Source organism: Pleurodeles waltl, chromosome 5, assembly GCF_031143425.1.
Source record: "Pleurodeles waltl isolate 20211129_DDA chromosome 5, aPleWal1.hap1.20221129, whole genome shotgun sequence".
Taxonomy (NCBI): domain Eukaryota; kingdom Metazoa; phylum Chordata; class Amphibia; order Caudata; family Salamandridae; genus Pleurodeles; species Pleurodeles waltl.
In genome coordinates this window covers 932,587,091-932,731,269 of record NC_090444.1, presented here as the reverse complement: position 1 = coordinate 932,731,269, position 144,179 = coordinate 932,587,091, and positions in this window count along the sequence as shown.

Genomic DNA, 144,179 nt, shown 5'->3' with positions numbered 1-144,179 from the left:
GTGAGTAAGTTGCACATAGTGCAAAGGTCACAGCCAGGGCTGAGGAGCTACATTCAAAAAGTCACAGCTCACATCTTCATTTGTAAACAAATAAATTAGCTCAGTTGAATCACATTAATCATTATTAATGAAGCATTTAAGTGTGAGCACCGCCCCAGTCGCCCCGGTCTGGGTGCGCTATGACACCCACTATATGAACACCGTAAGTCTTCAATTCAAGTTGCAAAATACATCGCAAAAGTCTACCCCGGCATTCTCCCCGTCCCCTCCCCCCAAAAATGAGTTAGTATGCTAAAGCACTCTGTTGAATGAAAACTAAATGACTACTACATGTGGTGAGCTCAGCTCTGTGGAGACATGACTAGTGTGTCTGTCACTGCAGTCGGGCAGGGAGGACTCAGATGTGCACTTCTAGTTCTCATGAATCATACCGCTCACTGTAGGTACACAAAACTAAACTGCAAACTTCAGCAAAGTCAGTAAGTAGTAGGGACAGACTTTATGCTGCACTTACCACAAGTAGAGACAAGGAGCGAGTGGTGCTGGTGCCATGGCAGCAGACGGGCCCCCTCTGGACTTACTGACTGTCAAACAGAGCTGCAGGAAGCAGCCCAACCCCACTGTCGGGGCAAAAAAGACACAGGCAGCAACATGGGCACGGGTAAATAAAAAAAAATCTGTGCGTGGTGCTCGGAGAGCATAAAAACACTAGTGCTGCTGAGGAGGGCTTGGAAACAAAGAGCAGCATGCGCATGTGGTAAAAGAAAAAAAATGGCGCTCGGAGTGACTGAAAACTCCAGCGCTCCTGAGAGGGGCTTGGAAATGAAGAACAAAAAAGTTCCTAATTGGGTATAGCATGAGGGATAGTGGAGGGGTAATGTACTTGGTCTCTGCTCTTGGGGAGGGGTAAAGACAATAAAAGGCATGACCTAAGCATGCCAGGGAGCAAAAATGGTAGAGCGACGAAGGAACCAGAAATGGAAAGCCTATGGGCAGGCCTACAAAATAGATACAGCATGTTTCTTCAAGACAGCGTGCATGAGCTGTCTACAGCTAAGGCCTAATCACTTTAAAAACACCTGATGCATTAGCTTCACACAAATCTTTCAGCCAATCAGGTGTTTGTTGCCAGAACTTATGAGAGCAGAAATAGCTTGCGCACCACTGGGCATCCACAAGATACAGATGTCACAGGTATCAGCTCGCTGATGTGGAAACCAAGCCTTTCTGAAATAGTATCTCAACGTTTTTCCAATTATTCAACCAAGCATCTGTCTTTTGCCTTTTGTATGAGCAAAATAATCAGGCAAGTCATACGCACCCCTTTTATCTCATGAGGTATGATGCCATGCAGCACAGGCTGGCTGGTGCTGAAGTGATTACCGTGACTTACTGGCCCACTGTCATTATCTCAACTTTAGGGCTGGTAAGTAGAGGGCTGGGCAAAAGTACCTTTAGTCTATAATGCCACTTGTCTCCAGCCCCTAATGAAAATGTCTAAAATGAAGGAGATTGGAATGCTGTCCAGTTCTACTTCCTCTTATTGGGTGCCGAATTTAAACTAGTGCATATATTTATATTGCACTACATTACAGGTAATGAAAGCCTCTTGTGGCTTTGATGTTTTGTCGGCCTAATACAACCAATGTGATGTGAGCGAATAGGTTAAGGGAAAGGTTGCAAACTTTATGTAATAGAAAGTGAAGTGGTGTACTTGAAGCTGTTGCCAGAAATTTGATTATGGAAATACGGTAAGGCAAAGTCCTCAAAAGCGGCACCACCTTATTTTTTTCAAAAGCTGTTTAACAGCACAAGAATTTATAAAGCTTCACACCTAAAATCTCCTAAAATAAACTGCTTTGCTGTCCAGTTCTACTTCCTCTCATCACGCGTCTGATTAGACAAACGCATTTATTTATAATATGGGAGCATAAAAAACAATTGCAGGAGACCACCCTTTTTGAAAGAAAAAAAAATTTGTTGTGGATCCACCGTGATTTCATGGTAAAAGTGAAAAAAACAAACACAAGGTGTGGGAGGTCAGGGTATTCCTACCCTGCACCCTTCTGTTTTTTCACACTTTTTGCTTTCCAAGATGCCTGCCAGCACTTCCTGGCTGCTAATCAGATCTCAGCATGAGATCTGTCAGATCCACGGAGTATCTGCATCCCTAAATATACAAATTTAGTTTTCTTTTAATAACAAAACTACTGAATGGATTTACAACAAATTACAAAAAGGGCACTTACTGGACCAAGAGCTAGCTTTCTGCCAAATTTAGTGTAATTCCATCGAGGGGTTGTGGTGTCTAAAATCCTGATGGGGAAATGCTAGGGAAAATGCATTTTAGGACCCCCTTTTTCTAGGACCCCGCTTGACGAACCACCCTGAAACTTTCATGAAAGCAGCAAAGTGAGTGAGGTACTAGTTTTGATAATTTTGGGAAGATTCATCAAAGGGCTCTAAAGTTATTGGAAAAACAAAAAATGCTTTTCCTATGGAAACTAGTTCCTAACTATAAATACCTATTTGCTCTCCTGCCAAGGACAGTTTTCACATCAATAATTTTATTGGAAATTATGCAGTCATTTATGCAGTGATAACATCAATGATGCCATAGAAGATGTCATGAATGTTGTTTTATGTGTGATAATTAGTAGTGCACGGTGGGGGCGCGAGTTGTAGTTACCTTAGGGAATGAGTTACAGTTACTTGAAACAACTCTAACAGCTGAACATCTATGGCTTTGTTCATATAAATTCAGAACCTAACTATAAAGTCCCTGTAACCTTGTTTTTTTCCAGTGAATTTCTATGTTTTTTTAAAGCAGCAGGGGTGCCCCCCCGCATGCATCCAGCCTCATGCTGTGCATGGCGGTGGGATTGGCTACAGGGTCTAGCCCTTTGCCGTGCATAGCCTTTGGCTGTGCACAGCGAATGATGGCTGCAGGGCCTGACCTGTGGTCAGGCCCTGTGTTCAACCCCCTGTAGGCATTTATTCCCACTCCATGCAGGCCTTAGGCCAAACAGACAGGGATACCTGGTCATTTTGCACATTTGCATAATGGTAGTAGTTAAAAGGGAGACAGATGTGCTCTGTTCTGCAAGAAAAAAACATTGTCACAGTCACTACAGAAAAATTGCACTCAGAAAGAGCAAAGGTGCATTCACCTCCATCAAGGATTTCAGTTTTTTCAAGGTAGAGTTGCAGAGAAAACACACTTGCTTTGCATGACCGTAGAGCAAGAAGTTAGGATGATTTGTACTTTATGGAAGCAGATCTTCAACTGGGGCACCTGCTTTGTTTATATTTCTAAGTGCTACTGGTTAAGGTTTATTTTCTTTGAAATGAGCATCAGTGCTAGGATGCATCCTGACCTGCTTATTTATCCAAGAAGAGGCCACAGTTTTGTGGAAAATAGTTACCTAACTTGAGCACTTTCTACTGGCTAATTAGTAAGTGCTACCTGCATATTCCACACTACATCTGTGTAAAGGAGCCCGACGTAATGCCTCCAGTGACCTTGTGTTTCAGTAATTTTGGGAATGTGATTGTTCTTCAAGTGTCTTTATACAGAAATGTGCAATAACATGAATCCTCATGTAGTGAAGACCACAAGACTGCAAAGAGTTGAATCTCCTCCTTTGTTTAGTGGAGATGTGCTCATATTCCTATTCTTCAAGAACCCCTGTCCTCTGGACTGCTGAGGAGTCTCAATGTCCCCACGGGTCTTGCCGGCTCCCAGCCTCTAGCGAGAGCTGATCTACTCCTGCCGCAGGGAGCAACAGAAAAAATGCTTCTCCCTGTGTATGGGAACAATCCTTTGATCTGTTTTCCTGCCTGCTTCATAGCAACATAGGGAGCCATCCTTGGGGGCCGGCAGTCCTCAGAGCCATGAATGGCTCCATGAGGGGGGCTGAGTGGCATAGCCCTGGGTAGGGGCCAGTCCTCAGGGCCTTTAACTGCCTATGGAAGAGGGCTTCCTCCTATTATTATCATTCATAAAGCCCTGGGGAGGTGGTGATCCTTGGGGCCCTTGAAGAGAGGTGCAGATTGTGTCCCTCTACCTTTTTCTTAAGTATAGGTATGCCCACATGACCTGGCCCACCCCTGAGCTCAAAGAAAAACAAGAGCGGGAAACTGAGTGTGTGTGTTTTTAAAATGTTTCCCTAGATCTGTGGATCCACTTTGGTTTCGCATGAACATTTTTTTAAAACAATATTTTTTGCCTGTGTGAGGTCCCTAGGGTACTCCAGCACCATGCCTAGGGGAGTCAGGGTATTTAATTTTGGGACTTTGCTGAGTCTGGGTCCCAAAATGGCTGCCAACACTTCCTGATTGAAGTGTTGGCAGCCAATCAGAATGAGGAATGTTAGATCCACAGAGGATCCGTGCCCCTAGATATCTATATTTTTTAAACTTTTAGTTTCTCCAGAACTTCTGAATGGATTTACATCAAATAACAAAAAGGGTACTTTCTGGACCAACAGCAATGTTTCTGCCAAATTTGATGTAATTCGGTTGAGAGGTTTGGGCTGTAGTCAGTGTGAGAACTGGCCTCTTTTGACATGGTTGCCCCCCACTTTTTGCCTGGAAAATGATGTAGTTTCAAACTGTAAGATCCTTGGGCCCCTGCAAAACAGGTTCTGAGGGCCAGATCACTTTCCCCAAAACTGTGTTATGTATTGCCACTTCAGCCACCCTCGTAAGTCCCTAGTAAGTGGTACCCCTGGTACCTAGTGCATGGGTACTGAAGAGGGCCCCCCAGAACTGCAGCACCAATTGTGCCACTCTGAGAAGCCCCACACCAGCCTCATGAAGACTGCCATTGGAAGTGCATGACAAGGTGTATTTAAAAGTTGCAAACTCGACATGGCACTTACCAAGAGTGCCCTTTCCACTAACACTGCATGCACAATAGGTAAGTCACCCCTCTGGAAGGCCTTACAGCATTAAGGCAGGGTGCACTGTAGTGCATTTGAAGGCACATTTTTGCATGAGCAAATATGCCCCTATTGTGTCTTTACAAAACATTAAGACTTGAGGGACACAGGGGCTAGTGTCACCATTGTGATCCAAGACTTGGTCCACTCAGATCAGTACCTGACAGAGAAAACATATCCTGTCACCAATGCTGACAGTGTCACAAAGCTCCATCCCACGGCAATGGTATCATTTGCCTTGGGGTAGTAGTTGGACTAAAGGAAGTGGCTGTGTCTCCATCCACCATATAGACTGTCTGCTTCGAAATGATTTGGAGTAATCTCCCTGGGTTGAAGTAGAACTGAGGACCCATGCAGCAATGTGTCAAAACAAGGGTACAAAGCAAACTACAGAGTGAAAAAGAAAGGTGTTGGATCCTGAAAGAGTGGACCAAACCTCCAAGAGAAAGGGCAAGAAGACTGGGAGACCAGCTTCTGACAGATCATAGGCCAGAACCCCTCTTCCCAGGAAGAGGACTTGTTATTCCCAGAGGGAACTGAGCTTGGGCCTCATCACCTAGAGTTCTTAGGCCCATGGGGCCCGTCCAGGGAGGATCTGTGCCAATGAAAAAAAAACTGTCCCACTCTTGATGACCTGAGGCAGCACACCGCACAGGAAAAAAAGGGTAGTGTCAGTGGTACCCACATGGTTTCTTGGGAGGATGGACTTCTGTTTACTGAGGCCAGAGAACTCAAGTATGGTTCAACCAGGAGGGGGGTAGTGTCCCAGCAATCCAGCGAGTTTTGTCTCTCTCTAGCCCAGGACATTTCCCTAGCTGGGCATTTGGGCCAAAAACAAACCTGGAGCAGGCTAGATAATCACTTTTAATGGCCTAGAATGTCCCGGAAGGTGAAGGACTTTTGTCAGTCCTGTGTCACCTGCCAAGCCAGTGGCAAGGCAGGAGGCCACCTAAAGGCCCCCTTAATTCCAGTACTTGTGGTTGGGGTGCCCTTCAAAAGGGTAGGGGTTGACATGGTCGGCCCCCTTGACCCTCAAACTGCTTCAGGAAACCAGTATATTTTAGAGGTAGTGTATCATACCACTAGTGTTAGAAATGGGGTTTTTGGTTGGCAGTAAGGTTGCCCTCTGTCCAAGCAAGAACCCTCACTCTAGTCAGGGTAAGTCACACACAATCCAAAATCAGCCTGTGCTCACCCTCCGGTAGCTTGGCACGAGCAGTCAGGCTTAACTTAGAAGGCAATGTGTAAAGCATTTGTGCAATAAATCATACAACACCATAGCATAACACCACAAAAATACACCACACAGTATTTAGAAAAATATATAATATTTATCTGGGTATCTTCAGGTCAAAACGATCAAAGTTGCAATATGAATTTGTAAAGATATCACTGAAAAGTGATATAAAGTGTCTTAAGTCTTTAGAAAGTAAACAGAGTCTCTTTCAAACACAAAGTACCTGGTTTCTGGTGGAAAATCTCCTCAGAGGGCCACAAAGGAAGAGGTGCGTGGAAAAAGGGTGTGTGCGTCGATTTCTCCCCAGCACACACGGACTTGCGTCGTTATTTTCCACGCGGGGAAGTCGGGCGTCGTTTTCTGGCGCGCGGACAGTCTCTTTCTGTGGGTCGCGGGGATTACCAGATGTCCCGGGTCTGTGCGTGGATTTTCCTGCTTGTTTTCCGGCTGCGCGTCGTTCTGCGGGGCTGCGCGTCGAAGTTTCGATCTCACGGCAGGCGTTGCGTCGATTTCTCCTGCGGAGTCGGGCGGCGTTGTCCTTGCGAGGCCGTGCGTCAAAGTTTTGATCTCACGGCAGGCGTCGCGTCGATTTCTCCTGCGGAGCCGGGCGGCGTTGTCCTTGCGAGGCCGTGCGTCAAAGTTTTGATCTCACGGCAGGCGTCGCGTCGATTTCTCCCGGGAAGTCGGGCGGCGTTGTCCTTGCGAGGCCGTGCGTCAAAGTTTCGGTCGTCCCGAAGGCGTCGCGTTGATCAGCGTCGGTGTGCGGCGTTTTTCTTGCCGCGGAACAAGCTGTGCGTCGAAAAGTTCGGCGCACGGAGCGTCCAAGAGGAAGAGTGAAGTCTTTTTGGTCCTGAGACTTCAGGGAACAGGAGGCAAGCTCTATCCAAGCCCTTGGAGAGCACTTTTACAGCCAGGCAAGAGTTCAGCAAGGCAGCAGGCCAACAGCAAGGCAGCAGTCCTTTGTAGAAAAGCAGACAGGTGAGTCCTTTGAGCAGCCAGGCAGTTCTTCTTGGCAGGATGTAGTTTCTGGTTCAGGTTTCTTCTCCAGCAAGTGTCTGATGAGGTAGGGCAGAGGCCCTGTTTTATACTAAGTTGTGCCTTTGAAGTGGGGGTGACTTCAAAGAGTCTCTAAGAAATGCACCAAGTTCCCTTTCAGCTCAATCCTGTCTGCCAGAGTCCCAGTAGGGGGTGTGGCAGTCCTTTGTGTGAGGGCAGGCCCTCCACCCTCCCAGCCCAGGAAGACCCATTCAAAATGCAGATGTATGCAAGTGAGGCTGAGTACCCTGTGTTTGGGGTGTGTCTGAGTGAATGCACAAGGAGGTGTCAACTAAACCTAGCCAGACGTGGATTGAAGGGCACAACAAGATTTTAGTGCAAAGAAATGCTCACTTTCTAAAAGTGGCATTTCTAGAATAGTAATATTAAATCCGACTTCACCAGTCAGCAGGATTTTGTATTACCATTCTGGCCATACTAAATATGACCTTCCTGCTCCTTTCCGATCAGCAGCTGCCACTTCAACAGTGTATGAGGGCAGCCCCAATGTTAGCCTATGAAAGGAGCAGGCCTCACAGTAGTGTAAAAACGAATTTAGGAGTTTCACACTACCAGGACATATAACTACACAGGTACATGTCCTGCCTTTTACCTACACCGCACCCTGCTCTAGGGGTTACCTAGGGCACACATTAGGGATGACTTATATGTAGTAAAAGGGGAGTTCTAGGATTGGCAAGTACTTTTAAATGCCAAGTCGAAGTGGCAGTGAAACTGCACACACAGGCCTTGCAATGGCAGGCCTGAGACAGGGTTAAGGGGCTACTGAGGTGGGTGGCACAACCAGTGCTGCAGGCCCACTAGTAGCATTTAATCTACCTGCCCTAGGCACATGTAGTGCACTCTACCAGGGACTTACAAGTAAATTAAATAGTCAATCATGGATAAACCAATCAGTAGTACAATTTACCCAGAGAGCATATGCACTTTAGCACTGGTTAGCAGTGGTAAAGTGCCCAGAGGTCAAAAGCCAACAACAACAGGTCAGAAAAAATAGGAGGAAGGAGGCAAAAAGTTTGGGGATGTCCCTGTCAAAAAGCCAGGTCCAACATGACCCCCTACCAGCCTAAAGCCAGGGGAGAACAATCACTATCCTGATGTACTTCCCTGTTTGAGGCGACAGAACAAGGACCCAGGCCCACAACAGCAGGGGCATGCTCCAGTTCTTCGCCTTCCTGACTCCAATTGGATCACTCTGTCCATACTCTCAGGGCCCACTAAGCCAACCCATGGGGAACCTTTCTCCTTACCTGCGGATCCCATCTGTGCAGCACCTAACCTTACTTTGCTCACAGATGTATCTCAGGAGCAGGATAGTACCACCATGACCAACACAGTGGTGTTGCCCACTCTACCCCTGGGGTGTGACACTTGTCCCCTCCCCAGGGATAACTCTGTCCACCCGGACAGCAAGCCACAGTGATTACTGACAGCTGCCAGGGATGAGAGCCAGGCCCCAGGCCTCTCAAAGCTCTCCAACCACTGTGGCTGTGGAGAGTGGGGGGCGGTAGCCCCAGGTGCTGGGCACCCTTTAACCACTCTCCCTTCCACCAGGTCAGGGATGACAGCCTGAACCTGGTCCTCCCCTCTGGGGCTTTGTACCCTCCCTCCTGGAGCGGTACCCCCAGAGTCCAACATGGTGAGGGTGCTTACAGAAGTCACCCTGTTCCATTCCTCCACCAGTGCAGGGCTGTTAACCTGCAACTGGCCCTCCAACCTGGGGCCTGTACCTTCAGGTTGGACTAGGGCCCGGGGTGAGGCTTCCCTCCCCCTGCCCTCCCTTCTGGGGTCCAGCACCCTCCAACTAGGAGTGGCCTCCTCAGAAGACAACATGGTAGGGGCACTGTTATCAGTAGCCCCTCCCTCCAGGTCCGGGGGGACACCCTGAACCTGGTCTTCCAGCCCAGGGTCTGTACCCTCAGACTGGATCACTGCCTGGCAAACCAGGACTTCCTGGGAGGCACACCTACCCCCCACCAGGTCAGAGTTTAACCTCTGCACCTGCCCATTCAACTCAGAGTCACCACCCTGAAGTTGAACAATTGCCTGGCACGCCAGGACTTCCTGGAGGGCACACTGACCCTCCACCAGGTCAGAGTTTAACCTCTGCACCTGACCATTCAACTCAGAGTCACCACCCTGAAGTTGAACAATTGCCTGGCACGCCAGGACTTCCTGGAGGGCACACTGACCCTCCACCAGGTCAGAGTTTAACCTCTGAACTGGGCCATTCAACTCAGAGTCACCACCCTGAAGTTGAACAATTGCCTGGCGCACCAGGACTTTCTGGGAGGCACACCTACCTCCCACCAGGTCAGAGTTTAACCTCTGAGCCTGGTTCCCCAACCCAGGGTCACCACCCTGAGGTTGGGCAATTGCCTGGCACGCCAGGACTTTCTGGGGGGCACACCTACCCCCCACCAGGTCAGAGTTTAACCTCTGAACCTGGTCATCCAACCCAGAGTCAACACCCTGAGGTTGAACAATTGCCTGGCACAGCAGGGCTTCTTGGGAGGCACACCTACCTCCCACCAGGTCAGAGTTTAACCTCTGAACCCGGTTATCCAACCCAGAGTCAGCACTCTGAGGTTGAACAATTGCCTGGCACGCCAGGACTTTCTGGGGGGCACACCTACCCCCCACCAGGTCAGAGTTTAACCTCTGAGCCCGATTATCCAACCCAGAGTCAGCACTCTGAGGTTGGACCACTGCCTGGTACACCAGGACTTTCTGGGGGGCACGCCTACCCCCCAACAGGTCAGAGCTTATCCCCTGAACCTGGTTAGCCAACCCAGAGTCACCACCCTGAGGTTGAACCATTGCCTGGCAGGCCAGGACTTCCAGGGAGGCACACCTACCTCCCACCAGGTCAGAGTTTAACCTCTGAGCCTGGTTCCCCAACCCAGGGTCACCACTCTGAGGTTGGGCAATTGCCTGGCACGCCAGGACTTTCTGGGGGGCACACCTACCCCCCACCAGGTCAGAGTTTAACCTCTGAACCTGGTCATCCAATCCAGAGTCAACACCCTGAGGTTGGACAATTGCCTGGCACAGCAGGACTTCTTGGGAGGCACATCTACCTCCCACCAGGTCAGAGTTTAACCTCTGAACCTGGGTATCCAACCCAGAGTCACCACCCTGAGGTTGAATCTTTGCCTGGCATGCCAGGACTTTCTGGGGGGCACTCTCACCCCCCACAAGGGACACCATGTCCCCAAGGGCCACACAAGAGTCTGGTTGGCGCAGGTCTCCCGACCTCTGCCCATCCGGCAGAGTCTGGGTTTCCCCCAAACCAGAAACGGTTTCACCTGGGTCATTCCTGGGGGGCTCTGCTCTCAGAGCTGTCCCCTGACTCTCAAGGTCCTCCACTGGGGTCTGCAACCCCCTCTCAACCCTATGTCTGGACTTTTGCACCCCCTCACTAGGAGGGGTACTGCCAGACACCAGAACTGTTGGGATGCTGGCTACAGTCACCCCCCCAAGTTCTTCTGACACTGCGGGGCTTCCCTCAAAAGGTGGCCCTACGGTACAGGCTAGGCTTCCCTCCTGGTGTTCCCTCATGGAACCCTCTAGGACCTGGGACCTACCTGGGACACTACAATCCTCTCCCACCACACTCGGTTGGGAACCACCTAGACCACTCCCTTCAGGAGCACCCCCAAATGCCTCTTCAGACTCTCTGGTACTCACCCAGAAGTCTGCCTCCATTGTAAGTTCCCTGGGGTCAGAGAACTCACACTCCACCTGGTGTTGGCGTAGCTCTGGAAAATAAGGACCAGACATATGCTCTCCAGCAATTACATCACTCTGCCCTTCACATGTATTAACCACAGTACCCTTCACCCAACCACCCAGTAACTCAACCTTGGAAAAGCACTCTACTTCACCCTCCTGAGACTGGTGAGACAGTATCTGTCTGTCCCTGACACTCAACCCAAACTCTTCTGGGATGTCTCTACACTCTATATCCAGGACGTCCACCAGGGGGGAACCCTTTTCTCTGTCACTCTCTGCTAGAGTCAGTAAAGTGTCCCTCCCCCCAGTAGGAATATGACTCCCTGTGCTAGTTCCCCAATCCTTCTCAGGGACTCTGTGCATAACGGGAACTACCTCATACCCTTGAACTGCCTGGGGTGTGTCAACTCCCTTCTTCAAGTTGGGCACCACATCTCTGGGCTTGTGCCCTTCTTCAGCAGTACTAGATGCAAGATTTTTGCTGCCACCATCTGAACTGGACTCAGCCCTTCCGGCCTCCAGTTTCAGCTCTTTACAGCTCAGCTCTTGAGCTGCAATCTTTTCTTCTTCCAGGGCTAAGAGTCTTTTTGCCTCAACCTCTGCAAGATACTCCTCTAATTGTTGCTCCTGTCGCCTTTGACTTCGGAGCCATTCATCTATTTCTGGGTCACTGTCCAACTCTGAGTAGTCTTCCTCCTCATCTGAGTAGTCTTCCTCCTCATGTGCGTAGTCCTCCTCCTCATCTGAGGGGTACTTAGTCATTTGGTTTCTTGCTGCCTCTCTCTCTGCCCATCTTTCCTCCCCCCAGACTATGTAGTGATGGACCATCTCCGCTTTAGTAGATCTCCTTGCTACAGGAAGGCCCCATTGTCTGCAAAGCTTCCTTAGGTCAGCCTTAGTGAGGTGGTCAGTACGAACAAAGAATGAGTAGGTACACAATCCTATTTTGATAAGATCTTATCAGCAAAAACCAAAATCCAAAGTCCAAAATATCAATAGTATATCCAGGAGGACATCAGAGAACCAAGAGCCAAAAAAGATGAAAAATCAAGTTGACCTTCAACTGTGGGTAGGTAGTGAAATACTTAGCTACTGTATGTCACTGCACAAACACAAGTCCTATCCTCACCGCTGATCACCAATGTTAGAAATGGGGTTTTTGGTTGGCAGTTAGGTTGCCCTCTGTCCAAGCAAGAACCCTCACTCTAGTCAGGGTAAGTCACACACAATCCAAAATCAGCCTGTGCTCACCCTCCGGTAGCTTGGCACGAGCAGTCAGGCTTAACTTAGAAGGCAATGTGTAAAGCATTTGTGCAATAAATCATACAACACCATAGCATAACACCACAAAAATACACCACACAGTATTTAGAAAAATATATAATATTTATCTGGGTATCTTCAGGTCAAAACGATCAAAGTTGCAATATGAATTTGTAAAGATATCACTGAAAAGTGATATAAAGTGTCTTAAGTCTTTAGAAAGTAAACAGAGTCTCTTTCAAACACAAAGTACCTGGTTTCTGGTGGAAAATCTCCTCAGAGGGCCACAAAGGAAGAGGTGCGTGGAAAAAGGGTGTGTGCGTCGATTTCTCCCCAGCACAAACGGACTTGCGTCGTTATTTTCCACGCGGGGAAGTCGGGCGTCGTTTTCTGGCGCGCGGACAGTCTCTTTCTGTGGGTCGCGGGGATTACCAGATGTCCCGGGTCTGTGCGTGGATTTTCCTGCTTGTTTTCCGGCTGCGCGTCGTTCTGCGGGGCTGCGCGTCGAAGTTTCGATCTCACGGCAGGCGTTGCGTCGATTTCTCCTGTGGAGTCGGGCGGCGTTGTCTTTGCGAGGCCGTGCGTCAAAGTTTTGATCTCACGGCAGGCGTCGCGTCGATTTCTCCTGCGGAGTCGGCGGCGTTGTCCTTGCGAGGCCGTGCGTCAAAGTTTTGATCTCACGGCAGGCGTCGCGTCGATTTCTCCCGGGAAGTCGGGCGGCGTTGTCCTTGCGAGGCCGTGCATCAAAGTTTCGGTCGTCCCGAAGGCGTCGCGTTGATCAGCGTCGGTGTGCAGCGTTTTTCTTGCCGCGGAACAAGCTGTGCGTCGAAAAGTTCAGCGCACGGAGCGTCCAAGAGGAAGAGTGAAGTCTTTTTGGTCCTGAGACTTCAGGGAACAGGAGGCAAGCTCTATCCAAGCCCTTGGAGAGCACTTTTACAGCCAGGCAAGAGTTCAGCAAGGCAGCAGGCCAATAGCAAGGCAGCAGTCCTTTGTAGAAAAGCAGACAGGTGAGTCCTTTGAGCAGCCAGGCAGTTCTTCTTGGCAGGATGTAGTTTCTGGTTCAGGTTTCTTCTCCAGCAAGTGTCTGATGAGGTAGGGCAGAGGCCCTGTTTTATACTAAGTTGTGCCTTTGAAGTGGGGGTGACTTCAAAGAGTCTCTAAGAAATGCACCAAGTTCCCTTTCAGCTCAATCCTGTCTGCCAGAGTCCCAGTAGGGGGTGTGGCAGTCCTTTGTGTGAGGGCAGGCCCTCCACCCTCCCAGCCCAGGAAGACCCATTCAAAATGCAGATGTATGCAAGTGAGGCTGAGTACCCTGTGTTTGGGGTGTGTCTGAGTGAATGCACAAGGAGGTGTCAACTAAACCTAGCCAGACGTGGATTGAAGGGCACAACAAGATTTTAGTGCAAAGAAATGCTCACTTTCTAAAAGTGGCATTTCTAGAATAGTAATATTAAATCCGACTTCACCAGTCAGCAGGATTTTGTATTACCATTCTGGCCATACTAAATATGACCTTCCTGCTCCTTTCCGATCAGCAGCTGCCACTTCAACAGTGTATGAGGGCAGCCCCAATGTTAGCCTATGAAAGGAGCAGGCCTCACAGTAGTGTAAAAACGAATTTAGGAGTTTCACACTACCAGGACATATAACTACACAGGTACATGTCCTGCCTTTTACCTACACCGCACCCTGCTCTAGGGGTTACCTAGGGCACACATTAGGGATGACTTATATGTAGTAAAAGGGGAGTTCTAGGATTGGCAAGTACTTTTAAATGCCAAGTCGAAGTGGCAGTGAAACTGCACACACAGGCCTTGCAATGGCAGGCCTGAGACAGGGTTAAGGGGCTACTGAGGTGGGTGGCACAACCAGTGCTGCAGGCCCACTAGTAGCATTTAATCTACCTGCCCTAGGCACATGTAGTGCACTCTACCAGGGACTTACAAGTAAATTAAATAGTCAATCATGGATAAACCAATCAGTAGTACAATTTACCCAGAGAGCATATGCACTTTAGCACTGGTTAGCAGTGGTAAAGTGCCCAGAGGTCAAAAGCCAACAACAACAGGTCAGAAAAAATAGGAGGAAGGAGGCAAAAAGTTTGGGGATGTCCCTGTCAAAAAGCCAGGTCCAACAACTAGGTACCCTAAAGCCATTCCACTTATGTCCATCACTGCCCCTGCAGTGGCCGAGGCCCTCCTTTGTACTTTTATTAGGGTTGGCTTTCCTAAGGAGGTAGTATGAGGCAGGGGTTCAAACTTCATGTCTGCATACTTAAAACATGTGTGGCAGGAGTGTGGAGTGACTTAGAAGTTCACTACCCCATACCATCCACAGACCAATGGACTGGTTGAAAGATTTAATCAGACATTGAAAGGCGTGATACGAAGACTCCCTGAAAAACCTAGAATGAGATGGGATGTCTTACTTCCATGTCTGCTCTTTGCCTACAGTGAAGTGCCACAAACATGAGTGGGGTCTCCCCCTTTGAACCTTTGTTTGGGCATCCTGTTAGGAGTCCATTAAGTCTTATGAGGGAAGGCTGGGAGAGGCCTCTCAAGGAGCCTAGGCAGGACATTGTGGACTATGTGCTCGACCTTCATTCCAGGATGGCTGAGTACATGGAGAAAGCAAATCACAATCTTCAGGCCAGCCCCAGAAGCACTGGTATGACCAGAAAGCTGCACTGGTGGAGTTCCACCCAGGGCAGAAAGTTTGGGTATTGGAACCTGCGGCTCCTAGGGCTCTGCAAGACAAGTGGTCTGGGCCCTACCCCATACTTCAAAGGGAAGTTCACCAGCCTGGTTGACCTTTGCAGTTGCAAGAATCCCATAAGAATTATAAATGACAACTGCTTGAAGCCCTATTTTGACCGAGCTGATGTGACAATGCTCATGGTTACAAATAAGTGACAGGAAGAAGAGAGTGAAGCTCTCCCTGATCTCCTCTCCAGCAACTCACAAGATGGTTCTGTGGATGGAGTAATCTTGTCAGACACCCTCATAGGCCAATAGCAGGCTGATTGCAGGCAAGTCCTCAATCAGTATGCTGACTTATTCTCTCTGAACCCTGATAGGACTAACTGGTGTACTCATGATGTGGACACTGGTGACAGCTTGCCTGTCAAAAACAAAATCTATAGGCAGTCAGACCATGCCAGAGAGAGCATCCAAGTGGAAGTCAAAAAGATGCTGGATTTGGGTGTCATTGAACCCTCTAAGAGTCCTGGAGCTAGACCAGTAGTTTTAGTCCTCAAACGTCACTCAAAGGTAGAGAAAAAGAAAATTAGGGTTTGTGTGGACTACAGGAGACTCACCTCAGTCACAAAAACATATGCTCACCCAATTCCAAGAGCAGATAAGCTCATAGACAGATTAAGGGCAGCCAAATACCTGAGTACCTTTGATCTTACATCTAGGTACTGACAGATAGGACTGCCACCTGGAGCAAAAGAGAGATCAGCATTCTCCCCCTGCTCCCCAAGTGGGCACTATCAGTCTACTATTATGCCCTTTGGATTAAAGAAGGCCCTGGCCACCTTCCAGAGGTTGGTGAACTAAGTCCTGGCTAGGCTGGAATCCTTTGGTGCAGCATGTCTAGATGATACTGCTGTCTATAGCTCCACCTGGCAGGATCACACAAGCTACCTTGGAAAGGTCCCGGAGGCACCTGCAAAAGGCAGGCCTCACTATCAAGGCCAGAAAGTCCCTCATAGGGCAGGGAAAGATTGTGTAATCGGGCCACCTGGTAGATAAAGGCCAAGTTCAACCCCTAGAGTCCATGATCCAGACAATTCTAGCTTGGGAAGCTCTAACTACCCAGTACCAAGTCAGGGCATTATTTGGCTTGACTAGGTACTATAGGAGGTTTGTGAAGGATTATGGCATCATAGCGGCCACCCTCACAGAAACTACCTCCAATAAAATGCTCAAAAAGATCAACTGTACAGTGACTTGTCAAAAGGCTTTTGACACTCTGAAGGATGCAATGTCCGCTGCCTCAGGCCTGAAAGCTCTAGATTACTCCAGGCAGTTTATTGTCCAAACAGCCACCTCAGAACTTGGGATAGGAGCAGTCCAAGCCCAGACCAATGACCAGTCTGTTGCTTTTATAAGCAGAAGACTACTCCCTAGGGAACAAAAATGGAGTGCCACAGAGAGGGAAACCTTTGCTGTGGTCTGGGCCTTGAAGAAGCTGAGGCCATACTTGTTTGGCTCTCACTTCATAGTTCAGACAGACCACAGGCCTCTCAGGTGGCTTCAACAGATGAAAGGTAAAAAACCCAAATTGCTTAGGTGGTTCATATCTATACAGGGAATGGACTTTAAAGTGGATCACTGACCTGGGACTGCCCATGCCAATGCAGATGGCCTTTCCAGGTTATTCCACTTAGAGGATGAAGACTTCCCAGGGGAAGGCTAGTTTCATCCCCTTTCGTTTGGGGGGAGGGACTGGAAAATAATGTCGTTTTAAACTGTAAGAACCCTCTGCCCCTACTAAACAGGTTCCCAGGGTCAGATCTCCCCAAAGGTGTATTATGTATTGGCACTTCAGCTACCTTTGTAAGTCTCTAGTAAGTGGTACCCCTGGTACCTAGGGCATGGGTACTGAAGAGTGCCCCCCAGAGCTGCAACACCAATTGTGTCACTCTGAGAGGTCCCACACCAGCCTCATGCAGACTGCCACTGCAAGTACATGACAAGGTGCATTTAAAAGTTGCAAACTTAACATGGCACTCACCAAGAGTGCCTTGTTCACTAACACTGCATGCACTAAAGGTAAGTCACCCCTCTGGCAGGCCTTACAGCCCTAAGGCAGGGTGCACTATAATGCATGTTAGTGTATATGTTTGCATGGGTAAATATGCCCCTACTCTGTCTTTACAAAATATTAAGTAAGACAAAATAAGCATACAGGGAAGCCATAGCAATTACATGTGCTTGACACTGGTCATTACTAGTTCCCCAGCTAGATGATGGCCTCTCTGAATACTGGGTTGTTTGGTATCAAACAACACAGAATAATAAACCCGCACTGATGCCAGTGTCAGATTTATTATAACATGTACCCAGAGGGCAGCTTAGTGGTGCCTCCTGGAAAACAGCCCTGGCATGGTTGCTGACTGTTTTTACCAGCCTGCCACCACCAGGCACAGAGATGGACTCCTGGGGTTAGAGCCTCTGCTCTCAGGAGCCGGAACACAAAGTACTCCCTGGGTGTTGTTACACCTCCTCCCCTAGGCAGGCACGCAGGCTCAGCGGTAAACTTCAAAGGCATTACCACTTTTGAAATCTGACCTCTGACTTTGCTGCTAGCAACTTTGAGTGGGAAAACTGACAGGAAAACTTAGTCAGAGAAGAAGCAGTGGCACCCTTCTGCCTGCACTACCCCCCAGGTGTGGCAGGCAAGGTGGCCACTCCATTTCATTTTCTTCCATCTTGGATGCAGGAACATAGCAATCAGAGCAAGGGATGTGACTTCTTTCCACAGGAAGTGGTCACATAGTGAGTGAAGCCACCCTAAAGTAAGTGGCCCATAGGTCACTATCAGGTACTCCCCTTAATGCCCACTAAATGCAGTATTTAGTGGGCATCCCTAGACCTGCAGATCAGATTCAATGAACACAAGAAGACCAGTGACAAGGAAGACCTAAGGTTCGAGAACAGAAATCCTGCTGCAAGACGAAAAAGGCACAAAACCCTGCCTGCTGCACCCCTTGCCACTGAGGGGTCTACTGGACATCGGACAGACTCTAAGAAACCCCAGAGGACCTCTAGCCTTCTGAAAATCAAAATGCAGAATGCAGCACACATGGAAAAAGCAAACAACGATGAGGAATAAAAGTATTACTTCTCATTGTGCCATGCTAAAACCACCCATGGAGTGGTGTTAGATTTAGGTATTGACACAGATTTACTTTTTCTTGTAAATCCAGGGCAGCGTCAAAAGCAATGGGTGTCGCAGTGGGACGCCCTCCCCTGCTGCCAAGCCCTAAAACAACCCAACCCTGCTCTGCGCATGGCCTTCAGCCATGCACAGTGGGGCTTGGCTGCAGGCTTTATTTTTTGGAGGAAAGGGGCTGCGCCGCCCCCCTCCACAGGCCGATCTCAGCCCTGGGGACCCCATTCACCTGGGCCCAGCCATGTGACTTGGGTGCCCCCAGGACACCCAATCACAATTGTGGCAACCATGGGGAAAGCCTGAAAGCCCACATGGTCTTTGCTGGCTCCCCACCTCCTGTGGGAGCCAGCATTGCTGTCACCGAAAGGGAGCTGCTGAAGAAGCTGCCTCTCTTCAAGGGCAATTACCTCTGCCCACAGCAAGGGAGAGCTGTCTGACAGCTCTCCCTCGCTGTGAGCAGAGTGTTTGCTGTGGATTGGTGGAAGCTGTAAAGCTGCAGCCAAGCCACAGCAAACAGCTATGTTACAGGGGTGGGCACCCTGTGACATAGCAGGAGCCGGCCCTGGGGGAGGCGGTCTCTAGGGCCATCTGTGGCTCCTGGAGCGGGGGCAGCCTGGCGCCCCTCCCATTAAAAGAGCCCCTGGGAGGTGGTGGTACCCGGGCTTTGTTTTAAAATTTGCTGAGGGGCTGCGGGGGGCCGAGCACTCCCCCACATTCTTTACATTCAGTGCTCCAGGAGGTGGCGTCCCTAGGGCTGCGGGGCAGCTGCATGGTCCCCTGCATGCAATGTTATACTTGCCCTGGGGAAGTGGCAGTCCCTGGGGCTTCAGGAAGCCCAGGAGGGGAGCCGTGCACCCCACAACCAGAGTTAATGGGTCTGGGTGGCTCTGCACTGGCCTCTTTTCATGTTTTTACAATTATTTACTGGTACTCAGCTGAAGTCGAGTCCCAAGGAGGCTGCCAACATTTCCGGGTTTGAAGTGTTGGCAGCCAATTAGACCTGTGAGTTTCCCTGCTTAAACTCCCTTTTTTTTCTGATTCATTGTGAAGGATCCGCGGAGCTGGATATACAAATTTATTTTCCCTTTACTATCTCCTGAACTACTGAACGGATTTACACCTAATAAGTAAAGCGTAATCTGCGTATCGAAAGCTAGCTTTCTACCAAATGTATAGTCGATATTGTGCAAATCAATATGTTTGACATAATATATGTTTATTTAAAGGTGACTAGTTTTATTTCCGATATTTGTGTTTTCTATATAAGTAAAAATCGATTTTTTAACAATGACATTTGTGGTCTCGATATTTGTGGTTTTATTAGTTAAGTATAGGAAGGAGATATTTTTGTTACTAATATTTATGCTCCAATGTACGATGTTTCGATATTGTATACATCATTATCATGTAAGTTATCTGGCCTAAGTGCTGCAAACTGATCATTACTGCCAATACCAAGCTTGGTCCTCTATGTGAATAAATAAGTGGCTAGGCAACAAGTTATAAAGTTAATTTTATGGATTATACATTATGCAATGTTTCAAGCTGTACAGTACACTCACTCTTTCCTATTTCCAGTGCATTATTGATGTTACTTGCTGCTGAAATAGCACATCCACCGGATCCAACATTATGTTCTCTCAAAACCAAACTCTCCAAATATATACCTGGCCAAGTGATGTCGAATATTCGGATGTTCCATGAAACTTCATATGTATTAATAACAACTTTCTTGTCACCTCTCCTTTTAAGACGATGCGCACATTTGCTATGTACTTCTCCATTAATGCCATGATGGTTTGGAATGCCATCCAGCTAAAAAGAAATGGCCCGTCATTTCCTACCTTTTAAAAACCTTAAACATGCACATCAAAATACACATTTGTCTACCAGCATGAAGACAGTGACTGTACTTTTCGGCCACTTCAGATACCCCATATTTCTCCTCCCACATAATATTCTGATAAACATTATGAGCCAGACATACAACGTTTTTTTTAGGTCACAAACCATCCAATTCAGTAAAATACAAGGTTTGCGCCCTCAAAAACCCTTTTACTTAAGAATTATGCACGTTTGTGATTCAGAAAGTTTTTCCAACTTTCAAAATAGCTTTAGAAATTATTACCTACTAAGAATTTGGAAGGTACGTGTTAGGGGCATCCCTTTCAGACTGCAATTCTATGACCTATGAATGATCAGTTACCGAATCCCGGGCTGGGGTGGCAACTAATTTGCAAAGTGGAAGGGGTCTGTAACATTTCCCTTTTGGGAATCTGGATGGCAACTTTAGAGGGAGAAGGCAGTGGTCCACATGTCCACTGCCTTTCTCACTGACATTTTCCAAAACGGAAAGCTTGTGTTTTTTAAAAAGCAACCTTGGTTCCTTTAAGGAACTTGGGGTCAGATGTAGCAAAGGTTTTTACCCATTCTGTGTCTATGGGAAAAAGTGTTCGTACATATGGCTTGATTTCTTAAAAAAAAAGAAAAGTTTTCCATCTTTGAATCAAGTCACAGGAATGGTGGTCTGCTATTCTTTACAGGCCACCACTGGCTTGCAAATGACAAACTTCCTAATGAACATTAATTAAGCAAGTCGTTTTGTGACTCCTTCCGATTCCATATTTTGTAAACGGAGCTATGAATACAAAGGATGTTTCACAAAATAAAATAAAGTAATGGTTGCAAAACGTCAAGCATTTTGCAAACACTTTTTTCGACCACTATTATAGTACACCTAATCATATGTCACATATTTCCAACCTATTCAAGCAAGTTTAATCTTTTTACTTCACAGCTTATTCCATGTTCATATCTATAGCCCCATCTCTGTTTCTAGTTTTATGTTTGCACAGTCTCACTGAACCGCCCTCAATTTACTTTCACATACATTATATATACTATGATGAATACAAACAAGAGAATATATTTATTATATATTTATTGCATGTGTATTATTTACAAAAAGACATCCCCTCTGTTAATGCCACCTAAAAATGTGTGTTAATTCCTCCTTGTACACATCCACCTAGCTGAACTCACACTTTGTTAACTCTGTGCGTATTCATTTTGCTGTAGGATAAAACCGGCCTCCTATATTAATACCTCTCTCAACCCCACTACTTAATTCATGTCGATAGTTGCAGATGGTGGGCACCGTCACTCATTTTTTGGTTCCAAAGACTTGTTTTTATCATCAGACTCTGAATCTGGGCAAGGAAGGCAAAGGGAGAAAATGGTAGAACAGAAAGAAACAGTGACCAAGCGAGAAAATGTTGAGCCCTTTTGTTTATTTATTTATGTATTTACTTTGCAAACTAAGCACTGCAACGTATGCAAAATCCACTGAGGACTCACAATGTGTAATGCTCCCCTATTGTACCTTTCTAAATTGTGCAGCACAATGAAGCCCACTTGGGTTTAGTATTCCACTTTATAAGGTAAAGTTTAAATACAATGTATAATTCTGTTGAAACCACCTTAGATCATTGTGGATCGTACCATTACATTTATTTTATTCAATATTTTGATGACATACTTTCGAGATTCTTCAGAAGCAACTGAACTGCTGTGGATGGTTCTGCCTAATTTACTGAATTATGCTTCTAGCCGTCAATAGTTATCACCGACTCAAAATAAGTTATAACTGGTTGAAGCTATTTCCGTTCTTTACAAGGAGCATCACATTTTCTGCATATAAAAATACTGGAAACGCGTTATCATGGAGTACAGGCACATGACTGCACAGTGCATTTAGGTATGCGTCGAGGACTTCAAAACACATTAAACAATGGCAAAGCAATAAGTGTAACATTTTATGCATGTGTTCTTTTTTGTAAGCTCTATCATGAGAGATATTGCAGTTACCCAACCTAATGCAAAGATTTGGTTGGCAAGTAGTATTAGGTCATGGGGGGATACCTCAGTCAGTCCTTGATGTATTGCAATGGATGTACTTTCAAGATGGGCTCATACACCTAATATACCAATATATGTCAACAAGGAAAAAATAATCTACATGTAATACATTTCAGTAATAATCACTGTTGATTCATCCAAATGTGGATGACAGTCACAACAACCAGTCACTGAGGGGCTGGTGGTTTATTGCCCCTATCTTTGATATTATTGGCATAAGTTCAAGGAGCTAGCTAAAGCTCCTCTATCCTGAAATAAAAATGTCTGTGCACACATGCACACGCCATTAAGGGCACTAAAGAGTTTGTGTATCAGTGCAAGTACTAAGTATTAATTGGCCAAGTAATGACCGTCATTGGCCACACAGAATACGTGCATCAGTCTCCATACACAGTATGTGCATCAATGTGCCTCGAGATGATCATCAGGGACTCCACACAGCATTTGCATCAATGGACTTAATGAGCTCCAGAGACCCCATACAGTTTAAGTTCATCAATGGCCCGAGTAACAAGTGTCATTAACTCCACATAACATGCACAAATGGGCATAGTATTGTCCACATGTGGTCCCGCAATGTAGATACAGCAATTGGGCTAGTAACAGGTGCCAGCGAACAACACAATACTTGCATCAATGTGGCTAGTATCAAGCACAGTACATATATGATTGCAGTGTCAGCCTAAAGAGGAGTACATTATTTCCTCTAAATACCCTTTTTCTTGAAAATGTGTTAGGAGCTTATTAAGGGACGCCTACAAACAATCTATTTCTGCTATTCAAAAGTGGAAGCCACTGGCTTTTAAACTTAAAAATTGACAGATTGGACAGCCATTAATAGCTGAAGCTAAATAATAACAATGTAGCAGCTGTGCAGCTGCAAAGCAGGTGAGGGCCAGGGTGGTGCTGATAGCTTCAGAACTCTGCCTCTTGTTCTACTTTTCGAAAGACACAACAGGAAGAGGCATGACCTAAGCGAACCGCTTAGGAAGTCCCAGACTGGGAAAGAGTCCTACATCCATTCCTGCTGAGGGCTAAGTCCCAAGTTATCAAATCACCTGGTGGAAACAACTGCACTTTGTCTTCTGCTCTCGCACACAGTCTTACCCTCCTCACTGGCAAGCAAAAACTGCGCATCTCAAAGCCCAGATGTGTCATAGAGAGGTATTGGTCTTTCACTCACGTTTTCACAATCATGCTTTTAAAATTGAAATGCAGTGCCATTTTAAGAACTGTTAAAACCATGAGATGTTAGGTAAAGAATTAATGCTTCGTAAGCATACCCTTTGAAAAATATTTTAATTAGCATAACAATACCTGCTGCTTAAGTAGTAAACAACTAGAATAGCTCACGGTTAAAGAATTAATGCTTCGTAAGCATACCTTTTGAAAAAATTTGAATTAGCATTACAATACCTGCTGCTCAAGTAGTAAAGAGCTAGAATAGGTCATGGTTGCACGCAAGAGTGCGTTACTTTGTGAATAACAAATGATGCTGTTCTATTAATTAAGGAAGTGTTTTCTGTTTCTGATAGTAGCAGTATTTACGTGACTATACCAATGCTTAACCTGCCGGCAATGTAAGTACAGTATATGAGACACTCAACACCGAAGAGCACCACAAATGACACTTTAGTACTGGGCACAGTGCTTAATTTGGGCCAGTAGCTGCCTGTGGGCTCCACCGGCACTCGTTTTTGGGAACCGGCACTTATTTTACCTCATCGGGCATTTACAGAGAGCAACAGAGAGAAAAACACACGAAGGGAGAAGAAGGAGGAGGACAAAGACGGCTATCCCTCACAAAGGGCGAAATCGGGAACAAAAGTCAGATGGAGGGGCACAATGTTTGGTAGTGGAATAAAGAGGTCTGAGGTGGATTCAACAATATCCCTCCTTTGTATTCTGCATACTGATATTTAACAGCGCCAGCCACTGGTTTATGGGTGGCATTTTAAACACTGGCTCTCATTCTTTTACAAATTAAGCACTGACTGTGAACCACAAACTATATTACACTTAGCCACTGTAGTATTGGATGGGGAGGGGTGACCCATTACCCTACTCTGTGTATACTGCTCTATGGGATGATCAGATATGTGAATGACAGGCCAACAAATTAAGGAGTGAAGTGAGCTCGCCTAAAACCCCCCCTCAGCTATATTGACACAAGGTCGCCAGACTGCTAAATCTGTCTCTAGTCCAAATTTACCATGGAGTTGGATCAGAAACCAGCTCTGTTTCATTCCAATGGCAGACTGATTTCTATTATTCAAGTTAAATGTTGGCTCCTATAGAACATTTTTAAATAACTTTGATTGTAGTAGAATCGCAATTCAAGAATGTCTGGACCCAGTCTTGCACTCTAAGGAAATTAATAAACATGGATGTCAATGATCAATTTCTGTAACATATTTTACACTGTGGGCATGTTTATTACATGCAGCAAATGTCAAGTTCCAAGGTGCCATCCCTTCGAAGACCAGCTTAAACCGAAGCCAAAAAGTCTTGCATTTTTAATGGTCCCTCGATTCCAGAAAACTGCATACATTTAAACATTTTGTTGGAAAATGGGTTATTGGTAAGGGCAGGTAGGTACCTACACTTAGCAATAGGCCACTAACCTCCACTTAGGTCCAGTTAGGTCTCAGTAAATTGAACCCAGCTCAACCCGTCAACTTCCTACGTTCGGACTCAGTCTCTTTTTTGGAGATTTTCTTCACCGGGATGAACCTGCAAGTCAGGCCGGGTCGTGGTTGAGGCAAGATGGCTAGAGTTGCCGCAGCGGGCAGTCCCTCTATGGATCTTTTTTTCAAACGTTCTCCAAACTTCTCCAAACGTCTGGATCTTCTTCCAGATGTTCCTTTAAGGTTCTTTTGGGGTCCACAGCTCAACCCAAGGTTCCAGAAGCTCTGAGATGATCCTTGGGGGTGTGGACAACAATTCCCAGAATGCACCTGGAGCAAACTCCTTTTTGGCCACTGGACAGTGGTCAGCTGGTCGGTTTCTTCAGGAGTTGGTGCAGGGGACTCTGGTTAGCAATTTTTCACCTGTAGCAAACAGGGAGTCTCTCCTTGAACCAGTTGAAGCCAGGCAAAGTCCTTCTTGTGGTGAAGCCCAAGTGTCCAGCTGGTGCAGTCCTTCAGAGTGCAGGGTCCAGCAGGGCAGCCCTTCTTCTCCTGTAGTTCTTCCTTGTTGGAATCTGATGGGGATCTGAGATGTGAGTGTAGGTCTGCCAGTTTTATCCTTGCTCCTGGGTGAAAAACAGGAGGGTCCTGGTTCTCCAATCCGGGGCAGGGTCCTTCCCCCTGTGATGACCAATTCCTGGGAAGTGCTGCAAAAATCAATCCCAGGAGGCAACATTCCTCAAAAATCCATCATGGCTGAAAGTGATTTTTGCAGGTTACATCTGGCTGAGACCACCCACTGGTGTGGCTAAAAATCCTACACACATCCCTCTCCTGCCCTCTCCTAATCTAATCAAGGGGGCACCTAATTGTCTGGGTTTGCAGGATATGGGGGTGTTGCTGGGTTGCTCCAAATGTCCTTCTCTGCCTTTGAAGACCAGTTTGGCAGCCCTCCCTCCTCCTGCCTCACCATCTGCTGAGGGGAGATTTCCTCCCACAGGCACATCTCTTTGTGTGAAGCCAGGCCACTTCACACATCATCAAGGCAGCCTGGCCAGGCTGCCAGAGGCTGGCCAATCAGAGCACAGCAGCAAAAACAATGCAGGGCTGAAGTTGGCAACTTTTCAGGTAAAGTTTAAAACTCTTTACCTGAACAAGTTATATTAAATCCCACAACTGGAAGTTGTGGGATTTATTATAACAATTAATTTGATACCAAACCCTTTGTATCTGTCACTTAAGGGGACTTTTAACATTAAAATAAAGTCTCCCCATTCTAGTCTATGAAGGCAACTCACTACAATGAGGGAAAACAAATTTGGCTGTTTTTACCTCACCAAGGCATATAAAACTATTTTTATAAGGTCCCTGCTTATAGTTACATGGCACCCAGCCCTAGGGGCACATAGGGCACACCTTAGGGGTGACTTATATGTAAAAATGAGGTAGTTTAAGACTTTAGAACTACTTTTAATTCCAAAGTCGAATTTGCATATAACTTTAATTTAAAAGCCGCCAGCAAGGCAGGCCTGCCTTTAAAATGACACTGTGCACCTCAGCAGTGCACCTATGGGTGCACTACCTATGCTGGGGTCCATAAACCTACATGCCCTACCATATACTAGGGACTTATAGGTAGGTTGACTTAGCCAATTGTAATTAGCCTAATTTGCATATCCACTTTACACAGAGCACTGGCCCAGGGACTGGTAAGGAGTACCCAGGGCACAGCCAAGAGTCAGTAACCACCAGTGCCTGTCCAAAAAGTGTAGGGGTGACCAGGGCAAAAAGGAGGACTTTTCTATACTGCCCCCCCAGATGAAAGGTGATGGGTACTAACCTACACCCTGGTAGTCCTCATCAGCCAAGTGGAAAAACCTGGAAAGGCCATCTGCATTGGCATGGACAGTCCCAGGTCTTTGCTCCACTGTGAAGTCCATCCCCTGTAGGGAAATGGACCACCTTAACAGTTTTGGGTTCTCCCCCCTCAATTGCATCAACCATCTGAGAGGTCTGTGGTCAGTTTGTACACAGAAGTGAGTGCCAAACAGGTATGGCCTCAACTTCTTCAGGGACAAGACCACAGCAAGGATCTCCCTCTCAATGGCACTCCATCATTTCTCTCTGGGGAGTAGTCGCCTGCTGACGAAGGCTTCTGTTTAATCTTGGCCCTCTTCATTAACTTGTGCTAACACTGCCCCAATCCCTTCCTCTGAAGCATCTGTTTGCACTCTAAACTCCTTGCTATAGTCAGGGGCCAGTAACACTGGTGCTGAACACATATCCTGTTGTAGGGTGTCAAAAGCTTTCTGACACTCTGGGGTCCAAATTACCTTCTTGGGCTGTTTCTTGGAGGTAAGCTCAGTCAGAGGGGCCACTATGGTCCCATAATTCTGAACAAACCTCCTGTATTACCCAGTCAGGCCAAGAAAGGCTCTGACCTGAGTCTGCGTTTTAGGAGCCTCCCAATCCAGGATAGTCTGGATCTTGGGCTGGAGAGGTTGTACATGTCCTCCACCAACAAGGTGGCCCAGGTACACAACTGAGCTTTGCCCTATCTGCCACCTGCTTGCCTTGATAGTCAGGCCTGCTTGAAGCAGGGCCTGAAGCACTTCCTTCAGATGGACCAGGTGGTCCTCCGAGGTGGAACTGAATACAGCTATATCATCCAGATAAGCTGCACTGAAAGATTCCAACCCAGACAGGACTCTATTCACCAACCGTTGGAAGGTGGCAGGAGCATTTTTGAGGCCAAAGGGCATCACCTTGAACTGAAAGTGGCCCGCTGGTGTGGAAAATGCTGACCTCTCCATAGCTCCTGGACTTAAGGCAATCTGCCAGTATCCTGAGGTCAGATCAAATGTGCTCAGGAATTTGGCAGGCCCCAACCTATCAATGAGCTCATCAGCTCTAGGTATGGGGTGAGCATCAGTCCTAGTGACTGCATTTAGACCTCTGTAGTCCACACAGAATCCCAATTCCTTCTTCCCACCTTGGGGATTAGGTTTGGGCACCAGTACCACTGGACTGGACCAAGGACTGTCAGAGGGCTCAATTACCTTGAGCTCCAACATCTTAGCCACTTCAGCTTTGATGTTGGCCTTGTCAGCTTGTTTTTGACAGGTAAGCTGTCACCAGTGTCATGGACACACCAATTGGGTCAGGGAGAACAGACTAGCAAAGTGCTCCAAAACTTGTCTGCAGTCTTTTTGTTGCTGGTCTGTCAACTTGGGAGAGAGTACCACTCCCTCCACTGACCCATCTTGTTCATTTGAGTACAGGAGGTCTGACAGAGGTTCACTCTCCTCCTCCTTCCCTTCATCAGTGACCATCAGCATGGTCATGTCTGCCCTGTCCTGGTGGGGTTTCAACCTGTTGACATGCAGGATCCTATGAGGATTCCTGGGGGTGCCAAGTTCCACCAAGTAGGTGACCTCACCCTTTTTCTCCACAATTGGATAGGGCCCAGTCCATTTGGCCTGAAGTGCCCTAGGAGCCATGGGCTCCTAAACCCACACCAGCTGTCCTGAATGATACTCAGGCATGGTAGCCTTCTGGTCATGCCAGAGCTTCTGCTTACCTTCTTCATGTACTCAGCCATGCGTGACCGCAGGCCCAGCACATAATCCAGCACATTTTCCTTGGACTCTTTGAGAGGCTTCTCCCAAGACTCTCTCACCAAGCACAATGGGCCTCTTACAGGGTGCCCAAACACTAACTCAAAGGGGCTGAATCCAACCCCCTTCTGTGGCACCTCTCTGTAGGCAAACAGCAAGTATGGGAGGAGAACATCCCATCTCCTCCTGAGTTTGTCAGACAAACCCATGATCATGCCCTTCAGGGTCTTATTAAATCTTTCCACCAGACCATTGGTCTGTGGATGATAGGGGGTGGTGAACTTATAAGTAACACCACACTCATCCCACATGGCTTTCAGATAGGCAGACATAAAGTTTGTGCCCCTATCTGAGACCACCTCCTTTGGGAACCCCACTCTGGTGAACACACCAAGAAGGGCCCTAGCCACTGTGGGAGCAGTGACTGTCCGGAGGGGTATTGCCTCAGGGTACCTGGTGGCATGGTCCACAACCACCAAAATGTACCTGTTGTCTGAGGCAGTTGGTGGGTCTAGGGGACCAACAATGTCAATCACCACCATCTCAAAGGGAGTCCCAACCACTGGCAGTGGTATCAAGGGAGCCCTTGGCTTGCCCCCTGCCTTGCCACTGGCTTGGCAGCTAACACAGGAGCTGCAAAACTCCCTGACTTTTTTTTGACATTTGGGGCCAATAAAAATGGTTGACCAGCCTGTTCCAAGTCGTGGTCAGTCCCAAATGTCCAGCTAAGGGAATATCATGGCTTAAAGTGAGGAGGAATTCTCTATACTTCTGGGGGACCACTCCTATCCTGGTTGCCCCTGGTTTGGGGTCCCTTGCCTCGGTGTAGGGAACTCCATCCTCTCAGTAAACCCTGTGGGTCCCACTGGTATCCCCTTGTTCTTGCCTGGCAGCAGTCTGCCTTAGGGCCTCAAGAGTGGGGCGCTCTCTTTGTCCCTGGCACAACTCTTCTCTGGTGGGCCCACCTGCCCCTTGCAGTTCTGCCTAGTCAGGCAGAGCTTGCAGGGGAAGTAGCCCTCCCTCAGAGGTCAGATCCCCCCTCAGGTTTGGAATCCTCCTGATCCTCTGTACTTGTGGGGGCTGGCAAGCCAGACCCAGTGCCCTTTCTCTTCTTCTTGGAGGCTTGGCCCACTGTTCCAGGGTCCAAGTGTCCAGCACTTCCCTGTTGTGCTGCCTGTGACCTGGTCACAGCACACACCCATTCAGGGAGGTCCAGCATCTGTGCATGGACCCTTCTTTCCACCTCTGACCATTCAGATGCTTCAAGATCATTTCCAGCAGACACTCTACTGGGAGGGCAGGTGCTACAGCCACCTTCTTAGGGGCAGTCACACCTCCCCATTCCAGGCTCACCATAGCCATGGGATGGAGTTTGGTTCTGCTATCTGCATAAGTCACTTGGTGGAAGATACCAGGTAAGACCTGTTCTGGAGAACCCAGCTTCTCTGTGACCATTATCACACTGGCTCCTGTATCTCTCAGAGCTTCCACCTCAGTCCCATTGACTTTAGGCTTCTGCCTATACCTCTCCATGCTGGGAGGTAAGGTGGCCATAGTTGCAATGTCCACCCCACCCACGCATACTAAGGTGACCTCTGTGTACCCTGATGCCAGCCCTGGGCCAACTTCTACCCCCATTCCTACACTAGCAATCCCCTGGGATTGCCCAGCAGTGGGGGCTTCTTGGAGCAGATAGCATCTCCTCTTTTGTGTCCAGGTTGATGACACTCAAAGCACTTGAGGGCCTTAGCAAGCTCCTGAAACGTTCCTGCTTTAACAGGATCATAACGCTTCCCCTGATACCCTTTCCCCTAAGAAGTAGAATGGCTCAGGGCTCCCCCACCCTGAGAAGTTTTTGGGGACTCTTGTGAGGACTCCTTGGGCTTTTTATCATCTTTCCCTTGGTTCTTCCCCTGAGAAGAACCATGTCCTCCCTTTTTCTGATCACCCCCTGGGGGTTTCTGGTTAACCCTAGTTCTTAACCAGTCATCTGCTGCCTCCCCCAGCTCTCTGGGGTTGGTCTACTTAGAATCAACTATATACTGGCAGAGCTTCTCTTGGACACAATTGGTTAGAAGGTGCTCCCTCATAATCAAACTGTACAGCCCCTCAAAGGTACTTACCTTGTTGCCCTGTATCCAGCCCTCTAGTGCTTTAACTGTGATGTCCACAAAGTCCACCCAGGACTGGGGGCTTGTCTTTTGGGTGTCCCTAAACTTGAGCCTTTACTGCTCTGGGGTCAGACCAAACTTTTTATTCAAGCATCTCTTCATACTGGGGTATGAATCTGCCTCCTCTCCCCTCAAGGTTAGGAGCCTATCCCTTCCAGAGCTGGGGACCAACACCCAAGGAAGTGAACCCCAGTACTAAGACTTGTCTCTCCTCATCTGGAGGGCCCTCTTAAAGGCCCCCAGCCACTTGTCTATGTCACCCCCTTCTAAATAGACAGGAACCAACCCCTTGGGTAATCTGGGGCAAGACCCCCCCACCCATGGACACCTCAGCTTCTCTGTCGCTGCCACCATCTCTTTTCTCTTCCCTTGCCCACTTTTTCTTTTCTAGGGCCAGCTTTTCTGCCTCCAAAGCTATAAATGCTAGCTGGGCCTCCAGCTCTCTATCCCTGAAGGACAGGCTCTCTCCTCCTGAAGGGACCCCCTTCCCCCAACTAGCTTTGGGTATGTCCCTAGTGACTGTGTGCAGTGAGGACTGGTCTTCCTCCTCCTCACTTAGGTTCAGATGCCCTTCCTCCCCTGAGTTGTTGGAGCTAGCATCCTCCCCTGCTTCTTCCTCCTCTGGAGCTTCATCAGAGTTTACCTCTTGGGCCTCAGACCATGCTGTCAGGGATTTGATCAGGACATGCTTCCTGAGGTCAGTGGTTGCAGTCAACCCTCTTTCAGTACACAACCCCCTAATCTGGGCTACTGTCAGTGTGGGTAGGCTAGCCAGATCAAGCTCCATGGTTCCCTAGATTTGTGTCAACATAACTTTTTGAAAATTGGAAACAAGAATTTAGAAAAATCACAAAAATTCAATAATTGAAATTAATCCAATTTAAAAATTAAAAAACACATTTTGCACTAGCACAATTTAAAGCTGTAATGTGATACTGAACACAAGTAAAGGATCCCACCACTGCGCACCAAAAATGTTGGAAAATGGGTTATTGGTAAATGCAGGTTGGTACCTACACTTAGCAATAGGCCACTAACCTCCACGTAGGTCCAGTTAGGTCTCAGTAAAATAAACCTAGCTCAACCCTTGGTAGCTTTGCAACGACCGACAAGGCTTAATTTAGGAGGCAGAGTGTAAAGCATTCAAATATCACAAAACAGTAATTAAATAAAACATAGGAAACAGTTTAAAAATCAAAAACCAATTTATTAAAATAGATTATGGGGGTCATTCTAACCCTGGTGGTCCAAGACCGCCAGGGCTAAAATGACGGGGGCACCGCCAACAGGCTGGCGGTGCCCCGCTGGGCATTCTGACCGCGGCGGTTCGGCCGCGGTCAGAAGTGGAAAACCGGCGGTCTCCCGCCGGTTTTCCGCTGCCCAAATGAATCCTCCATGGCGGCGCAGCAAGCTGCGCCGCCATGGAGGATTCTGACACCCCATACCGCCATCCTGTTCCTGGCGGTTCTCCCGCCAGGAACAGGATGGCGGTATGGGGTGTCACGGGGCCCCTGGGGGCCCCTGCAGTGCCCATGCCAATGGCATGGGCACTGCAGGGGCCCCCGTAACAGGGCCCCAAAAAGAATTTCAGTGTCTGCTTTGCAGACACTGAAATTCGCGACGGGTGCAACTGCACCCGTCGCACCTTCCCACTCCGCCGGCTCAATTCTGAGCCGGCGTCCTCGTGGGAAGGGTGTTTTGCACTGGGCTGGCAGGCGGCCTTTTGGCGGTCGCCCGCCAGCCCAGTGCAAAACCCAAAATACCCTCAGCGGTCTTTCGACCGCGGAGCAGTATTTTGGAGGGGGAAGTCTGGCGGGCGGCCTCCGCCGCCCGCCAGACTTAGAATCACCCCCTATATGTTTATCTTTAAAATTACACAAAAACTAATAAAATCGGATAAGGGGAACCAGAGATATGAATTTGTAAAGAATTATTGTTTTCTAGCGCCTAGTAACAAAAAGCGCCAATCTGGTCATCTGGTCGCACCTCGAGCGGGGCAAAGTCAAAGTTTAAGGCCGACCGCGATGGAGCCAGACTCGGCTACACCCCGCGGGAGGCCTCGGTCAAATGTTTACCTTTGCACTTAGTCGTTTTTCTGGAGATTTTCTTCAGCGGGATGAACCTGCCAGTCCAATCCGACATCCTGGAACTCTTCTCCGGATACGCGTCGTGGGAGCCCTCGGTGGAGATTTTTACCTTCAGGATTTGTCGTTTTTCCGAGGTGAAAATCCTTCGACCGGGGTAAACCTGGATCATGATCTGACGTCCTTGGAGCCCTCCTCGGATACACTGGCTGGGAGGTCCCGGTCAACTTCCTATGTTCAGACTTAGGCCCTCATTATGACCCTGGTGGTTGATGGAGAAGTGGCAGTTTGACCGCCAACAGGCTGGTGGTAAAAAATGTTGAATTATGACCATGGCGGTTACCGCCATGGTCATCCGCCACTTCTCCGATCAGACCGCCATGGCGGAGACGACCGCTGGGCTGGAGACTTGGGTCTCCAGCCCGGCGGCCGTCACACTACCTCCGGCGGGATCATGACCCAGCTCACCGCCATGGATTTCATGGGGTTTGGAACCGCCATGAAATCCATGGCGGTAAGCACTATCAGTGCCAGGGGATTCCTTCCCTGGCACTGATAGGCGTCTCCCCCACCCCCACCCCCGAGTCCGTCCCGACACCCCCACCCCTCTGCCACCCCCCAAAGGTGGCAGGACCCCCCTCCCCACCCCTACCCCTGACATCACAACAAAGACACACACCCGACACGTATGCAGACACCACCAACACACATTCCCACACACACACAAACAAACATGCCTACAGACACACACACAGTCATACACGCACTCCCACATTCAGACATACACGCACACATCCATACAGACATACATACAGACAGACACGCACACATTTCCAATCACACTACACCCCGCATGCGTACACGCACTCACACACCCCCTCTACACACTCACACGCACACCCCCATGCACGCACACAACACACAACGCCCCCCACACCCCCTACCCTAACAGACAATCAACTTACCTTGTCCGTTGATCTTCCGGGAGGGGACGGGATCCATGGGGGCTGTTCGCTGCCAGCACCCCATCAACAGAACACCGCCGAATCACGTAACATGATTCGGTGGGTGGTGTTCTGTTGACGGGGCATTGGAGGTGGAGCAACCTCCACTTCCCCGCCGACCGCCAGTATGGCTGCTGGCGGCTCTCCATCTGGAAAAGGACGGGGGTCTGCTAGCAGTCATAATTCGCAGAGCGGCAAACCGCCAGCACTGGCGGTCTTCAGCACGGCGGTCCCTCGGCGGTCTTGTGAAAAGACCGTTGAGGTTGAAATGACCCCCCTAGTCTCTTATTTGGAGATTTTCTTCACTGGGACGAACCTGCAAGTCAGGCTGGGTCACGGTTGAGGCAAGCCAGCTAGAGTTGCCGCAGCGAGTCAGTCCCTCTATGGAGCTTTTTTTCAAAACTTCTCCAAACTTCTCCAAACTTCTGGATCTTCTTCCAGATGTTCTTTTAATGTTCTTTTGGGGTCCACAGCTCACCCCAAGGTTCCAGAAGCTCTGAGATGATCCTTGGGGGTGTGGACTATAACTCTCAGAATGCACCTGGCGCAAACTCCTTTTTGCCCACTGGACAGTGGTCAGCTGGTCGGTTTCTTCAGTAGTTGGTGCAGGGGACTTTGGTTAGCAATTTTTCACCTGTAGCAAACAAGGAGTCCCTCCTTGAATCAGTTGAAGCCATGCAAAGTCCTTCTTGGGGTGAAGCCCAAGTGTGCAGCTGGTGCAGTCCTTCAGAGTGCATGGTCCAGGTGCAGGCCAGAGGTCCAGCAGGGCAGTCCTTCTTCTCCTGTAGTTCTTCCTTGTTGGAATCTGATGGGGATCTGAGGTGTGGGTGCAGGCCTGCCAGTTTTATCCTTGCTCCTGGGTGAAAAACAGGGGGGTCCTGGTTCTCCAATCAGGTGCAGGGTCCTTCCCCCTGTGATGACCACTTCCTGGGAAGTGTGGCAAAAATCAATGCCAGAAGGCACCATTCCTCAAAAATCCATCATGGCTGAAAGTGATTTTTGGAGGTTACATCTGGCTGAGCCCACCCACTGGTGTGGCTAAAAATCCTACACACACCCCTCTCCTGCCCTCTCCTAATCTAATCAAGGGGGGCACCTAATTGTCTGGGTTTGCAGGATGTGGGGGTGTTGCTGGGTTGCTTCAAATGTCCTTCTCTGCCTTTGAAGACCAGTTTGGCAGCCCTTCCCCTTCCTGCCTCACCACCTGCTGAGGGGAGATCTCCTCCCACAGGCACATCTCTGTGTGAAGCCAGGCCACTTCGCGCCTCATCAAGGCAGCCTGGCCAGGCTGCCAGAGGCTGGCCAATCAGAGCACAGCAGCAAAAACAATGCAGGGCTGAAGTTGGCAACGTTTCAGGTAAAGTTTAAAACTCTTTACCTGAACAAGTTATATTAAATCCAACAACTGGAGGTTGTGGGATTTATTATAACAATTAATTTGATACCAAACTCTTTTTATATGTCACTTAAGGGGACTTTGAAAATTAAAATAAAGTCTCCCCATTCTAGCCTATGAAAGCCATTCATTACAATGAGGGAAAAACTAATTTGGCTGTTTTTATCTAACCAGGGCTTATACAACTATTTTTATAAGGTCCCTGCTTATAGTTACATGGCACCCAGCCCTAGGGGCACATAGGGCACACCTTAGGGGTGACCTATATGTAAAAATAAGGTAGTTTAAGACTTTGGAACTACTTTTAATTCCAAAGTCGAATTTGCATATAACTTTAATTTAAAAGCAGCCAGCAAGGCAGGCTTGCCTTTAAAATGACACTAGGCACCTCAGCAGTGCACCTATGGGTGCACTACCTATGCTGGGGTCCCTAAACCTACATGCCCTGCCATATACTAGGGATTTACAGGTAGGTTGACTTAGCCAATTATAATTAGCCTAATTTGCATAGCCACTTTACACAGAGCACTGGCCCTGGGACTGGTAAGCAGTACCCAGGGCACAGCCAAGAGTCAGTAACCACCAGTACCTGCCCAAAAAGTGTGGGGGTGACCAGGGCAAAAAGGAGGACTTTCCTACAATTTGAAAGGCAAGTAAGTCGTGGAGGAAAAGAATATGTTGAAGTGAATGGCTCACCGGTCAGTTGGTTAAATCACTCTCCGGATAAATCTATCCATAATTGAAAATTAAGTTTCAAAATGTTGGATTTTCATCAGATTAGATAGGAAATTCTGCATTATTTTTACATATCAGAAAATAATGGCGGCCCATCATGTTTGGCCCTAAGCAAGTCCATCTATTTGAAGCATTCTTCCTAATAGTTTGTTCTGATTATCTGTTTTTGAACTCGTTTATGGTTGCCACCTGCTTAGCCGGACCATCTACATATGCTGTCTGTGAAGGACAGTTAGTTGTATTTCAACCATTCTGTGAAGGCAGCTGTCTTTGTGCAAGTCCCCTCTGCAGTATCTATGGAAAGAAAGAATGACAGATATATTTACCTTACATGCTTCTAAAACAGATCGTGATTCCGTGTTTGTCTTGGTCCCATCTGTTGCAGTTCCTACCACCTATTATTTAAAGTGTAAAATTATATTTATTTTTCAACTTATGTTTAAACAAAAACATGCATGTTATAGATGGCTGAAATGACTAGTAAGTCTAGTTAGGTGTAGGTTATTAAGGCCCATAATTATACTTTTTGACGCAAAACTGCGCCAACGCAGTTTTGCGTCCAAAAAATTAGCGCCGGCTAACGCCATTCTGAAGCGCCATGCGAGCACCGTATTTATTGAATGACGTTAGCCGGCGTTAGCCGCCGGCGCCGTCTGGTGTGTGTTAAAAAAAACAACGTACACCAGGCAGCGCCGGCGTAGGGGAAAATGGAGCTTGGGCGTCAAGAAATGGGGCAAGTCAGGTTGAGGCAATTTTTTCGCCTCAACCCGATTTGCGCCATTTTTTACAACTCCCAACCCCCATAGAAATGACTCCTGTCTTAGCAAAGACAGGAGTCATGCCTCCTTGCCCAATGGACATGCCCAGGGGACTTCTGTCCCCTGGGCATGGTCATTGGGCATAGTGGCATGTAGGGGGGCACAAATCAGGCCCCCCATGCCACAAAAAAATAAATAAAAAAACACTTACCTGAACTTACCTTAATGTCCCTGGGATGGGTCCCTCCAGCCTTGGGTGTCCTCCTGGGGTGGGCAAGGGTGACAGGGGGTGTCCCTGGGGGCATGGGAGGGCACCTCTGGGCTCCTTCAGAGCCCACAGGTCCCTTAACGCCTGCCTTTTGCAGGCGCTAAAAAACGGCGCAAAAGCGGCCGTACGTCATTTTTTTTGACCCGCCCACTCCCGGGCGTGATTTTTGCCCGGGAGTATAAATCCGACGCACATGCCTTGGAGTTGATTTTTTAGACGGGAACGCCTACCTTGCATATAATTAACGCAAAGTAGGTGTCCACGCTAAAAAATGACGCTAACTCCATGGACTTTGGCGCTAGACGCGTCTAACGCCAAAGTATAAATATGGAGTTAGTTTTGCGTCGCAATTGCGTCAAAAAAAACGACGCAATTCTGGCGCAAACGGAGTATAAATATGCCCCTAAATGTCTTATAGTAGTTAAGATACATGAAGTACATTTTGCTTTCTTAGGACATATCATTTCTGTCTGAAATCTCATGCATTTCACACCTTGAACCAAGCTGTCTGGCTGTCACTTCAAGGTACTTGCCACAAATTGAATGCAAGATTGGAGTGCCCAGGATACTGACATTTTGTCATCTGTGTTTCAATAAGGCAACTCTCCCCATTCTTTTAGGAAAGGACACTTTACGGATTCATGCCTGCAGGAGACCTTCACTAGTTGTTGCCTGGACGGAGATAGCCGTTGAAGCCCTGAAGACTACATTGTAGGGCTGGCCAAGCGACGTAGTGGTAGAGATCTTTGCACAGGTGAGAAAAGAATACACCATTTTGAATTTAGGTGTCTAGTGCTCTGGGACTGTTCTGAAGCTACAGAGACTGCAGACAGGGCTATAAAGACATGACTGAATGTGAAGCCTGGATATTTGATCAAATTAGTTAGATCTTGCTAACAATTGCCGTCTGGTTTATATTTCAAAACACCCTGCCTGGTGCAGCCATATGCTTGGTGCAATAATCTGCTTTCCAATGAGAAGGACAGAATACCATGGTGCTGCTCTGAATAATTTAAGTATGATTTCGAGACACATTGTAGAGAAATGTTTCCCTTTCTTTTTGAACTGCTGCTTAAAACATTTTGCTCCAGACTGGTGATACCAGCCTTCTGCTGACAAACATCATCAGGGAGGGGTGGCAAGTGAATCCTCCTTGCTACTGTGAAGCTGCAGGATGCAATAAGATATCCTGAGACCATAGACTTGGTTACCTTCCTGTATAAGTTAACTGGACCATTAGCACTTGGAATTCGTTACCAACCCAAATACCGAGTTGTAGGTCTCCCTGGAACTAATGAAAGTGTACTGAAGGTTTTGGAACCAGACTTGCAGTTATTATAACTTTTCCTCATGAAGGGGCATAAAACCCTTCATAGACCTCCCAGTGGAGTCTGCAGAAAGGCCTCTAGTCCCACAGTGCCTACCTAATAAACGCCTTTCATCATAGGTACCCATCCAGTTCTATATCCTGCTGCCTGGGCCTTTGTGGTGAATTCAGATCACTGCATTGGACCACCAGTGGCTGTGCTGAATCCCCTATTTGCATTGGACATTACAATGTGCCTGGCTGAAATCTAGCAGTTGTCCACCAAACCTCAAGCCTCAGGAACTGTAGTCAAAACTAGCAGTAGTGCCCAACATCCCAGCTCATCTATAACTGAACACTGCTGTGTGACTTGATAACCTGCCAGAAGAAACCAGGACTCTCGTTTTAGGTGTCCTGCAGAAAGTGGTCAAGAGTTGCAGCACATCAGAAGCAGAGGACTGATGGACATCATGAAATGGAGTGAGATCTCTAAGGGCTGTGGAGAATCAAGTGGTTAGAGGTTTGTGATCGCTGCCTTTCTGTTGTTGGATGATGGGTGTGCACAAAGGTGGAACTCTTGGGAATTTAAGTATAATAGATCACATATGTTACCACAGTGTCAACATGTAAATGTGCCAGCCAGACTGCTATAAACACTTTGGGCCATATTGATACTTTTTGACGCAAAACTGCGCTAACGCAGTTTTACGTCAAAAAAATTAGCGCCGGCTAACGCCATTCTGAAGCGCCATGCGGGCGCCGTATTTATTCAATGACGTTAGCCGGCGTTAGCCGCCGGCGCTGCCTGGTGTGCGTGAAAAAAAATGACGTACACCAGGCAGCGCTGGCGTAGGGGAATATGGAGCTTGGGCGCCAAAAAATTGGGCAAGTCAGGCTGAGGCAACTTTTTCGCCTCAACCCGATTTGCGCCATTTATTCCGACTCCCAACCCCCATTGAAATGACTCCTGTTTTAGCAAAGACAGGAGTCATGCCCTCTTGCCCAATGGCCATGCCCAGGGGACTTCTGTCCCCTGGGCATGGTCATTGGGCATAGTGGCATGTAGGGGGGCACAAATCAGGCCCCCCTATGCCACAAATTTTTTTTAAAAAAAATACTTACCTGAACTTACCTTAAGTTCCCTGGGATGGGTCCCTCCATCCTTGGGTGTCCTCCTGGGGTGGGCAAGGGTGGCAGGGGGTGTCCCTGGGGGCATGGGAGGGCACCTCTGGGCTCCTTCCGAGCCCACAGGTCCCTTAACGCCTGCCTTGTCCAGGCGCTAAAAAACGGCGCAAAAGCGGCTGGACGTCATTTTTTTTGACCCGCCCACTCCCGGGCGTGAATTTTGCCCGGGAGTGTAAATACTGCGCACATGCCTCGGAGTCACTTTTTTAGACGGGAACGCCTACCTTGCATATCATTAACGCAAAGTAGGTGTCCACGCTAAAAAATGACGCAAACTCCATGGACTTTGGCGCTAGACGCGTCTAACGCCAAAGTATAAATATGGAGTTAGTTTTGCGTCGGAATTGCGTCAAAAAAAACGACGCAATTCCGGCGCAAACAGAGTATAAATATGCCCCTTTGCATCTAGACCACAGAGGGTCATAATGCTCATCATTTCACAATTTCATTCTTTGGTAGTTACACTGGAATCTAGATGATACAGTCATAGCAGGTGTGAGGAAGTTATAGGAAGATGGAGGAATTGTGTGTTTATCCTTCATATGTAGAAATCCCATCTTGTCAGAGAGCCAATCATACAACAACCAAGCATGAATCATTTTCCCAGTGTAATATGAAAACAGCCCAAGAGCTGACTGTTCGTAGCCATAATACCTCGTTCCCCCCTTGCATGTACTATTAGATCTGTCTTTCTCAGCAGTTAAATGCTTAAGATTTGCCAATAGGAAAGTGGTGGAGGGGGTTTCACATGGCAAGACATCGGCACACCGGGCAGAGGATTTTTCGATTCAACACAATGCCCAAGTCTGTAGTGTACCTAAAACTCAGAATCAAGAGCTACAAAAATGGAACCCCTAATCTACAGGCTAACAAAAATAATCTAGACCCGTGTTTCCTAAACTGTGGGTTGCGACCCAGTGGTGGGTCTTATGCTCATTTTGGTGAAAAGTGGCAAAGGTCCAAACAGTAAATAAGGATGCCTTTAAATACTGTATTTATCTTGTCACATTTACTGCGCTTCAAAGACTGAAGTCAAATGTCATGCTAAGTCTTGTGCTGCTTATTTATTTAACATTGGTACTGGTGTTTAGAAAACCCTCTCAATTTGCAGTGAGAGAAAAATAAATAAAGTTAATTATGTGAATATCCAGCTGGGGTACATGGAGTATGAAAGGAAAGGCTGTTGAATGTAATTTTTATTTGTGACACACAGTCCGAAGTAAATACCTGTAAATGAACTGTACACATTGAGTAGTTAGGGAAGCAAAAATAAAGCACACTTTTTTATATAATTCTGAAGTGTGATGGAAACAAAGAGTTTAATAGGATCAGAACAAATCAAGACACTTTACTTGGTGGTGCAGAAACAATAAGTATTCACTAATACCGAATTTCCATACATTATCATTTGGGTGGAATATATCTTTAGTGGTTAAACTGCATGTCTGTGCAGATTTAGTGACCATTTTAATGGTAAAGGCTCTGTCTTAAAATGACAATGAGCTACTACATAATGCTTTTGCTACATTAAAAAATCGGCTGCCTCAAGTCCATTGGAGCTAGGTGCATTCAAATGTTTGTGGAACTAAAAGTGGGTTGTGGTTCTGAAAGGTTTAGAAAGCACTGATCAAGATAAATCAAAGATTCCTTCCCATTCCCGGTTATGCATAAGATAAAATGTTTACTAGCACCCTGACAACTAACTCAGAAGTTGCTTCTTAACACCTGTTAAACTAAACTAAGTCATATTCTGCCTCAACTATATATTCTGCAAAACCCATATCATGCCTGCACACAGTAAAATCTGCTCAATCGTCCAAGACAAAAATTCTAACAAGAAACACTTTTACTTCTAATTAAGCAATCAAGCACCAACTTTTTCACACATGATAATTCCTTGCGCAAAACCTATCAACCTAAACATCACTTACCCTCTATAGACTTACTCCCAGCCCTCAAACTTATTCAACCTCAATGCAAAGGCAAATCCCATCACCTTCATGCTCCGTCATCTTCTCTTTCATTCAGAACCTATATTTCCTGCGTATATAATTACTTGGAACCACACTGCTCATATTCATCTTAATACCAGTGGCTCTTCCCCATATATTCCTACTGAACCTCAATGACATCTAAAACAGTGTTCATTTCAACCACTTATACTGATAATAGTGTCAACTAATGACAGAACAGAAGCTAAAACAGATCAAAACTCTTATCATTCCCCCTCAGTACATTTTGGGTTTTGTGGTACAGAATCAGTCCTTGGAAGGCAATCCAAATACAAATTGGGTCCCATCAATGACCATTCGGCTTGAAACATTTTGTTAGCTTACATCACTGAAACATAATAATAAAAAATAAAAAAAATCTGTCATCCTTTTTATGGCCTTATCATACCAGGATCCAAAGAGAACCATATTATTAGAGAAAATGAAAGTGACAGAGAGACTTCTCCAGTCTTCTTAGTTTGTATGGCTTCTAATGGAAAAATAACCCATTCTTCCTTTCTTTTGATTTCTTTTGATTGTTTCATTGATTTTACACAATTAACCCTGCGTGGCTTTGCTCATTGCAACATTGTACTGTGCCCTTTATTTAATTCTAAATTCCTGGGTCAAATCATCAAGTTGACCTTACTTCTTTCAAGTCCAAGCATCACAAATGCCTTTTATGAAAGACAGTGGATAGGCCTGAAGACAAACTTGGTGCAGGCCTAACTGAATACATAGGAGCACTGGGATTCACCCAAATTAATAATGGTCCTGAACCAATAGCAACAAATACGTTGGATATCATTTTGAGCCATAGCACTACATTTTCAAAATTTAAATTCAGCCAAAAAATAGAGCTGATAAAGGCTCTTAAAATTAAGATGCCCCAAAAATAAATGATGTAAAGTTCTGCTGTGAAGTAGCTATATTAAAACACAATGGGCATTTTTCAAATGATAATTATGTAAATCATCATCTGACATGGTCAAACTAGTATACCGGATGTGCAAAAGAGGTTAGCAGAAAGCTATTTGATGAGACAAAAAGGTCTACCTAGCCAAAAGTATTAATGAGGCATGAAACAGCACCAGAGACACTTTCAATATCTAACATGATCTTACCAACCTAGAGTTCTCACAAATGATCACATGCTTGGCACCCTATCTTTGTGAATACTTGCTTCAGTTTTGAAACCAAAATGTACAAAGATCTGAAATCAGTCCTTATCAATTTACAGTCCTTTCCCACCAAACATCCTAATCAATTCTCAAGAAACTCACTCAATACCCAAAGGTGTGGCCAACTTTCACCTAATTTCCAATGTATTATTCTATAAGTAAATCATGGAAATGGGAGTGGTAACTTCAAGACATAGTCAGCCAAAACCAGCTGGTTCAGATTTTTTTATCAGGTCTCTGACCTGTTAGAAGAACAGGATCATCCCTAACGGATATCAGAGAGAAGCACTTTCGCCCTCTCGACGAGTCCAGCAACTTATGACACTACTGAGAAAAATGTTGCATTGACAAGATTTGGAGACTGGTTTGGGACAACAGGTATCCCCCTTCAACCGATCAGTACTTTCCTTTGAGGTCATACTTGGCTAGTGTGCATGGATGTTTCAGAATCCTTCATTTGTGTATGTATGTACTATGTTCAACAAGGCTCTGCTTTCTGTCCACTTCTATTCAATAGTGTGACCACTATCTCAGCTGCTAGCTAAGTACAAATGTCACTACAGGATGTATGCTGACTACATACAAATCTACTATTGCCTCGAGCACAGCTTCGAAGGTCACTGTAACATCACTAAGGACCTAGAGCACAAACAATACCAGATGAGAAAAGTTTTCCTTGTCTAAGTTGAGTTAAAACTGAAATGTTTAACATGTAACACATTTTACGGAGATATTAAAATAATATATTGTCTCTGAAAGCACCAGAATGGCTCCCATTGGACATGAGGATTATATCTAATGCACTCTGTGCCATCCATAGAACCTATGGAAAAAAGACCAACATGATTGCCGAAATTAGCAACACATTACATAGACATGTCGCATAGAGCTATTGTAAGTCACATCCCCCTGGGCAGAGGGTGCATCCATAGTAGACATCTACCTCTACTCAGAGGTCCTGACTGCAGAACTGAGCACCTACTCTGAAATTACTTTAGACCTCAAGTGATGCAGTTTTTATTGCCTTGCAAATTACTTTGTTGTCTCTATTGGGGGAACATGGCTTCACTGTTTACTATTTTGCCACCACTATTTGCCGTCCATAATGTTTTGCTTTATGTTTTTACAGTTTTCACAAATCTGTTAGTTTTATTTTATTTCCATGGAAGCCCCTGACTAAAGGGAAGCCTTATAGTCAAGGCTGGAGTGGATGAGCTCCAGTTATATTTTTATTTGTGCCACTGTTTTTTTTACGAATAGACGTGGTTGTGTCAATGACAGCTAAGCCACATTGCTATGCTATGAATGGATGGCATGTCAATAACAGATGCTCATCTCTACACCCAGGTCCCAATTGTACAAGTGAGCTCCATCTCTGAGCTTAATATACCCCTCAAATGATAGTGTTTTGTTTACTTAAAGAGCAATTTGGTGGCTCTGTTGGAGGTGCCTAGCTCCATTGTTTGTCATCTAGATGCCATCTTAGAGTGGAACTGGGGCATTTTTGTTACTTCTGTGTTTTCAAACTTCTGTCCTGTGATAAAGACATTCTCTACCTCCTGCTTCTTGAGTACCTTATTATATTGTCCTCTTGGCCCTAGAACCAGCTTCACTAAAAATATCTACTGCCACCTTGCTCCTTTGGCCATTCAGGAAACAAATGTCACAGTACTGGGTGATTTTAACATCCATATATGGAATTTAGAAGGCTATTTGGTATCCAGCAAATAGTTGAAGGAGCTACCCATATAGCAGGACATGTTCCTGATGGGATCTTAACTAATTAAAATGTCATCACAGTAGGTTCCCTTTAACATTACCCTAGATAGATCATTTAGCCATCCCTTTTTGTATAAAAGGGAACAAGACAGAACTACCTTGGGTCCCATTGTTAATAACACACTACTGGTGAAAAGCTAGCTCTACACCCCTAAGTAGGTCCCTGAGTAAACGTTTTGCTAGAACAATACCTGCTACCCCAAATAACATTCTGTGGTGAGTGAAAAACGTTAACTAATGGAATATAAATCCTTTAAAATCAATGGTCCCGAAACAACAATCTAGGAACAAGCACACAACACCGTAGTATTCAGATTTGTTGGGTAACACAACAAGAATGCCTTTGACAGATGAAATAGGATATATAAGCAAACATTTGTTCTAAAAAGGACATCCAAAAATATAAATCACTCACTAAGTCCTGTAAAGTTACACTGAAGCAATTTCAAATTTAAAAAACTCCATAAACGATATGTTTGTGATTGCCATCAACATATGCTTCCAAGAGGTGTGAATGGAAAAATGTGTTTCCCAATCAGTGTGTGATAACATTGTTGCTCAAATGTGAATTTGCCTTAAAAAACAGGAGACAAGAGGCATCTGGCAAAACAGGAAATGGTTTGTTTAATTAAACATTTCGACCAGGAGAGCAGTTACAGTACCGGGGTCTGAGGGCTGATTCTCGAGTACATTGAAATGAAGCATGTTTTATACATTTCTCTGGGAGCCATAAAGTCATAAAACATTTTTTCTCTGGTGAAAAATGTGAACAATTGACAGGGAGTTGTAGGTCCATTTTCCAGATAGGGAATGCAGGTGGACCTCAACCTGGTGTGGGCACTATGTGGGCCAGAGACTACGTGTCCAGATGTTTGGCCTGAGGGGTACGTGGTCACTGTATGTTCTGTGTGTGCTGTGTCCTGATTGGCTAATTGTACCTAACTACATGTGGCATCTAACTTTATGGCATCTAACTTTATGATGTTTTGGAATGCATACGTTCCTCTGACCATTTGTGCTTTATTGGGGCCAATCTCTGGGAACGACTGTAGTGTTGCTGCCTATCAGTAGGATCTGATCTAAGCTTGTGTGTTTGGATGTCAGCTAAGTTTTACCCCACCTGTGACCTGTTGATCATTGACCTTCATCCTGGGCCACAGAGCCTGTCTGACCATGTACCTATGTGCTGGGGTTGATGGAGATTTCAGGACAGGGGAATCTAACAGAGGTGATATGACTTTGTCCATGTAAAGAAATGTATTGTTTGTGTATAAAGGTGACAATGGTTAATCCAATATCAATGACTTAGGGCCTGATTACAACTTTGGAGGAAGGTGTTAATCCGTCCCAAATGTGACGGATATACCACCAGCCGTATTACGAGTCCATTATATCCTATGGAACTCGTAATACGGCTGGTGGTATATCCGTCACATTTGGGACGAATTAACACCTCCTCCAAAGTTGTAATCAGGCCCTTTGTGTCTTTTTCTAAGAAAAGATTGAGACCATCTATGAGAACTTTCCTAAAGCTAACAATTCAGGGTTACTTGCAGCAGCAAGGCCCACTACAAGGAACTACCCTGGAAAAACTCTCATCACTTACCAAACAATTATTGATCCCTAGCTTTCAGTCAGCAAAATCTGGATCACCTGATGATCACTGTCCTCCATCATTTATCCAGCTTCTGGTATATAAAATTGGACTTGTCAGTAAATTTCTCTAGTAACCACACAAATACCTGCAGAGTGGAAAAAAGCATATAGTCAGACCTTTGATGAAAAATAAAAAACACAGCAGACTGGTCTCTATTTTTCAATTACAGACCAATCACAGTGTTCCCCCTCACTCCTAACATTCTGGAAAAGGCATAGCTCTTACCTGGAGGAAAACTCACTCTTCGATGACCTTTAATTTGGTTTGGGGTCACTATATAGCATGGACTCAGCACTTTTAAGCAGTACAGAAAACTCAGAACTATTCTGGACAGTGGAGGATCAAGAACAATTGTCATGTTGGATGTCTTGGCAACCTTTGAAATGGTTTCTCATCAAGTGCTACTTGAAAAGCTTAGGGCAGAGGTCTCCAATCTTTTCTGTAGCGAGAGATACTCTGAAAATCATTGTGATTTACTGAAGGAAAAACAACTTGCGCATTATTGCCAGGCACCCCCACACCCAGCTTTGTCGATTTTAAGCATAATGCTTAGAGCCTGATATCATGCTTTGAACAAAATACTTTGACTAGAGGCAGTATGAAAGGACTGCATGTGTGTCAGTGAGAATGTGGTCTTTGAGGATGTATGAACATATGTGCATATGAATGGGATGTATGTGTATGGGTAACTAAGAGCCTTTGTCATATATGCATGTGACACAGGACTTACCTTTTGCCATATGTCTGTTACATTCTAAGGTTATGGTGCAAATTAATAACAAAGTCAACTGTGTTAGAGTGATTACATACATTCGAGTTCAGCAGAGAAATTAATCAAGGATTATTCCCTATTAGCAGAATTTCATTAGTGAGGATCCTCAACTAACATCAGATTAGCATCAGCATGTTGGGCTTCATGCAAAACAATTTAGTAACACGAATTTGGAAAAACATCTAACTATGGCTCTATCAAAACAGTGCGGTTGGTACCTAGAAAGAAAGAACAAATATGCATGACAATTAATATTCTAATTCAAAATACCTATCCTCAGTGTGGATCAGCAAGCAGAGTCAATCTTCCTCCTCAGGACATCAGTTGATCAGCAAGGCATCAGGATTCAGCATCAAAGTTCAGAAAACTCAGTCTTTAAGCAATAAAGTTAAGCACATCTCTTGTCAAGACGCAGAAGAAAATATTGACCTTTCGGCCAGCAAGAAAATGGGCAATGACGGTGTCTTCTCTCAGTGCAGTCTCGTTGAATCAAAACCTGTAAAACTATTTCCCAAATTCCTATTGGTCAAGGGATCGCATGCTCACACTTTGTCCAATAAAACTAAAACTCCATATCTATTTTATCATTATTGTGTTCACATGTCATTGATTGGTTGTCCTGCAATGTCCTCATCATCCAGCTCATCAGGTAACAATATTGTTGCAGCTTCTCCTCCAGTCAGTGTCTCCACTGTTCTCCTCCTGAGAAAGTCAGTATCACGCATTCTAAACACAAAATGTTACATTAACAAGAACAGCATCTTCTAGCAGTTGGATCCCATGATAAAACTTCTCATCTATGAGCACATTTAAACAAGACAACAGAAAATTATAGCTAACTCTCTAGGACAGCTATTTATTAAATGTTAAGAAATACAGCGTTGACATGAGGCCTGGCAACTAGACCAAGACCGTAGCTAAGTTAAGGCCTACAACTAGTAAAGCTAAAGCAAAATGCATAACCTTTAACATGACATATTACTACATTAGGCAAACACATATGCAACATTTCACAGCATTAGACTATTAAGAAGTACACTTTGTGAATATTGACAGCCACTCACCGTAATCACATTTTCAAATGCATGCATTATTTTCTCTACGTTATTATATTTTCTACACAAATCCATTATTCAGAATAAATGAACATTCATTAATAATCTTTATTAAAACACCTGTGCTAGCAGGACATGCCTTCATTAAAGATAAGCTGATTTATTATATATCACCAAGAACCTATTTGTTCCTCTCATCTCTCTCTTTTGGATCTTCCAAAAGGTAAGACACAGCAGAATGGGTGGATGTTCCTTCTCCTTCTTTTAGCAATACTATAAAATGTTCCCTACTATTTCTTGGGGTAACCAACAACTGTACATGGTTCCATAAACTTCAGAGTTTGTGGCTCTTTATGAATGCCCTCCAATATTAAAACAACGGTTGATGTTTGGGGCTAAATGTCAAGATAAAAAGTCTAACAGAGCCAGAACCCTAACAATTGTGTTTCACAAATTTAACTTAATTTATTCATTCACACTAGGAACGTAGGGTCAGAGGGAGATACTTGGAAGAGAAGGGTTAAAAAATGTGGAACGTTAAGGACACTGAACTTAAAAGTGACCCAAACTACCTCTAATTACAAAATCCTCTGAAAAGCAAACATTTCCAAAAAGCCTGTGCCAAAAAGTGCCCAGGTCTCATGATCAACAAATGGCAGAACTGATATCATCTCACTGAACGAAACACTTAAGAGACTGTTGATTTCATGGCAAGACAGGAGGCTAGTATTAGGCATTCACTTTTATTTACTACCTCCAAGCAGCAAATACTTCAAAGATCCAAAGTAGAAGAATACTTGAGTCACAAGAAATAGTCTAGAACACTTAGGGCCAGATGTAGGTAAGTATAATTTTGCGACTTGCAATTTGCGAGTCATAGCAACTCGAAAATTGCAACTCGCAAAACCAAATGCAGAAAGGTGTCTCAGACACCTTCTGCGACTCGCTATGGGGTCGCAAAGACACACCTCATGAATATTAATGAGGTGGGTCGCATTTTGCGACCCCATAGCGAGTCCATGCACTCACAGGGATGGTGGCCTGCTGGAGACAGCAGACCTCCATGTCTGTGACTGCTTTTTTAATAAAGTAGTTTTTTTTTCTTTTTGCAGCCCGTTTTCCTTAAAGGAAAACGAGCTGCAAAAAGAAAAACTTCCGAAACCATTTGGTTTAGGTTTTTTCGTCATTCACAAAGGGGAAGGGGTCCCTATTGCGAATGAGTTACCACCCACTTCAAGTGGGTGGTAACTGCGAGTTGGTTTGCGACTGCATTTGCGGTCACAAAGCAACTCAGCATGGCGATGCGGTCGCAAATAGGAAGGGAACACCCCTTCGTATTTGCGAGTCACAGCCTCAAATTGCGAGTCGGTACCGACTCGCAATTTGAGGTTGTGCATCGCGTTAGGACTTTTGCACGCCGCAAACTGTGATTTTCGCAGTTTGCAAAGTGCAAAAGGCTACCTACATCTGGCCCATAGTGGCATATTCATGAATATGTGATGCAGAGCTGAGCAACAAATTACCTTGTTTCGCTGCATCACAGGGAAAGGCCAGGAATGAGCAGTATTTATCCCAATATGGCACATTTGTGTCCTGTTACCAGTGCTGGCACACAATGGGCTGCCTAGCGCAAATGCAGGCACTCTTGCTCCATGGTACAAGGGTGCCTCCATTGTGTCTAGGATTGTTTTTGTGGAGGAATGGGCACCTTCCTGCACATAAACAATCCCCTGAGGCTTTTCATCTTTCTTAGAAAGAGTAAAAAGACAAGAAGAAATAAAGATATTTCTCCCTCAGTTAACCCCCGCTCATTACCTTGCTAGCTTGGCACATGCATGCAGGCTTAACTTCAGAGTCTAGGTATAAAGTATTTGCACCAACACACACAGTAACCCAGTGAAAACACTACAAAATGACACAACACAAGTTTAGAAAAATAGAAAATATTTATCTAAATGAAACAAGACCAAAACGACAAAACTCCACCATACACAAGCCAAATTAGGAAGTAAAAAAAGCAAAAAGAGTCTTAAATCCCTGAGAAAACAGTAAAAGCACTGTTAGCATTGAAAAGTACCTGGGTAGCGTCAAAATAACTGCAGCGGGCGAGTGTGTGTCGGAAAAGGCTAGTGATGCATTGATTTCTCACCCACAAGCAAGACTGTGCTTTGTTTCTCCTCCTCTGGTCAGATCAGCGTGTGTCGTTTTCCTTCTCTGCAGGTGAGCGATGCGTCGATCCGTGCAAGCACTAGGGTCCGGGCAGGTTTTGCGCTATTTTTCTACGCCCAGCAAGGTTTGCGTTGAAAATCCTGCCACACGGTATCAGCAACACCGTGCCATGTGGGTTGCAACGTTATCAGCCTCCTCAGCGGGTGTTGTGCGTCGTTTCTCCAGCTGCCTGCGTCAATCTTCCTGCCTCGATGCAGGTGGACCGTCAATTTCAGCCCGCGAAGCCGGCGGCGCATCGTTTCTCAGCCGCGTCTCGGAAGGTGCATTGAAATTGTCTCCGCACTGCGGGCTGTGCGTGGATTTTCAGTCTTGGTCTGCCAGCTTCACCTTCCAAGACCCCGGGAACGGGATAGGGCATCACTTGGCAGGGTAGGAGTCTCAGCAGAGAGTCCAGGTGTTGGCAGGAGAAGTTTTTGATGGCCCTGAGACTTCAACATCAGGAGGCAAGCTCAGGACAAGCTCTTGGAGATTTCTTCACAAGCAGGAATGCACAACAAAGTTCAGTCTTTGTCCCTTTGCACAGGCAGAAGCAGCAACTGCAGGATAGCTCCACAAAGCACAGTCACAGGCAGGGCAGCACTTCTCCTCAGCTCTTCAGCTCTTCTCCAGGCAGAGGTTCCCCTTGATGTCCAGAAGTGATTTAAAGTCTGTGGTTTTGGGTGCCCTTCTTCTACCCATTTTGACCTTTGAAGTAGGCTTACTTCAAAGGAATGTCTCTCATGTTTGTGAAATCCTGCCTTGCCAGGCCAGGTCCCAGACACACACCAGGGGGTTGGGGACTGCATTGTGTGAGGGCAGGCACAGCCCTTTCAGGTGTAAGTGACCACTCCTCCCTTCCCTCGTAGCACAGATAGCTCATCAGGATATGCAGGCTACACCCCAGCTCCCTTTGTGTCACTGTCTAGAGAGAGGTGCAAACAGCCCAACTGTCAAACTGACCCAGACAGGGAATCCACAAACAGACAGAGGGCCTGATTACAACTTTGGAGTAGGTGTTAATCCGTCCCAAATGTGATGGATATACCACCAGCCGTATTATGAGTTCAATAGGATATAATGGACTCGTAATAAGGCTGGTGGTATATCCGTCACTTTACCGTCACTTTTGGGACGGATTAACACCTCCTCCAAAGTTGTAATCAGGCCCAGAGTCACAGAATGGTATAAGCAAGAAAAATGACCACTTTCTAAAAGTGGCATTTTCAAACACACAATCTCAAAACCAACTTTACTAAAATATGTATTTTTAAATTGTGAACTCAGGGACCCCAAACTCCAAATGTCTATCTGCTCCCAAAGGGAATCTACACTTTAATCATTTTTAAAGTCAACCCCCATGTTAACCTATGATAGAGATAGGCCTTGCAACAGTGAAAACCGAATTTGGCAGTATATCACTGTCAGGACATATTAAACACATTAATATATGTCCTACTGTTATATTAATTGTATTAATGTTCAGTATGGATTTAGAATGTTCATCTGTTGTTAGGGACTAGAGCCTGGAATCTTGGAGTCGCGTGGGTTCAGAATGAAGGGCTCGAGAGAGAGGAGGACGGACGTTGGAGCAGAGGCTGGGATGTTTAATACCTCCTTATCTTAATATCTATTTGAACAATAAAACCAAGAAAAGATTTCGCTGTGAATTCCTACATTGTTACACTGGCGACGAACTGGACTAGCCTGCGCTGTGTCAGACGACATCCCAACTCCATTACGTTACACCAGGACTCTCAAAGAAAAACATTCAATGGCTTCAACTTCGACTTCGCACATCATCGAGCACTGGTTTCATTGTCTCCTCCCCTGGGAAACATTGTTGCTGCACTTCTACAGTGCTGGGACGAGGCTGCACTCATCATTGCTTCAACTGTATGTATTTTAATTTTTTTTCTCTCTTCTCCCGAGCATAATCGACAAACGAACAACGGCTTTCAACAACGACGGTTTGTCGTGCAGACTTTAACTTGCCTCCCTGGTGTGCGTTTACCGGCTCTTTACGCATTCCATTTTTCAACGGGTCAGCGCCGTTGTTACCCTTACGGAGGCTCGCACCCGCGGCTTCCTTTCACCTTTTAGCAGTGTTTGGTTCCCGTCATTTTGGCTGTAAAACCTGATGCTTTCTTTCCCTGTTGTGACCCGTAAGGAAGCTCGCACCTGCGGTTTCCTTTCACTCTCAAACGGTGTTTTACACAGTCAGTCATTTTGACTGGTGAACTCCCCGGTGGTGACAGGCTCTTCATCTAGTCGCATAAACAGCTGCTGAGGCAATGTAACAACAGTGACTGTGTTCCAACAGGATGTGTGGACAGCTGCCTTGGGAAATCAAGCTTCGGAGACTGTGTTGTTACCTAATATCGCCGGCTTTGCTTCAGACTCTTGGCCTCTACAGCCTTTTCCTGATTTCACTTTCTCTTCAAGAAAAGAAATTTCTACGATTGGCAACGTTTACTTTTGTTGCTTAGCAACGTGTTTCTTCCAGTCAGACCCTGTTGTCAATTTGTTCTACAAGCAAGTTGCATTACTACTGCTGATATGGGGGATATTCAGTTACATTTCTCTTGATACTGTTGTAGAGTGTGTGCTTTACTCTAAGTTTATGCTATAAATACTATTTACTGGCTATATTGCTTGAATTGTACAGGTATTATCTGTCACCTATAATCCGCTTTACCCTCCTTTGCTTGTCTGTGAATTCTGATTACTAGCCTAATCTTGTAGCCTATTGTTATGCAGAACGTTACATCCTCTCCGTTTTTTCTTTTTACTCCTGGAGAGCCTCCCATCAAGTGGGGTAAAAGGAAGAAGGTTTTCGAAAGATACTCCAGAGTGTGTGGTACATCCTTGAGTAATGAAAGAAGAACTGCATTGTTACTTCACTGTTTGGGAACAGAGGGTCAAGACATTTTTTATCATTTTCCCGATCTTCCTGATAGTGAAGCCATCAATCTCAATGAATACGAAATATGCATTAGGAAATTAGATCTTCACTATTTACCCAAAATTAGCACTATCTTAGAGAGGTATTACTTTGGCAAAAGACATCAAGCTGAAGGTGAAACTGTTGAAAACTATATTACAGAATTAAGACGTTTAGCGTCATCATGTAAGTTTGGTTCGACATTGGAGGAAAGGATTCGTGACCAATTCATGCTAGGTTGCAACATTGAAAAGGTACTGGATGAATTGTGGTTATTAGATGATCCACAAATTGATCAAGTAATATCTCTTGCTAAGAGGATTGAGCATTCTCTTGAATGTGTTGAAGTTGTCAAAAACAGTGATTCGAAAAATATTAAAGTGGTTGGTGCTAGTAAATCTAAGGTCAAAAAGTTTTCTGACAGGGAAACTACTAGTACTAGTAGAAAGAAGTGTTATAGATGTGGAAGGGAAGGTTATCTTGCAAACAGCAAATCTTGTCCACCTACCAACGGTTCTTGCCTATTTTGCAAGAAGAAAGGACATTTTTCGTCTGTTTGCAATCTAAAAAAATCTAAACAGGCGCTGAGTGTTATTGATGATCATCCAAGCAATATCAATGATAATTCAGACTTTGTGTGTGGCCAAATAGTTCTACAAGTTTCGGATAATAGTTTGTGTGGGCCCTTGGACTATATTACTGTAGAATGAAGGAAAACAAAAGTTCTTTTTGACTCAGGTGCGAAAATCTCAATAGTTTCAAACTCATTTTATCAGAATGAGTTAAAAGGAAGAGTCAAACTGATGCGGCCTGATATCACCCGTGTGCCTATGGTGGTGAGCCAATAGATATACATGGATTTTTTGTTGGGTTAATCGAATATGACCAATGTTATACTTCTGGGAAAATTTATGTTTCTAAGAAAGGGGATAGTATCATAAACTGGTGGCCCCAGAAAGATCTGGGTGTGATGCTAGACCCTAATAGTTCTTCTCCTATTATATTGAAACAATCTCATGATTCCACTGTGGGAAAAATAGAGACTACCACTGATCTTTCAGAAGTATTGCGTAAGGAGTTTGGGAAAGTTTTCAGTGAGAAAATTGAGTGTATGAAGGGGTACTCACACAAAATCAAGCTTCTTTCGGGTGCTGTGCCTTATTGCAGTAAAGTTTGGAATGTCCCCTTTGCGGTAAGGGATGAATTATGTTCTGAGCTACAGAAATTGATAAAACAAGGTGTGATTGAGGAGGTTGAGGGAACTGAGTGGTTGTCTCCCATTGTCATTGCCAAGAAATCTAATGGCAATATTAGGCTTTGTGTGGACCTCCGGAGGCTTAACAAAAGTGTGGTTGTGGACAAATACCCTCTTCCCAATATTTCTGATTTGTTAGCTATGGTGTCTGGGGCCAAGGTTTTCTCCACGATCGATCTAACCTCAGCTTATCACCAGATAAAGTTAGATGAATCTTGCAGAAATTTGACAGCATTTATTACTCCTTTTGGAACGTATAGATTAATTTGTTTACCATTCGGGTTGATCTCAGCTGCATCTGTTTTCCAGAGGGCAATGGAACGAATATTGAGAGGCATCAGTGGTGTCTGTGTTTACCAGGACGACATTTTAGTGTATGGCAGGGATAATTTTGAACACAATGTAATTCTCAGGCAAGTTTTAAGTAGAATTTCTGAACATGATCTAACCATTAAGGCTGAAAAATGCAAATTTGCAGTTGACAAAATTGACTATCTAGGTCACACCATTACTGGAGGTGGTTTAGTACCAAAGAAAGACCTTGTTGACACAATTCATAGTTTGACCTCTCCCACATTCAAGGAGGAGCTTATGTGGTTTCCAGGAATGGCAGAATATTATAAGTTTATTAAAGATTTTGCTAGTTCCTGCTTCAATATGAGACTCTTGCAGAAAAAGGGAAAATAATTTATATGGAATGAAAATTGTGAGAAGGAGTTTGTTGCTTTAAAGGATAGTTTGTCCAATGCACATAGGCTAAAGAATTTTGATCCTGCTTTACAATCAATACTGACGACCGATGCTAGTAGCAAAGGTTTGGGTGCAGTGTTACAGCAAGGTGTATGTTGTCCTGAGAACACTATTGTTTTCATTTCTAGAAGTTTGAAGGCAACTGAATCTAAGTATTCAGTAATAGAGAGAGAAGCTCTTGCTGTATTCTGGGCTATAAAGAAATTAAAGAAGTTCTTGTGGGGAAGATCTTTTGTAGTGAGGACAGACCATGAACCTTTGTGTGAAATCTTTAATTCCAAAGGTATAGATTCAGTGTCAAGCAGAATTACTAAATGGATAATAGCTTTGCAAGAGTTTGATTTTGTTGTGAGGTATGTTCCTGGATCTGACAACTATTCGGCCGATGTGTTGTCTAGATTAGTGTCACCCTGCCTACCTGATCAAGATGAGCCTAATTATGATGGGAAATTGGAACAGTTTGAAAGTGTGTGTGAGGTTGACTATGAAGCAATTTCTGAAGAAAGGTGGTGTGAGGAAACCGAATCTGACAACACTTTACTCGACCCTTGACCCTCGGGTAGGTCGCTTTACTTTTCCCGACCCTTGACCCTCGGGAAGGTCGCTTCCCCGCCGCTGCAGCTCCGCCTTCCCAGGCCCCTGCCATGCCTTGCTAGGGTGTTCAGGTATTTCAGGTTTTTCAGGTTCTTCTCTTGACCTTAGACTGTTTGCCATTTCTCTTTTGCTCTTTGCTTTCCACTGTTTCTTGCTATTTCCCTTTTGCTCTTTGCTTTCCACTGTTTCTTTTTCTTTTGCTGTGCGCTTTCCTGCTTTTCCCGCTTTTCCTGCTTTTTCCCGCCGCTGCCACCCGTGCGCCCCCGCCCCCCATGCTCCCCTTCGCTGTCTTCCCTCCCGCCTCCCGCCTCCCGCCTTCCAGATGACCCGTCCTCCCCCCTTCCCTCTTATGGCAGCCGCTGCGTGGCCGCGCTGCTGGCAAGCCAAAGGCGCACCAAAGGCAAGCCCGTCTGCGCCCGTCCGCGCCTGGACCGCGCCCAGCGCCAGAACCCCTGGCCCCCACTGCGCTCAAAACACCCGACTAAGATACGACGCCGCCTCCCTCAACGCCCTCCACCCCGGACGAACAGCCACTTGCTACCAAGCCAGCCCTAAACATACATGTCACCTTCACCTGTCAAGCCTGCAAGTACACATTCCACCGAGCCTGCAGACCTCCCACCGGTCCTCGCACCAACAACCACCTCAAGTGCATCCTCCTCAACACACGCTCCGTCCACAAGCACGCCATCGAACTATGGGACATCCTGGACCCAACAGCACCAGACGTCGCCTTCATCACAGAAACCTGGATGAACGCCTCCTCGGCTCCTGACATCGCCATAGCCATCCCCAACGGCTACAAGATCGCCCGGAAGGACCGCATCAACCAAACCGGTGGAGGAATCACCATCATCTACAGGAACTCCATCAACATCACGACCACCACCGAAGACACCCCCCTTGCCGCCGAATACGTACACTTCCAGATCCACACCGACCCCAGAACCACCCTCAGAGGAACTCTCGTCTACAGGCCCCCGGGCCCACGCGCCCAATTCAGCGAAACCATCACAGATTTCATCAGCCTGCACGCCCTAGCCTCTCCAGACTACATCCTCCTCGGGGACCTGAACTTCCACCTGGAGAAAAACAATGACAACAACACCGCCACCCTGCTCGACAACCTCACCAACCTCGGACTCAAGCAACTGGTGAACATCCCCACCCACACCGCTGGCCACACGCTCGACCCCATCTTCTCGGCCAGCAACCACATATCCTTCAGCCACTCCTCTGAACTACACTGGACCGACCACAGATGCGTCCACTTCACCTTCAAACAGGAGACCCACCACCATCGCACACAACAAATCCCCCGCAGACACTGGAGCAAAATCTCCACAGAGCAGCTCCTCTCAACACTGAACCAAAACCCACCAGCCATCACCACTGACGCCAACAACGCAGCCCTCAGCCTCACACAGTGGATCACCAACTGTGCCGAAAACCTCGCTCCATTTAAAAGCCACCCAAGCGGGACCAGCATCAGGAAACCCCTGTGGTTCACGGACGCCCTCAAAGAATCCAAGAAATCCTGCTGCACCCTCAAAAAAACCTGGCGCAGAGAACGCACCACAGAAAACATGTCAGCCCTCAAGATCGCCACCCGTGAACACCACCAGATGATCCGCTCCACCAAAAGGACATCATTCAAAGAGCGACTAGACAACAACAGCCACAACAGCAAAGAACTCTTCAACAATGTCAAAGAGCTCTCCAACCCCAGTGCCAGCTCCAACGTCATCACGCCCTCACAAGAACTCTGCAACTTCCTCGCTACGTTCTTCCACCGAAAGATCGCAGACCAAAACGACAGCTTCGGACCCCAGACCCTGCCACCCACCACCGAACCAACAGCCCCCACCACTACACTCAACGCCTGGACCCCCATCAGCTCTGAGGAGACCAGAATCACCATGAACACCATCCACTCCGGCTCCCCCTCGGACCCGTGCCCCCATCACATCTTCAACAAAGCCGACTCCATCATCGCCCCCTATCTCCGGAGCATCATCAACAGCTCATTCTCATCTGCCACCTTCCCCGAGAGCTGGAAACACGCAGAAGTCAACGCCCTCCTGAAAAAACCCAAAGCTGATCCCAATGACCTGAAGAACTTCCGCCCCATCTCTCTTCTCCCCTTCCTGGCCAAGGTCATCGAGAAGACCGTCAAGAAGCAGCTGACCAATTTTCTTGAAGCTAACAACTCGCTCGACCCTTCCCAATCAGGAGTTCGGGCCAACCACAGCACAGAAACCGCCCTCATCGCAGTCACCGATGGCATCAGAACTCTGATGGACAATGGAGAAACAACCGCCCTCATCCTCCTGGACCTCTTGACTGCCTTCGACACCGTGTGCCATCGCACCCTAATAACCCGCCTCCGCTCCACTGGAATCCTAGGACAGGCCCTTGACTGGATCATCTCGTTCCTCTCCGACAGAACCCAAAGAGTCTACCTCCCGCCCTTCCGCTCAGAACCCACCGAGATCATCTGCGGCGTACCCCAAGGTTCCTCGCTCAGCCCAACCCTCTTCAATATCTACATGAGCCCCCTCGCCGACATCGCACGCAAACACAACATCAACATCATCTCCTACGCCGACGACACCCAGCTGATACTCTCCCTCACCAAAGACCCAACCACCGCCAAAATCAACCTACAGGAAGGAATGAAAGACGTCGCGGAATGGATGAAGCTCTGCCGCCTAAAGCTGAACTCAGACAAGACGGAGGTCCTCATCCTCGGACAATCCCCTTCCGCCTGGGACGACTCCTGGTGGCCCACGGCTCTGGGCACCGCGCCAACCCCCTCAGACCACGCACGCAACCTCAGATTCATCCTGGACCCCCTCCTCACTATGACCAAGCAAGTCAACGCCGTCTCGTCATCATGCTTCAACACCCTACGCATGCTCCAAAAAATCTTCTGATGGACCCCCGCCGAAACCAGAAAGACAGTTACCCATGCCCTCGTCACAAGCCGTCTGGACTACGGAAACACCCTATACGCAGGGACCACCGCAAAGCTACAGAAACGTCTCCAACGCATACAGAACGCCTCCGCACGCCTCATCCTCGACATCCCTCGCCACAGCCACAGCCACATATCCGCCCACCTGAAACACCTGCACTGGCTCCCCGTCAACAAGAGGATCACCTTCAGGCTCCTCACCCACGCACACAAAGCTCTCCACAACATGGGCCCCGAATACCTCAACAGCCGCCTCTCGTTCTACACGCCCACCCGTCAGCTTCGCTCATCCAGCCACGCCCTCGCCACCGTCCCACGCATCTGCAGAACCACCGCAGGAGGAAAATCCTTCACCTACCTGGCAGACAAAGCATGGAACTCCCTCCCCGCACACCCAAGAACTACCCAGGGCCATCTCGCCTTCAGGAAGCGCCTCAAGACATGGCTTTTCGAGCAACAGTAACCCACCCTCCCCAGCGCCTTTAGACCCTCTCGGGTGATTAGCGCGCTCTATAAATGCATTGATTGATTGATTGATTGATTTACAAGAACTGATAAAGTTGATACAATCAGGGTGGAGAATTAAACTCAAGGTAGCGCAAAATGTGGAGAATTCTGGTTTGTGAAAGATCAGTTTGCAGTAGATCGTGGTTTACTACTTAGAGGTACGAGATTAATACCTCCATCCAGTGTAAGAAACCAGTTGATTGATCATGTGCATAGTAGTCATATGGGCATCTCCAAAACCAAGGAGAGGTTACGATCGTCTTACTGGTGGCCCGGCATGGATATTCAAGCTGAGAGAGTTGTTCGAGATTGTGTACAGTGTGCAGTAAGTGAAAAAGCCATGAAACCCAGAATACAGCCCATGGTAATAAGGAGTAAGCCTAAGGGACCATGGGAGGATGTAGCGTTAGACATTTTGGGTCCCATACATAGTGAAGGTTCAGCTGACTATATTATTGTTGTAGTTGACATGTATTCTAGATGGCCTGAGATCTGCTTCACCAAGGGCATAGAAACTGTGAAGGTAATAAGTTTTCTCAAAGATTTGATAACTAAGGAAAGTATCCCTTCCACGCTTCTCACCGACAATGGTATTCAACTCATTTTGAAAGATATGGAGTTTCTTAGAGGGTGTGGAATCAAACATAAATTGTGTGCTTTATATCATCCAGAGTGTAATGGATTAGTCGAGAGATTTAACCGTGTCATTAAGGAAACTATCACCATGGCTAAGGACAGTCGGTTAAATTGGAAACAAGAGGTAACGAAAAAAATAGCTGTGTACAGACACACTCCTCATTCCAGCACAGGACAAACTTCTTTTTCTCTATTTCGTGGTAGAAGAGGTAATACCATTCTTGAGCCGAATTGGGTAAATGATTTCTTGAGTGACAAAAGGGAAGATACTTATGATGTAAATTGGAAAGGTAGAGAACAAGAGAAATCCTTAAAGAGCAAATGTAATTTTGACAGAAAGAATTCAGTGAAGAAAACTGTTGTTAGTATTGGTGATTGGGTTATGATCAAAAGGCCTTTTCCTAAAAGTAATGAAAAGAAGTTGTCATCTCCCATGAAAGTTTTAAAACTCTTCATCAATGTGGTGAAGACTGAAGATGGTCGAATATGGAACTTAAATAGAGTCGTCAAGTGTTATGGTGACTCTTTAGACATGAAGAACTTCAAAACACAACAAGATAGGATCTCTCATCCTTCAGATGATGGAGTGTTAAGGAAATCCAAGAGAGTCATCAAGATTCCTTCTCATCTGAAAGACTATGCTTAGACTTTAAATGACTTTTGAATGTTTCTGATTATCAGATAATGAAATGTAAAACGTTACGTATATTACTGTTCATTTCTTTTGCTAATTTGAATAGGAGAGAGATGTGTTATATTTATTGTATTAATGTTCAGTATGGATTTCAAATGTTCATCTGTTGTTAGGGACTATAGCCTGGAATCTTGGAGTCGAGTGGGTTCAGAATGAAGGGCTCTCGAGAGAGGAGGACGGACGTTGGAGCTGAGGCTGGGATGTTTAATACCTCCTTATCAATCAATCAATCAATCACATTTATAAAGCGCGCTACTCACCCATAAGGGTCTCAAGGCGCTGGGGGGGAGGGGGTCAGTGCTCGAAGAGCCAGGTCTTGAGCTGCCTTCTGAAGGGGAGGTGTTCGGGTATGGCGCGAAGGTGACTGGGCAGGGAGTTCCAGGTCTTCGCTGCCAGAAAAGAGAAGGATTTTCCTCCGGCGGTGGTTTTGCGGATGCGGGGAACGGCTGCCAAGGCCTGACCGGTGGAGCGCAGAGTGCGCGGAGGGGTGTAGAAGGAGACGCGGGAGTTGATGAGTTTGGGTCCGAGGTTGTAGAGGGCTTTGTGTGCGTGGGTGAGGAGTCTGAAGGTGATCCTCTTGTTGACCGGGAGCCAGTGGAGTTTTCTCAGGTGTCCAGAGATGTGGTGGTGGCGAGGTATGTCCAGGATGAGTCGTGCTGCGGCGTTCTGGATCCGTTGAAGTTTCCTCTGCAGCTTGGTGGTGATGCCGGCGTGCAGAGTGTTCCCGTAGTCCAGGCGGCTGGTGACGAGGGCGTGGGTGACGGTCTTCCTGGTGTCGATGGGGATCCAGCGGAAGATCTTGCGGAGCATGCGGAGGGTGTTGAAGCACGCTGAGGTCACCGAGTTGACCTGTCTGGTCATCGAGAGGGAGGAGTCCAGGATGAAGCCGAGGTTGCGTGCGTGGTTGGTCGGTTGGGGAGTGCTGCCTAGGGCGGGGGGCCACCAGGAGTCGTCCCATGCGGAGGGGGTAGGGCCGAGGATGAGGACCTCCGTTTTATCTGTGTTCAGTTTCAGTCGGCTGTCTGTCATCCAGGTCGCTACTTCCTTCATGCCGTCGTGCAGTCTGGTCCTTGCTGATGTGGGGTTGTTGGTGAGGGATAAGATGAGCTGGGTGTCGTCGGCGTAGGATATGATGTCGAGTCCGTGTTTGCGTGCGATGTTTGCCAGGGGGGTCATGTAGACGTTGAATAGGGTGGGGCTGAGGGAGGATCCTTGGGGTACGCCGCAGATGATCTCTGTGGCTGCGGATCTGAAGGGGGGGAGGCGGACTCTCTGGGTCCTTCCGGAGAGGAAGGAGATGACCCATTCCAGGGCCTTGCCTCTGATGCCGGCGCTGCAGAGGCGGTCTATCAGGGTGCGGTGGCAGACCGTGTCGAAGGCTGCAGAGAGATCCAGGAGAATGAGGGCCACGGTTTCACCCTTGTCGGTCAGGGCTCGGATGTCGTCCGTGGCTGCGATGAGGGCGGTTTCGGTGCTGTGGTTGGCCCTGAATCCGAACTGAGTGGAGTCGAGGGAGTCGGAGGTTTCCAGGGCGGCGGTGAGTTGAGCGTTGACGATTTTCTCAATCACTTTGGCGGGGAACGGTAGGAGGGAGATAGGCCGGAAGTTTTTGAGTTCGGTGGGGTCTGCTGTAGGTTTCTTTAAGAGGGCGTTGAGTTCTGCGTGTTTCCAGCTTTCAGGGAAGGTAGCAGTGGTGAGGGAGGCGTTGATGACGTCTCGGAGGTGGGGTGCGATGATGTTGTCGGCCTTGTTGTAAATGTGGTGAGGACAGGGGTCGGAGGGTGATCCCGAGTGGATCGAGTTCATGACGCGGGTGGTTTCCTCGGTGGTGGTAGGGTTCCAGGCGAGGATGGTGGAGATGTCGTTTGCGGCTTCCGGGGGCGGGTTCATGTTGGTGGTCGTGAAGCTGTTGTAGATGTCGGCAATCTTACGGTGGAAGAAGGTCGCGAGGGAGTCGCAGAGGTCCTGTGAGGGAGGGATGGGGTTGGTTTCTGCGTCCGGGTTGGAGAGCTCTTTGACGATGCCAAATAGTTCCTTGCTGTTGTTGGCGTTGTTGTCAAGTCTGTTCTGGTAGGCCGTTTTTCGTGCGGTGCGGAGGCGTTGGTGGTGTTGGCGGGTGGTGTCCTTGAGAGCTGTCAGGTTTTCCTCTGTTGGGTTGAGGCGCCATGTCTTCTCGCGGAGGCGGCATTCTTTCTTGGAGTTTTTGAGTTCGGTGGTGAACCAGGAGTTTTTGTTGTGGTTGTTGGTGTTGGTTTGGGTCTTCAGAGGGGCCAGGAGGTTGGCGCAGTCGGAGATCCAGTTGGTGAGGTTGTTGGCGGCCTCGTTGGGGTTGCTGGTACTGGTGGGTTGGTTCAGGGAGAGCGTTGCTGCGAGTTGTTCTGTGGTGATTCGGTTCCAGTATCTTTTTGGTGGTTGCCGGGTGTGGTGATGCACGGTGGTTTTCTTGAAGCTGAAGTGGATGCAGCTGTGGTCCGACCATGTGAGTTCGGTGGTGTGGCTGAAGGTGATGTGTTTGCTTGAGGAGAAGATGGGGTCGAGCGTGTGTCCGGCGTAGTGGGTGGGGGTGTTGACCAGTTGTTTCAGTCCCAGGTTGGCGAGGTTGTCTAGAACGGCGGTGGTGTTGTTGTCGGTGTGGTTCTCCAGGTGAAAGTTGAGGTCTCCTAGGAGGATGTAGTCGGTGGATGAGAGTGCGTGGGGGTTGACGAAGTCTGCGATGTCTTCGCTGAACTTGGTGCGGGGTCCTGGTGGTCTGTACATGAGGGTGCCCCTTAGGGTTGTCTTGGGGTCGATGTGGATCGCGAAGTGGAGGTGTTCGGCGTCGGGAAGTGAGTTGTCGGTGTGGGTCGAGATGCTGATGGAGCTTTTGTGTGCGATGGCGATGCCTCCTCCGGTGCGGTTGAAGCGGTCTCTCCGGATGATTTTGTAGCCGTCGGGGATGGCTATGGCGATGTCGGGTGCCGAGGAGGGGTTCATCCAGGTCTCGGTGAGGAAGGCGATGTCTGGGTTCGTTGAGTTGATGAGGTTCCACAGTTCGATGGCGTGCCTGTGGACGGAGCGGGTGTTGACCAGGATGCATTCGAGGTTGCTTCCGGGGGCGTCGTTCTTGGTGGTGGCGGTGTGGGTCCGTAGGCAGGTGAAGCGGCAGTTGCTGCAGGTGAAGGGTCCGTGGGTACGTTTGGGGGTGGCGCGGTAGCAGCCCGGCGCGCGGCCGGGGTTGAGGTTGGCGAGGGTGGCGGAGTCATAGGTCAAGCGGGGGGCGCGGGGGCCAGGGGTTCGGGCACTAGGCGCGGTCCAGGCGCAGACGGGCGCAGACGGGCTTGCCTTAGGCGCGCCTTCGGCGCGCCAGCGGCGCGTCCGCTGCACGGCCTCGCAGCGGCCGCCATTTAAGGGGTAGGTGGGGAGGCGGGGTCAGCTGGGAGGCGGGAGGTGGGCGGGCAGGGGAGCTGGAAGCGGCAAAAAAGAGCGGCAAAAAAGAGCGGCAAAAAACGGCGGGAAAAGCGCGGTAGGAGCGGCGGGAAAAGCGGCAAGACGGCGAAAAGGGAACAAGAGCCTACTAAAATCTACTAAAAAGGAGGGGCTGAGAGGGGAGGACGGCGCACGGCACTCGGGGGCACACGCACGGGATACAAGGAGAGAAAAGGGGAATTTCAGTCACTCGGGGGCACACGCATGGGATACAAGGAGAGAAAAGGGATTTCAGTCAGCACCAGCACAAGCTCAAGCACTCGGGGTACACGGGCAAGAAGGGGGGAGCACACTCACAGGAGAGGAAGGCAGTCAGGGACTGGAGGCGCTGCGTGAGCAGGGGAGCGACCTACCCGAGGGTCAGTGGTCGCATAATATCTATTTGAACAATAAAACCAAGAAAAGATTATCTTCTCGCCTTGAATTCCTACATTGTTACACGTACCTTAAACATACACTGCACCCTGCCCATGTGGCTACCTAGGGCCTACCTTAGGGGTGTCTTACATGTAAGAAAAGGGAAGGTTTAGGCCTGGCAAATGGGTACACTTGCCAAGTCGAACTGCCAGTTAAAATCTGCGCACGCAGACTCCGCAGTGGCAGGTCTGAGCCATATTTACAGGGCTACTAATGTGGGTGGCACAACCAGTGCTGCAGGCCCACTAGTAGCATTTTATTTAAAGGTCCTAGGCATCTCTAGTGCACTGTACCAGGGACTTACCAGTAAATCAAATATGCCAGTCATGGAAATCCAATTACACACTGTAGTATTCTAATAATGAAATAGTTAGAAATAGCATTGTAGAATTCTAGCTAGCATTTGGAAGGTTGAGTGTTCTGGGCTGACTGGAGACGTTGTGAGGATCGGAAGGAGAAGGAACGCATGTGAGGAGCGGTGTTTGGAGAAGGGTGTTTCGGATGGCTGGGCTGTTTATTACCGGATGTCTAATAAAGGACGACTAGGCGGACCCTACAGCTCAACATCCCTGGACAGAGAGTTGCCTGTTATTATTTATGACGCTTCCGTCGTGGGCAATTGACGGTCGCTCTGAAATGTATTTTCATCCTGTGTGTGTTGAAATATAACAAGGTACTGTACCAGTTTTTTTTTTTGCCTTTGGCCTCTTCGCTACATTTTTTAAGCCATGAGCGGTTATGTGGCGGTTATTTGGCTTGTGGAAGCTCCACAGTTACTTATTTGAGTCCTCTAGGGAGTCACAATTTTACAGCCACATTCATTGTTTTTCTTCAGATACGCCATATACATATGTTTGCGCTGGTATCCTCTTTGCGCCTTTAGGGTGCGGGGTTTGCTTCATCTTCTTCAAACATTTGGAACGTATATGTGTGCATTGTTGATGCGCACAGCATAAAGACCTGTTTTTTTTTACCTCTCTTCAAACATACTACTGGTTGGCAATTTTCAAGGTCAAGTATATGTTTTGTCAAGGTTAGATGTATGTTTAGTGCATCGCTGATATGCACAGCATAGAGACACTTTTCTGCAAATATATTTCTGGGTATTACTTTTCAAACGATAAATACTTGTTTTGTGCATCGCTGATGCGCACAGCTTTGGAACGTAAATGTGTGCGTAGCTGATGTGCACAGCATAAAGACTCCCCTTTTCAGACACGGATTCAGTATTGGTCAACATAACTTTCGATGATTTAACAAATTTGCAGGCTTAGCACGTCGCTGATGTTAATTTTAGGAAAAAAAAGGGTTAATGTGGTTTTGGTGTTTGTGATACATTTATACTATTGGTCATTATAATGTTGCAAAATGTCACAGCACCTTTGTTTTTCCTTTCTTCTCCGGGTGAGCCTCTCATCAAATGGGCAAAATGGAAGAAGGTGTTTGAACCATATGCTAAAGTATGTGAGACCTCTTTGAGTGCTGAACGCCGAACCGCTTTATTGCTTCACTGCGTGGGGTCGGAAGGTCAAGAAATATTTGACCATCTTCCTGAAGTTCCGGACAGCGAAGCAATGGACCTCAATGAGTATGAAACTTGCATACGGAAATTAGACATTCACTATCTTCCCAAGGTGAGCACCATTTTGGAACGATATTACTTTGGGAAGAGGTTACAAAGGGAAGGTGAATCCATTGAGGACTATGTGACAGATCTCAGACGGCTTTCTTCTTCATGCAAATTTGCTTCTTTGACTGATGAGAGAATTAGGGATCAGTTTATGTTAGGCTGTAACATTGAGAAAGTTCGTGAAGAGTTATGGCTCAGGTATGAACCCTCTCTTGAAGATGTGTTGATGGTTGTAAAAAGAATTGAGCATACACTTAAATGTGTGGATATAATTAAGAAGGGATCGTCTAATGTAGTTTGCGCTGTCTCTGATAGTAGCAAGAAAGTGCCTAGTACGAAGAAGAAGGCAATTGAACAGATGTGTTGTGGTGCATAGGTCCCCTTTACCTAACATTGCTCAATTGCTCATGATGATTCAGTACTATTGATCTGGCCTTGGGGTATGATCAGATTCATCTTGATAAAGATTCTATGGATCTTGCTGCCTTTAGAACACCTTTTGGTACATTTAGGTATAACAAACTTCTTTTTGGATAACATCCCCTGGATTAGCCTATCGCAGAGATAGTCATTTCTATGGCTTGACGAAAATGGACAATCAGGTACCAGTCCGGTTTCTACGTCCAGACTGGTTCTTTCCTTATAAGTTGTAGGTGGACTTCTGACCTCCTTATGTCCATATTGCCCACTTTATACTATTGAGGACTGATTGAGATGACTTTTTTAATTGTTTTAATTTTTTCAACATCCAATCAGAATAGTAAGGATAATTTACCTACTCTGCACTTGATCTGTTTTGAAACTGATCAATACTGTTGTGACAACCTTTTAGCCTATGTTATCAAGTGCCTAAAAATTAACACCCTTTATGTGATTCCTTACCAACTACATAGGAACTTTCCCTCACTATTCCCATGGCTCCGTGATTAGGCTTTCATGTCATTAATATAGACACCTCTATTTTAAAGGCTAATCTGCCTTGCACCTCAATTACTCATGTCGCTCCCCTTTAGGAACTGTGTCCTATTTCTATGACGATCTTTTTTCTATTCAGTCCGATTCCCAGGCTTACACGCGCGGGTCTCGTAACCAAGCAACACGATCGTCAATCCAACGCATTGACTTCCGGGTTGCCGTCTTTTTGTCCCAAGCACCGCGGCCTCCCTTACGCATACAGGAGCACAGCCAGGGGTAGGTCACCCCATGGGGTTCGGAATATTTCAAGTAAGTTACATGAGACTGCTTGTTTGATGCTCTTTCCGAGCAATTTGTCTGACTTCAGATCGTTTTGACACGGTCGCACGGGTTCAAAATTAATGTACTCTGACTTTTCCTAAAGAAAATAACGTTCATTTGAGCACCTTTGGGGGTCTGTCTTTCGATCTTTATAGGGATTTGAGTTCGCCTTCCTGTTGTTTCCCTATCGTTCCTTTGAATCATAAGACTACCAATTTAGAGATATTTTGTACAGAATGACAGCAGTTTTCTGAAATGTGATTGTTTTACTGCCCTCAACGTTATGTTTATTTCAGGCGGAGTTCCGCAACTAAACATGATATTCTTTTATATGTAAGGGAGGAATACATATTGGTCTGTTTTCCTCCTGTACTTTCTGGACCTGTTAGCACTATAAAATTTGAACTATAGTGCACTTTTGGATGAATGCAGCCTCGACTGATTGGTTGAATAAGAGGATCAATTTATCCAATTTTTCATTTATACCCTATGGGTGGTTGTTTCTGTCTCCATTTTTACTACGACCATCCACTTTTGAGAACTGCCGTACTAATGGCCTTTTGTTATTATCTGTTTACCTGACTATTAGTAATTTTGACGTCCGGCCAGTGGCTTATGCTGTCCCATGAAGTACGTTCCTCAAATGGGGAGGGTAAGCAGCTTCCTTTGACCTACATACACTTGTATGCCACTTTTTGCACCATCACTTGATTGCTCACGGATTAACACTTTTGTGTTTTAATATCACTAATGAAATGATATCAACATTTTTCCAGATCACAAGTGACCTGTGTCCATTTGTTTTTCAGGGCGACATGTAGGATTAGTACATTCAAGTTACACCAGATAATGTGTAAGTTACTGGAGACATTATAACTGACAGTTGCAGGTTATAGGAGTCTTTTCAGCATTATTATTTGTGATAGGAGAAGTATATGTGATTTTGGTCCTGAAGAAGCATCATGGGATCCGGCTGGACCATAGAGATGCGAAACATGTATACCTTTTTTTCAGGGAAGGTTTGGTAATTCTCACCTCCTCTGCCTCAATAATGTGACTGAGAGTACCTGACCATTATTTCAGGTGCACTCTCCCTACTGATTTTAATCTTGGCCTATACCCTACATGGACTAATAAATTCGTTACTCTTCAGTTAGGGTTGAGAGTCAATTTTATCTTATCTTATTTCTCTCCTCTTTTCCCTTTTGTTCTCCAAACTCACTCTTGGGGTCTTAGCGTCATCGAGAAAAGATCTCCGGCAAAGAGCCCCCCCTCGGGGGGTGCCCGTCAGACATTGCAGTGCCGGTCTGACGAGGAGCAACTCCGATGATGAAGCACGACACCCATTTGGGTGTGTGAGGTTTCTGCTCCTAAATATTAGGACTCCTATGTATTTTTCCTCTTGTCCCTTTCTTTTTGGAACAGTGTATCGAGATTTTTTCTTTTTACTGATTATTTAGGCCACACTATAACTTGTGAGGGTGTTACTCCTAAATCTGATCTTGTTAGTACCATTCAAGGTATGGTTTCTCCTACTACAAAAGAAGAACTCATGCATTTTTTGGGTATGGTTGAATACTATCATAACTTTGTTAAAAAGTTTGCTGAAATAACTGACAACATGCAGGGTTTTCTGAGGAAAGGTGTGGACTTTGTGTGGAGTGATGTGTGTGAAAGGGAGTTTAAGGCAATCAAAGATAAGTTATCTTTAACCCTCAGTCTGAAGAATTTTGATCCAAAAAAGAGTTCTATCATTACGACTGATGCCAGTCTCAAAGGTCTTGGGCGGTTTTGCAACAAGGTGGGTGTTGTCCACAGAACACCATTATGTTTTTATCAATGAGCCTTAAAGGCTCAGAAGGCAAATATTCTGTAACTGAAAGGGAGGCCCTTGCGTGCATTGGGCCATCAAGAAGTTGAAAACACTGTCATGGGGTACTACTTTCATTGTAAGAACTGATCATAAACCGTTGTGTGAGGTATTCAACAAGAGAGGGATTGACTGAATTTCATCTAGGATATCCATGTGGGTGGTTGATCTTCAAGAATTTAATTTTGAAGTAAAATACATTCCCGGAGTGGAGAATGGGATTGCAGATACTTTACCTAGGTTAGTTTTTGAGAATAAAACTGATCAAATGGATGATGATTTTTGTGATGAGAATGATTTTGTTTGTGAAATTAACCATGCAGTGATTTCAGAAGACAGATGGCGCCAAGAACTGGAAGAGGATTCAACACTGCAAAGAGTTATAGGACTTATCAACGATGTTTGGAAGTGCAAACATCATGGTGGAGATCTGTGTAAAGATTTTTGGTTTGTCAAAGATCACTTGGCAACCAGAGATGATTTGCTGTTACGTGGTACTAGGTTGATACCTCTGGATAAATTAAGAAAGGAGTTAGTGGACATGGCTCATAGTTGTCACTTAGGCATTTCTAAAACCAAGGAAAATTGCAGTCTAGCTATTGGTGGCCTGGGATGGACATCCAAATTGAACTTCTTGTAAGGGAATGTATCCAATGTGCTGTGAGTGAGAAAAGCATGAAACCAAGAGTTCAACCTATGATGTTGAGAGCTCATACGGACAAACCATGGAGGGATATTGCTTTGGGCATTTTTCTAGAGGTATTTAGACACAAAGGGGCTCATTCCGACCCCGGCGGTCCTTGGGTCGGCGGGAGCACCGCCAACAGGCTGGCGGTGCCCCGCAGGGCATTCTGACCGCGGCGGTTTGGCCGCGGTCAGAAGAGGAAAACCGGCAGTCTCCCGCCGGTTTTTCGCTGCCCGACGGAATCCTCCATGGCGGCGCAGCTTGCTGCGCCGCCATGGGGATTCCGACACCCCATACCGCCATCCTGTTCCTTGCGGTTCGCCCGCCAGGAACAGGATGGCGGTATGGGGTGTCGTGGGGCACCTGGGGGCCCCTGCAGTGCCCATGCCAATGGCATGGGCACTGCAGGGGCCCCCGTAACAGGGCCCCACAAAGAATTTCAGTGTCTGCTGTGCAGACACTGAAATTCGCGACGGGTGCAACTGCACCCGTCGCACCTTCCCACTCCGCCGGCTCCATTCGGAGCCGGCTTCCTCGTGGGAAGGGGTTTCCCGCTGGGCTGGCGGGCGGCCTTCTGGCGGTCGCCCGCCAGCCCAGCGGGAAAACCAGAATGGCCTCCGCGGTCTTTTGACCGCGGAGCGGCCATTTGGCGGTGCCCGCCAGCCTCAGAATGAGGCCCAAAATGTCATAGGTTTTCTAAAGGATCTTTTTCTGCGAGAAGGTATGCCTGAAACATTGCTTACCGACAATGAAGTTAAGCTCATTTCCAGAGAGATGGAGGATTTTCTTCAGTTGTATGGGGTCAAACACAAAAAATGTGCGTTGTATCATCCATAGTCAAATGGTATGATAGAAAGATTTGACAGAGTATTGAAGGAGACCATGGACTTAGCTAAAAGTGACAGCAGGAACTGGAAAGATGAAGTCATCAAGAGAGTTGGGGTGTACAGGTTTACGCCTCATACAACCACAGGTTTGTCACCTTTTGTATTGTTTCGTGGAAGATGTCCCAACACTGTTCTTGAACCTGATGTCTAATAAAGGAAGGATTTGTCTAAAGAACTGATTTGAAGCTCCTTATTACGCACATACATTTTACATAGGAGCACTTGCACTTTAGCACTGGATAGCAGTTGTAAGGTGCCCAGAGTAACAAAAACAGCAAAAACAGACATCAACAACCTGGGAAACAGAGGCAGAAAGTTAGGGGAGACCACGCCAAGGATGCCACGTCTAACACCTCTCGTAGGGAGGTGTAGGTTTTGGCGCATTTCCAGGTTTACCACTCATGGTAAACCTGGAAATGCATCAATATCCATGGATGTTTTGTGGGAAAACACATGCAACACCCATGGAACACCTCTCTGGTGCAGAGTAAAGCAACACAGTGATTTGCACTGCGTTGTTTTACTTGAGGATTATATAGCCACTCAGGGCCGCACAAGGTGGCCTTGCGCAGCTTCATAAATCTAATTTTTGAGTTGTGTTGCGCATGTACCCTGTTATGTGGTACATGTGCGATGCAACTAGGGTCACAACTATGGCCCATAGTCCATAAAGCACAGCAACATTCCATGTTCTCCCTCTTTTGTTTGCTGTTTCTGAGCAGATTGGCATATTCATTTTTTATGTTCTGAGGAATGAATTATTTGTAGTTTGTGAAGGATGTAAATCCTGATTTATCTATTTTGATGAAGTATTTGGGTTAGATTTTATAGATAAGCTGGAGATTTAATGTAAGTAAGAGTACATTACTTGTTTTAATTTAAAAACAGTAGATGCTAGCATTAGCAAGAAGTATTTTTCCTAAATATATTTAGAGAGGAACATTAATTAATCTTGAAAATTAATTCCTTCATTTTCGGTCAAATAATGATGATCGTAAACTAAAAAGAATTTCTGTTGAGGCAGTTTTTCTTTTTAAATGCGAACCTCGCGCTGCTTCAATTGCGTGCAGTGAGAGCAAGTAGGAAATGGCTTCCTATAGGATTTAAAGCATGCAGCCATCTTTGATGTGGGAATGCTTTAGGTTCTTTGTCTAAGGGAATTAGGGCTTGTAACACTTGTTTTTTAGAGGAAAGACCATTGAACATCTGAAACACGATAGGGTGATTGTTTAACAGTGATCTGAGATGATCACCAGCCCATTTTTAGGTTGAGCATAGTAGCGTGCAAGTGCTGCTTTTCTGACCTGTTGGTATCTATGTGGACTTTTAACCACGTTCACCTCATGCCGATCACATTCACTCTTTCCTGGGCTTGCCTTTCAAAAATCCTTTGTTATCATTGGTAAATGCTTTACATTTGTCCCTCCTTGGGTGGTTTTGTTACTGCCTTGGGGACCAATCTTGTTACATTGATAATTGCATATTTGCCGATATGTTTGATTGCGAACAAATTTATTTTTCTTTTGTGTATCTCCTTTGCTCTCATGCTGATGGTGGCTGTGGCTCTTTGAATCATCTCGCTTATGTCAACTGTTTTACTTTACATTTTCCCTTTTATATGTGTCCTTCGCGCTCACGTTCATGGCGGCCGAGGTGCTTTGACTCCGCTCGCTTACGTCAACTGTTTTACTTTACATTTTTCCTTTTGTGTGTCTACTTCACACTAATGCTCATGGCAGCCGTGGCGCTTTGAAACGGCTAATTGTTTTATCTGTGGCAGTCGAAGTGGATCTGCAAAACTGTGGTCATGCTATTACCCACTTTGCCTGCAGAATAATGGAAACAAATTAGCTCGATCCTAGCCCAGTGAGGACCGGGTTACGAAAGACAGGCAGAACATCATTGAAGCTACAGATTACATCTTTATAATTGTAATGCTCCTCTTTAGTAATCCATCTCACCTCTGATGATTCCCAACCAAAGCACGCTTTGTTCCACTCAACACTCCTTCATACCTCCCCACCTTTTTGAGCTATACACACTCACCAAACACGAGGGCACAAGCTTCTATTTCAGTTATTGAAGACATTGAAGTTACCACAGAAAGTAACCTCCCTTTCCCTATACACTAAAAGGATGCGAGTTGAGTGCCTTCACAAGCTGTGCCAACTCCTCAATTCTACATTCAGCTGCAGGACTATTATTCTGTATCTATAATTCTATTTAGAATTTAAGTTATTCCTTTGTCAAGCTTTGTATCTGGAAACATGGCACTACTAGTTAAAGAAAGAAAGAAAATGTTTAGTCAATTCTTGGGCTATCTTAATGGGAATTCTTATTACCATGGGTAAGACCCTGTAGTTCTTCTCACAAAAGACTGTGTCTGTCTATTGTCAGAGAATGAAGTAGCACTGATGCTTCTTTAGAGAGGTACAAGCAGGGAATTTATCAAACATGCAAAGTAGGGCCGATTGCTGTGTGCCCAGCCTAGCAAGCATCAACAAAAACAGTATATCTCGCCTTTTTTACCTTTTGGCTTTGCCAATAAGTTTGCCGATGTGCTACATCAGTAAAAAGAGAAATGGTTTTTCTCGATGCCATATTGGCCAAAAAAAGTGGAAAAATGGAAAGGAGGGTTCATTTATTGACTCATGTTTAACTATGCATGTGCATACCTTCCTTCAGAATATATATATTTTTAATTTACTGATTCAGGATGGCGGGTGCCACTTGGATGATAAACAAAACTGAAATTTTAGATCGAATAAAAAGCAAACATATGAGTGACAATAAAGCTAACCAATGGAAAGCAATGGGCAAGTTCTACCTCCATTGTAAGTGCTTGGTACGGTGTAAAAGGCTTATATTCACACACACCTGGGAACTGTCTGGTAGGTAAGATGTCAAAAATCACAGCTGGCCAGAGTAATCTCTTAACTAATACATTTTAACTTGTTATGCTTTAATTTGTTAAGAGTGCACTGTTTCTCTAATCTTGGTTTTCGACAGATGCTGTATTTCTACAGCAATCTTGTATCTACTCTGTCAAGTTGCTGCTGTCTCTGCAGCACAGTCCCTTTGGAAGCTTGTTCTGAACAGCAGTACTCCCAAGTCACACCGTTCCCTTTCAGGCACAGTGGTATTTGCAGAGGACAGCCCCGTAGAGGATTAGTAAACCTGCTCTCTTGGGCTGAATTGGATACCTTTGGTATCCTATCCTATGAGGTCACTGATGTTCCCACCTCTTTTCTGCTGCCTGTGATCGTCTCTTATTCATAGCAGTCTTGACTGATTGAGCCTGCTTACTACACAGTATCACATCTGCTTGGGCAGAACTTCATTGATTAGTGTGCATATTGCAGCGTTTGGCCCCAGGGCCTGTAGGGTGAGCTTTGAAAAGCTGCCCTGAGTTGACAGTGTGTTGGACAGAGCACATTCTATTGTTTTTCACAGTTCTGTGGTTGTTGGTTGTCTCAGCATTAGATGAGGATGAGTGGCAGTCATGCACCCGTGAAGTGAATAATTATTCAGCTTTTGGCTGCAGAATTGCATTTCTGTAATTTTGATTTATGAACAGTGCAACTTTCAGCCAAATAACCAGGACATAACCAAGTAAATCTCACTTTTTAGGTCGAACGTGCAAGTGCTTCGACCTGTTGTAAGTATTGTGAGCTCTTAACCATACCCACCTCTCACCCATCACTATCACTGATTCATGGGCTTGCCTTTCAAAAAACATTCTTTATCATTGGTAAATGCTTTACATTTTCCCGCCTTGGGGCGGTTTTGTTACCGCCATGCAGCCTGCCCCTGTTACATGGATAATTGCACGAGTGCCAAAAGGTTTGACTGCAAATTAACTTCTTTTTCCTTTTGTGTCTCTCCTTCGTGCTCATGCTCATGGCGGCCATGACGCTTTGAAGTGGGTTGCTAATATCAACTGTATGCTTTATTTTCAATTTATGTGGCAAGAAAACTCCAGTTAGGAATTTACAATGCCAATAGCTCTAACTCAAGCAAATGCGAGACACCTTGCATTGCAAATGCTTGTTTAAAGAGAAAATGGTGAGAATTGGCAGTTGTTACATATTTGACCTACGAATGGCAAAATATTTTCTCAGAGCTTTATAATATTTAAAATGCATTTTTGTATAAGGAGAATAGGTTTGGCTACAGTGTATTAAGGATGGCTGAAGAGTAGGGAATAAGTGAGGAAGGTTAGGGGTCATTATGAGGTAGGAGATTAAAGATTCATTGTAGCAAACTATGAAATACATTTGTAAGAGTAAGAAGAGGAGAAATATAGGAAATTATGAGGAGGAATTTTCATTTTTTTCAAAGGAGGAGTTAATGCATGAGTGTCCAGAAGGTCAGTGTCTAAGGAAGAAACAACACTTATTTGAGAATTCAAGGAATGGAGGCCAATGCAACTAGCAAAGGAAGGGTGTCCTTAGTGACATGTCAAGAAGGCAACATTTCTCTGTAAATTATGGGGTATTAGAACATACCAGTACGTATGGAAGTGCCAGAGTGTGGAATGGGTACATTTTTTATTTAGAGCCTGATAATTAATCAAGTAATGAATTTGGAGAGTTGGATGGTTTAGAGGTAGTCTCAGGAAAAACAGTAAAATACCTGAGAGAGAGTAGCTTATACAATCTATATTAACATGAAATGCTTATGAACTAATGTACAATAATGCCGCATAGAAACTGTATTAATATGTTTTGCTGAAAACGTGCGATGAAATGTGCCCACGGGGAGTGGCCCCCAATATATACGGGGACTACTAAAACTGACTAATAAGGTTGAAATGATATGTTATGATATGATTTACACTAATAATAATAGGCATATGTAAGACTTTTTTCTAATAAATCCTTGAGGCCTTAGTTAGCATGAGTCGAGGCCTAGCTGCCTGACTCTCATATTAAATGTGGTTTTTTTCTAAACGTGCAGTGTGCTGATTTGCTAAAGGACATGAACTCTTGTTTTCTTCAAGCTAGAAGCTGAATGTAACTATAGTAGATCCGTTCTCATGAAGTTCACCGCGCTTGTAGAAATGTATTAACTAAATGCAACAGTGTAGACTAATGTTAAACACAAGGTCGCACAAACCGGTACAGACAATGGAGCTACCGACCGAAGATGCGCAAAGAATTACAAAAGGATGAAATCATACCGGACATTCTACCTCTATAGACATCAATCTTATGGACCAATAAATTGCCTGAGAACTGATGCGGGTGAAAGATTCAATGACATAATGCAAATGTAATTGGGTAAAGATAGTGGGGTGCAACCCCTTGACCAATTAGATTTTAGGGGAATGTACAACGAAAAAGGGATAAAAAAACTATGACATGGGGAGCTACTTAGATTTGATTAGGGAAATGCTGATGATATGATCCAGAAACGTTGTCATTCTGTTTGGTGACTTGCTGATTTATTTAGAACCATCCTTGTCCTTAGATTGCCTTTTACACTTTACCTCCTTAGGAGGGAAGTGGCCCTTTGCCCTTTCCTGCCTGAGCTTAGTTCCTGACTGATGGAGAATCAACTGATGTCCTGAAGCTGAAGACTGAGCCTGAGTGCTAACCTAAACCTTGGAGGTTAACTATATGACAATGAAATTGTGATTGTGTATTTGCTTTTCCTTTCTAGGTACCAACTGCTTTTCTTTTGACAGAGACCTTAGCTAGATGGTTTCCAAATTGGTGTTACTAAATTGTTTTGCATGAAGCCCAACATGCCAATGCTAATTAGAGGTTATTTGAGAGGGGTTCACCAAACTGACACAAATAGACAAATGACAGAATTAATGCTTTGTTAACGATACTCTGCTAAGGATAGCTTATGTTCACACCTTGCTATGTTCTGATGTTTGTGATTCTTGCTTTGATGAAGTCTTATCAGAGTTGCCATATTGTGACTATGCTATTGTGTTTCTTGGTTTTTAGATTAATGAACCTGCTAGTAGTATTGTAACCAAAAGGGAATAAATATCACTAAAATCATACTAAACTGGTGTGGTTATTCATGACTGAAAGGTCATGGTGGTGTCCTGAGTCTAACTAAATGTCATTAACTAAAGTAAAATGCATTGTGGTACTAAGTATTGATGATATTATTGACGTATTGATTGATATGTTGATTAGTTATCTCGTCCTAAGGTGTCTCTCAACTGGGTCAAAATATTCATTGGCCTAAAACAAGTCCTAATGTGTAATAATTTATCATAAAGGGATGTGTTAGCAGTTACTTTAGGTCAGAAATTATTTCACCCTACAGAGGTAAGACAACGAGAAGCTCGGATTGGGGACAATGAAACGTGGCAGATTATATAAAATATAGAGTCAGGAGGCCACCTGAAAAAAAAAGAGAGAAACATGATGCGGGTAAAATGCTGGCGGCCTGAGATTGGAGAAAAAGAAACCCTGAATCCTAAATTAGACAAAAAAAAAAAAAAATTATTTTTTAGGTTGAGCGTACAAGTGCTTGCGATCTGTTGTAATCTATCTGTGGGCTTTTAACAGCAACCACCTCATGCGCCTCACTTTCACTCATTCCTGGACTTGCCTTTCAAAAATCCCTTCATGTTATTGTAAATGCTTCACATTTGTCCCACCTTGGGGCGGTTTTGTTACTGCCTTGCAGACTGACCCTGTTACATGGATTATCAGATGATTGCCAATATGTTTGATGTGAGCGAACTACTTTGTTCTTTGTGGTCTCTCCTTCACACTCATGCTCATGGCAGGCTTGGTGCTTTAAATCAGATGACTATGTGCTGCAATTAAGCGTACACAAGGTTTATTTATGCATACATCTTGAAACTAAATAGGAGCCGCTAATGTATGTTCATTATCAGTCCATTGTGATCGGGGCGTTTTCTTTCCCTATTATCTATGCGTTTTGCTCATTGTGTGGAGCAGTTATTTCAAAAGGTGTCAGGCTTGTGAGGCTACTGTCTCAGTCTCTTTTCACTTGATTGCTTTGGTGTCACAAGCCACAGTCTGAAAATATTCCAGCGCTTTAATTTAAGCATCCCGGTGTGAAAAGTATGCGTGACCATATGGCACAGCACATAGATTTTCTGGTGCTCAATCATAGGGGTATCCAGGGAGTTTCTTGTGTATATAACTCAAAATATTAATTACACCTCTCATTACAATGTTTATAAGCCCCTATTTTGGCCAATTTCAGCATTTTACACACTTGACCTACGAAAATCGCTTGAATCGTGGATAATTCGAAATTCGAAGCATGTGCACTCCTGCTGCCTGGAGTAGCTGGGGGAGAAAAGTCACCTATCTCCTTCATGTGTAGCTCAAAGGCATTTGTTTTCCTGCCATTCATGCCCTTGTCTTGCTTTGCTGCCACGGCCTCTGTACTGCTTACTCTGGTGTGTAACATCTGCCAAAACATGCAGAGAGGCACGAGCAGAGAACAATAACTGCAGCGTGTCAGCCCCTTCAGCAGTGAGCTTCTACCTCTTGCACATTTTGGCACCTATTTGTTTTAATGGTGATCTTTGAATTAACACATATATGCAAAATAAATCTAATTAATTCAGTTCTAGTTTAAAAGATTTCACCTTTGTTAATTGATTATATTTTTGTTATAATTCAAATTATAACTATTAATCATAGGTTTGCTCACATTAATCAGAAGGAAATTGATATGTTATTTCTGTTAGTTTTTATTTTTAAAAGATATGAACTCCGATGTTTCAAGGTGCTGGGTCTATGAAATATAGTAATTTTAACCTGCTGAAAGCCTTGCCACTTTTTCAGCCGGTTATGACATTTCAAATGTTCCTTCTCTCCTGTCAGTGTGTGGGGGGAAGGCTCTGCTGCATGGCAGGCTGTACTCTTAAGAATCTTCTGTCTTTTTATCTTTTTGTTTTGGATCAGTATTAGTTTTTGTTGTTTTTTGTTACAGTGCTCACAGTTTTTAGTAATGAAATACAACCCTGCCCTTCCTCTTATTCTTTTATCACATTAGACAACTTTACAGAAAATGAAGGAAACAACTTTAGTGGTACTGTCAACTGAATCACACGCACACCCCACCGCAAATCAACCCAAGTCAAATCAGGTCACTCATACTTATCATTGTGTTCCCCCCCCATCATTCTTATAACCCTCCCCAACTTTAAACCCCCACAGTTATATGGATGCACATTTCTTTATGTTCTAGCCAGTCTAGAAGTGATACACAATATAATAATCAATATCACGAGTACTCAACAAAACAAATCATTGTCAAGAAATCAACTCATATTCCAAACGATTCTTCCAACTTGTTTATTGTTAGTCCAGCTGTGTAGTGAGATATTGATTTGCTACGTCGGTTTATTTGTGACATGCTGATCTCAAACCAATATTCATCTGTTTCACTATCCACTATTGTGCACCCTCTTGGTTAATTGTTATATGCCTGTGCGTTTTCACAAAACCTAATAAAGCAATTAGAACTTTAAAAAAATTATTGATCCCTTTCAAAACATGAATTAAGCTCCCTTCAAATGCTCATATCTCCAAACCTGGCTATCTTTTGGAAACTAATATCATGCTATGCTAGGCTATGAAATTTTATGTTACGTTATGTTATGTTTGTGAGAGAACAGGGCTGATGACAGAGGCTCCCTAACGTTTTGCCCCCATTTTCCACTTTTTGCTGGTGTTTTCCTGACTCTGATGGTGCCCTGGGTACTGCTAACCAGTCCCAGGGCCTGTGCTCTGTGTAAACTCTGTATGCAAATTAGGCTAATTATAATTAGCTAAGTCAACCTACCTAAAAGTCCCTAGTATATGGTAGGGCATGTAGGTTTAGGGACCCCAGCATAGGTAGTGCACCCAGAGGTGCACTGCTGAGGTGCCCAGTGTCATTTTAAAGGCAGGCCTGCCTTGCTGGCTGCTTTTAAATTAAAGTTACATGCAAATTCGGCTTTAAAATTAAAAGTAGTTCCAATGTCTTAAACTACCTTATTTTTACATATATGTCACCCTAAGGTGTGCCCTATGTGGTCCTAGGTCTGGGTGCCATGTGACTATAAGCAGGGATCTTATAAAACTAGTTTTATATGCCCTGGTGAGGTAAAACAGCCAAATTCATTTTTCCCTCATTGTAGTGAATGGCCTCCATAGGCTGGAATGGGGAGACTTTATTTTAATTTTAAAAGTCCCCTTAAGTAACAGATACCAGAAGGTTGGTATCAAATTAATTGTTATAATAAATCCCACAACTTCCAGTTGTGGGATTTAATATAACTTGTTCAGGTAAAGAGTTTTAAACTTTGCCTGAAAAGTTGCCAACTTCAGCCTTGCAGTGTTTTTGCTGCTGTGCTCTGATTGGCCAGCCTCTGGCAGCCTGGCCAGGCTGCCTTGATGAGGTTTGAAGTGGCCTGGCTCCACACAAAGGGTTGTGCCTAGGGGAGGAGATCTCCCCCTCAGCAGATGGGGAAACAGGAAGGGGGAGGGCTGCCAAACTGGTCTTCAAAGGCAGAGAAGGACATTTGGAGCAACTCAGCAGCACCCTCACATCCTGCAAACCCAGACAACTTGATTAGATTAGGAGAGGGCAGGAGAGGGGTGTGTTTAGGATTTTTAGCCACACCAGTGGGTGGGCTCAGCCAGATGTAACCTCCAAAAATCACTTTCAGCCATGATGGATTTTTGAGGAATGTTGCTCCCTGGGATTGATTTTTGCCACACTTCCCAGGAAGTGGTCATCACAGAGGGAAGGGCCCTGCGCCTGATTGGAGAACCAGGACCCCCCTGCTTTTCACCCAGGAGCAAGGATAAAACTGGCAGACCTGCACCCACACCTCAGATCCCTATCAGATTCCAACAAGGAAGAACTACAGGAGAAGAAGGACTGCCCTGCTGGACCCCTGACCTGCACCTGGACACTGCACTCTGGAGGACTACAACAGCTGCACACTTGGGCTTCACCACTGAAAGGACTTTACCTGTCTTCTAATGCTTCAAGAAGGGACTCCCTGTTTGCTACTGGTACAAAGGAGCTGCCCAGAGTCCCCTGCATCAAGTCATGGAGGCATATCCCAGCTGACCAGCGTCCAGTGACCCTTTGAGGATTCTGACCAGATGCATTCTGGGAAGTGTTGTCCCAACTCCCAAGTAGCAACTCAGAGCTTCTGGAACATTGGGTCAAGTTGTGGACACTTCAAGGACACAAAAAGGACCTCTGGAAGAAGATCCAGAAGTTTGGAGACGTTTGGAGCAACTCCATAAGTTGAAGAGGTGCATTGTGGGAGTTGTAGTCCCAGACCCCAAGAGGCACACCAGAGCCTCTGAACCATTGGCTGGGGCTGTGGACCACTTTCCTGTATCAAACACTTCTGAAAGTAAGTGTGGCAGTGTTACCTCGTGGGAGGCCTGAACTCTAGACTTTCTTCCTTTCCAGTGTTACCTTTTTTAACTCTTTGAGCGCTAGTTGCTTCTATGCGCTAGAAAGCATTAATTCTTAATAAATTAACATCTCCGGTTCCCCTTATCCGATTTTATTCGTTTTGGTGTAATTTTAAAGATAAAAATATCATCTATTTTAATAAATTGGTTTGGATTTTTAAACTGTTTCCTGTGTTTTATTTAATTACTGTTTTGTGATATTTGAATGCTTTACGCTTTGTCTCCTAAGTTAAACCTTGTCGCTCGTTGCCAAGCTACCAAGGGTTGAGCTGGGTTTAATTTACTGAGACGTGACTGGACCTAAGTGGAGGTTAGTGGCCTATTGCTAAGTGTAGGTACCCACCTGCCCTTACCAATAGCCCATTTTCCAACAATGTTGGTTATGTTATGTTATGTTATTGATGTCTTGAAATAGTGTGCATGTGACCATGGTTGCTTCAGAGGCACATCACAGTAATTAACATCATGTAAAAATATAGAGAGCTAAAGGGCCAATTTGAGGTCAACCACCTGGGAAAGTGGGACGATTGTGAACTCCATTCATCATTGATTAAACTTTATCTGGAAACATAAAGCTCCTAGACCCCACTGGGCCCAAGTGGCTGGAACTTTGAGGTAGATAGAAATTGATCAGGAACTGCAAATCCACAATTTATTAACATTGAGAATAATTTCAAATAGATAGAAGTCAATAATGAGAGTTAGGCTACATTTTATCATCATTACTAAGTCTTTTAATAATTTAGTTATTTTATTAGCAATTCATCAAATTCTCAATACAATTACAAAACAAAGCATGAAACACATTTAATTAAATCTAATCCCTATTATAAGCTAATTTAGAGAGAAAAGAAAAGATTAGAGAACTCATAAAGAGCTCTGGCCTCAAGAAGTGAAAGCATGAAAGCTGGAACAGAACTTCCCATGAAGAGAGGTTCAAGAAACTCAGTAGTGTCTCAAACCGCATAGTTTCAAAACAGAATTGAGGAAGGTCCCAGTGTGAATCTGAGATACATCAGCAAAGAGCCTAAGTCAGAATGTATCTGAGTCAAAGTGCTTACAAGAATGTCTGCGATAGGGACTCTCTCAGTGAAAGAGTCCCTAGCGGTAAATGTCATTTACCTTTCTTAAATCCTGCGCTATTCTAAATTTCCCATTTGGCTTCTGTAATCCCATTATCAGAGAGATGCACGGACTCCCGCTTATCACCCTAAGCATTCCTTTTTAGGTAGAGTACGGAAGCGCTTGCAACCCTTGGTATCTATCAGTGCACTTTAAGTACGCCCACCTCACAGCCATCACTTTAATTCATTCCTAGATTTGCCTTTCAAAAATCTCTTGAAGTTATTGCTACATGCTTTACATTTGTCCCGTCATGAGGCTGCTTTGTTACCGCCTTGCAGACCGACCCTGTTACATGAATTCTTGCACGATTGCCAATATGCTTTACTGTGAGCTAACTACTTTTTTCATTTGTCTCTCCAATTCGCGCCCCATGGTGGCCATGGCGCTTTCAAGTTTTACAAAGCGCAAACCCGATCAGCAGTATTGGAGCGCTTTTCATGACTACCAGTTACTTCACATTGTTTCTTTTATTTCCCCTTCGTGTTCCATGATTCATTCAAGTTTTACGTAGTGCAAACGCGATCAGCAGTACTGGAGAATTTTGCATGACTATTTCTTTTGTTTCTCCTTCGTGCTTCATGGCGGCCCTTGAGCTTTCAAGTTTTACACAGCGGGAACTCAGTCGGCAGTATTGTAGCGAATTGAATGACTACCAGCACTTCACATTGTCTCTTTTGTTTCTCCTTCTTGCTCCATGGTGGCCATGGCACTTGATTCTCTTTTCTGATAAATTAACTTTACTTTTTATGACTATGTAGCCCAAATTACATATGATTGTTACACAATGGACAATTATGTACTTCCTCCCAATGTGACACTTTCGCTTTTTTATATCTTACTCGGTGGCCATAATATGTGACAGCAGTGCTTAATTTGTAAATAATCACATGCCGGTGCCTAAAGCTTTCCTTTGCAGTGCACGGCTGCTGCAGTTCAATGTGACTACTGAGACAGCATTATTCTAAAGCCATCTCAGACATTTTTTATTTATTTACAGCCACTTTTAACCCCTATCGCAGTGCTTAATTTGTTAACAATCATGTGCAGGTGCCTAAAGCTTTCCTTTGCAATGCACGGCTGCTGCAGTTCAATGTGAATACTGAGGTAACATTATTCTAAAGCAATCTCAGGCATTTTTAATATATGTGCAGCCACTTTTAACCCCTTTAGCACAGTGCTTAATTTGTAAATAATCATGTGCCAGTGCCTAAAGCTTCCCTTTGCAATGTGTGGCTGCCTCAGTTCAATGTGAATACTGAGGCACCATTATTCTAAAGCCACCTCAGGCATTTTTAGTATATGTACAGCCACTTTTAACCCCTTTAGCAGAGTGCTTAATTTGTAAATATTGACGTGCCGGTGCTTAGAGATTTCCTTTGCAACACGTGGCTTTTGCAGTTCAATGTGAACACTGAGGCACCAATATTCTAAAGCCATCTTGGACATTTTTAATATAGCTACAGCCAACTTTAACACCATTAGCTCGCAGTGCTTAATTTGTAAATAATCACGTACTGGTGCCTAAAGCTTTCCTTTGCTATGCGCAGCTGCTGCAGTTCAATGTGAATACTGAGGCAGCTTTATTCCAAAGCCATCTTGCACATATTTAACATATGTACAGCCACTTTTAACCCCTTTAGCTCACAATGCTTAATTTGTAAACAATCACCTGCTAGTGCCTAAAGCTTTCCTTTACAACGCACGTCTGCTGCAGTTCTATGTGTATACCGCGGCAGCGTTATTCTAAAGCCATCTTGGGCATTTTTTATGTATGTCCTGCCACTTTTAAACCCTTTAGCACAGTGCTTAATTTGTAAATAATCATGTGCCGGGGGCCAAAGCTTTCCTTTGCAACATGCAGCTGCTGCAGTTCAATGTGATTACTGAGGCTGCCTTATTCTAAACCCATCTCATGCATTTTTAATATATGTACAGCCACTTTTAACCTCTTTAGCTCACTCTTGCAGTGCTTAATTTGTAAATAATCACGTGCCAGTGCTTAAAGCTTTCCTTTGCAACACGCTGCTGTTGTAGTTCTATGTGAATACTGAGGCACCTTTATTCTAAAGCCATCTCTGGCTTTTTTAATATATGTGCAACCAATTTTAACCCCTTTAGCGCAGAGCTTAATTTGTAAACAATCATGGGCCGGGGCCTAAAGCTTCCCTTTGCAATGCTTGGCTGTTGCAGTTCAATGTGAATGCTAAAGCACCATTATTCTAAAGCAATCTCACGCATTCTGAATATATGTACACCCACTTTTGACCCCTGTAGCTCAATCTTGCAGTGCTTAATTTGTAAATAATCATGTGCAGGTGCTTAAAGCTTTTCTTTGCAATGTAGACTGCTGCAGTTCAATGTGAATACTGAGGCAGTGTTATTCTAAAGCCATCTCAGACATTTTAAATATATGTACAGCCACTTTTAACTCCTTGCAGTGCTTAATTTGTAAGTAATCACATGCAGGTGCCTAAAGCTTTCCTTTCCAATGTGCAGCTATTGCAGTTCAATGTGAATACTAAGGCACCATTATGTAAAGCCATCTTGGGCATTTTTAATTAATATACAGCCACTTTTAACCCGTTTTGCTCACTCTTTGAGTGCTAAATTTGTAAATAATCACGTAGGTGGCTAAAGCTTTCCTTTGCAATGCGCTGCTATTGCAATTCAATGTGAATACTAAAGCACCATTAATCTAAAGCTATCTCTGGCATTTTGTATACATGTACAGCCACTTTTAACACCTTTAGCTCACTCAGAGCTTAATTTGTAAATAATCACATTCAGGTGCCTAAAGCTTTCCTTCCCAACACGCACCTGTTGCAGTTCAATGTGAATACTGAGGCACCATTATTCTAAAGCCATCTCAGGCATTTTTAATATATGTACAGCCACTTTTAACCCCTTTAGCTTGCAGTGCTTAATTTATGATTACAGTCTAGTGCCAAACATATATTTCTGAAAAAGGTTTTTATTGGGTTTACATGATAATTGTGTGTGTTTTATTAATCTCTCCTTATTGCAATTATGACCATGATTCAGACCAACTTAACATCCGTATTACACTATGACTGTTTGAACACTTCTGATATGTTTGAGAGACCCTTCTAGTTTATTTCTCTTGTTACTCCTCAGTGGCTGTTTTGTGTCTTTATTTTTGGGAATTGTGTTAGCCAGCCAGCAACTCTGATGGTGGGGTGGTGACAGTGGTATTCTATTGGCATAAGCATGACAATTTTAAATTAGGATGCTAAATGGCAACATTTTCATTTTTTGCTGCAGATAGAGGAAGAAAGTAAGTGTAAGTGCTTTAGTTATATGTGGGGCAAATGGAATTATGTAGCAAGAAAAGCCCAAATTATGAGGCGGGTTGACCAATTTATGCGGCAGGAAAAGTCCAGTTATGAATTTACAATGCCAATAGCTCTAGCACAAGCAATAACAAGACCTATTGCATTGCAAATGCATGTTTAAGCTTGGAAGGGACCCAAGAAAACGTCTGGAGCATACATTGAAACAATGCAAGGATACGTTATTAGACATTTTGGCACATACATTTGATTTGGGAGAGGAGACATTCGTCAATGGAAGTGACATGAATATAGAACGCCAGTTTCCTCAGGAATGTCAACACAAGTTTAATTTCAGAAAGCAGAAAGGCAATCTGGATGAGCATGGGATAGTTAGGGTGAAAATAGTCCTCTCAAGAGTCTAAGGTTTTGCTATTTGGTGAAAGAATGTTAAACTCCCTGGGCAAATATGTCTTCATTTATACAGCTTTGGACAAAGCGCAAACGTCAATGAGGAAAGTTTTAGTGGAGGACATTTATATTGTATATTTTTATACAGAGAAATGTGGGAGGGAGGTTACAATACTTCTCAGAGGAGTGGAATTTACTCACATAGGATCCTTGGGTGTTTGCTGCAATACAGGGATATGTGATAGAGTTTGACAAGGAACCTTTTCAGGAAAGAGAACCAAGGGAGTTGGTGTTCAATCAAAGTCAAAAACAAATTGTAGCAAACGAAATAGGTTCTTGGTAGAGAAGAAAGGCAAGTGTTGGTGATGGGTGATACATTTAAGAGATCTAATTTGGTATGTAACATACAAGCATTTCAAAATGGATGAGTATACATGTTGAGAGACATTTTACAGGAGTTGGATTGGCGGGTGTAGCTAGCTCTAAAGGATGCTTATTTCTGCAGTTTCGGTGGGAAGGTCAATTGTACCAGTACACATGTGTTCCATTTGGGCTTTCATTGGCATCATGGTTCTTCAAAGTGAGTTTGAAATCTGTAGTAGTTTTTTTTTACTAAAACAGGGTGTGAGAATGATTATATACTTGGACAATATTCTAATAACAAAACAAAATGTGGAGATGTTGCAAGTTCATTTGACCATGGTGAAGGGTTTACAGGAGAAATTGGGTTTTTTGGTCAACCAGGAATTGTTGATTCATCTACTAGCTCAAACTACAGAGTTTTTAGGGTTTGTAATTGTTCAGTTACATTTGCCAGAGAGGCAAATAGGCATAATAAAGAAAGAGGTAAGTCAGTTAATGAGAAGAGAGAAGGTAACTTGGAGACGTCTTGCTTTCTAATTGGTCTTTTGTCTTCCAGTCATGCATTTTTTTCAGGTCCATTACATTACAGGGCATTGCAGCATTTAAAAGTTAGGTTAGCACAATGTCTGTGGTATGCAGACAAGATAACGCTGACCGATGAAGTGAAGTTGAAATTGTCCTGGTGGTTGAAAAACTGGGATGCTTTAAATGGATGAGCAGCTTCTAATTTTGTGGTGGAATCAGATGTGAGCAATCTTGGAAGGGGACCTATGTATTAAGGTCAGGAAACTGGAGGGACTTGAAAAAGGGAAGGAAAAGAAGGAGCATAAAAATTCTTTGGAACTGACGGCAGATCTGTTTGCTCTACACTCTTTCAGGGGGAAAATTCAGAGAAGTTCTGTTTTACTGAAAATGTACAATGTGCAATGTAAAAACAGTACAAAGCAAGTTAAAAAAAAAATGCCAGAGATTGCAAAGGAGGTATGGAAATTTTGTCAGGAGAAAAAAATGTATGTGCTAGCCCAGTACCTGCCAGAGAAGGAGAGTGCAGTGGATGATTAGAATTCTCAATTTTGAGAGATTTCAGCAATTGGATGTTGCAGAGAAAAATGTTTCAAAATGTAAACTCATGTTTAGGTCCAATAGAAGTAAATGTATTTGCATCCTGTTTAACATTTCAAAAGGAAAAGTATTTCAACTGGCACTCATGTCCAGGGGGAATGACAGTGGATGCCTTCACTCATAATTTGAGAGATATGAAAGGATATGCTTATTTGCTGTTTACCATGATACATAGGGTATTAAACCAAGTGAGGCGGCAGACGTGTCAGATTGTTTTGGTAACTCCTTTTTGGGTGATGCAAATTTGGCTTCCTTCAGTCTTGGAGTTGGTTGTAAAAGAACCTCTTTTGATTCGCTCATGCAAAGGAATGCTGATAGGTTTAAAGTGAGAGGAGCATTGTCAGGTAGAGTTGAGTTTGCTAAACCTTCTAGTCTGGAAGATATCAGGGGATCAGGAATATTCCAAGGTCTTTCTGGAGAAGCTTCAAAGTTGCTCCATGAAGCATGGGCCCCAGGAAAAAAAGAAGTATAAAGGGGCATGGAATGTTTGGGTTCATTGGTGCGTGGAAGGGGATTGGAATCCCATGGAGGAGGATGAAGTTGAAGGAACCAATTTTAGCAGGATTATTTTCTAACAGGTTTCCATACATGGCTCTAAATTGTTACAGGTAAGCGGTGGCTGCAGGTCATTCATTGGTGCATGGCTCCTGCACCGGGAAATGTCCTTTGATTTGCAGAGTATTTTATCATTAAAAGTGTTTGGATGTTAGTGTGGTTTTAGCAGTTTTTGAATCTCAGACATTGAACAGATATTTAGCAACAAGGGAACTGACACAGAGTTAGCAACTTTACTTTGTTTGATTTCTTTTAGGACATTTTCTAAAATTCAAGCTTTGGATGTCACAAATAGAGTTTACAAAGAGGAATGAGTATTTTTTAAGTATGGAGAAGGACAAACACTGTGTCAGATTTAATATTTTATCATAAATTTGAGACTTATCTGAAATTTTGTGTAGGGGAATACTTTGAGGAGTGTGCGTCTAGGGTGGAAGAGTTCAAGGGTGATAGTGTAAGTCAATGGTTGATTTCATATGTAAAACTTTATAAGGCATTGTCTGTTGCTAATATTGCGAGATGGGAGAAGGAGGTCATGAAAGAGTCTGGTGTGAACATTGAAAGGTTTAAGTCACATTCAGTGAGAGACAATATGGCTTCTAAAGTCTTATAGCAAGTGCGCTTTTGGAAGAAGTGATGAAAGTGGCTGATTGGTCAAACGCTGAGGTTTTCAGTAAATGTTATTTTAAACCTGCAGAGCAGGTTTCAAATTATGCATTTGGAGACTTTGAGCATGCATAATGCTAGTCTCCTGCCTCACCATTAAATGTAGATTCTTATACCTTTAGTAAATAGAGAAGCTTGAATTTGTTAAAGACAAGGGAGCTTGCATTATTCCAACCTCCCTACCCATAAAAATGGGTGGAAGTGGCACACTTTTGGTTAAAAAAGTATACATTTGGGCATGAATAAGGGATTGTTATTTAAGATGTGCAAAACAATGATGATAGAATTGTATTAAGGAGATAAATGTAAGATTCTAGAGCTTTTACAGTGACTCAAGTAATGTTCTACTTCGGATCTTTGAAGTGTTTGCTCCTTGGAGGTAGTGAATAAAAGTTAATGCATGTGCTAACCTCCTTGTCTTTAACAAAATCATGATTCTCTACTCACTAAAGCTATGAGAATAAGTATTCCCTGCACAGTACTGGATATACTTGTCCTCGTGTGCTAAGTTTGATTCAGTGTTCCAGATTTATTGTAAGGTGGCAACTGGTGCTTTATAAAAATGCCAAATGTGGTTTGGACATTTTCTTCTCTATGAATGGCTTTGACCTTTTTTCTGAGCGGCAACGATTGAGCTAATGATTCCTCTAAGAAGCACCTTCACCATTGCAGCTCATGTTGTTTTGGCTCGGAAGGGCTTACACACAGCTCACATCCAGGTAGTGGTTTTACTCTCACCATGTTGAAGTAAGCCTCAGCAAGGCCTACTAGTGCAAGGGGTTCACCTTTCTCTGCACAAAGTCCTCAGACCGTGTAGGAAGAAGTTGTCACAGAAACTGAAATAAAAGACAAAGTTTATTAACCGCATGAGGTGGTACCACAGTTCAAACAGCACCCTTTGGTAATGTTTCAAGTAGCACACTGAACTGAGAGAGCATGGTCCTTTTATACCCACGCAGGGGCAAAAAGGAGGTGGAACAATTATAGAAGCAAGACTTGCATACATGTAAGGTCATGTGGAAATGCACAGTCGACAGGTAGGAGGAGCTAACAGTTTTCAAGGACTAACAGCTGCAGACCTTACTGAGCATGTGCGAAAGTGGGAGATGCTAAATATAACTTGTCACTAGGCAGATTTTCAAGAGTAGTTAACAGAAAGGTAGGACAGAGCATATGGTGAGCACATGGCAGCATGTGGCAGAGAAAATGGCTGCCATGAATACAAAATGGATTAATCTAATCGCTGCTAAACTACAACAGACGACCCTTTCAGCATTAGCTGAAGACATTCGTCTTTCTAGGATAATCTAAATATTCATCTTGTATATTTATGCTCATCATTTCAGCTATTTCCTTATCTAACATATGTTGTGCTTTCATTTCTGTAATATTTCCTTTGGTAGGCATACAATCAGTAATACACATGGAGCAGAACATTGGACCACACTGAATACAGATACAGCATGTGAAAAATATTGCAATCATTACACACAGGATAGTCAGTAGTTTCCAGCCCCAGGCAGAAACAAGAGCCCAAAACCATCCAGAAAAAGTCCAAGTACCAGTCTCTGTGTGGATTTCTGCAGCAATTTTATGCAATTTAGATATTGCATCATATACTGAAGGTGAGTGATCGGGAATAAAAACACAGCAACTACTACCGATGATGCGACATGCACCACCTCGGTCAGCTAATATCACATCTAGTACCATACGATTTTGGAGCGCTACAATCCTCACAATTTGGAGCTCCTCAGTAATATTCCCAAGTGCCAGAGCTGCCTGATTGGTAACAGCTTCCACAACCTTAGTCAATCGTCTCACTTTCCTACTGTTTAACGCAGCACCCACAAAGGGGAATAACCCTAAATTAAAATCAACATATTGTTGCAGGCTAGTATCCGTTTGGTCTACCTCATTTGTACTTATTGCCCTTTTATATCTATTGTTAATGATGTCATTGAACAGTTTAAAATCTCGGTGATACGATGCAGGGGCCAAAAACACAGGGGGTAATAGAAAAGATACATAACACACACCTGACCACCCATCAGGTAGTTGGTAATATCCATAGTTACCACAAACAAAATATGTATTATGTGAAGCTGTAAAACAACTATTATTTACACCCTCAATAGTTAAAATCAAGGTACAATCGCTTATCCCTACTGGAATTCGCCTAATGCTACGTATACATAAATCTGCTTTAGTTTTTGTAACAGAAATCACAAATTGTTCTTTCTTGTCAGAGTCTCTTATATTTGTGAAGACATATGGTATTGAAACATTGTCCGGTTGATACTCTTCCCATTCCCATTTAGTTCCTTTGGCTAGGGGATACCCATCTTTGTCTTGGTAGCATACTTTATTAAGGCGAAAAAGAAATCGCCCTCTGTACGTTTTCCAGATGCAAACAAAAGTGTGTACCAAGCTTGACAAGAACCATTGTGTGAAAAAGGAAGAGGAACCCAGGGCGGTAGCTCAACCAGTTTTTTTCAAAAAATCTTCAGATTCTTTCCTCGGTCTCAAATTATATCGCAACACTCCAGAAGTCGTATGGTCCGGGAAGACCTCTGCAGATTCGTCAGGTGATATAGCACGGCCTTTCTCCGTAGTCAAAATCTCTCGATGATCGGTCAGCACAGCAGGTTCTACCAAGGTAGATAGCACTCTCTTGCAGTGAGTACTATGGACCCAATTCTTTCAGTTCGTCACTCGAACTGCTGTCCTTGTCGCAAGGAGCACATGTTCTGGGCCTCGCCACCTTGGTTCCAAGCTGCTTGATCTTTCAAAGGACTTAATCATCACCTGGTCACCAGGTCGGAATTCATGGCCTTCACCTGTAGATCTGTCAGGAAGTGCTTCTCGAACCTGTTGATGAATAGAAACCAAATTGTCTGTTAACTGTGCCAAATAATCATTCATCAGGACACAAGGTACATCATATACAGAATTTGGCTTAGGAACTCCCCAAATGTTCATTGGCCTCCCGAAAACCACTTTGTATGGGTTAAGGCTGAGTCAAGAGTGTGGCACTGACCTAATAGACAATAATGCCAACGGTAATGCATACGGCCAAGTTAAGGATGTGGAAGCCTGTATCTTCGCTAACTTCAGCTTCAAAGTAGCATTATACCTTTCCACCAACCCTGCTGATTGTGGGTGGAAAACCGCATGGAACTTCCGTTTGATCCCTAATCCTTTCAGGACATACTTAATAACTTCCCCAACAAAATGAGGTCCGTTATCACTCCATAAAAGTCTGCAAACACCACACCTAGGGAAACATTCTTTCAAAAGCACCTTCGCTATGGTAATGGCAGTATTATCCTTTGTGGGGTACGCCTCTATCCATTTACTGAAGGCACATACCACCACCAAGACATACTTTAAATTGTTGCAGTGTTCAAGCTGAATATAATCCATTTGTAGAACTTCAAAAGGTGCAGTTGGTGTAGCAAACTTTCCCGCATTAGTACGTGTCCCTTTTCCAGGATTGGATTGTAAACAGATCAAGCAAGACTGTACTACTCTCTTAGCTGTACTGGAAATTTCTGGATGCTCCCAAACTTGCGTAAGAAACTTCGTTATTGTTGAAGCTCCAACATGTGCCAGCCCATGTGCCATCTGAACCATAGGTTGTACAAAAGCTATAGGCAATTTCCATTTATCCATCTGCTTATTCCGCCAACAGCCCTCATCATCCAATTCTCCATCTTCAGACCATTGCTCACGTTCTTTCACAGAAGCAGATTTCTGTATATCTAATACGTCTTGTCTAGCATTATGCCAACGTTCAGCTTGTAACTTCACTACATACATAGAAGTAGTACTTCCCTGCATCGCAGTCTCACGTGCTACGCAGTCCGCAAGAGCATTACCTTGCCCTATCTTATCGGTCACTTTCTTGTGTGCACTACATTTTACAATAGCTAGTTTCTTTGGATATGTCAATGCAGTCAAGAGGTTATGCACTAATTCTCCGTGCATTATCTGCATCCAGTGGGATGTGAGAAAACCTCTCTCCTTCCAAAGCAAACCAAAATCATGAGCCACTCCAAAAGCATAGCGGCTGTCTGTATAAATGTTCACACATAAGTCAGTACTAAGCTCACATGCTCGTGTCAAAGCTATTAGTTCAGCTGCTTGAGCTGACTTCTGTGGTATACGAGCTGTCTCCACTACCTTGTGTATTGTGGTGATTGCACATGCAGCTGAGGTCGTACCATCTGGCAACTTCAAACACGACCCATCAACCCACAATTCCCCATCTACATCTGGAAGGGGCGTATCTTGTAAATAAATACGACCCTTTGTCTGTTCTTCGGTAAGGAATATACAATCATGTGTTTCTTGTGACTGAGGCTGAGTCACCGGATATGGCAACAAAGTGGCTGGATTTAGTGTTGCACATCTCTTCAGTGTAATGTGAGGAGCCAGCAATGTCAACTCATATCCTGTTATACGAGCGCTAGTTAAATGTTGTGTCTTTGTTTGATTTAAAAGAGCATCAACCGCATGGGGTACTAACACCAACAGCTTATGTGACAAAACTATCCCTTCACTCTGACGTATTGACACAGCTGTTGCGGCAACTGAACGAAAACACCCAGGCAACGCTCGAGCGGCAGGATCAAGTACTGCTGAAAAATATGCACAGGGACTCTGCTTATCACCATGTGTCTGTACTAAAACTGACAATGCACATCCATCTTTCTCATGTACGTAAAGTGCAAAAGGCTTCATGTAATCTGGAGTACCTAACACTGGTGCTGAACCAAGGGCTTGTCGCAGCTGCCGGAAAGTAGTCTCACATTCATCTGTCCATGGGAGGGGCATTGGAGTATCTTTAGTCAAAAGTGCTAGCAAAGGTTTGACAATGTGTGAAAACCCTAATATCAATTGCCTACAAAAAGAAGTAAGACCAAGGAATGCACGAACATCTTTCTGAGTAGAGGGTACTGGTGTGTCTAAAATTGCTTGAATACGATCTGATGTAAGTGCACGGCCCTCCTTAGACAAAAGGTGACCTAAATAGGTTACCTTTGGTCTACAATATTGCAATTTCTTTCGTGACACTTTATGATGGTGTGAAGCAAGAAAAGAAAGTAAGGACAAAGTGCACTTTTCACATTGCTCAGGGGTATCAGCCGCCAACAAAATATCATCAACATATTGTATGAGAGCCACACCTTCAGGCAAAACAAAAGAATCGAGTTGTCGTTTTAACACTTGGCTGTAAATACTTGGACTCTCCGGATAGCCTAGAGGAACTCTGCAAAATCTATATGATCGTTTATTCAAAGTAAAACCAAACAAATATCGGCTGTCAGGATGAATAGGGATCAAAAAGAAAGCATTCTTCGATTCTATCACAGAGAACGTAGTTGCTGTCGGGGGAACCAAAGTAAGAAGTGTTGTGATGTCAGATACCACAGGATATTGTGGTATCACAATCTTATTGACTTCTCGTAAATCAATAATGAATCGGTAAATCCTGGTATCAGTATCCTTTTTCAGAATAGGAAGAATCGGACTGTTACAAACATTATACAGAACTTCCTCAACAATTCCAACTGCAATAAGATCATGCACAATTCGTGTGAGTGCTTCTTCGCCCTCCTGTGAAATTTTGTATTGAGGCAAACGTGGCAATACAGCTCCCTCCTTGACACTAATATGTACCTGTGGAATAATCATTTGTCCCACATCAGTATCTGAAGTAGCCCACAAAGTACTAGGGAGTGAAGCTAATGCAATATCCTCTTTAACAAGACAAACTCTTTCCATCACAGGATGATTATCATTTAAAATAACACGCACCCCTTCAGGAGAGCATCGTATTGTAGCCCTGAATTACTTGAGCATATCAAGACCCACAATATTGTCTGGTGTATTTGGAGAAAGCAAAAATGGACATGGAGCAGTAAATTTATCAACATGGAATGCAAGTGGTTGTGACAATGGGCTAGGGGAAGGTGTTCCATTGAAACCTATCGATGTAATGGTTAAGCCAGACAGGGGAGCCCTTGGAATCAATTGTTTAGACAAGGCGCTACGAGTAGCTCCTGTATCAACCAGAAACTGATCAGTAGAACCCAAAACATGTGCTGTAACATAGGGACCCCTCTGATCTACTGGAACTTCAACTGATTCCTTACCCCATCCTAGGCAATCCTATGCATAAGCAGAATCTTGGAAATCAGGCTGCACATGGTTAGACATCTGGTATTGGTTCCGTCTATCAAAAGTGTTAAACCCATTCTGCCCTCGTACATTAACATCAACCCTAGCAGGATCATTCGTGCTTCTTCTAGGTCCTGAATATCCTGAGCGATTTCTCATTTGTCCCCGACCACGTGAACACTGCTGAACACGTAGTGCTGGACAATCGGCAGCCCAATGCCCAAATTTCTTACAATACGCACACTGATCAACAGACAAATTCGAACGAGTGTAAGAAGAACCATAAGATCCACGTCCACCTCTATCACTACCTCTAAAAGGCGGACCATAAGCTTGAGCCAACATAACCTTCGTCTTTAATCTTTTTATCCTCGCTACCTTTTGCTTCTAATTCCTGACGTTCATAATACTGAGCCATAGTCAAAAGAGAAACCGGAGTAGAGGTAGTCCATGAACTTTCACTAGCTTTTAGACGACTAGCTATTCCTGGTAACAAATTTGCAACATATTTATCGACAAACAAATGTCTGCCCGTATCATCTGACGATAACTGGCCACTAAAATCATGAAATGCTTCTTCAAAGCATGTAAAGAAATCAGAGACCGATTCATCTGCCTTTTGCTTACAAGACGCTAAAACAGTCCAATCTATCTTTTTAGGGGGAATAATCGTTTTTAACTTAACCAATATGGCTGCAGGAAGATCTAGAATCAACTGATATGGCTTTTTCGCAGGTTCCCTATCCCCGGACATCTGTTCTAATTCTTTCCATGACGCCCCAAAAACTGCACGATCATCAATTTTACGAACAGTTCTCCACATATCTGGCGGTAATATCAATCCGAAAAATAAATCAATGTCAGCCAAAGTCATAGTACAAGAACTAATTGCTCCCTCAACTTCCTCATAAAAGGCGGCTGGATTTTTCCTCGGGTCAGGTAATGCTGTTTTAAGTGCCATTACATCTGCCCTATTCCAAGGAGTATACACCCAATTATAAATAAAATAACCCTTAGCATCAACAGAAGTTTTATCATCACTTGTACCAAATCCTTTAGGAGGAACATACAAAGGCGCAGCCTCCCGCATTGGTTTTGCGTGAACTATCATAGTCTTATCTGTTCCGAAGATGGAAGCTTGCACCCCACCGGTCTGAGATGTCCGTTCAACTACGTCCACAGCCCCTTTCTCCTCTTGCAAACGGACTGCCGTAACACATAATTTCACCAAACGCCTGATTGCATCAGCCACCTGGGAGAAAACAAAAAGACCATCACTTATTTGCTTATGATCAGCTGCTACATCATCGGGCTCTAACTCATCAGAATATTTCCGATATAGTTCAATAACTTCTGAGCCAAATGCCTCAGTAAAATATAGCTGCTCCTTTTCCGTCCACCCTTTCATGTTGTCTAAAAGTTCAGAAGTCGAGACAAAGCTACGAATTGTTTTACGAGCAATAGATCTCAGCTCAGACGCACGGTCAGCAGGCAACATAGAGCGACTGTCTCGCATCTTCTGTTGCTCCGAACTGGAGGCGTTAACTAACTCATGAGGGGCAGAAGGAACAACATACGGAGGTGGAGGGCGATCTAATAACAATAAATCATAATGTGGTTTATTAAGGATAGGATAGAGAGGTTGCCTAACGGTGTATTGGCCAGTTACCTGTAATTTACGTTCTTTCTCTTCTAGCTCCTTTGTCATTTATTTAATTCTTTCTCATTTCCAATGCTTTCACATATACATTCTTCCGCTGCTCTTTCTCAAGCAAGGCTTGCTCACGCTTCACTCGTCCACGTACTTCTTTCTCCCACATTCGTACACAGTCAAACATATCTTGCCTAGACTTTCGCTTACACATACATTGTTCCACATACTCAATCTTTCGCAAATCAAATGACCCATGCATAGGCCAACGTAACTCAGGATCCGCACGAGTGTATTTATTCCATAATGTGCTGTACATTATAGAAGAAAGACCATGTTTAACATACATATCTCTATTTGGCGTCCCCTCTGGGGGTGCCGGTTGCGATTTTTCCAGTCTCAAATTGGTACCATTACAACAGCAACACATCCTACGAAGTGCGCTAAAAACAGGCATGCCAAAAAATAGTGCAGAATATGCAATATTATACTCAAAGTAGCACTTAAGGTGCTGTTCAAATCAAAATTAAATTGGAGAAAATTCTCCTCATTCCTGCTTATGTAAATTGCAATTTATATATCAATTCAAAGGACACAAATTGACTAGTCACCCAAAACACGAGAGCCACAGTAAGTAGTGCTAAACTACATTACCAAACAAAGGCATCAAAACCCACAGCAAGTGCCGTAAAACGGCTCTTACCAATCACAGGGTGTCCAGGTTCCAACTGCCAAGTTCTAAAATCGACCAAATGGTCACTGCATGACGAATGAACAAAAAGGATCTCAGTCAAGGACCGGCGCCACCTGGATGGTCAAATCAGAAAGAAGGGAAAAACGCCGTGGTTGACAAGACTCGGGTCTCCTCAGGCATTGATCGTCTGCAGCGAGATCCCAATCCTTCATCGTGACCAATCCGTTGGGCATCCGAGTCGCCGATGAGTCCCTGTTCGGGCGCCAATTTGTTGAAGTAAGCCTCAGCAAGGCCTACTAGTGCAAGGGGTTCACCTTTCTCTGCACAAAGTCCTCAGACCATGTAGGAAGAAGTTGGCACAGAAACTGAAATAAAAGACAAAGTTTATTAACCCCATGAGGTGGTACTACAGTTCAAACAGCACCCTTCGGTAATGTTTGAAGTAGCACACTGAACTGAAAGAGCATGGTCCTTTTATACCCACGCAGGGGCTAAAAGGAGGTGGTCCAATTATAGAAGAAAGACTTGCATACATGTAAGGTCATGTGGAAATGCACAGTCGACAGGTAGGAGGAGCTAACAGTTTTCAAGAGTAGTTAACAGAAAGGTAGGACAGAGCATATGGTGAGCACATGGCAGCATGTGGCAGAGATAATAGCTGCCATGAATACAAAATGGATTCCGCGAAATGTTCACAATAGTTACTAAATACAAGATGTCTTCTGCTAATGCTTAATCTAATCGCTGCTAAACTACAACAACCACAGCCTAACAAAGAGATTATCAAACAACGGCAAATGTATAACTACATAATAAATGGCCAAATCTTTTTCATTGTTTTTGGTACTCTGCACATTAACTCATTGTAAAGCACACCTGGGTTTTTCATGTGGTATCCTATCTAATAAATAAATCCTTTTCTCAAGACAGATGCCCAAATATACATTTTCATTTTAATTTCATATTTTTCTGTTTCATAGATATTTCCATTATAATCAAATCCCTAACTCACATTGCTCAATGGAACATTATACTTTATATCACAGTTCATCATATCATGGTTATTTGCCAATTTGAATACGCTCTCCCTGAATTCTAGTTATGTGAAAATGTGTACTATTTATTATGGCTGGTAACACATTTCTTGAACAGCACTTAAAGATCAAAACCTTATTCATACAATAAAGTCCCTAATGATCCATCAGGAAAATTGCATTATGATTTCTTCTTGATAACACGTCACAGCAATTCACATATTCCTGCCAAACGGGTTGTTATTACCTTTATAAAAATGACATATTTCACTAGAGAATAATTTCAGATGGTCTTTGCTGAATCTGCAAGTTTTTGAAAACTAATGGCCCTGCATTCTGGTAATATTAAAGATTCAGAAACACAATTCAAAATGAATATTAGATTGAAGCAGAAAGCTAAAAAAAGATGTTTCAAATTGTTCTGAGGGATTGGTTTCATGTGCTACCTAATAAAGCTTCCAAAATTGCCCCTGATTACTAGTAGTTAGTACTTTAAATATAATCCTTATTTTTGTAATTAAAAATGTAAGAAATTGTTGAAGTGGTTTTGCAGGATGTGAGGCCTATGCGAGTAATAGGTCCACAATTGTCTCTTTACCTGAAACTGAGTATCTCATTGTAGCACTTGACTCTGTCAGGGTAGTGAAGCAAAGCAGTCCAAGGTCTAACCATGGAAGGTGTAGTCGGCTAATAATCGCAATTCACTGGCAAGCAATAATAACTCTCAATATATGATTGGCCAGCAAGTGTCTTTTTCTTTGAAGAAGGAAAAGTACATTTATTTCACATGCTACTAAACACTACACATTAATTTACAAACATATGCATCAAGCAGATGGAATTGCCTTTAGTGAGATTCTGAAATCACATTTTAACCCTACAGGGTCATGACCCCCAAATAAGTATATCTCCCTCCATCCATACTAGATGGAACATCACACTCTAATGGGGGTATCATGTTATGGAAAGCAGGTTGATTGGCTTTGCAAAGGGATCACTGTCTTATCCAGGTGGCTGGTTGACACTTGTTCGGTATAAGTCAATAAGGACACTCAATGAAGGACCACACGCCAATTATGAATACAATTTAGCTTTACTATAATTTCAGGTAAATGCAGGCATTTAGCACATTAACAATAGTGGAATAAGAATAGCAATGAAAAGCATCTATTCATATATATGTACACTACAGAGAGTATCTATGTATAAGTATGAGCAAAGAGTTCATTGACAGAATAAGAATAGCAATAAAAAAAGAAAAGCATCTATATATATATATATATATATACATATATATATATATATATATATATATATATATATATATATATATATAAGTACACTACAAAGAGCATCTATGTATACATCTGAGCAAAGAGTTCATTGACAGATATAAACTTGGAATAACTGTATACCAAAATGTGATACACTACGATGTTCAGAGAGCAGAATATTAACGAGTTGAATACTTCAGATAAGCTTTGATTTATTGCACACTAAAGTGCATATTTCAATTACTGTGGCAGACTCACACTACGATGTTCAGTAAGGTAGAAAAACTATAAACGAGCTGAATTTCTCAGATTATAAACACAGTGCAAGCATAATAATCAATCATAATAATAGAGCAGAGAAACAAAAAGCCTTTCATCCCTGGGTGGAACTTAACTTAGTCCACGAATGCTGGGAAGCCCTTTACCGCCCGCTTGGACCTCTCTCCCCCTCGAGCGTCACGGTCTTGGAACAGCAAAACAGGGAGGCAGCTTTGGGTCTGAAGATGACAGTTTCAGAACTCCATCTGCGAGCTTCAAATTCCCTCACCCACCTTTCAGTGTTTAAATAACCTGAAGCTTGGATTCTACCCCCTTCCAGTATTTTTCTAGCTATGTTATCAGTATATGGCTCTTGGTTGCCTTGCCATTCCCTGGCCATTGTTTTCATTCCATCTTTTACTGTGGTCTTGTTCTCAAGGTTGAGACTGAATCTCCTTCACAGCCTGTTTCTCACACATGCAGCTGCGAATAAGTTTATCTACGGAATGTCAAAAGAAAACAAGCTTGAAAGCGAACATCGTGAAGTTCTTCCACGTTGCTCTGGCTTCGGCAGGCATCACGCTCATCTACACTGTTCAAGCTAATTAACCCTTCGCGTCACAATGTCTTCCACACCTTTCCCTATACTGATCAATCACCGTTTCAATATATATAGAAAGTCTATTGGCTTTATCAAGGGGTCACCACATTGAAGGAGTAAGAATCACTTGTTAAAAAAAATCACCATCATATCACTGGAATCAGTAACTATGCTTAACTTCATTTAACATTTATTTAAAATAATCAATGCAGTATTCACCAAAAGTCATTGCCAGCAATATACTTTGGATAAACCTTTAAAAATCAATATAACATGTCTAAGGTTTTCTTTTACACACTAAGACCACATAAAATATGCTCCCAAGCAATAGAGCAACAAGCTACATCTCTGGGAATACTTAAACATTAGTACATTTTGCCATGTTGTCATGAGTTCATGGATTCTCTGACCCCAGACATTCAGGGCAAGTTTTGAGATCTTGCAGGGCATTATGGGGTGCCCTTCAGCGGAAGTGTGAATAAAAAATGAGCTAGTCTTCAGCTGTGTTTTGTGGCCTCTCACCGAGAGATTTTAGTGTTGTTATTGGGATCCAGGTCCAACTCTGGTCACCTACAGCAGCAGGTTGGGATGGGTCAGTACAGGGAGCCCACTCACATGCTGATGCCCTTCTGGCTCTTCGGCTCCCACGTTGAGGTGGAGCCAGCACTCCTCTGTTGGTGCTACCAATCAAGTGGGGGCACCATTGCTGTGGTACTTGCCTCCTGTGTGGTGGAAGCCCTCAGTTCTCTCTTCTGGCCCTCTTGCCTTCTGGGTCTCAGAGATTGGGCCTAAGACCCTGCTTCCATCTTGAAAGGTCTAGGGATGGGATCCAGGGCTCCATCAAAGTTTGCACCGGCCGGGGATTGGGTCCATGGGCCCAGTAGAAGTCTTAGAAGGCAGCCCACACACACACACCCTTCCTGGACATAGCAAATAATTAATCTAGCTTTGACCCCTGGGCACTGGCCCACCAAACGGTATTTTAGGCAAATGTCATGGAGTCCCACATGTTTGGTTTCTCGTGCAGGAGTCAAAGGTCAAATTATTTCAAGATGAATATCTTTGCCCCCTTTAGGACAGTTTTCACACTCTTGGGCTCATTTTTCTTCTGGTGGTGAGCCCTAGTCACCAGGAGCACTTTCAGCAGGCCTCCCAGCCTCAGACAAGTGCACTGTGTGGGGATCTGGCTTCACTGGCCCACTGTGCCAGCCTTCTTCTCTGCTGTGTCCTCCACAGACCCTATGGCCTCCTGGCTATCTTGCAGGGCATCTGTGGGGCAGTGGACTCCAAGTCCTACTCCAGTCGGTCCTCAAGAGGCATAAGGGCCCCACCATCACTGGCCCTAGCAAGACCCATCAACTTCTGAACGTAAGGCCCTTAGCAGACAAGGCTCTTAGTGCATCAAAGGTATCAACTGTCAATGATGTTGTCGGGTCATTATCCAGGTCCAGGGTCTTGCTCTCTGTCTCTTCCTTGTGTACGAACAGTTGAGTGTGGGTGGAAAGTTATATATGCCAGGTACCCCTGGCCGAACCTAAGATGGCACATCATCCCTCCACCCCTTCCCAGCTCTCCTTCACAGCATTCTGGGACAATCCAATGTGGCCCAGTCAAGTTTTCAATGTGAATAGCTCTTCTAGGGACCTCAGCTCCACCCATAGCTGCCATCTCTTCCTGATGCTATCCCATCAGAATATGTTGGCCTGTACCTTGTCATACATACTCTCCCAAAGTAACAATACTACTTGATTTGGGGTGGCAGCACCTCTGCATTGTAGGTAACTGAGTCACTCCTAGACTAGATGGCAGCGATCAGCCCAACCTTTCTCAGCTCACTAGCAGTACCTCACCAAAACCGAACCGGTAAAGATGATTTGTGGCAACCTTCCATGGACTCTGAAAACCCCTCAGGGAAATTGTGGTGGAAACAAGGTATACCCTTTTCACTCTACATACAAGTCTCTGACACACACATAGGCAATAAAAGAGATGCAGGACAGTTTTCAAAACATTTATTGAAAAGACTACAATCTACGATAAAATGCATGATCTGCAATGATTAAGATAATGAGGAGTAATAAAATCAGGATTGTGAAAATCTGAGATATGAGTATAAACAATCCCAACATATTTGTAATAACATGAATACACAATTCCTACCTAAAAGCCTAATGTCTAACCCCTAAGCGAGAGCATGATGATGTAAGCCAAATCTGTGTCCATGAGAAACACACCCCTCTCCCGCTACCTTGGTACAAGGTCAGGCCGGCAGTCTCTAGATCAGGATCCTTGGAGACACAAAGGTTGAAGTTGTCCAGAAAACCGGCATGCAGCATAAATGGAGGTTCTGGCTGGAACCCGCTCTAATGCCCTTTGTCCTGCAAGCTGGTTTTAAAGGGGACATGTTTATGTTCATGCAAAGAAGACTGACACATGTATGTACATAAGCACTGGGTTGTTTATGCAGGCTTAGGTCCAGCAAAACAAAATATTATTCTGTGTACCTCCATTCCAGTCTTGTGAGTCTGAGGAAAAGAACATGATGCAAAGTATGTCATCCACAGCACTGATAATGACGTTTTTGCAAAATAGCAGCTGATATTAAAATTAAAATACTACTAAAAGTTTTAAGAAATTAAAATGAATAAAACAACAGAGCATAATAACTGGGTAAAAGGGCACACGCCGCAAGCCTAGGCTAAGTTATCCTGGTACCCAAGCAACTAACTGAAATGGACCCATGACAGCCTGTACTGTCCCAACCCAAGTGCAGTGTGACAGCTAATTACCAGAGTGGAGAGTCCTTTGCTATGCCTTCTGTGGAGCATAGTAATGAATTTGGCCCAGCAGGAAGGACATAGGCCTTTAATGTGATTCTGAGCTGAGCTAGAGAAATATGACAATTCTGGTTGATCCAAAAAATATATGCTTATTTTTTTGAGACCTTCATATTCAAACTCTACATGCATGTTTCGCCCCAGTTTGACACCTCACTGGACTGTGTAGGCCTAAGTGAAGTGAGTTAAAACAGATTTCATCTATGTGTATAATACAGGAACAATATATATACCCCAGTAAATCCTACTGACCTATCTTCGAATGCCCACCGATATTAAAAGGCCTAAACTAGGTCAACATTTATCCTTGCACCAGGCTAACTGTGAGCAATTGTCGGGTTGTGCATGCCAGTGGTCTCACACGTAGTTCGCACATGTGCTCATCCATGTGCACACATGTCCAGTGTCCCTTACCCTAGCTGTATGGCAGTGACCTTATCTTAAACGGTACATACTCATGGTAAACGTTCTAAGCCTGATTATGATGCAACTTCAGTGAGTGAGATTCAGGAGATGAGATTTACCAACACTAAAGGTTCAAAAACCTGGAGATCAAAAAGTGAAAACTCTGGGGGAACTAAATTGGTGGAACCCATTTTTCTACAAGACATATTCATCACAACAAAAACATTACCTGTTAGGAGATAAAAGCAGGAGGAAAGAGTTGAAGACCACTACATCACAATACATTAACCAAGCACAATTGAGCTTCCTCTACTATTACTCACTGACATTACAATTGTGTTTGACCATGTACATCACTCAACTGCCTTTTGTCTAGGTTCGAACTATAGCAATACTATATACAAACCTGAAAGCATATAAAACAGGAGCAAGCATTAAAAAAGTCATGAAAACTGCAGTTAGTACATAGAAAAAGACAGTTTACAAAAATAGCACGTCAATAACTGCTCGTCCTCCTGCTTTTATTCTTTTGTGTTGCTAAAGTTGCCCTAAGTGGGAAGGGCATGCCCGGACGTGGGTCCCGTGATCACTGTGCCACTGGATTCAAGCTAGCCTGGCTGATGAAGGGTGATACCCTGAAACCGGTCCTAGGATGCTTGTTTCTGGTTCATGGAGGACCTGGCTTGGCAGTTCGAGCTGGACTGTTCCTATGAGGAACAGGGTCAAGACTGATTTGCATATGGCTGGGTCCAAACTGGGGTGGCACGGGGGGCAAAAGAACGAAGGATTAAACCCAGATCTGTGACTGGGGGTGATTGTTTGCATTGTTCAGCACTTTGCTCATCATCCTTTTGTGATACTAGAGGTACCCTAAGTGGGAAGGGTATACCCAGATGTGGGTCTCGTGCTCACTGTGCCACTGGATTTAAGGTGGCCTGGCTGATGAATGGTGATACCCCCAAACTAGTCCCAGGATGCTTGTTTCTGGTTCATGGAGGACCTGGCTTGGCAGTTCAGGCTGGACTGTTCCTATGAAGAACAGGGTGAACACTGATTTGCATTTGGCTGGGTCCAAACTCGGATGGCATGGGGGCATAAGAATGAAGGATTAAACCCAGATCTGTGACTGTGGGTGAGTGTTTGCATTGTTCAGCACTTTGTTCATCATCCTTTTGTATTGCTAAAGTTGCCCTAAGTGGGAAGGGTATCCCTAGATGTGTACTGTGCTCACTTTGCACTTGATTCAAGCTAGCCTGGCTGATGTAGAGTGATACCCTGAAACCTGTCCCAGAATGCGTGTTTCTGGTCCAGGGAGAACCAGGCTTGGCAGTTAGGGCTGGACTGTTCCCATAGGTAACAGGGTCAAGACTGATTTGCATATGGCTGGGTCAAAACTAGGGTGGCATGGTGAGCAAAAGAATGATGGATTAAACCCAGATCTGTGACTGGAGGTGAGTGTTTGCATTGTTCAGCACTCCGTCCATCATCCTTTTATGTTGCTAAAGTTGTCCTAAGTGGGAAAGGTGTGTCCAGATATGGGTCCTGTGCTCACTGGGCCTCTGGATTTCAGGTAGTTTGGCTGATGAAGGGTGTTATCCTGAAACTGGTCCCAGCATGCTTTTTTGTTCTGCTCCAGGGAGGACCAGGCTTGGTAGTTCAGGCTGGACTGTTCCTATGAGGAAAAAGGGGCAAGACTGATTTGTAGATGGCTGGGCCTAAATGGGGTTGCATGGTGATCAAAGGATTAATGGATTAAACCCAGATGTGTGACTGGGGGGGGGGAGTGTGTGCATTGTTCAACACTTTGTCCATCATCCTTTTGTGTTACTAAAGTTGCCCTAAGTGGGAAGATTATTTCTAGACGTGGGTACCGTGCTCACTGTGCCACTGGCTTCAAGCTAGCCTGGCTGATTAAGGGCGATACCCTGAAATCAGTCCTTGGGTGCTTGTTTCCGATCCAGGGAGGACTTGGCTTGATAGTTCGTTCTGGACCGCACCTATGATGAACAAGGTCAAAACTGATTTGCATATTGCTGGGTCAAAACTGGGGTGGCATGGTGAGCAAAAAAACAATGGATTAAATCCAGATCTCTGACTGGCGATGAGTGTTTGCATTGTTTAGCACTCCGTCCATCATCCTTTTGTGTTGTTAAAGTCGCCATAAGTGTGAAGGGTATGCTCAGATGTGGGTCCGGTGCTCACTGTGTTAATGGATTCAAGCTAGCCTGGTTGATAAAGGTTGATATTCTGAAACCGGTCCCAGGATCCTTGTTTTCAGTCCATGGAGAACTTGGCTTGACAGTTTGGGCTGGACTGTTCCTATGAGGAACAGGGTCAAGGCAGATTTGCCTATGGCTGGGTACAAATGGGGATGGCATGGTATGCAAAAAGAATGATGGATTGAACCCAGGTCTGTGACTGGGGATTCGTGTTTGCTCTGTTCAGCACTCTGTCCATTATTCATTTGTGTTGCTAAAGTTGTTCTAAGTGGGAAGGGTATGGCCAGCTGTGGGTCCCGTGCTCACTGTGCCACTGGATTCAAACTAGCATGACTGATGAAGGGTGATACCCTGAAACCGGTCCCAGGCTGCTTGTTTCTGGTCCTCTGAGTACCTGGCTTGGCAGTTTGGGTGGACTGTTCCTATGAGAAACAGGGTCAAGACTGATTTGCATATGGCTGGGTCCAAACTGAGATGGCATGATGAGAAAAAGAATGATGGATTAAATCCAGGTTTGTGGCTGGGGATGGGTATTTGCATTGTTTAACACTCCGCCCATCATCCTTTTGTGCCACTAAAGTTGGCCTAAGTGAGAAGGGTATGTCCAGACGTGGCTCGGAGCTTATTGTGCCACTGGATTCAAGATAGCCTGGTTGATACAGGGTGATATCATGACACTGGTCCTAGGATGCTTGTTTTTGGTGCAGCGAGGACCTGGTTTGGCAGTTCGGACTTGCCTGTTCCTATGAGGAACAGGGTCAAGACTCCTTTGTGTATGACTGGGCCCAAACTGGGGCGGCATGGTGTACAAAATAACTATGGATTAAACCCAGATCTGTGACTGAGGGTGAGTGTTTGCATTGTTCAGCACTCAGTCCATCATCCTTTTGTGTTTCACCCTTTATATGACCTAGATTCCTATTATACATGCAACAACATTATAGTCAATTAAGCCCCTCAAAAGATTCATATGTCTATCGCTCATATCTGAGCCCCAGTTAAGCTTCCACCTATTGCTATATGTTTGTTAAAGTGTAAAGACCTATGTCTGCTTGTTACACTTGCTGACTTCATGTTTGGTCAGTACCACAGATTGATGTGCACTCATCTGCCAACTTGAAGAAATTGCGTGCTCGTTTGTTCTACCATCTATGCTAAAACTGGGCATTTTTCTTTTGAAATAAGAGCTGTCTTGCATAATCCTGCTTGCTCCTCCATTACCTAAATATCTCAGTTATGTGCAGAAGTATCTGAATCCATCTTACCACAACAAGAATGATTTCCCAACATTTGAGATTCAGGGCCAGATTTATACTTTTTGATGCAAAACTGAGCTAACGCAGTTTTGCGTTGTGAGAGAACAGGGCTGATTGCAGAGGCATCCTAACTTTTTGCCCCCATCTTCCACTTTTTGCTGGTGTTTTCCTGAATCTGATGGTGCCCTGGGTACTGCTAACCAGTCCCAGGGCCTGTGCTCTGTGTAAAATCAGTATGCAAATTAGGCTAATTATAATTGGCTAAGTCAACCTACCTATAAGTCCCTAGTATATGGTAGGGCATATAGGTAGTGGCCCCATAGGTGCACTGCTGAGGTGCCCAGTGTCATTTTAAAGGCAGGCCTGCCTTGCTGGCTGCTTTTAAATTAAAGTTACATGCACATTCGACTTTGGAATTAAAAGAAGTTCCAAAGTCTTAAACTACCTTTTTTTTTTACATAAAAGTCACCCGTAAGGTGTGCCCTATGTGCCCCTAGGGCTCTGTGCCATGTAACTATAAGCAGGGACCTTATAAAAATAGTTTTATAATCTGTGGTGAGGTAAAACAGCCACATTCGTTTTTCCCTCATTGTAGTGAATGGCATCCACAGGCTAGAATGGGGAGACTTTATTTTAATTTTAAAAGTCCCCTTAAGTAACAGATACCAAGAGTTTGGTGTCAAATTAATTGTTATAATAAATCCCACAACTTCCAGTTGTTGGATTTAATATAACTTGTTCAGGTAAAGAGTTTTAAACTTTACCTGAAAAGTTGCCAACTTCAGCCTGCATTGTTTTTGCTGCTGTGCTCTGATTGGCCAGCCTCTGGCAGCCTGGCCAGGCTGCCTTGATGAGGTGTGAAGTGGCCTAGCTTCACACAAAGAGATGTGCCTGTGGGAGGAGATCTCCCCTCAGCAGATGGTGAGGCAGGAAGGGGGAGGGCTACCAAACTGGTCTTCAAAGGCATAGAAGGACATTTGGAGCAACCCAGCAACACCCCCACATCCTGCAAACCCAGCAAGTTAGGTGCCTCCTTGATTAGATTAGGAGAGGGCAGGAGAGGGGTATGTTTAGGATTTTTAGCCACACCAGTGGGTGCGCTCAGCCAGATGTAACCTCCAAAAATCACTTTCAGCCATGATGGATTTTTGAGGAATGTTGCTCCCTGGGATTGATTTTTGCCACACTTCCCAGGAAGTGGTCATCACAGGGGGAAGGACCCTGCGCCTGTTTGGAGAACAAGGACCCCCCTGTTTTTCACCCAGGAGCAAGGATAAAACTGGCAGACCTGCACCCACACCTCAGAGCCCCATCAGATTCCAACAAGGAAGAACTACAGGAGAAGAAGGACTGCCCTGCTGGACCCCTGGCCTGCACCTGGACCCTGCACTCTGAAGGACTGCACCAGCTGCACACTAGGGGGCATATTTATACTCTGTGTGCGCCGGAATTGCGTCGTTTTTTTTGACGCAATTACAACGCAAAACTAACTCCATATTTATACTTTGGCGTTAGACGCGTCTAGCCCCAAAGTCCATGGAGTTTGCGTAATTTTTTAGCTTGGACACCTACTTTGCGTTAATGATATGCAAGGTAGGCGTTCCCGTCTAAAAAATTGACTCCGAGGCATGTGCGGCATATTTACACTCCCGGGCAAAATTCACGCCCGGGAGTGGGCGGGTCAAAAAAAATGACGTCCAGCCACTTTTGCGCCGTTTTTTAGCGCCTGGACAAGGCAGGCGATAAGGGACCTGTGGGCTCGGAAGGAGCCCAGAGGTGCCCTCCCATGCCCCCAGGGATACCCCCTGCCACCCTTGCCCACCCCAGGAGGACACCCAAGGATGGAGGGACCCATCCCAGGGACATTAAGGTAAGTTCAGGTAAGTATTTTTTTTTAATTTTTTTGTGGCATAGGGGGGCCTGATTCACCTCGTCCTGCACCCGGGAACTTGGGCTCCCCACCCACACCCCCCGGTTGTGGATGGAAGGGGAAGCCCTTCCCTCCCCACCCCCAACCCCCCCGGCAATCCAAGCGCGCTGACGGCATCAAATATTGCCGAGGGTACACGCTGGAAGCCATTTGCTTCCAGCGCGTCAAGGGTACAGGACCTTCAGGTGAGTCCTTCCCTCTTTGGGGGGTGAGGGTGGGGGAAAACAGACACGGGGGAAAGGAAAGGGTTTTTCCTTTCCCCCTGTGCCTGTTTTCAGTGGATTCCTGCTCCACGATCGTGAAGCAGAAATCCCCAGTAGGTACCAGGGGTTTCCTTTTTGTGTTAGTTTTGCGGGGCGACCCCTTGGGCAAGGGTCGCTCCCATTGGGGGGCATTATTTTCCTTTTTCGCCCCCCCCCCCCGGGGGCAGATCGGCCGATTTTTTGACCGATCTGCCACCGGGGGGGCCGAAAAACCACTGGACACCAGGGATATAATTTTTTGCATATATTTTGGGAGCGACCCCTTAGGCAAGGGTCGCTCCCATTGAGAGCTAATTTTTTCAGTATTTCGGGCCCCCCTGGGGGCAGATCGGCCGATTTTTTGGCCGATCTGCCCCCGGGGGGGCCGAAATCCACTTGACACCAGGGAAATTATGTTGGGCATGCATTTTAGGGAGCGACCCCTTGGGCAAGCGTCTCCCCATTGGGGGCAATTTTTTTTTCTTATTTAAATTTTTTGGCCGATCTGCCCCCAGGCGGGGACGAAAACCACTAGACACCAGGGAAATTATTTTCTTTGTTTTAGGACAGCGACCCCTTAGGCAAGGGTCGCTGCCCCTGGGCAATAATTGTTTTATAGGTTTCGGCCCCTCCGGGGCTAGATAGGCCATGTTTTTGGCCGATCTGGCCCCCGGGGGGGTTAAAACCCACTAGGCGCCAGGGATTGTAAGGTATGTGTGTGTTTTGTGTGTTTGGGGCACCCCTTGGGCAAAGGTCACCCCCCCAAAGGGGGGAAATTTCGTATTGGCCATCTCTGCCCCCCTTGGGGGAAGATGGGCCTATTTTTGTAGGCCCATCTGCCCCCAAGGAGGGCAGAAAACACCAATACGGCAGGGATTTATTTTTTTGGTTCCCCTTTTTTTGTTTAGTGCTGGGGGTGCCCCCCGTTTGCCCCCTTTGGCAAGGGTCGCCCCCTAAAGTGGGCACAGAGCTGTTGGCCATTTCTGCCCTCGTTGGGGGCAGATCGTCCATTTTTTTTACGCCCATCTGACCCCAAGGGGGGCAGAATCCACTTTGGCACCAGGGATCCTGTGTTTGTGTGTGTGTTTTGTGTGGGGGGGCGGCAGCACCTTTGGCAAGGGTCGCCCCCCAAAGGGGGCAAGTTAGTGATGGCCATTTCTGCCCACCTTGGAGGCAGATCAGCCTAATTTTCTTAGGCCCATCTGCCTCCTAGTGGGGCAGAAGCCACTTGGGCACCAGGGACAATTTCTAAGTTCTTGGTGGTGGGGTGTTTGTCAACTGGCGAAGTATTTGTATTTGTGATTATAACAGTTCATTTCTTCTTTTTGTTCTAGTTCAAAGCTTTTACTTCCTTTGCTGTGGATCCTTGCGGTTTTGGCAGTAGTTGTCCTGCGGTTTGCATAGTTGCATGTTTTAGGTAAGTGAAAGCAATTTACTCCAAAGGAGTATTATTGACATGCATGAATGACATGTTTGTAGGTGGTGTACTAAATGCAGTATTGTGTGTGAAATCATCCTTAGATTTGAGCACAATGATATTTGTGTTGTCATATGTCTAATTTTCTTTTTTCTTTTTTCTTTTTAGTGGGATATCATTGGTGATTGCTGTGTCTGTGCAGAGTAGTTGCTGGTGAGTAGCTTTTTCAGGCAAGTGAGTGGTATAGTTTTTTAGTACATAACTCTTTGTGATAAAGCTACACTTTGTTTATTACTTATTTTAGTGCTAGTTGTTGTTGGCAATCCATTTGTTGTTAGTGAGGATCATGGCTAGCCGCAGAGTGACTGCTCAGCAGGTTGTTGGCATCCTCGTTGAGTCGTCTTCAGACCATGATTACGAGACTGACTCTGCATCTGAGGCAGAGGAGGAAGTGAGAGATTCTGGCAGTGAGTTTTCTGTCCGAGAGGATTCTTCTGATGAGGAAGCTACTCTCAGTGCAGATGAAGGGCCTGTTGTAGAGGAGGACATTGATGTGCCAAGAGTGCACCAGCCTGGGGCTGAAGGGTTTCCCATTAGAAGACCTGACACCTGGATTGCCCCAAACATGGAGCAGCCACAGTTACCTGCATTTACTGGTCTCCCAGGGTGTATAGTCAATACGGAAAACTTTTTTCCTGTCCATTTCTTTCACTTGTTTATGGACGATGTATTTTTGGAAGAGATTGTGGAGCAGACTAATTTGTATACAGAGCAATATTTGAGGGACAATGCTGCCAGACTTAGGCCTCAGTCTAGACCTACTCAGTGGGTTCCCACATATCTAGAAGAGAAGAAAAAGTTTTTAGGTTTGACTTTTTTGATGGGGTTGATCAGGAAGCCATCACTGGCTTCTTATTGGTCTACTAGTCCCTTGATGGCAACGGCTATATTTCCTGCAACTATGACACGTAATCACTATTTGCTTCTTCTTCGTATGCTGCATTTTGTGGACAATGCTTTAGCCTTGCCACGAGGTCACCCTGATTGTGACCGTCTTTTTAAGATTAGGCCTGTCCTTAATCATTTTGAAGATCGGTTTTCAGAGGTCTATGTTCCAGGCAAAGAGATAAGTGTGGGCGAGTCTTTGGTCCTTTTCAAGGGGCGTTTAGGTTTTAAGCAGTACATTCCTAGTAAGAGGGCACGGTATGGGATTAAATTGTATATGCTGTCAGAAAGCAGTACAGGATATGTGTATAATTTCCGGGTCTACACTGGTAGGGATTCCAGTATTGACCCTCCTGGTTGTCCAGCCACTTTTGGAGTTAGCGAAAAAATTGTGTGGGAACTTGTTAGAAGACTGTTTAACAAAGGTCACCATTTGTACGTAGATAATTTCTACACTGGAGTGCAGTTGTTCAAGGAGTTGTTTAGAGTGGACACTGTTGCTTGTGGCACAATCCGTTCTAACCGGAAAGGCTATCCAAGGGAGCTTGTCTGTAACTTGAGAGGGGACAGTGCAGTGCCTTGCGGAATAATGAGCTGCTAGCTCTGAAATTTTCAGATAGGAGGGATGTGTACATGCTATCTACCATCCATGATGAGAGTGCTTCCCCCGTGACTGTTTGGGGTCAGGTTGCAGAAGTGCGCAAACCTACGTGCATTTTGGGCTACAATAGGCACATGGGTGGTGTTGATAGAGTAGATCAGAGGTTGGAACCTTACACTGCTCTTTGTAAGTCTTACGTGTGGTATAAAAAGTTGGCCCTACATTTATTTCATTTGGCAACTTTTAATGCTTTTATTGTGTTCAAGGATTGTTCACATGAGTCAAGGATGACATTTGTTAAATTTCAGGAGTCAGTGATAGAGAGCCTTATTGTGGTGGAATGGGCAACAGTTCCTAGAGTAGAAGTGGTGGAGGAAGTGGCTAGATTGAAAGATCGCCACTTTCCAGATCGCATTTCTCCCACTCCCAAAAAAGGCCTGCCCACAAAGAAATGTAGAGTATGTGCCTGGAGATCCATCCGGAGGGAGAGCCGGATGTACTGCCCCGAATGCCCTTCAAAGCCTGGGCTGTGTGTGCCTGGCTGTTTTAGAAGTTACCACACAAGGAAAAACTTTTGGGAAATACAGTGAGCGTAAATTGGCTATTTTATATTTTCATATGTTCAGTTTCACTGTTGGCATTACTGTCATGTAGTTAGTTAGAGCTTTTGTGTTTGTAGTTTTGTACTTATTTTATAATTAGTTAGTGGTTTCTTTGTTGTTTATAAACAAAAAAAAAGTGATGGTGGTGTGCGTGGGGTGGTGCTTGGCTGGCGGTGTGCGTGGGGTGGCGCTTGGCTGGGGGTTTGGGTGGGGTGGTGCTTAGCTGGCGGTGTGCTTGGGGTGGCGCTTGGCTGGCGGTATGGGTGGGGTGGTGCTTGGCTGGCGGTGTGCTTGGGGTGGCGCTTGGCTGGCGGTATGGGTGGGGTGGCGCTTGGCTAGCGGTGCCAGCCAAACGCCAGTCCACACACTTATCAGCTGGTGTGATTGCTGTATCAGGCATGTGGGCGTATGAAAGTGATGGGCCCTTGACTGGCACTGTCTGTTAATGCGAGTGTTGTAATGTGCTGGGCCCGTGGCTGGCGGCGTGAATGGTCTTGTGCATGTGATGTATGCAAGGTGTGTGAATGGACTGTAAAGCGGTTGGTGCCTTGCCGTGGCTTTACAGCTCACGAGCTGGGAGTCATTGGTTCAGTTTTGTGGCCTTTCAGTTATTACCAGTGCATTTCACTTTTGTGAAATCTCTTGTTAATAAAATTTGATCTACTGAACCATCACTCACCCTCGTGCCAAATCCAACCAGTATGTGTGGTACAAATGGCAAAACCTGCTCCGCTGTTATCAGGAGTCGCAGCACACTTGAGACACACTAGGTGTCTCAGGTGGGACCCCGATGATGAAGCATGCCACCAACTTGGTTGGTGGGTGAGGGGTCTTTTTCACATAACCTAAGTGCGTTTCTTTTCACAATTTTAGTGTTTGGCACATCACAGAAGTATGTGGACACATCAAAATGTTATATTAAAAAACTACCTGTGTTTGGGGGGGAGGGGGCACCTATGTTTTTGGTCCTGGGTGTGGCCTTCATCTAGGGAAACCTACCAAACCCAGATTTTTTTTTAAACTAGACACCCCAAGGAGTCCAGAGGGGTGTAGCTTGCGTGGATCCCCCAACATTTTCTTACCCAGACTCCTCTGCAAACCTCAAATTTGCATAAACAAAAATATTTTCCTAACTTTCGTTTGTACGATCACCGCTCCAGCACAAATTCCTACTCCCCAGCATTCCCCTCAGTCTCCCAAGTAAAATGACACCTCACTTGTGTGGGTCCCCAAAGCAGAGTCAGCCTAAAGATGTATAAAAGAAGAATATGTCCTTATCAACTCGCTGTGCTATCCCCTCTATCGCTACAAGTTTTTGGCCTTATTCTGTTGCAGGCACCTGGCCCACCCACACAAGTGAGGTATCATTTTTATCGGGAGACTTGGGTCAACGCTGGGTGGAAGGAAATTTGTGGCTCCTCTCAGATTCCAGAACTTTCTGTCACCGAAATGTGAGGAAAATGTGTTTTTTAGCCAAATTTTGAGGTTTGCAAAGGATCCTGGGTAACAGAACCTGGTCAGAGCCCCCACAACTCACCCCATCTTGGATTCCCCTAGGTCTCTAGTTTTAAAAAATGCACAGGTTTGGTAGGTTTTCCTAGGTGCCGGCTGAGCTAGAGGCCAAAACCTACAGGTAGGCACTTTGCAAAAAACACCTCTGTTTTCTGTCAAAAAATGGGATGTGTCCACGTTGTGTTTTGGGGCATTTCCTGTCGCGGGTGCTAGGCCTACCCACACAAGTGAGGTATCATTTTTATTGGGAGACTTGGAGGAACACTGGGTGGAAGGAAATTGGTGGCTCCTCTCTGATTCCTGAACTTTTTGTCACCGAAATGTGAGGGAAATGTGTTTTTGTAGCCAAATTTTGAGGTTTGCAAAGGATTCTGGGTAACAGAACCTGGTCACAGCCCCACAAGCCACCCCATCCTGGATTCCCCTAGGTCTCTAGTTTTCAAAAATGCACAGGTTTGGTGGGTTTCCCTAGGTGCCGGCTGAGCTAGAGGTCAAAATCTACAGGTAGGCACTTTGCAAAAAACACCTCTGTTTTCTGTCAAAAAATGGGATGTGTCCACGTTGTGTTTTGGGGCATTTCCTGTCGCGGGCGCTAGGCCTACCCACACAAGTGAGGTATCATTCTTATCGGGAGACTTGGGGGAACGCTGGGTGGAAGGAAATTTGTGGCTTCTCTCAGATTCCAGAACTTTCTGTCACCGAAATGTGAGGAAAATGTGTTTTTTTAGCCAGATTTTGAGGTTTGCAAAGGATTCTGGGTAACAGAACCTGGTCAGAGCTCCACAAGTCACCCCATCCTGGATTCCCCTAGGTCTCTTGTTTTAAAAAATGCACAGGTTTGGTAGGTTTCCCTAGGTGCCGGCTGAGCTAGAGGCCAAAATCTACAGGTAGGCACTTTGCAAAAAACACCTCGGTTTTCTGTCAAAAAATGGGGTGTGTCCACGTTGTGTTTTGGGGCATTTCCTGTTGCGGGCGCTAGGCCTACCCACACAAGTGAGGTATCATTGTTATCGGGAGACTTGGGGGAACGCTGGGTGGAAGGAAATTTATGGCTCCTCTCAGATTCCAGAACTTTCTGTGACCGAAATATGAGGAAAATGTGTTTTTTTAGCCAAATTGTGAGGTTTGCAAAGGATTCTGGGTAACAGAACCTGGTCAGAGCCCCACAAGTCACTCCATCCTGGATTCCCCTAGGTCTCTAGTTTTTAAAAATGCACAGGTTTGGTAGGTTTCCCTAGGTGCCGGATGAGCTAGAGGCCAAAATCTACAGGTAGGCACTTTGCAAAAAACACCTCGGTTTTCGGTCAAAAAATGGGATGTGTCCACGTTGTGTTTTGGGGCATTTCCTGTCACGGGCGCTAGGCCTACCCATACAAGTGAGGTATTATTTTTATCCGGAGACTTGGGGGAACGCTTGGTGGAAGGAAATTTGTGGCTCCTCTCAGATTCCAGAAATTTCTGTCACCGAAATGTGAGGAAAACATGTTTTTTTAGCCAAATTTTGAGGTTTGCAAAGGATTCTGGGTAACAGAACCAGGACAGAGCCCCACAAGTCACCCCATCTTGGATTCCCCTAGGTCTCTAGTTTTAAAAAATGCACAGGTTTGGTAGGTTTCCCTAGGTGCCGGATGAGCTAGAGGCCAAAATCTACAGGTAGGCACTTTGCAAAAAACACCTCGGTTTTCGGTCAAAAAATGGGATGTGTCCACGTTGTGTTTTGGGGCATTTCCTGTTGCGGGCGCTAGGCCTACCCACACAAGTGAGGTATCATTGTTATCGGGAGACTTGGGGGAACGCTGGGTGGAAGGAAATTTATGGCTCCTCTCAGATTCCAGAACTTTCTGTGACCGAAATATGAGGAAAATGTGTTTTTTTAGCCAAATTGTGAGGTTTGCAAAGGATTCTGGGTAACAGAACCTGGTCAGAGCCCCACAAGTCACTCCATCCTGGATTCCCCTAGGTCTCTAGTTTTAAAAAATGCACAGGTTTGGTAGGTTTCCCTAGGTGCCGGATGAGCTAGAGGCCAAAATCTACAGGTAGGAACTTTGCAAAAAACACCTCGGTTTTCGGTCAAAAAATGGGATGTGTCCACGTTGTGTTTTGGGGCATTTCCTGTCACGGGCGCTAGGCCTACCCATACAAGTGAGGTATTATTTTTATCCGGAGACTTGGGGGAACGCTTGGTGGAAGGAAATTTGTGGCTCCTCTCAGATTCCAGAAATTTCTGTCACCGAAATGTGAGGAAAACATGTTTTTTTAGCCAAATTTTGAGGTTTGCAAAGGATTCTGGGTAACAGAACCAGGACAGAGCCCCACAAGTCACCCCATCTTGGATTCCCCTAGGTCTCTAGTTTTAAAAAATGCACAGGTTTGGTAGGTTTCCCAAGGTGCCGGCTGAGCTAGAGGCCAAAATCTACAGGTAGGCACTTTGCAAAAAACACCTCTCTTTTCTGTCAAAAAATGGGATGTGTCCACGTTGTGTTTTGGGGCATTTCCTGTCGCGGGCGCTAGGCCTACCCAGACAAGTGAGGTATCATTTTTATCGGGAGACTTGGGGGAACATAGAATAGCAAAACAAGTGTTAATGCCCCTTGTCTTTCTCTACAATTTTTCCTTCCAAATATAAGAGAGTTTCTAAAAAAGACATCTCTTTGAGAAATGCCCTGTAATTCACATGCTAATATGGGCACCCCGGAATTCAGAGATGTGCAAATAACCACTGCTCCTCAACACCTTATCTTGTGCCCATTTTGGAAATACAAAGGTTTTCTTGATAGCTTTTTTCCACTCTTTATATTTCAGCAAATGAATTGCTGTATACCCGGTATAGAATGAAAACCCACTGCAGGGTGCAGCTCATTTCTTGGCTCTGGGTACCTAGGGTTCTTGATGAACCTACAAGCCCTATATATCCCCGCAACCAGAAGAGTCCAGCAAACGTAACGGTATATTGCTTTCAAAAATCTGACATTGCAGGAAAAAGTTACAGAGTAAAATGTAGAGAAAAATTGCTGTTTTTTTACCTCAATTTCAATAAAAACAAAAATCATTTGTTATTTTCTGCAGGAAACCCTTGTAGGATCTACACAAAGTACCCCTTGCTGAATTCAGAATTTCGTCTACTTTTCAGAAATGTTTAGTTGTCTGGGATCCAGCATTGGTTTCATGCCCATTTCTGTCACTGACTGGAAGGAGGCTGAAAGCACAAAAAATCGTAAAAATGCGATATGTCCCAGTAAAATGCCAAAATTGTGTTGAAAAATTGGGTTTTCTGATTCAAGTCTGCCTGTTCCTGAAAGCTGGGAAGCTGGTGATTTTTAGCACCGCAAACCCTTTGTTGATGCCATTTTCAGGGAAAAAACCACAAGCCTCCTTCTGCAGCCCCTTTTTCCCATTTTTTTGAAAAAAAACGAAATGTTCACTGTATTTTGGCTAATTTCTTTGCCTCCTTCAGGGGAACCCATAAAGTCTGGGTACCTCTAGAATCCCTAGGATGTTGGAAAAAAAGGACGCAAATTTGGCGTGGGTAGCTTATGTGGACAAAATGTTATGAGGGCCTAAGCGAGAACTATTCCAATAGGCAAAAAAAGGCCTGGCACAGGAGGGGGAAAAGGCCTGGCAGCGAAGGGGTTAAAGAAGACATTTATTGTGATTATTACTTCACGACGAGGTTCCTGAAAGACGAGATTAGTAGGTTGGAAGCACATGTTTAAAAGTAATCGCAGCAATGAAAGCAAAATATATCAAAGTACTTCTCAGTTGCAATGTACACAGCAAATACGTGTGATTATATTATAGCATAACTTCAAAGCAAAGCATAAAAGTCAAAATTGCATCACCGTAGGGCCTATCACTCCGCTTCATCTTCCTGGGGCCTGCAAGTTAATGACTCCGGTTCAACTGCGAGAAAGAGATTTTCTACCCAAACGGGAGACGGGCAACTGACGTCCGTTCCTGTCTGAAGTCAAGATATTTCTCCCCCTCTCTGTTGCCCAGGGCCATTGTTTTAAAAACGTGCCCCATCTTCTCAGAGTCGGGAAAACTAAGCAAGCCTTTGGAGACTGGCCAGATCTCCTAGACCCCTCCTCTTCCCAAGGCTGAGCAGAAAGGAAAACACCAAATGTACTCTCTCTTATCAGCTAGGGTTTGGTGTGTTTGAAAAACACAGCTTGGTCTATCATGTGGAAAAACACAGCTTGGAAAAACACAGCTCATCTGCAATGTCTCAACTGCAATGTCTAACTCCACGTTAAAGCCAATAGGCAGCTAACCTAAATACCAAATGTAATGTCTAACTCCATGTTAAAGCCAATAGGCAGCTAACCTAAATACAACATGTAATGTGCTACTGGTGAACATTGAGCAACCAATATGCGCAGTGGTGAAACACAAAGTCATTGGTCAAACACAATTAATAGCATCACACGCTAGAAAAGAAAAAGTGGGCAAAGAAAGAGAAAAGACATTGTGGCAGCGACAGAGAAGCTGAGGTGTCCATGGGTGGGGTTTTTTCCCCCAGATTACCCAAGGGGGTGGTTCCTGCTTATGTAGCGGGGGATGACATAGACAAGTGGTTGGAGGCCTTTGAGAGGGCACTCCAAATGAGAAGGGTTAGGCCTCAATACTGGGGTTCACTTTTATGGGAGTTGATCCCCAACTCAGGGAGTGATTGGCTTCTGACCTTAAATGGGGAGGAGGCAGATTCATACCCTAGTATGAAGAGGTGCTTAACCAAGACGTTTGGTCTGACCCCAGAGCAGTATAGGATGAGGTTCAGGGACACCCAGAAGGTCAGTACCCAGTCTTGTGCTGACTTTGTAGACACCTCACTTAAGGCACTGGATTCATGGTAACAAAGTAAATACTTATGAGGGGTTATACAATCTGATCATGAGAGAGAACATCTTGACCAATTGTATCCAAGAAAGGTTACGCCAGCATCTAGTAGACTCTAAGCTGACCAACTCTTGAGAGCTAGGGGAGGCAGCTGATGAGTGATTGAGAACCAGGGTGGTTGTCAAGTCCCAGGGGGGAGACTCTAAGAAGAGGGGGGTCAGGTCCCCAAAAACCTGAGGAGGGAGGCGGTAAACCCACCACAGAGACTCCCTCTGTACCCCAGAACCCTAAGGAGGAGGAGAGTAAATCCCACTCCCACTCTGACAAGCAGAGACAGGGAGACCCATGGTTAAAAAAGCTCTTGGACAGTAAGGCTTGCTTTGACTGTCAGCAGACAGGTCACTTGAGAGGAGATTAGGGTGGTAGTCAGTGCTGACCTCCCCCTAGATTGTATCATGGGCAATGACCTCCCAGAGGTGAGTCTGGTCCCAGATGGGGCAGTCGCCCTGGGAGCCCCCAAAACAAACCAAAATCCTGGGGAGTCAGTCACTACAGTTAGGAGACAGGGGTCCCCAAGAAAAGGAAATAAGAAAAGGAAGGGTGGGCCACTCTTAAAGAGAGTTCCAGGGAGCCAAAGGCCTTCTACCCCAGTAGGGGGGGAGCCCAGAGTTGGCCCTGGTGAGGCCTCACCTGACCCCAAGGAAGTCCTGAGTTGTCAGACAGCTGTTCAGATGCAGGGTGTTGCCCCTGCACTGACAGAAGGGAGAATGGAAGGAGGGTGTCTGCCACAAGGGGTGGTAGCTCCCCACTCTAGACAGCAAGAGAAGTGCCAGGACCCCACAGTTGCCCCTAAAGCAGCTCAGCCACCAGTCAGTGGAGAGCTTAGGGTATGGTCCTTGGTACTGACAGCTGTCAGTAGCCTCTGCTGGGTGCTAGCCTTCGTGGCAGCACTGCACTTGGCCTGGGAGGCAGACCCCAGGGCCAAAAGCAAAGTAGGCCCCCTGACCCTAATGGTCATGGTGGGGTTGCTCAAGTGTTGGGTGACCTCTTTGGGTAAGATAGGTGTTGCCCTAGCAAAGTTAGGGGCAGGGGAGGTGGGCACCTCACTACCGAAGTTGGCAGAAAGAGTGGAGGAAGACCCCCCTAGAGGGACGTTTCAGTTTGAGATGGGTCCTTTCACTGTTGGGATGGATTCACTACCCAGAGGGAGTGACCATGGCAGGAGGATGTAAGGCAGAGTAGGCCCTGCAAAGGGACAGCCTGTTCTCTTCACTGTCTTCCTCGCCTGACAAGCCAGGAAGACTCTCCCAGGGTTGGGCTGAGTCTCCTGAGTGTGTGGGCTGGGGGGCTTGTGTGAGAGAACAGGGCTGATTACAGAGGCCCTCTAACTTTTTGCCCCCATTTTCCACTTTTTGCTGGTGTTTTCCCGACTCTGATGGTGCCCTGAGTACTGCTAACCAGCCCCAGGGCCTGTGCTCTGTATAAAATCAGTATGCAAATTATGCTAATTATAATTGGCTAAGTCAACCTACCTATAAGTCCCTAGTATGTGGTAGGGCATGTAGGTTTAGGGACCCCAGCATAGGTAGTGGCCCTGCAGGTGCACTGCTGAGGTGCCCAGTGTCATTTTAAAGGCAGGCCTGCCTTGCTGGCTGCTTTTCAATTAAAGTTACATGCAAATATGACTTTGGAATTAAAACTACCTTATTTTTACATATAAGTCACCCATAAGGTATGCCCTATGTGCCCCTACGGCTGGGTGCCATGTATCTACTGTATAAGCAGGGACCTTATAAAATAGTTTTATAAGCCCTGGTGAGGTAAAACAGCCAAATTTGTTTTTCCCTCATTGTAGTGAATGGCCTCCATATGCTAGAATGGGGAGACTTTATTTTAATTTTAAAAGTCCCCTTAAGTAACAGATACCAAGAGTTTGGTATCAAATTAATTTTAATAATAAATCCCACAACTTCCAGTTGTTGGATTTAATATAACTTGTTCAGGTAAAGAGTTTTAGCCCTGCAGTGTTTTTGCTGCTGTGCTCTGATTGGCCAGCCTCTGGCAGCCTGGCCAGGCTGCCTTGATGAGGTGTGAAGTAGCCTGGCTTCACACAAAGAGATGTGCCTGTGGGAGGAAATCTCCCCTCAGCAGATGGTGAGGCAGGAAGGGGCAGGGCTGCCAAACTGGTCTTCAAAGACAGAGAAGGATATTTGGAGAAACCCAGCAACACCCCCACATCCTGCAAACCCAGACAGTAGGTGCCCCCTTGATTAGATTAGGAGAGGGCAGGAGAGTGTTTTTTTTTACGATTTTTAGCCACACCAGTGGGTGGGCTCAGCCACATGTAACCTCCAAAAATCACTTTCAGCCATGATGGATTTTTGAGGAATGTTGCTCCCTGGAATTGATTTTTGCCACACTTCCCAGGAAGTGGTCATCACAGGGGGAAGGACACGCACCTGATTGGAGAACTAGGACCCCCCTGTTTTTCACCCAGTAGCAGGGATAAAACTGGCAGACCTGCACCCACACCTCAGATCCCCATCAGATCCCAACAAGGAAGAACTACAGGAGAAGAAGGATTGCCCTGCTCGACCCCTGGCCTGCACTTGGACCCTGCACTCTGAAGGACTGCACCAGCTGCACTCTTGGGCTTCACCACAAGAAGGACTTTGCCTGGCTTCAACTGGTTCAAGGAGGGACTCCCTGTTTGCCACAGGTGAAAAATTGCTAACCAGAGGCAACTGCACCAACTCCTGAAGAAACCGACCGGCTGACTACTGTCCAGTGGCCAAAAAGGAGATTGCTGCAGGTGCATTCTGGGAGTTGTAGTCCACGCCCCCAAGGATCATCTCAGAGCTTCTGGAACCTTGGGGTGAGCTGTGGACTCCAAAAGAACCTTAAAGGAACATCTGGAAGAAGATCCAGAAGTTTGGAGAACTTTTGAAAAAAAGCTCCATAGAAGGACCGACCCGCCACAGCAACTCTAGCCGGCTTGCCTCAACCACTACCCGGCCTGACTTGCAGGTTCGTCCCGCTGAAGAAAATCTCCAAAAAAGAGACTAAGGTGGTCATTACAACCCTGGCGGTCGGTGTTAAAGAGGCGGTAAGACCGCCAACAGGCCGGCGGTAAAAAAATTGCAATTACGACCGTGGCGGAAACCGCCAACAAAGACAGCCACTTTAACACTCCGACAGCCACAGCGATACAAACAAACAGCGCAGTGGTCACCGGCAACAGACAGACGGGAGACAATGTACCGCCCACACTATTATGACAGGCCAATCCGCCACCTTTTCTGGGGCGGATTCACCGCGGATAAAAACACGGTGGAAACAGGAATTTCGAAGGGAAAACGCTCACCTCTACACACCCCACGAGCAACGAGGACACCATGGACCCGGAACTCCAAATTCTACCTGCGATAGTCTTCCTGCTCCTCTACCAGGAGCACGAACGCCGGCGGCGAAGACCACGGTGAGTACTGCACCTACGACACAGGGGAGGGGGGAGGCAAAAAACAGGGACACGCCACACCAAACACCCCCACCCTCACCCACTACAACACACACAAATGCATATCAATACATCACAGTTACACCCCCCAAGCCCCCTGGAAGAATGCAAAGACAATAGAAAATGAGTGTAACCATTGTAATGTATTAAAAACAAGTAGGCAGAAATATATACATACACCATGTACAAAATATATACCAAGCATAGTAGTCCAGGTAGTTAACTAAGAAAGACTGTGGAACACTGGGACCACACGGTATGAGCGAAGCCCACACAAGATCCCCGACCATGACGGAGAGAACACTGCAGGGGCATCAGATACCAATAAAACAGGCACTGCAGGGGGAGGAAAAGGGGGGTCACCTCAGCCGATTGAGTGCACGACGCCAAATCCACGAGGGGGCCACATGCTCACTGTTACATCCTGGGGAGTGCAAAGCCACAGTCTCTCAAGTCTCTACAGTGGGTGGGTTGCCCACTGTACAATCCTGGAGAGTGCAAAGCCACAGTCTCTCAAGTGTCTACAGTGGGTGGTTGCCCACTGTTCCATCCTGGGGAGTGCAAAGCCATAGTCTCTCAAGTCTCTACAGTGGGTGGCTTGCTCACTGTTCAATCCTGGGGAGTGCAAAGCCACAGTCTCACAAGTGGATGACAGTCTCCACTGGTTCTGGAGGGGCCATGGTGCCCAGAGTACTTCATCCTGTTAAGGACAGAGGTAGTAGATGACAGTCTCCGCTGGTTCTGGAGGGGGCATGGAGCCCAGAGTGCTTCATCCTGTTAAGGACAGAGGTAGTGGATGTATCTCTTCACTGGTTCTGGAGGGGGCATGGTGCCCAGAGTGCATCATTCACCCCGTGACGGACTCAGTTGCTTCAGTGCCCCTGCCGCTCATGGGCTAGCGGTGCTTGAGATGGTGGTGACCTGTTCAGCGGTGCTTGAGATGACGGTGCCCTGTTCAGCGGTGTTTGAGATGGCGGTGCCCTGTTCAGCGGTGCTTGAGATGGCGGTGCCCTGTTCAGCAGTGTTTGAGATGGCGGTGCCCTGTTCAGCGGTGCTTGAGATGGCGGTGCCCTGTTCAGCGGTGCTTGAGATGGCGGTCTCCATTGCAGGGTCTCAGCTGCTGGTGGTCCTTCATGGCCCAGCGGGCCTTTTGCTGGCGGTCCTTCATGTCCCAGCGGGCCTTTTGCTGGCGGTCCTTCATGGCCCAGCGGGCCTTTTGCTGGCGGTCCTTCATGTCCCAGCGGGCCTTTTGCTGACGGTCCTTCATGGCCCAGCGGGCCTTTTGCTGGCGGACCTTCATGGCCAAGCGGGGCTGGTGCTGGCGGTCCTTCATGGCCCAGCGGAGCTGATGCTGGCGGTGGCCTCCTGGGCAGCTGGGCTGGTGCTGGCGGTGGCCTCCTGGCCAGCTGGGCTGGTGCTGACGGTGGCCTCCTGGCCAGCTGGGCTGGTGCTGGCGGTGGCCTCCTGGGCAGCTGGGCTGGTGCTGGCGTTGGCCTCCTGGACAGCTGGGCTGGTGCTGGCGGTGGCCTCCTGGGCAGCTGGGCTGGTGCTGGTGGTGGCCTCCTGGGCAGCTGGGCTGATGGCGGTCTTCTCCGCTGTGCTGCCCGTCCCAGACTTGTGGCCCTTCCCCACCTTGGAAGGTGTCACAGCTGACTCCACACTCCCAACGGGCCCCCTGGGAGCAGCTTTGGTGGCTGGAGTCTTCCTCCTCTCCCGCCGGGCACTGGCCAACTTCTGATGCTTCACAGGTGGGGGACTGTCTGTGCTGTGGCTCCGTGCCACACTGGCTGCCCTGGTGGCCAGTGCACTCCAGATTCCGGTGACTACAGGCACCACTGGTCCCGGAGATGTTGTGGCTGAGGTGCTAGTTCGGGACCTAGGAGACGGACGGTGTGGGGGAGGTGTGGGAAAGAGGTCAAGGTTGGACAGGAAAAGTTTTTGGGATACACTGGGACGGGTAGCTGGAGGGGGTTTGGGAGTGGAGGAAGAGGTGGTGGTTGTAGGAGGTGTACGTTTGGTGACTTTGGGTGAAGGTGCATGCGCTGGAGGCTGTCGTGAGGTGGATGACTGTTGGGTTGGTGTGTGCCTGCGTTTGTGTATCTTGGGAGGGGGCGTCACAGACACACTGGGAGAGGACACAGGGGACGTGTGAATGGTAGTGGGGGTGGTGACTGCACGTGAGCGGGGTGTGGTGGTGGGTGTGCTGGAGAGGGACGTAGTGGCTGTAGAGGTAGTGCATGCAGGTGTGAGTGTAGACGAGACAGGGAGGGAGGAGGGAGACGAGGAGGAGGGGGACACAGTGGAGGCAGTGGATGTTGGTGTGTCTGCATGTGTGTGATGCTTGCATGAGTGCCTGTGGGATGTGTGGTGCTTATGTTTGCCTGAGCTCCCCTTGGGTGTTGAGGTGTGTGCATGTTGGTCTGTAGGTGTGCTTGGGATAGGCTGAGGTACAGGGGATTGGGTCTGGGTGGAGGAAGTTGGAGGGGGGAGGTTAGAGACGGGGACAATGGCTGGCATCAGTGCTGAGGCCAGAGTCTGAAAAGCTCGCTGAAGGGCCGCCTGCCAGAAGGAATGCCCTCCAGGAATGCATTGGTTTGTTGCAACTGCCTCTCTACACCCTGGATGGCATTCAAAATGGTAGACTGCCCAACAGTGAGGGACCTGAGGAGGTCAATGGCCTCCTCACTGAGGGCAGCAGGGGTGACTGGGGCAGGGGCTGAGGTGCCTGGGGTGAAGGTGATGCCCACCCTCCTGGGTGAGCGGGCATGGGACAAAGGCTGAGGGGCTGCTGGGAGGGCGGTGCTGGTAGGGGGGTGGCGGCTGTACCTGTAGATGCGGGGGGCACAGATGTTGCCGCCACCACAAGGGAGCTCCCATCAGAGGACGAGTCTGTGTCGCTGGAGTAAGCTCCTGTCCCCGCCGTGGAGCTCCCCTCGCCCTCTGTCCCACTGGTGAATTCAGACTCCGTAGTCTCGCCCTCCAGGGCCATGTGGGATGCAGCTCCCTCGTGCTCCGGTGCCACTGCTCCTCCGCCTGATGATGCTAATGCACACAAGAACAAGGAGACCACAAAAAGGGGGGGAAGACAGAAGAAAGACATGTTGAGTGCATGCATTACCGCTACCGTTGGCGGACACGACAGACACAGAAGCCCCCTGCACTACACCGCGCTCTTGGGCTCCACTGTTCAAATTCTGGGAAATGGCCTACAAGGCTATGGACGACATCTGCACACATACATGACACAGGGGCATGACTAGGTGTACTTGGCACTCTACAGAGGTGGGCTGGGGTGCCACATGGCCTGCCTTACAGAGGGGCCTTGCCTGCGGAACACCCCCTGGCCTAGGGAAATCCACAGCCCACCTCCCCCACCCAGACACCTCCACTGCGCGCAAAGTCACTGTAATTAGAGTGTACTCACCCCTTTGTGGCTGCTGTGATGCCCTCAAGCGCCCATCCAACTCCGGGTAGGCCACCGCCAGGATCCTGAACATCAGGGGGTCATGGTGCGACGGGCACCCCTCCCACGTTGGGAGGCCATCCTCAGCTGAGCCTCCATCGTCTTCTTGCTCCAGCGGCGAATGTCGTCCCATCTTTTCCAGCAGTGGGTGCTCCGTCTGTGGTAGACACCCAGGGTCCGGACGTCCTTGGCGATGGCACGCCAAATATCTTTATTCTGGTGGTCGCTGACCTACATGAAATGTACAGGGGAAAAAGAGAAGTTATTACCAACTGCACCATCAAAGTGATTGGCCCCCATCCCTACCCTTGCCATGTGGCACATGCATTCACCGTCTTTCATGCACGCAGCACTCTCCCCCCTTCCTTCTTACATCCAGCCCTCTCCACACAGGCATAGCCCATAGAACATGCTCCCTGTGTACTTACCTGTTTGTCTGGAGGACCGCAGAGTAGCGTGTACTGGGGGAGGACCCCATCCACGAGCTTCTCCAAATCCTCCGATGTGAAGGCAGGGGACCTTTCCCCAGACACTCGAGCCATTGTCTCTTCCAGACCGAGGTCACAGCAGCACTTACAGTGTAGGTCCTCTCCTGTCGAAGATCAGGTATCGAGTGATTGAACAGATAGAAAATGGCGGTCACGTCCGCGGCGGTGCGTACAGTCACCGCCGGCGTACATCGCCATTGGCTCCTGGGACCCATAGGGTCCAATGTTAACCAATGCAGCATTGCGCCGCGGTCTTCGACCGCCTACCGCAACGGTGTACAACGCCAGCGCAGTTACCTCACATCCCATTGTCCCACTTTACAGGTCAGGCACCTGCCATTTCAGGGGCCCCCATGGCTTCATTTTCAACTGCGTCACACATACCTAGGCCTAGACTCAACACACATACAGGCCACCTTTTGTGTATGATTGGTGTTCTGTGTAAACTGTGGGTACGTACCTCTGAGTTGTTTGACTCTGTGCTCGCTGTTGTCCTTCATAGGCACCGTTCGCTGGGACATGTGAGGAGATGGCGGCATCCTCCGGTGTACCGACCGTTGGTGGACCTGTCGACAATGGAGGAGCGACATTTGATTATCACATACAGGCTTGACCGTGCCACAATCCAGGAACTGTGTACCCAGTTGGAGCCAGACCTGATGTAAGCAATCCGCCATCCCACAGGAATCCCCCCTCAAGTGCAGGTGCTGTCAGTGCTCCATTTCCCTGCAAGTGGGTCATTTCAAACAACAATGGACATAGCATCAGGGATGTCCCAGCCTATGTTTTCAAACGTATTGTCCAGAGTGTTGTCTGCCCTTCTGAAACACATGCGGAGCTACATTGTTTTCCCTCAGGTGGAGGATTTGCCTACAGTGAAAGGAGATTTCTATGGCCTGGGACACATCCCCAACATCATAGGTGCCATTGATGGGACCCATGTGGCTTTGGTCCCCCCCCACAGGAGTGAACAGGTGTACAGAAACCGGAAGAGTTATCATTCTATGAATGTACAGATGGTATGTTTGGCAGACCAGTACATCTCCCATGTGAATGCCAAGTTCCCCGGCTCAGTGCATGACGCCTACATCCTGCGGAATAGTAGCATCCCTTATGTGATGGGTCAACTCCAGAGGCACCGTGTGTGGCTATTAGGTGAGCACCTGGAAGCAAGTCAGTGGGAATGGTTGCCTGGGTCTGGGGATATCCCTCCAGGTTAGTGCGTGTCTGACAGTTGTCCCTCACCATTTGCAGGTGACTCTGGTTACCCCAACCTGTCATGGCTACTGACCCCAGTGAGGAATCCCAGGACAAGGGCAGAGGAACGCTGCAATGAGGCCCATGGGCGAACTAGGAGGGTGATCGAGCGGACCTTCGGCCTCCTGAAGGCCAGGTTCAGGTGCTTCCATATGACAGGTGGATCCTTAGTCTACTCACCAAAGAAGGTGTGCCAGATCATCGTGGCCTGCTGTATGCTTCATAACTTGGCTTTGCGACAACAGGTGCCTTTTCTGCAGGAGGATGGTCCAGATGGCGGTGTTGTTGCAACTGTGGAGCCTGTGGACAGTGAAGACGAGGAAGCAGAGGAAGAAGACATGCACAACAGGGACTCAGTGATCCAGCAATATTTACAGTGAGACACAGGTAAGAATACAAACCTGCCTACTACATGTACTTTAACACTACTACCTCTCTATTGTGTGTCTTTTTCACCCAGTGTATGGTCACTGAGTTGTCACTTTCCCTTAGGATTTCACAGATGTGGGTCCCACTGTGTGACATCTGCTTAGATTCCTCATGGACTACAGCTGTGTGACATAGGTATGTTGACATTAAACTTGAAAGAGCATTTTGTCACTGTAATTGCTAACACACTATTTCGAAATCACAGACAGACTCCCGATTGTTTTGTGCTTTAAGGGTGTTTATTTAAGTGCTCAATATTGGAGGGGGTAGTGAAATGTTGAGGGGTGATGGCGGAGGAATGTCCATGGCAGAGTCCAGTCTATTAGTCTCACAGGTGCATTAACCAAATGGACATAGGAAGTGGAGCTGGGGCAGTTTAAGTATGGACAGGGTGACAAAGTGGGACAGTAGGATGACAATCAGGGTGGTCTCATTTCTTGGTGGGGGTCTTGGCATCGTGCTCTGTCTTTGTCCTGGATCTCAGGGACTGTTCGCGGTGTGGTTCTCCCTCTGCAGGGGGTGGGGTGCTGGTGTGGTGGTCCTGTGGCGGTGCCTCCTGTCCACTAGCGCCGGCGGAGGTGGTGGGCAGTTCATCGTCCATGCTAGTGTCAGGGGCCCCTTGTAGTGCCACAGTGTCCCTCCTGGTGTTGAGTACTTCCTTCAGCACCCCTACGATGGTGCCCAGGGTGGAGCTGATGGTTCTGAGTTCCTCCCTGAAGCCCATATACTGTTCCTCCTGCAGGCGCTGGGTCTCCTCAAACTTGGCCAGTACCGTTGTCATCATCTCCTGGGAGTGGTGGTATGCTCCCATGATGGAGGAGAGGGCCTCGTGGAGAGTGGGTTCCCTTGGCCTTTCCGCCCCCTGTCGCACAGCAGCCCTCCCAGTTCCCCTGTGTTCCTGGGCCTCTGTCCCATGGACCGTGTGCCCACTACCACTGCCCCCAGATCCCTGTTGTTGTTGGGGTGGTGGGTTATCCTGGGTTCCCTGTAGTGGTGGCCACACTGCTGATTGACGTGCCCTGGGGACGGAGGTATGGGCCCGCTGGGTGGGTGCTGTGCTGGTGTTTCCAGAGTGTGGAAGCTCTGTAGTGGCCTGTGACTGTGTGATGGGAACCGACTGTCCCGAGGTCCCCGATGGGCCGGGCTGGTCATCTAGATCCAGTTGGACAGAGGTGCTGTCATCACTGTGGGCCTCTTCTGTTGGTGGTGTGGACATGTGTGGACGCTCCTGTCCGGTGACGTTGGTAGGGGTCCTGCAGGGGTATAAAAGGATGGTTATGACATCTGTTTGTGTCATGGTGTGCAATGGGTGGGTGACCGTGTACCCCAGTGTTTGCATTCCTGTGTGGGACCTTGTGTGAGGATGGTTTAGGGGGTTGTATGGGTATGTGCAGTGGGCATGCTTTAGTGATGAGTGTCCATGCTTTGTTGTTGCATGCAGGGCTTGGTGTTGGGGTGGGTGGTTTGTGATGTTGGGACATATTTGAGGAGTTGGGGTGCTGGGGGTGAGGGTGAGGGTGGGGATATGTGATAGCATGCAGGTAGGGTGGGGGTTGTAATAGTTAAGATTTGTCTTACCAGAGTCCATTCCTCCAGCTACTCCTGCGAAGCCCTCAGGATGCAGAATCACCAAGACCTGCTACTCCCATGTTGTTAGTTGTGGGGGAGGAGGTGGGAGTCCGCCGCCAGTCCTATGAACTGCCAGGTGGTGTCTTGAGACCACGGAACGCACCTTCCCCCGTAGGTCGTTCCACCGCTTCCTGATGTCCTCCCGATTTCTTGGGTGCTGTCCCACTGCGTTGACCCTGTCCACTATTCTTCGCCATAGCTCCATCTTCCTTGCAATTGAGGTGTACTGCACCTGTGCTCCGAATAGCTGTGGCTCTTCCCGGACGATTTCCTCCACCATGACCCTGACCTCCTCCTCTGAGAACCTGGTGTGTCTTTGCAGTGCCATGGGGTGGTGTAGGTGATGTGTGGGGTGGAGTGTGGTGATATATGGGGTGATATGTAGTGGTGTGTTGTGTGAGGTGCATGGAAGTTCTATGGTTGATGGTGTTGTGTGCCTTGTGGGTGCTGTTGTTCTTGCTGGTGCTCTCTCTCTGGCCTTCTATCGGAATTTTTTGTCGTGGGGGTTTGTGGGTGATGTGGGTGTGTGTTTTATATTGTAATGGGTGTGTGGGAGTGGTGTGTGTATGTGTATCAGGTGTGTGTATTTCGAATTGTCCAATGTGGCTGTGTTTTCTAAGAGTGTGTGTATTTTTAGCGCAGCGGTGTGTACCGCCAATAGAATACCGCGGTTGAAAGACCGCCGCGTGGATTCATGTGTCGTGATAGTGTGGGCGTATTTCTGTTGGCATGACGGTGGAGGATTTGTTTTCGACAGTTTATCACTGACCTTTGGTGTGGCGGACTTGTGTGGGTGTCTGAATTTTGGCGGATTCCGACATGTGGGTCATAATAGCTGTGGCGGAATTCCGCGGCCGCAGCGGTGTGTTGGTGGTCTTCTGCACGGTGGTAAGCAGCTTTTACTGCCAATGTTGCAATGAGGGCTTAAGTCTGAATGTAGAAAGTTGACCGGGACCTCCAAGCCAGCGTATCCGAGGAGGGCTCCAAGGACATCGGATCAAGATCCAGGTTTGTCCCGGTCGAAGATTTTCACCTCGAAAAAATGACTAAGCTTGAAGGTAAAAATCTCCACCGAGGTCTCCTGTGACGCGTAGACTGAGAAGAGTTCCAGGAGGTCGGATTGGACTGGCAGGTTCGTCCTGCTGTAGAAAATCTTCAGAAAAACGACTAAGTCCGAAGGTAAACTTTTGACCGGGACCTCCCTTCGGGCTGTAGCCGAGCCGGGCTCCATCGCAGTCTGCCTTAAACTTTGACTTTGCCCAGGTCGAGGTGAGATCAGATAACCAGATTGGCACTTTTTGTTTCTAGGTGTTAGAAAACAATAATTCTTTAGAAATTCATATCTCCGGTTCCCCTTATCCGATTTTGTTTGTTTTTGTGTCATTTTAAAGATAAAAATATAATTTATTTTTATAAGTTGGTTTTGGATTTTTGAACTGTTTCTTGTGTTTTATTTAATTACTGTTTTGTGATATTTGAATGCTTTACACACTGTCTCCTAAGTTAAGCCTTGTCGCTAGTTGCCAAGCTACCAAGGGTTGAGCTGGGTTTAATTTACTGAGACCTAACTGGACCTAAGTGGAAGTTAGTGGCTTATTGCTAAGTGTAGGTACCTACCTGCCCTTCCCAATAACCCATTTTCAAACATGCGTCAAAAGGTTTAGCGCTGTCTACTGCCATTTCATAACGCCACCTGTGCGTCATATTTATACTTTGAGGCTGGGTGGCACTAAGAAGAGGTTAGAGTCATTTTTCCTGACACTAACCATGAGGCAAGATGGATCCACAAAGCCAGGAGAGACCCCAGGGAGACCCCAGACAACTAGGAACCAGCCAGGAGGACACAGAGAAGACCCAGGGGAAGAGACAAGAAGAAGAGGAAGTGTCACTTCAGTGCAGAGGAGCATGGAATACTAGTGAGAGAGGTGACGGAGCACCAGCATCAACTCTCAATCAGCTCTAAATTGACAATTGGAAGGAGAGAGGCAATTTGGCAACAAATTGTGGACAAGATTAACAGTGTGTCAGAGGTCAGGAGAATTGTCACTGAGTGCAAGAAACACTGGCATGACTGCAAGCGGAGGACAAAGGAGAAAATGGAAAGGAACAGGAAGGCAGCACTGCAGACCGGAGGTGGGAGTCCAGCACCACAAGAGGACCTGGACGAGATGGAGGAGATGGTTGCAGCTGTTATCCTGGAGGAAATCATCACTGGTATCGCAGGACAGGACAGCGCAGACTACCAGGACACAACACATATGCAGGGTAAGGTGCTTGGGGGACCAAAATGCCAAAATGTCAAGTGCGAGAAGGCAGAAAGACATACCTACTACACAATGTATGTCAGCCCTGCAAATCAGACAGTGGAAAGGGCAAAGAGGCAGGGCTTGGGACTCCCTGTACTGCCCATGCCAGGTGCATGGGCTGTGCAGGGGCATCCAGGGGCACACCACAACACAAGACCAATAACCTTTGCATGGGGATTCACCGCCATGCCAAGGATGGTGGAAATGCTGAAGCAGACCAGGAGGGTTGGGTAGAATGTAAAATTGCTCTGGTGTCACAGGACAGCTGATATTGTCAGAATGTAAACTAGAGGACAATGCCTAGTCTCAGGCCATTGGCTCAAGTGGCATTCCCCATTGACAGCATTTGCCACAACTACCTGTGCTGTGTACACTGGTCAGTTAGGAAATGGCAGTTAGGAGCCCATGGAACAAACACACTTGAAATTGGAGTTCAGTATGACTATGTGATCAATCCCCATCAACCCCCATCCAAGAGCAACTCCTCACAACTCGTCATGTCCATACACTCAATACCCATCAGGCACTGTCACACACACAATGATGTACACAGCAGTAATCTCAAACCCATGCTGGCCATCCCTGGGCTTACCCCTGTGATTGTGTCACAATAGCTGCAATGCCACCATGCAACATCCCAGGTATCATAGTGCTAAGACAACTACATTGAGGGGGAGGACCTATGTGTGTAGGAAGGCAAACACACCCGCACACTCACAAGAGGAAACAAAACTCTTCCATGTCCATCAGTGCAATGCAATGTAGCACCCATATGCAAACATCAACATTAGAAACTACCGATGGTAACACATGCATTGTCTCATGAAAATGCCATGCATGGTGTGGTGCTAGTCTCAGCACCGCATAGGTATATGTGAAAAATGAAAGACTGTGACAGTGCCATATTGTCATGTGTGGTGCTTTGGCGTCAGTACACCAACATTCATTGCAAGGCCTCACCATGCAAATGGAAGCAGATGCAGGGTTGATGAGGACAAGAAGGTGGCAATTCAAAATTTGGACAAAACCTATACCTAGAAGATGTGATGCAGACAATTGCCCAAACTGCCCTTCACTACATGTGGCATGCAGGTGCGGCACAGGGCTGAGAGACTGCAAACATTAATGACAGGAACAATGCATGGGAACCAAGATGACAATGTACCACCAATAGGAAGCCAGTGACGTCACATTACAACTGGGACAACACAGACACAATAATTGTACAATATCTCATTGCAGAGGACGGTGGCTCTCCTGTGGATCTGCCTGTTCTGGACCATCCTGATGAACTGGATGACCAGCTGACAACCATCAGCCAGGAAACCCTCCAAGATGTCCTGGGAACCCTCCAGACACCACCTCCAGTTGCAAGGAGGAGCATACATATAGCAGCCATCCCATGGGAACCACCCACCACCCCAATAGTACGACATGTGAGCTCAAACATTGCTGAGGACTCTGATGACACAGGAACCACCTTTGAGAGGACAGTAGTGGGAGTACAGCGGGAGCTGGCCAAGGAGGTGCTGGTGGGGATGCAAACTATGGCAGCCAGCCTTGAGGGGATGTGCATGTGCATAATAACGTCCCCTGAACAGACAGCAGCAAGTCACACAATCCCTACTTCATGGAGTCCAACAGTGTGTGAGGGACCTACCCACTGCTGTGAGAGAGTTGCCACAACACCTGCCCTCCCAATCTTGCTGCTGCATGCATGACAACAAGCAGGACTCCATGCTACGGGAACTGGCCTCCCTCTGGGCAGACTTGGCTGCCTACCACAGGGATGTTGCTGCCATACTCAATAATCAGCATCTCCTCCTTGCTGCAGTGATGCCACATGCAGTTCCACAGATGGCAGCTGCCGGGAAGTTGGTGTCCACTTCTCCAACCACTTAAGTGTGTATGGCCCCCTCAAACCCACCACCACCACCATCAAGGGCACAGGAGATGACACACATCAGAGGATGAAGATGTGGAACAGATCATCATCACCCGCAGGAGTACCCGGTAGCACCAGCCCATGCCACATGGGCAGTGATTTCCCTTTGTTCTGTGCTTGACAAGGTGCCAGTGTTGCTACAGTTGGTGACATGCACTCTTCACCAACACACTGTTAACCTTTCCACTATAGACTGCAATTGTCTCTCACTACTCCATTGGCAATTCATGTTCCCCTGCACTGAGTGACACTTCACCCCATCATTTCCAATGACATGTCCCTCAATCTTGCACTTGTGTTGTGTCACAATATAATTGTTTACACTAATGGGGTCACAGACCTGGACTATGTAACTATTGTGCTACAGCACTTTAAAATAAACAGCACATGCACAATCACTGTGTCTCTGTGTAATGTGACACATCACCTTTGCTGGAGCTTTGTGATGCGTGTAACATGTCTATGGTCACAGAGTGTCAATACAAGAGTGCAGAAATAATGTGGGCAGATATCTACGCACAAGGGTCTTGATTTATACTTTTTGGGGCAAAACTGCACTAACACAGTTTTGCACCAAAACGTTTAGCACAGGCTTGCACCATTTCTGTACACCAGCCAGGCACCATATTCATGGAATGGTGCAAAGGGTAGGCTAGTGTTAAAAAAAAATAACGTTAGTTGGGTGGGGCTGGTGGTATGAACAAAGGGGGTTTTGCACCAAAAAGTGACATTACTCTAACCTGCCTAGTGTCATTTTCTGATGCAAAACCATCCATACCACATGACTCCATGACACAGGAGTCAGTCCCACCACCCCAATGGCCAGCACAGGGGACCAGGGTCCCCTGGGCATGGTCATTGCACCCTGTGCCATGTATGGGGTCCCATTTCTGGGCCCCCTAGGACACTTTAAAAAATAAAATAAAATACTTACCTGTACTTACCTGGGATGGGGTCCCCTGTCCTCTGCTGTCCCTCTGGTGTGGTTGGGGGTGTCCCTGGTGCCTGGCGAGGGCACCTGCGGGCTTATTCCATGGTGTTCCACCATGGAAATAGGCCTGCAGGTCCCCTAACGCCTGTCCTGACCCAGGCGTTAAAAAATGGGGCAAAACAAGCTTTGCACCATTTTTGACCCCTCCTCCCTCCCTTGCACCATTGTTGCACAGGAGTATAAATATGGCGTTAAGGCCATAGAGTCATTTTTTGCACAGGAACCTCTACCTTGCATCTCATTAAGGCAAGGTAGGTTTCCACGTCCAAAAAATGACTTTATCTCCATAAATTTGGCGCCAGACGAGTCTAGTGCCAAAGTATAAATATGGAGTAAGTTTTGCACCAAATTAGAGTAAAAAAAATTACGCTAATTCGGTGCAAATAGAGTATAAATATGCCGCGAGAAGGTAACTACGTGATGAATGTCATTGCTCGCCACATCCCCGACAAGCAAGTTGCTGTGCATGTGACATTTGTTTTGAAAACATACATGCCTCACCCACTACATACAGTATGAATGGCTGTGTAAGAGTGCTCGGCCAATAACGTCAGATGGGAGTACAAGTAAAAAACATTGCTGTGAAATTTTTATACTTGACCTTATCTGAAATTGGCACTACTCAGTTTAGCAGTGTTGACATGAACTTCAGGCTGCAGGCAGACGTCCCACAGTGCCCAACATCCCAACACAGGATCCAAACGATCACAGCTTAAAAAGCACATCTACCTTTCCAATACCTGGGAACCATATTCACCTTGAATGGTGGGTACAATGCATGGCAGATGCATTGAAATATAGATTTGTTGTAGCTGCCAATGTGGCAGCTCAGTTGGAAGTGGGAATTAACATGTCAAGAGAGGGATGTGGATGCAGGACGGAACCCACAGGCCAAAAGACAATTGGCACTGTACACTCATGCAAAGACCCTGAGTCCCAAGAATGTGACACATGCAGTAAGGTAGAACCTACATTTTTATTTACTATATTTGAAACTGAACTTAAAACTATTTAACACACCTCTACTAACTTAATCTATCATAACTATACATTATGCACAACTGGCCCTAACTACCCTATGCTAAGGTTACTTACCACATTTAACAACACACTCTAACCATTTGACCCCCACCCCTCTTATATGATGCGACACATGCAGGACAACATATACTAACCTAAACATATACTTCTAAACAAATATATAATTTTTACATTTCTTTTATTTCTTTTTTATATTTTTCTTGTTTTTTTTATTTTTTATATTCACAAATCCCCAAAATTAACCCCCACCCACCCACCCACAAACCAAGATGTAATAATATGAGAAATCACCCCAAACCAACTTATCCTATTTAATCAACTACCCTACTCTAACCTATCACTATATCCCTTAAACCCACTACAAAACAGGAATAGGAATGAGGAGGGAGGGGACTGAACTAGGGGTGCAGGGAGGCAAGAGTTCAGAGGTTGGCCCTCCTCAGTGTCTTTTTGATGGCTTTCAGTCTCTTTGTGTTCCTGTCAACATCCTTCTGTATGCTGACCAGCTTTTTGAGTACCATTTTCAAGTCCCTCTGGAGCTCCCTTGTTGCCGACATGTCCTTTGCGGCAGGCACGGTGGGCTGTGGTGCTGAGGTTGATGGTGCAGCAGGAGGGGCAGATGTGATGTGGTGGCTGCGGTCCCCTGTGTCGGTGTGGTGCTAGCTACATTATTTGTGACCAATGAGGGTCCCCTTTGGCTGAACGCCTGCCATTCTCTTGTGGCTCGCTCTCTTTGATAGCGTTGTGCCATTTTGCGGTACCCAGACTCAACATCCAAAATGTGTCAATATTGCTCTGCCTGTTTTTGGAACGCCCTGATTTCTGCAACATCCATGTTGGCAGCTGTAAAAATGAGACAGGCCAGATCAGTGTCATCATTGTGTGATGCATGTACAGATGATAATCTGGCACTCTGCCTGGATTTGCACATGCAGTCCGAATCACAGTCCAGATAATACAATGTCCCTGATGAAGGTAATGGTAATGCTGCCTACCCATCATGTCATTTACACCACAGCAAAACACAACATTAGTTGGACCAAATAAAGTAATCTGTGCATTGATTTAGTGCAATGTGTCACAATGCAAAGGCAGCAACTACTTCACATGGGCCAGGCTCACTGATCCTTATCATCCGAGTCAATTTCAAAGCACACAAGGCCAGTGACTAGTAGATGTAATTGGGAAGATGGTATGCAGTTGGTAATCATAAGGGGACAGTGTTGTTTGGGACACATCTTGCCACTTCCCCGATGGCATAGGGGGCAGGTCCACCTGTAAGATATGGAAAGGAAATATATGCTCAATGTCAGATCACTGTACATGCGTGTGTGAACATATCACAGTGTGTAACATTTTACATGAATGAGTTGGTGATCCTGCATGAAGACAGTACAACAGACATACCACTGCAAACTCACATTGACACTGACACTGACACTCCAGTGAGTGATAGCCACACATCTACACACATGCAATGGGCCTAACAATCATGGGGTGCTAAACCCTACTACAACTATAATCCATTTCAGATGGTACTCCATGGCATGATTTGCAGTTGGGTGAAAATTTCAATGGCACTTCCCTGTCACTGCAATACAAGTGACTCAGGTATTGTGGCTTGTGCTGAGTTACTGTGTGATGGGCATGTGGCTCAATTTTCAATCTGCAATTATCATGCGTTCAGTGGTCTATCACAGATGTGGTACAGTTGTATGTAGGTAACAAATGCCCCATTGGCAGTGTCCCCTAAGCCGGGCATGCCCCTTTTGCCAACATAATGTCAGGGATCATGTGTATGTAATGATGACACTGTTACGCTAAACATGGATTGCCCTCTTTGCTGTCCGGATACAGTGAAATGTAGTATGCTGACAGTGTCTTACCTGATCATCATTGACAGAATGCATGGGCACCGGTGTTGCCATAACACCTGAAATGTGTGACTAAGGGCCACATGTACGAAGATCAGGTATTGTGAGTCGTTAATTGCGAGACTTAGCAACTCACAATTTGCAAGTAGGATAATCTGATGTACTACACTGTCAATGACACTGTTTGCAATTCAATAAAGGGGTAGCAAATGACCTACCTCATAGATGTTCATGAGGTAGGTCTCATTTTGCAACCCTCTTGGGGATGGTGGCACTCACAGGATGGTGGCCAGCTGGCCTCAGCAGACCACCATGTCTGTGACTGCTTTAAATAAAGCTGTATTTTCTTTTTTGAAATGCAGCCTTGTTTCATTAAGGTTAAACAGAAAGCATGTCAAAATCAAATATTTTAACTTTTATTTTCATTTTTCCAAAGGAGACAGTGGTCTGTGGGACCACTGCCTGCTCTGAAACAATGTTTTTGTATGGATTCACAAAGGGGAAGGGGTCCCATGGGGTTCCTTTCCATTTTGCGAATGGGTTAGCACCAGTTTGAAACTAGTGATAACTGCAATTGTTTTGTGATGGCATTCGCGGTCATAAATGAATCATACATCAGACTGCGACTCACAAATAGAAAGGGAACGCCCCTTCCTAAATGCCGCTAGCAACTCCTGTTTTGTGATTCAGCAATGTGATTGGAGAATGGCAAAATTGGGTATGTGCATTTAAAAAAAAAAAATTCTTGACGCAAACACACCAATTCAGAAAACTAGGCCGTTTGCGACACTAAAAAATTGCTTTGTACATGTGGCCCTAAGTGATAGTCGTACTTGACTCAACAAACCTCAGGCCTGCATTTTTAACATGTATAGATATGTGGACTCCATCTCAATACTGGGACACCAACACTTTGTTCTGCTTGCATTCAACCTGGCCACAAACATAGCATGCAGCACGTCAACACATCTGCTACTGTCACTCAGGAGCATTCTATTGTACACATTTGTCAATGTGGCACTCACCAACAGGGCCACCGATCACCACACCCAGGTGGTCAAGCAGATCCTGGTGCTCATTCCTGCTGGTATGGTACACCCTCTTGAGGTGGTGGAACACCTTGCCCCCCTCTAGCCGCCTCATCTCTGTGTGATACCCCTGTATCACCTGCCCACTCATCTCCAGCATCAAGGGTAGGAAGTAGCACACGAGCCACACAAAGCCCCCAAGCTCCTCCTTCCCCATGTGTGTCAGCCTCACCCTTCCCGACATGTCCCTGAACAACAAATCCAAACAGTAAATGAAGACAAAAAGAGGAAAAGAAATGAAAACAAAGGAAATTTACAGCACAAACCTAGGAAACCCCAACTAACCCAACTAATCTAACCCCCAGACAGACACTCAACAGTACATATACAATGTGAAAAACACTAAACTACAGAAAATCACATACACTGGCACAAGAAACAAACAGATTTCACAAAAGACACAAGAGAGACACCACAAGATACATTAAACGCAATTGAGATACCAGCAACACCAAAACACAGCCACACAGTCAAGAAATTGCACAGATTGTAAAGTGAAAGTACACCCATTGTACCATGCCTGTAAACAGGATTTCCTAGTACATCACTTCCAGTCACCTTGCAGCCCGTTTTCCGTCATGTGTGTATTTTTTTGACACATACGATGTTTGTGTGAATATTTTCGACGCATCACATACATATGCAGCAAAATACCACGCATTACCTGTATACTTCAATTGCAATGGATATCTGCATGCGTGTGGTGCACAGGTGGAATTCACGCTAAGGGCCCATGTATGATTAGTTTGCGTTTGTGGGATTTTTCGACGCATTTGTGGCAAAATCTTTGACAATATCTGTGATTGCGTGATTTTCTAATATTTAACATGAAAGCACCCTTTATCAACATGAAGATAGGGTGGTATGGCCTGCAGTGTGTAATGTAGTGTTTGGCCGCATGTGGTAGAGCATGCAACTTTTTGAGTTGGGTGTGAATGATCTGTAGCAATGATGTGTGTGTTTCTGAAGGAACAGCATGCAACACTTTATATGTCATGCAAAATGTATGAATGTGTGCCAAATGTGTATCTACAATTGATGGCAATCAGTGATCTACAACAGTCATGGTATGTGTTTGTAACATGTGTTGACTCATGTGATGTGTGTAGTTGTTAGACTTAGAGGACATTACATTTCACATGACAAACAAAACTCAGGTATCATTGAGGATGGCTGATGAGTGCTATGTAGGATATGTTACCCCTCATATGTCATTAATTGGTGGTTACGACTTCATGGTGACTTCTATATAGACTACACAAATGTCTGGCATGTGTACATGTTTGGTACGTACTGTGTTTGAGACACTGTGCCTTAATTCCATCCATAAAATGTTTGGTACACATCAGTTTGACTCATTACAATTGCCTATGTTACTTGTGTTGCTGTGGTGGACTTGCTGCCCCAGTTGCATGTGTTCACATATATTCAGATGTGCATTTCACAAAAGTGTCCAATTCAAGTGTGTGGGCATGTGTACCCTGTGTCAGGATTGGGCTCCACGGTGTCACGGTATCGGCCGGGTCTAGTCAGGACTCTATTAGGGGCACCCCTTGAGTTCACAGAGCATCTCACAAGGAGGTAGTGTACCAAAGCAGAAGAGCAGCTAAAGGCATACAAGGGGAAAGGACAGCTATGGTAAGGCAGAGAAAACAGGAAAGTGAAGGCAGAGCAACCTTAGTGTGAACAAACATCAAACATGGAACAGATCAGTAATGGACAAACACGCTGGGGTTATCACTAAGGTTGTACACAGGGTAGAGCTCAGAACTTCCCACAGCAACAGGTAACATTGATGCCTCTGTGAAGATTACTCTTACATATAGTCGCCACGCAAGCCCCATAGGAAGGAGGCAGCAGAAGTGATTCTGTCTTTGGACCCTTAGGGCACAAACAAGGATTGTACTTACATACATGAGACTAGCCCTTTTGGGTCTGTTGGAAAATGGGTTATTGATAGGGCAGGTAGGTACCTACACCTAGCAACAAGCCACAAACCTCCACAAAAGTACAGTTAGGTCTCAGTAAATTAATCCCAGCTCTACCCTTGGTAGCTTGGCATCGAGCGTCAAGGCTTAACTTAGGAGACAAAGTGTAAAGCATTCAAATATCACAAAACAGTAATTAAATAAAACACAGGAAACAGTTTAAAAATCCAAAACCAATTTATAAAAATAGCTTATATTTTTATCTTTAAAATGACACAAAAACGATTAAAATCGGTTCAGGGGAACCGGAGATATGAATTTTTAAAGTATTATTATTTTCTAGCGCATAGAAACAAAAAGCGCCAATCGGGTCATCTGGTTGCACCAGGACCGGGACAAAGTCAAACTTTCAGGCCGACCGCGATGGAGCCCTGCTCGGCTACAGGTCGCGGGAGGCCTCGGTTAAAAAGTTACCTTCTGACTTAGTCTTTATTTTGAAGTTTTTCTTCACCGGGACGAACCTGCCAGTTGGATCCGACCTCCTGGAGCCCTTGTCCGGATACGCGAAGTCGGTTTCCTCGGTGGTGATTTCTACCTTCGGACTTAGTCGTTTTTTCGAGATGAAAATCCTTCGACCGGGTAAACCTGGATCTTGATCCGACGTCCGTGGAGCCCTTCTCGGATACGATGGCTGGAAGGTCCCGGTCAACTTTTTACGTTCGGACTTAGTCTCTTTTTCGGATGTTTTTCTTGACCGGGACGAACCACGAAGTCAGGCCGGGTCGCGGTTGAGGCAAGCCGGCTAGAATTTCCGCGTCGAGTCGGTCACTTTATGGAGCTTTTTTCTAAAATGTCTCCAATCTTTTCCAAACTTCTGGGGCTTCACCCAGATGTTCTTTTAAGGTTCTTTGGGGGTCCACAGCTCACCCCAAGGGTCCAGAAGTTCTGTGATGGTCCTTGGGAAGTGCGGACTTCAACTCCCAGAGTGCACCTGGCGCAAACTCCTTTTTGGCCACTGGGCAGTGGTCAGCTGGTCACTTTTTCAGGAGTTGGTGCAGGGGACTCTGGTTAGCAATTTTTCACCTGTAGCAAACAGGGAGTCCCTCCTTGAACCAGTGGAAGCCAGGCAAAGTCCTTCTTGTGGTGAAGCCCAAGTGTGCAGCTGGTGCAGTCTTTCTGAGTGCAGGGTCCAGGTGCAGGCCAGGGGTCCAGCAGGGCAGTCCTTCTTCTCCTTGTAGTTCTTTCTTCTTGAAATTTGGTGGGGATCTGAGGCGTGGGTGCAGGTCTGCCAGTTTTATCCTTGCTCCTGGGTGAAAAGCAGGGGGGCCCTGGTCCTCCAATCAGGGACAGGGTCGTCCCCCTGTGATGACCACTTCCTGGGAAGTGTGGCAAAAATCCATCCCAGAAGGCAACAGTCTCTAAAAATCCAAAATGGATGAATCTGATTTTTGGAGGAGAGATCTGGCTGAGCCCACCCACTGGTGTGGCTAAAAATCATAAACACACCCCTCTCCTGCCCTCTCCTAATCTAATCAAGGGGGCACCTAGCTGTCTGGGGTTGCAGGATGTGGGGGTGTTGCTGGGTGCTCCAGATGTCCTTCTCTGCCTTTGAAGACCAGTTTGGCAGCCCTCCCCCTTCCTGCCTCACCATCTGCTGAGGGGAGATTCTCTCCCCCAAGCACATTCCTTTGTGTGAAGTCAGGCCACTTCACACCTCATTAAAGTAGCCTGGCAGAAGCTGCTGCAGGCTGGCCAATCAGAGCACAGCAGCAAAAACAATGCAGAGCTGAAATTGGCAACTTTTTAGGTAAAGTCTAAACTTTTTACCTGCACTAGTTATATTAAATCCAACAACTGGAAGTTGTGGGATTTATTATAACAATCAATTTGATACCAAATTCTTGGTATGTAACACTTAAGGAGACTTTAAAATTTTAAATAAAGTCTGCCCATTCTAGCCTATGAAGGCCATTTACTTCAATGAGGGAAAAACGAATTTGGCTGTTTTTACCTCACCAGGGCTTATAAATCTATTTTTATAAAGTCCCTGCTTATAGTTACATGGCACCCAGCCCTAGGGGCACATAGGGCACACCTTAGGGGTGACTTATATGTAAAAATAAGGTAGTTTAAAACTTTGGAAGTACCTTTAATTCCAAAGTCGAATTTGCATATAACTTTAATTTAAAAGCAGCTAGCAAGGCAGGCTTGCTTTTAAAATGACACTGGGCACCTCAGCAATGCACCTAGGTGTGCACCACCTATGCTGTGGTCCCTAAACCTACATGCCCTACCATATACTAGGGACTTATAGGTAGGTTAACTTAGCCAATTATAATTAGCCTAATTTGCATATCCATTTTACACAGAGCACAGGCCCTGGGACTGGTTAGCAGTACCCAGGGCACCATCAGAGTCAGGAAAACACCAGCATAAAGTGGAAAATGGGGGCAAAAAGTTAGGGGGCCTCTGCAATCAGCCCCAGTTTCTCACACAACCCCCCCCAGCCCACACGCCCAGGAGACTCAGCCCAACCCTGGGAGAGTCTTCCTGGCTTGTTAGGCGAGGAAGACAGTGAAGAAAACTGGCTGTCCCTTTGCAGGGCCTACTCTGCCTTACATTCTCCTGTCAGGGTCTCTCCCTCTGGGTAGTGAACCCACCCCAACAATGAAAGGACCCATTTCAAACTGAAACTTCCCTCTAGGGGGGTCTTCCTCCTCTCTCTCTGCCAACTTGGGTAGTGAGGTGCCCACCTCCCCTACTCCTAACTTTGCTAGGGCAACACCTAGCTTACCCAAAGAGGTCACCCAACACTTGAGCAACCCCACCATGACCAATAGGGTCAGGGGGCCTACTTTGCTATTGGCCCTGGGGTCTGCCTCCCAGGCCAAGTACAGTGCTGCCAGGAAGGCTAGCACCCAGCAGAGGCTACTGACAGCTGTCAGTACCCAGAACCACACCCTAAGCTCTCCACTGACAGGTGGCTGAGCTGCTTTAGGGGCATCTTTGGGGTCCTGGCACCCCTCTTGCTGTCTTGAGTGGGGGGCTACCACCTCCTGTGGCAGACACCCTCCTTCCACTCTCCCTTCTGTCAGTGCAGGGGCAACACCTTGCATCTGGACAGCTGCCTGACTACTCAGGACTTCCTTGGGGTCAGGTGAGGCCTCACCAGTGCCAACTCTGGGCTCCCCCCCTACTGGGGCAGAAGGCCTTTGGCTCCCTGGAACTCTCTTTAAGAGTGGCCTACCCTTCCTTTTCTTCTTTCCTTTTCTTGGGGACCCCTGTCTCCTAACTGTAGGGACTGACTCCCCAGGACTTTGGGTAGGGGGGGCGCCCTGGGCGACCACCCCATCTGTGAACAGAC